Consider the following 144,179-nt stretch of genomic DNA (forward strand, 5'->3'; position numbering starts at 1 on the left):
TCAATTCCTTATCAACACCCACCTGCAATTACCTGCGTAACGAATTAACAAAGCCTGAATGATTTTACAGTGGTTAACAAAAGCTGTCTAATTAACTTTTCAAGGAAGGAAGCACATGGCATCGTAATTGACCTATACCTCCGAGGCTCTTGTCAATATGTTCTGCTTGATGGATGGTATTTTTTTTTTTTTTTTTTTTATAAAAGTATCATTATCTTTCAAAGTACTATATAAACTCGACAAAATTAAGTAGCCCATAAATAGTTCTTGAAGTTCACTGAAGGGTAAGGGATTTTTTTCATTATATTATCTAAATCATCCAGTTACTGAAATAACATTACATTAGTTGTTATGGATCATGTTTTCAATGCTTGGATCAAAAGCGATGCTGTACTTATATAAAGAGAATATTTAATGTTTTATTGTTATAGATATAGATTGTTGGGTTTTTTTCAAGAGCGAGACAAGATTTATATATTTTATATTTTCAGAGGTGCAAAGTACGAGTTAAAATTAAAATAAATAAATTTAAAAAAAAAGCAAACAACAACATTGAATCTCGCGTTTATTATATTTTCTTAGGTTTTCATTCACCTCTTTTAGTTGTCTCTTTATTGACGTTCAAAACAATATTGTGCAGAAAATATAGCTCATTAAGGAAGATATAAAAATCAATACATTTGAACAACTTGAATTCATTTCTATTTTTCCTATTCAAACATGAAACATGAACAATTTCATTATATATACAACATAAATGTGATTATCATGTATGTACATATGTATATCGCGGATGAAGACTCCGACAATTTCCTATTTCCGATTTTTAGTTTAACAATGTGAAATTATAACTTGTGTTATTTCAAAGTGTGTGAAAACAACAGCTGTGAAAATATTGATTTTTATTCACTGGATAAATTATATTTCACACACAGAGAAGTTTGGGACAGAGCTATATACAAATTTAATGAACATGTACATGTACGACACTTTGAAAACGTGATGCAAATTTAAACAAGTTCGGTCTGTATTTTTTTTCAGATGAAGAGGTCAACAATATTCATTTTCGTCATAGTTGCACTGTTTATGGCCTTTGTAACTTGTGCAGAGGGCAGCCATTTTATCGGTGGATGTTACAGAAAAAGAAGAGGATGTTTTAATGAGCCCTGCAAAAGAAGATGCCGATTGCTCTATGGAGTCCACGGGCATTGTCAGCGCACCAAACTCTGTCCAAAAAGACGCTTTAAATGTAACTGTGGTTACGGTAAAGATGCCGACGATCAAGACGGTGATGACTGACGTGTGAGGGCAATATGATATTAGGAAATAAGTAGTTCCACGAACATCTATAGATGTGAATGTTCTAATGTATATTTGCAATATGATTCTATTTAATGTTTTTTATTTATTTTTTTAGTTAAATGATTTTCATTTAATTGTCTACAATCAATGTTTTTAGAGTGATCAAAAGTGTCCATTTTAACGTAAATATTCGTGCAATATTTCATATACCTCATGTGCATTGTCAATATGTGGATGGACGTTATAGAATATAAAATATTTTTCTCTTATGTTATTTTTGTATGTACAAAACAAATAAAATGATTTAATTCTGAACAACTTTAATTCAACTTTCAATCGAAACATTTCTCCCATACAAGCGTAAAAATATCAAAATCAAATTATTTCCAACGTAGACGAAATGGTGTAACTGTGATGGTTCTTATAAGCAAATTATGAACAGAACGAATGCTATTTACCAAAGAACCAATATTAGATAATAACAGACCATGGATATAAATTGACTCTTTAATGTGCACAAAAAATATTTATCTAAACATGAATAGAAATTGAATCATTAAATCGCATGGGACAATATTTGTATAAATACAATCTGGCTCTTTAAAACGCACACAGCAATTTTATATGAGTACAAATTGACTCCAGTAGCACGCGCAAAACAATATTTGTGTGAGTATGAATACAAATGAACTCTAGTAACACTCACGGAACAAGACTTGTTTTGCCTTGAGTATAGATACAATTTGGCTCTAAAATGCACGAAACAAAATGAATACAGTCTTTATTTATCTAGCTTAATTGGAAAATCTGTTATTGTATACGTTTTCAGAAATGGAAGGAAATGATCATTCAAATTCACACTATCCCACCTGTAACCATTACCTTGTTGCACCTGAAACCACAATAGTCTAACCATCAAATCTGCCAATCTGTACATAACTTTCCCTCAGTTTTCATCTAGGGATCATAGAATTATCAAAATATTATAATGTACGAGAGTTGTCCCCAAATGTTGTAAACAATGTTAATAACTTATTTATTCATTATGATAAAATATTAATTTTGCTTTGTTATCAAAAAACCATCCTTTTTTTTTTTGACAAAGTTTCAGAATACAAAAATGTAATATCTTTTTCATAATGATCTAGAACGCAAATAAAAAAAAAAACATATGTTCATAACTGTCGGCGCACAAACTTCATCTTCATCCATTATATGGCGTTATTTACCATCAGGATTTCGCGGTCGTTATTTTCTTTTTCTTTTTTATGTCTTCCCATCTTCGGTTCTGATGTCATTCCCTTCACAAATTTCTTGTACCATTTAAGGTATTCAATGTATAATGACCATATTTCATATCTAATAAATGGATGGTGGAATTTTTGTAAAAATGGTATCACTTTGAAAGGTTCATCAAATAACAACAATCCACCATAGGAATTTTCAATATTTTGTTTACTGCTTGATTTATTTCAGCTAGAATTTAACATTGAAGTATATGGGGAAAGCATGTTTTATTACAATATTTTAAAAAGAAATTATATTTTCATACAAATCTCTTGGTAGAAAGTTACATAAACTTTCTCTTAATGAAAATATGAAATAAAATTAATCGTTGACCACACACATTTTTAGAAAATTAGATTTTTTTTATTTTTACAAAGGGCAGACAACTCTTCCAAAAAGTCTTGCAAAAAGATCAGCTTCTAATCATTTACCAGTCATGTGAATTTCATCTGCTTCACTTTCATCATTATTTAACAATAAACATTTATGTTGATCTAAATCCTTCAAAATTGTTCATTATCCTTTCATTATACATGGAATACCTTAAACACTAGTTCCCCGCTAACATTCGGGTGGTCTGATGTGCTTTCCATCTTGTGTTTTGTTTGAGTGGGGTTCAAATCACGGCCTATATGATATTTTATGATTTCTCGTGCGCCAAGAACGCCGTCGACGTCGTCATATCGCGCAAATTTCCTAGCAGGTGCGTTTATAAATGACATCACATATCTGCGGTTAATGACATCCTGCGGTTGTAAAACCAGTCTATTACATGACAAGCATCACTGATTCCATTGATATAAATCTGAATGCGATATATTTAATATGAAACTATCTGCTTTCATCTAATTGAGTGGTACAAAGAAAATATCTACTTATTTTTTGTACGTGAGCCAACTATGCAGATGTATACCTTTTAAATCAGTAACATCTCATTGATCTCTTTTACATGTATTACTTATTTCTCGTATAATTCTTTATATTTCGATCTCAATATGAAATACAGGTGTGGTCATTTTAATGTTTGCTAAATGATTCCAGTGTTTGAATTCCCTTCGGATTATTTGAATATCGTCGCTGCTGACGTTGGTGTATTTGTAGCCACTTAGTGCTACTCATATCATTCTTTTACATTATTATAATTTATGACCTGACCTTTTTAATAGTTATGAAAACGCTTAACTGAAAATAATAGAATTTCCAAGTTGTATAGTTTCCATCCTCATCATCTCTGATCATGAGTATATATATATATATATATATATATATATATATATATATATATATATATGTGTGTGTGTGTGTGTGTGTGTGTGTTTGTGTGTGTGACAGACTCATATTATACATGTATATTGTATAATATGATGGGTATATGTATAAAGAATCGATTCATTGACTAAAATGCTTAGGCAAGGTAATGTAATTTAAACATGCAGTCAAGCATAAAATTTTGGTCACTTTTCCCAGCGTAATAGCCTGGGGTATATAATTATATTTTGGCCAAATGTCCCTTGTGTCTTTTAATTTCATTGGTGTTTTAGTTTGTCTTATGTCATTGGATTGGTCTTGGAGATTTTCCCTCCAAGAGTTTTGTTCTTTGTGGTCAGTCTTTATTCAGTTTTTGAAGAAGAGAGTTGATTTCAGTAGATCTGACATATTTTGACAATTAGACATAGACCTACATTTTTTCCTCTTGAATGGTAAGTTAATAATTTATTACTAATGCTAGTCTATTCTATAATTCCTTTACTAAATGTTAAATCTGTAATTTTGCATAAAATTCATTTTGTTGCCACATTCCTGGAATAAATGATCAGTGAGAGTGAGACTTATATAATGTAAATATCTGTGATAGTAATGTATATGATTCGTCTCACTGTAATATTATTTTAAAGTAAAAGTATGTTTTATGACTTACAAGATATTGTAGATATCATAATTAATTTATAGATCAGACCAGTTTGGTGTCATCTATAAATATTGTTCACTCGAGCCTATTCCCATAGAATGGTATGCTCACCATATGTTGTTTTTTTTTTTTATTTAATTCAATAATTAATAATGTTAATACATATTATAATGATAATTATTGTAAAGTTTTATGATGAAGTTAAAGTCTATAGGACTTGGGAGATTTAATATGTGATGTATACAGGTATAGAGTTATCTCCCTTGATATAGATCACCCATGTAATGCTATAATCGTATATTGGTTGTACATCAGTACTTATGTGAAATTATAGTATTCATGTTTTATATAGCATATTACTTAAAATTGTTAAACATTGTTGTTATAGAGTTTCATCATTGGACAATTCGTGCATTGGTAACGCCTGAATAAAAGTCTTGTCGAGAACCCAAACAGGTGTTCCTGTTATTACTTAAGGGATCGAGAAACCTGTTACAAATGTGACAGACTCATATTATACATGTATATTGTATAATATGATGGGTATATGTATAAAAAATCGATTCATTGAATAAAATGCTTAGGCAAGGTAATGTAATTTAAACATTCAGTCAAGCATAAAAATTTGGTCACTTTTCCCAGTGTAATGGCCTGGGGTATATAATTATATTTTGGCCAAATGTCCCTTGTGTCTTTTAATTTCATTGGTGTTTTAGTTTGTCTTATGTCATTGGATTGGTCTTGGAGATTTTCCCTCCAAGAGTTTTGTTCTTTGTGATCAGTCTTTATTCAGTTTTTGAAGAAGAGAGTTGATTTCAGTAGATCTGACATATTTTGACAATTAGACATAGACCTACATATTTTCCTCTTGAATGGTAAGTTAATAATTTATTACTAATGCTAGTCTATTCTGTAATTCCTTTACTAAATGTTAAATCTGTAATTTTGCATAAAATTCATTTTGTTGCCACATTCCTGGAATAAATGATCAGTGAGAGTGAGACTTATATAATGTAAATATCTGTGATAGTAATGTATATGATTCGTCTCACTGTGATATTATTTTAAAGTAAAAGTATGTTTTATGACTTACAAGATAGTGTAGATATCATAATTAATTTATAGATCAGACCAGTTTGGTGTCATCTATAAATATTGTTCACTCGAGCCTATTCCCATAGAATGGTATCCTTACCATATGTTTTTTTTAATTTAATTCAATAATTAATAATGTTAATACATATTATAATGATAATTATTGTAAAGTTTTATGATGAAGTTAAAGTCTATAGGACTTGGGAGATTTAATATGTGATGTATACAGGTATAGAGTTATCTCCCTTGATATAGATCACCCATGTAATGCTATAATCGTATATTGGTTGTACATCAGTACTTATGTGAAATTATAGTATTCATGTTTTATATAGCATATTACTTAAAATTGTTAAACATTGTTACTGATGTACAACCAATATACGATTATAGCATTACATGGTCGGGAAAAAATGTAGGTCTATGTCTAATTGTCAAAATATGTCAGATCTACTGAAATCAACTCTCTTCTTCAAAAACTGAATAAAGACTGACCACAAAGAACAAAACTCTTGGAGGGAAAATCTCCAAGACCAATCCAATGACATAAGACAAACTAAAACACCAATGAAATTAAAAGACACAAGGGACATTTGGCCAAAATATAATTATATACCCCTGGCCATTACACTGGGAAAAGTGACCAAATTTTTATGCTTGACTGCATGTTTAAATTACATTACCTTGCCTAAGCATTTTATTCAATGAATCGATTCTTTATACATATACCCATCATATTATACAATATACATGTATAATATGAGTCTGTCACATATATATATATAAACAATCATGATATGCATCATTTGATATGCAGCTTGTTCTGCGTATAGTCAGTTTTTAAATCGAGGTAAGCTACTGACAAACAAGTCGATGGTACAGGGGTTTCAACAGTCTCGACTGAAGTCAGCATTTTGCAAATTCTATGGTCGTTATAACGATCTAGTTCGTCAATACAACCTCGCATTGGGTCAAATGCTGTCTGACGTGTTTCATACCGATTGTTAAGCCGTTCTTGGCACACTGATTTTGACTGCGGATAACTCCGTTTACCTGATCAGGATATGGGGCTCACGGTAGGTGTGATCGGTCAACAGCGAATGCTTACTCCTCCTAGGCACCTGATCCCACCTCTGGTGTGTCCAGGGGTCCGTGTTTGCCCAACTATCTATTTTGTATTGCTTATAGGAGTTATGAGATTGATCACTGTTCGTTATCTTCACCTTGCATATGCACCACATGACCCTGAATATGACTTCACATTCCTATTGACCGTTTTACTATAAGAATGTTAACAGCGTTAACATTCCTATGCAGCCTTGAAAGTACGTAAAACATGCCACGGTTTAAGCATTTGAACAAAGTGTTTGTATTGTACATGCACGTGTCGACCTCCGATCCATTTTCTCTAATTACAAATCTAGAGAGCATTAATGGATAATTGATAGCCAATAGGTCGTTCTGCTCATAGTTACAATCGTATTTTGATACTTAATTACTGCGTTTATCTGATCAAGGTAGAGGGCTCACGGCGGGTGTTATCGGCTAACAAAGGTAGATTACATCTCATAGGCACGTGACCCCACCTCTGGTGTAGATCCGGTGGTCCGTGTTTACCCTACTCGTAATTTTCTATTCCTTATAGGATTTACAAGATTGTATATTTTTCGTTATCTTCACCCTTTGCTTTGTTTAGATGTTTGAATGAGGACCAGTGTACACAAAATCTCCGTCAGATGTATGCTTGTCACGATTAAAATTTCACCTGTCTGTCACTCCCTCGATATAATAACTCATGTTAAAACATTGTTGTGACGTCAGTTCTTTGTCTTGACAGTACTTTATTTTTCATACTGTACTGAACATAGTCCAGTATCATCAAGAGCAGGCCAATATCATGAGAAATACTGTTTTAGATGGAACAATGCATTAAGTTACAAGACTTACAAATTACAAGACTCCAATGGTGTATTATGTAAGATACGGGACTGATCACTCGCCGCTACGCGGCTCGTGCCAGTCCCGTATCTAACATTATAGACCATCTTCGTCTCGTATTCCTAACATAGTATTCCTTAGCATATATGGATAGAAGAAGGCCTTGTCTGTATTGTGCACTACTATGTAATATTTCGTAACCTTGTAAATGAATAGGGCTGTTTGATGACGTATGTGATCTTGTTTCATTTTAGCACACAGTTTAATGTTTGATATGTTTTCAGAATTCCAAAATAAAATGAAATACCCTGTGTAATGCAATAAAGATATGGATAAAACTCTTCGTTCAAGGAATGTTATTGTCGAGGGGGGAGGAGGTATTTTGGTTTTTAAAAGTTCCTCTAGAGATATATCAAAGAAATTATTTTGATTTACACCAATAACATTGCTTAAAAATTTCCATACAGTCATTCAAGCTGATTTTTTTAATGAATACATGAAGTAGGGTCAAAGATTTTCAAACATACATGAATTGGCTGCTTCGAAAGAAAGGATGACAACGTTTCTGCCGAACTTTAGTGAAATAATCACGTGCACACGGCCGCATTGCATTACGTTGATGGATATCTGCTTAGTCTATTCAAGTAACTAGAAAACGCTCTACTGGACTAACAATCTACTGTTTCCGAATTACGGTTACGAAGCGAAAGCTCTACCACTATTTGACTAAGCCACCACGACCGAAAGTAGAGTTAATAATTTGGATGCATAATGAAATTGGTACTTTAAACTTTCCTTCGACAAAATTGAGCCACCAGCGATGTACATGTACGTGAGGTAATAAATTGTTATTAAATACCTGATCAGTCAATAAACCAGATTAAAATCCACCTATGACGTCATTCTTTTGTTCGATCACTTCATTATTTTTCAGGAATGGAGAGTTCGGAAAGTAGGTCAACCTTTATACAAGTAGATATAAATGCATGCAACAAAAGAATGAAAAACGTAAGACATGATTAAAATTAAATTAAAATTTAGTTTTTAGTAATGTTTACAGTGGATTTTAAGTGGGTCAATGTACTCGTATCACTCCATTCCTTAAAAGCAATGGACCTTGGCCCCTTCGGGGCCTCGGTCCATTACTTTTAAGGAATGGAGCGATACTCGTACATTAACCCTTACATATTTTCCCTCGGTGCAGGGCATTACTTAATGTGTAATTTGCGTAGGCCAACGATCATTTTGCTTGTCTTTTTTATCTCATTTTTGAGTTACATATAATTCTGTACCTCGTGTAACTTTTATAGAGTTTTTGAGAGAAAATTAAATGAAATATAATTTGAGTGAAAGTTAAAAACGCGTGTAAATGTTCATGTAGCTGTGGCATCGCATTTAGTCATGATAATGACAGTGTTGATAATACAAGTATCTGATTCAGGTTCTACTTCAGCTTAAGAGAAAATGAATAAACTATCAACATAAAAATCAAGGGAAATATGTTTAACATTTATAGTGAAGTAGTTACTGAATTGCAAGCTTCTGCAACTAATTCGTGCCAATATCCACCACTATGTGAGTAAGGTGAAAAAATCCTTTGATTTTGGTATGCATACAGATGAAAGACGGTCACCGTCAAGAGAAAATATCCGCAGTTGATAAAAAAATCCGACAAAGCGAAGATGTGAAAATATAGTTTCACTAAATTTAAAGGATTTTTAGACAGTTTAGGAGGATCAGCACATAAAACCGTGTTACCCTTTGTTTCGTGTGCTTATTATCAAACTTCATTGGGAGGATATAATGAAGTAATTCTATCAACATCTGTTGTTAATTGTTACTTAATTTGCAGTCAAATTTCACAAACTTTTAATTTGTCATAATAATGGATGCACGCCTGAAGATAATGCAATTTGAAACTAAATTGCAACATTTTGCTTTCATCAGCTCATGCGCAGTTACAGGTATTTTTGTTCTGAAAAATCATCCGAACTTAACACAGCTATCTCAATGAAGCAAATAAAGACTCGCAATTTCTCTGTCGGCAAATACACAGCAACAGCAAAACAGGCGTTTTATTGTACCCAATCAGATATCCGGCCGAATTACAAATTAGTTTTAAGAATTCAAGAAGACTTTGTTCTTTCAAGAAAATGATCATAATAAAATTAAGAAATATCGATAGTAGATAATTAGACAAGTTTGTTTTTTTTAAGCAAAAGGAAATTCCATCGGCAAGAGTATTAATGATTAAAGAAGTCATTATTACAAAGTGCAAATCTTAATTGTCTTCATCAAAATCAATGCCAATTTACGCGTCTTCATCATAAATGTTTAATAATATCTCGGCAATGAAAACGGAAAATTATTGCCTACGTCATCTTTACAAAATCCCCAAACCCTTTGCTGAGCAATAAAAAATATTGTCGCAATTATACTAAAACGATAGGGAACGAATCACGGCTTGTTATTGTGGTGATTTTATGAAAATAAAAATAAGATTTCTTGAGACAGACAATTGATTTTCAAAGTAAAAATTATTGATCCACAGAGTATTTTGATTCAGTGTACAGCAATTTAGGACATTATAAAATACAACTAGAAAAATGCTAATTGGAAAAGGAAAAGTATATAATATAAATAGAAAATTACGAGATATAAACAGGAAATCAGAGAATACAAAAGGAAAATTTAATATGGAATTTAAAAGTTTGCAACATATATGGAAATATTGAAATGCAAAGAGAAATCACGAAATAGTATAAAATAAAATCGAAGAAATTGTACAATGTCATTCATAATTATTACAACATTTGTCATGTGACAGTACTTCCATTTCATTTGGTTTTAATTTCCTTCCATTGCAACAATATGGACAGCCTAATTATATCAATTCAGTCCCAAACAAATACATCACATTGACATTTACAAAAAAGATATATGCAAATATTTACATACAGTATTTGCAAACTCAATTAATCTATAGGGTAAATTGAAATGTATAAATGAGCTGCATCATCTACGCCGAATGCACTTTACAGAAACCAGATACGCCGGGAAGGTATGGAATTCGTTCAATTTATATATTTGCCAAATCTTTAAAAAAGATTTATTGTCTATGAAAATTTCAAAGATCTTCCCCCCCCCCCTTTTTTTTTTTATTTTTTCTTTCCTTTGTTCTTTAGTTTTGACTTATTGTTTTCTAATTTTTGAAGTATTACGGAGCTGATTGATATCAGTGTTTCTCTTATGTGAAGTTTAGGTATATTGAATAAGCATAGCAATGCTGCTAAAATGGCTTAAGTGTGTAAAAAAGTTTCGCTTTTCATGATTCATTATATTCTTTTCAATATTTGCGAGTATATTCTACTATATTTACATTTTCAATGTTTTTGGCCATCGTTATATTTACCCATGAACGCGAACGATGTGCGCATGGATGATAAGAAATATAGTACGACTTCGAACAGATAGGGAATATCCAATAGGAATGAAAACAGAATGTAAATATAAGAAATGAATATAATTTTGAAAATACCTGAGGGTATGCACAACAAGGCCTCACACTGGCATACATACTTTTTATGAAGCCGCGCTTCAGCCATTGTAAAGGAAGCGTCTCAGTGCACACCCTCATTCATATTTCAAAAATGAAATTATTCCTCAACCTTATGACAATTATTTATATACACGTAATACTAACGAAGTGGAACCCAATCTACACCTTAAACAATGTAAGTAGATATTTTCCAACTAACTAAACTGATTGTCAAGACAAATCAATTCCAACTTTCATACCTCATCTATATATTCTGGTGTTGTAGCACACACGTTTCCCCCGTATAGACTTTTCCCCCGAAAAAAAAAAAACGGGCCCGGGATAGATCTTCCCTCATGGGGGAAAAAGCGCCCCAGCATATAATTTTCCCTTATGTACAAAGTCAGTATAGAATTTCCCCTTGGGCGGAAAAACCGCCCTGGTATAGAATTTTCCCCTGCTGTTTCCGGATTTCATCGACTGGAATGCTTTTTCTTCTCATGTAGAATCTTTTGAATAAATATAGAATGAAGCAAACTCTTGCAATTGAAGATAATAATCAATAAAATTTGTTATTATTGCTATAAAGAGTTAAATGTTACCAAAAGAGTTACAAAAAAGAAACAAATATTTGCTGTTAAATTGTTATAGTTTAATGAAATAGATATGCGCTCATTAATATTACGATATTTATGAAATTTTTGAGGTGTTGAAGTTGGGTTTACACGCTGAAAACTTTAAATTGCATATACATTGTAGTAAACACAATATGCTTCCCAAACGACTTTAACGATGGTCAATATCATTAGGGTTTTTCGTAAAAAATCGACTAAAAGATATACAATTAAGATATCTGAAAAGTCAAGTAGATGCACTGTATGAATAAAAGTGATTTAATTTTCTCGTTTATTTAAATTCGAAATTTTAAATTAAAAAAAAAAACCCATTATCTTCCCAACTTCACTATTTCAGATGTTAGCAGCAAAGACTTGAGATGTCTGAATGAATATTTTGATATACCATTACATGACTTGAATAATTTCCTTTAAAAAATTAAGATGATGATTGTGCTACACAAGACCCTGCTTAAAATCAAAAAGAAATGATAAGAATTCCTGGCTCTAGATAAGCAAGATAATTCTAGTAATAGAACTGAAACAGATACACAGCTAAAATGTAAGAAGGGGAAAAAAGCGTACTGTCATTTAGGAGGAAATTCTATACTGGGACGGTTTTTCCCGGGGGGAGGATTGGGCCTGGGTTCATTCTTCCTAGGGGGAAATTCTATGCCAGGCCCATATCTTTCCGGGGGGAATGTCTATCCCAGACCCGTTTTTCCGGGGAGAAAGTCTAAGCGGGGGAAAATTCTATGCTACAACACTGGCACCATTTTACAACATTTTATGTCTGTTCAAAATGTTTGCAATAAATCTTCTTCACTTGAATAATTGTACGAGCATTCAGGCACAGTTGAACCTCGCTATCTCGAACATCGATATTTCAAATACCATGGATATGTCGAAGTGATTCGGGAGTCCCAACTGCATTTTCTTTCATGTATTTTAATCTCAATATCTCGAACCTCCGGACATCTTTAAGCTGATTTTTCTCTCAGCCTCATCGAGTGTGAGATAACAAGGTTTGACTATTTTGTTTAGATGACCACTGTGATGAGTTTTGTTTATATGTAGATGACCATGTGTTTAGTGTGCATGACCACCACATTGTATCTTATTCAAATGACCGCTGTGATGTGTTTTGTTTGGATAACCACTGTGATGTGCTTTGTTTAGATGACCACTGTGACGTGTTTTCTTTAGATGACCACTATGACGTGTTTTGTTTAGATGACCACTATGACGTGGTTTGTTTAGATAACGACTATAAAGTGTTTTGTTTAGATGACCACTGTATCGTCTTTTGTTTGGATGACCACTATATTGTGTTTTGTTTAGATGACCACTATGATGAGTATTGTCCTGAGTCTGCTGGTAGTCACCGCCTTGGTCCCTGATTTGACCTCTTCCTTGCACCTGAATGGTGGATGTTATTCCATGCATGACTGTCACCACCACATGAGCTGTTTTTGGTGGTGCATGAGATCTGGATTCCTGGCAGCTCGCTGTGACCAATCTGGCCTGTGTCCGTTTTATCCAAAAAACTATAAATGTCGCTGTGTTAGATAGTGGTATTGAATCATACTCCTAAAACTGATTCAGCAATCACAATCAGTCCTGATTGTTTTACTTGCATTAAATTTTAAAGTCATAGTGTTGATGCAGTGTCATTCTTAGATATCAGAAGACATTATGTTCAATACATATACATGTGTGCATCTAATTGTAGTAGAGAGTTGTCTATCGTATAACGATGGTCTAATAACTGTTTGGTTTACACAGATTTATAATAAATTCATTTAATAACAAACAAACACTAACAATTGTAACTATATCAATCTTGCAGTTCTCGATATTTTAGGCAGGAACATACAATATGTGTAAGGCGTATTGAATGATTATCTAAACTGAATTAGACGAGTACCGAATGACAAAATAGGAATGTTAGTGTAAAAGTCCGGTACTTTCATATATTAATGCTACATGTACAGTGTCATGCTACATTCTAGTAGGCTTGTGTTAGCGTCGTAAGTTGGACGCAGCTATGGCAAGACCGGTACTCAAACTCACGACCTCCTGGTAACAAAGTGAACGCTTTGCCACTGAGCTACCGCGACATAAAGTGAAAAATTAAAGAACAAATACAATCACATATTTTGTGATTGAAAATATATAATTTCTTTGAATCAGAGTAAATCTGAAGCAACAAGTCCGTCAAATCAGCAGATAATGTGGATCCATGAATTATGGTCTATGTGACAGCAATATTCCTGTTAGTAATATCCGGCCTGCATTGGCCTCGGAGGTCACCAGTTCGGAAAAAGAACTGCGCACATGTCAGATTAGTAAACAATTTGATATCAATGCCAATTTTATTGCAAATTCATTCTTACATTCCTAATACTTAAAGTCAGTCATGACACATCGCTGTGGCCTTCAACTCGACATTTAGATACTAGTATACCGACAACATTTTATCTGTTTATCATCTTCATCCACCTAAATATCCCTCCCTGTCCAAAGACCGTACGCCCCGAGCATAGGCCAAAATGTGGCATCCCTTCATTGGTAATGGTGACGTCTTCATATGAGTGAAGGGTTTTAGAGTGGGACGATAAACAAAATACAACAACCCAACCATATCTCGATTCGATATATCCCAGTGAACTGGAAGTGGGAGACATCACAGACCTTCCACATCTGTTTTGTTGAGCATAGGTGTTGACGGTGTACCGGCGGTTCGGCTTTGTGACAGGCGGGATGATTGCAGCTTCTCCACCGTTAACTTCCCATATTTATGTAGCAACATCCCATCATCACCTGCATATGGTACCTATACCTCACAACTGATTCGATACGCAGGAGCTTGTTCTGTGTATGGTCACTTTTTAAATCAAGGTTGATGGTACTTTGGCTTCAGCAATCTCGTTTAAAGCCAACATTTTGTAAATTATATGGCCGCTATAATTATTTAGTTTACCAATACAACCAGTCAGTGGGTCAAATGCTATTTGGCGTGCTAATACCAATTGTTAGGCTGTTCTTTACACACTGAGTTTGACTACGATTACTCCGTTTACCTGATAAAGATATAGGGCTCACGGGGTGTGATCAGTCGACAGAAGATACTTACTCCTTCTAGACATCGGATTCCACTTATGATATATCACAGGGTTCTTGTTTGCTCCACTCTTCATTTTGTATTCCTTAGAGGAGTTGTAAGATTAATCACTGTTTCTTATCTTCACCTTTTCATCAATCTGCTTTGCTAACATTTCTAATTATATTTTTATTGCATTGTCTATGTTTAAAATGGCAATCCTTTGTATTCCTATATGATAAAGAGGATATATAGGAATATTTATTCAAAACAAGAAAATAAGTGTCTTTCCCTTGTAGTAATCACAACATTTTTAAATTGTGAATATCACAATTTAAAAAAGTTGTGATTACTACAAGGGAAAGACACTTATCAGGGACACGTTCAGTAAATGTGTGACGCCCCGTCAAGAATTCTTCATATTTTTTGAGACGTCACCTGCTGCAGTTGAAGTAGCACAAATCTAGACCTATGCTTAGCATTCATAGCCGTGCTATAGTGAGGGAAACATCCATATTCTTTGTGAACGTCACGGCACTCATTACGAAGTATTTCTTTTCAGAATATTTAACTGTTTATTGTAATCTATATTTCATTGATTACTCTCAGTATATTTTCACTATCAAAGTACTTGTACTCTATAGTTCGCTATTTCTATTAAGTTCTTATGTATGATGATAGTTATCAATTTTACAACGTCCATAAGATAGGCAAATTAGAGAGTTGGGCAAACACGGGCTCCTGGACATACCAGAGGTGTTTAGGAAGAGTACACATCCCCTGTCGACCGGTCACACCCACCATGAGCCCTATATCTTAACCAGGTATCAATTTTGCTCTGAATTCCGGTATATCAGCGATACATAGTTTGTTTTAAAATTATTGGTAAACGCAATGTGTTTATATCAATCCATGTATGTACTCAGACCATGAAGATATTACAGGATAAAACAGCCTTTACGAATTAAAAAGAGGTTTTTTTTTTATATTGCAATAGAAATCATCAGAAATGTCACTAATTTTATACAGAAAAGCATTTATGGCACCTGATTCCATCTCTGGTATGTCCAGGAGTACATGTTTGCCCAGCTTTCTATTTTGTATTCCTTATAGGTGTTATGAAATTGATCGCTGTTCGTTATCTTTACCTTTTCATTAATTAGATTATTAAGGTATATGTACGTATGATTCTCTCACCAGCTGATGCCATTTGTTATGTTCATTTGCTGTTGGGACGAAACTTCAATGTTAACTACAAATACAATACTTCATTTCAAGAAAACCCTCGCCCGTACTAGATGAAAGGTAAAGCGTTTGGTGTCACACTTATTTGAAATTAATTTCATACCTGAGACACATTTATAAGACATTTGAGAAAATATGCATTTGCCACAATCTTGATTAGGAAAGCTCAAACAAGATAAGTTGCTATGTTAAGCGAGTCTTGTTTCCGTTTAAAATTTGCCCTAAAACGTGGTATAATAAATAAGCCCTACAAGGAATACATTTAAAAGAAACGTATGTCATTGATTAAAAATATACAGTTTTTGGTATTTTTAGGTTATTACGATGCTTTAGCTACCAGAGAAGTACAATATTCGGAGAGACGGGTAAATATTGTTTTTGGAGGGTACAGTGTAGTCCACGGAAATATCAGACAGTCGCTATAATATGGCTGGCACATATCACTTCCCACAGTTTTATTCATCCCTCAATAAAAGCGAAGAACATACGCCAATTTTATCATGTGTAAAGTAAATTTCGCCAAAAACATTGTTAAGGTTGATCGATCCTCATGTGATGTCATAGGTTTTTGCAAAAATCTTAATGAATTAAACTTTGCGTATGATGGATATATATCTTTCAGAGGAATATTATTCACTGGATATGATAAAAAAAATCTGGTAAACTATTAATACTGAAAAAGTTTATATTTTCCATAGATAATCAATTATTTATGATTTAAAAAATGTTGTCAAGGGCAATAACTCCTGTGCTGGAATTTCCTCAAGTGGATGTCTATTATACATTGGTTTCCCTAATATCCATAATTAATCTATATATATTTATGAATTAGCAGTTTTTTTTAAACTGTTGATATTTAAATTTTGTAATTTCAACAAGTTTTTATCAATTTAAATTGTTCTATTTAACGAAAATGTGATTTTCTGATGCTGTTTTTGTATGTCAGACATCTTTAAAAAGGTGGCAACATATACATTTTCTTTGGTTATTAATTAAGTTAAATTATAATGAGTGGAAATTAATGATTTTTGTCCGTCTTTTAACCATTGATATTGATAAGTCATATGGGAATGGAGCTATACCTTTTAAAGTGCCAAAACTTGACCTATTTCATTAATCCGAAGATCTTACATAATCTATAGAAAACAACCATTTTGGAAAATTAAATAATAAGCTCGAAATAAAGGACACCACAGAGTCGTCCACTTCTGCTTCATACTTATATATTTTATTGAAAGTAGACATTAACGGCAAACTGACAACTCAACTGTATGACAAACGGGATTATTTCAACTTTTCCATCGTCAACTTCCCACATTTATGTAGCAATATTCCATTATCACCTGCATATGGTGTTTATATATCTCAAGTGATTCAATATGCAAGAGCTTGTTCTGGGTATAGTCAGTTTTTAAATCGAGGTAAGCTACTGACAAACAAGTTGATGGTACAGGGATTTCAATTGAAGCATTCTCGATTGAAGTGAGCATTTCGCAAATTCTATGGTTGTTATAACGTAGATCGTCAATATAACCTCGCATTGGGTCAAATGCTGTCTGACGTGTTTCATACCGATTGTTAAGCCGTTCTTAGCACACTGATTTTGACTGCGGATAACTCCGTTTACCTGATCAGGATATGGGGCTCACGGCGGGTGTGGCCGGTCAACAGGGGATGCTTACTCCTCCTAGGCACCTGATCCCACCTCTGGTGTGTCCAGGGGTCCGTGTTTGCCCAACTATCTATTTTGTATTGCTTGTAGGAGTTATGAGATTGATCACTGTTCGTTATATTCACCTTGCATCCAATACAATAAAAATTGTCCAAAAATATAGACAACATTTGAAGGAAATACCTTAATGATTAAGATAACACAATAAAATTGGTGGGAAACCGTGCAATAGTTGAGCATTTACTGACAGAAGTAATCAATGATCCAGTGATTTGAGTTATCTCCCTTGACGGAGAGTAAAAATATAGAATTGACCAAAACTTGCATAAATTGTAATTTTTGCTGAAGAGAGTATTTATTTACAACACATTTCACTTACCTCGATTTGTTTTATCAAGTGTGAACGTGAATGTTATTTTGTTTTTTTAATTTAATGGTGAAAAATAAATATTCAGCCCGGACCTTATCAAAGTTTCGTGGGTAAACAGATATGTCTGACAAGTGATGGAAACGTGAAGTTTTTTCTAAGAGTGGTTCTCCTTGTCTTAGGGGCTTGTCAACCCTTAATAATTGTTCAAACACATATTTGGATATCTAAGTGCGATTCCAATTGAATTTCCGCGGAACATCCAATGTTACGAAATTAAATGGGCCATACTTGTAGGGAGAAATCGGTTGGGTGGATGGTCTATGAAAATCTGTTTATTTTTATTTTGCATCACTCGGTATAATTTACACGGCAGAAAACAAAAAGTGTTTACTGTGTACTAATTCATACAAATGAAACACTGAAATAAAATACCACTTATGCATATTTAAAGATAAAGTCTTCAATTATCTTTATCAATCTTCAAAAGTGTGGATTTTTTTTTATCCCGATTATATAGATGGTATGATATTCGTTTTAATATATATATATATTTAGTTATCATTTTTGGAATCGCTAGATGGCACGCCGTAACTAGGAACGATGGAGCGTGAAAAATGGCGGCGATCCGAATGTGATCTCACAAGTGTGGTGTAAAAATATAATGTTGGGCACTATATTAACAGTTCATGTGCACCTCAAATGGATTGGCTTTACTTCGAGAGAGTACCAGATATAAAACACCCTATGAAGTCTCTAAAATAAAGCACAGGGAACCAGACAAATGCCAATGCAGCAGCCAACGCAGAGAGGCATCACTTTGCAGAGAAACATCACATTGCAAGTCGGATTGGATGATGTCGGTAGATTCATAACAAAATTACATTTGAATGAAAGTTAATTCATTGCTTTTTGGTGAAATACTCAAATTTAAAAATAAATCCTGAAATTTACATTATGATCATTGGTACACCAGACATGTATGTTTTAGGCAGTCGTCTAAGAAGTAGAAATGTATGGGTACATGTGCAGTACATTAGCGGATCTAAATATGGTGAGATATGGACTTGCAATGTGATGTCCCTCTGTGTTGGCTGCTGCGTTGGCATTTGTCTGGGGTCCGGTGCTTATGATGAAATATAGATAAAACATATACCTTTGTCCTGGGGAGGGGAGTGTTACATGCATTAAGGCAAGCCCTGCCAATCTGATGTAGACAGACAATGGAATCTGGCATGTTATTTCATGAATGCAAATGGAAATGCTTTACAAGAGAGTCAAGAATTGTCTAGTTAATGCTAAAAACACATAGATGTCCGCGAGAAAGGGAGAGGGTGTGTTCTAACCCCTGCCCCCTCTGGATCTGCCAATGTCAAGTTTGTAATGTGAGTGGATGGATTAAGATTCATGATAGGCAATTGCTTTACTGATACATGTAATGTTAACTTCTTAATGTGTGTGTTAGTTGGTTGACTATTATCTCAAATCCAGTGTATAGAAATGACCTAAAAATCAGCATTGTAAAATGTTGTGTAATGCATGATTTACACAATTAAGCATTAGTTTGCCTTTATTATATAAAATGTATACACAGACATGAAAGTTATTTTTGAATGTTCATAGGTTCTAGTTTTATGAATTTTAATCTTTTAATAATTGATTAGTTATATCTGCTTCATATTATTTATGATATAGTCTATATTCTTTTATTTATTGTGCGCACCCTTTAATTTAGAGATGGAATCGAATTTAATGCGCACTAGTTTACTTCGCATTAAATATTACCGCCGTGTGAACGCTATATAATTAATTTATTGCGTAGTAATTTACTTCGCATCAAATTTAATGGAAGTATTTAATGCGCATTCGTGTGAACGAGACATGACATTTGAAATATTGCTTTTCTTTATTTCTTAGTTATATGACATTTTAGAGCTGTTCAAACGTTGCACTTTCCCCCTCCAATATTTTGTGACCTTTTTGCACCGAAAATCATCTTAAAGTACTTATTCCATGTTGAACCTAAGCTAAACATAATAGAAACTTTTTATTTGGCAAATTTAATATTTGGACCAGTAGGAACCTGTACACAAAGTTTCATGAAGATATAAGAGATAACATGTGCCAACCTCTGCCTAATATCATGATGGACATCCTCTTAAAACATTCTATTGACCGCCAAATGGCGTTAGAAACAATTTAAAGTTGTATGGTCCGAATTTTGACAAATGTTTTCCAACTTGTAAAAACGCTGTTTAATCACGTTTATGTACGTATTTATGAAGCTGCACGGCATGCCATGCACTATATCGCCTATTTTAACTAGAGTTATTTGATTTTAAGATCGGTGTTTACGAATAGTCGTTACTCGGCCATTTAAAGTAACAGTCACGTGTTCAGTTCAGATCCTCTGTGGTCTTATCTTTGTAAAGCTGTGTATTTTGTTACAACAGTACTGTGCCATAAATTTAAGAGAAATGGAAGTTTCAAATACTTCTTAGTAATTCGTTGTTTTACGCTTTTTCAGTTGCGTTTGATCTATATACCTGATATTGAGATTCACCTGACCTGTGTGGGGCTATTTATAGACGCCTAACAGACAATGTATGATTTATGCATACCAGCTACTATTTACTTTTTAGATAATCTTTTCACTGCTTTGTTTTACATGCAAATGTTTTCAAGCATGCAATTATGGGAAAGTCAATAACTTTGAAAACTAATTGAAAGTAATTGCTTTAAAGTAATTATGCACAAAAATAACACATGGACATCGGATCGTACAGCTTTAAGACAACAAACAGTGAAAAATCCAACAAATCCCATAAATACACTCTATACAAAATTAGAAGACCCCCGTACATGAAAGGTGAAGATGAGGAGCAGTGCTCGATCTCATAACACCTATGATTAAGTAACACAATATAGAGAGTATGGCAAACACGGACCCCTCAGCCTGGATATATCAGAGGTAGGATCAGGTGCGTAGGGTGAGTAAGCATCCCCTGTTGATCGCCACATCCACCGTGATCACTATACCTTGTTCAGTTAAACATAGTATTCCGTAGTAAAATAAGTTTGTACAGAACGGTCTAACAATTGATATGAAACACGTCAGATAACATTCGACCTATTGACAGGTTGTATTTGCAAATAAGATCATTATAACAACCATTGATTTTCAAAATGCTCACTTTAAAAGATATTTTTGAAACTTCCATAACAGCAATTCTGCCTCGATTTGATCACAAGTAAAACATGTGTTCGGGTATGGAATCACATGAGTGGCATAAACACGATATACAGGTGATAAGTGAGCATCGAAATTTTCCAAAAGTAGCGACTATGTCATTCGTTAGAAAATTTTCATCATCATCTAAAACAGTTTAATTGTAGAAATATTACGAAATTCTACAGTATTGTCAACACGACATAGCTTCAGTGGTGTACATTTTATATTCACTTCTAAAGTCTTCTGATTTTCATTTCTGTAAACTTCAATGAGTAATAATATCCATGCCAGGTTTCCCAGTTGATTCCATCGGCATACGAAGAGTGCACACCGTTCAGGTACAGCCCATTCAAATTCGATGAGTGACAAGCGGTATACCACCACGCCCCTTGTAAGTAGCAGCACAATTACCACTAGTATCGTGGTCTTTTGTATAGAACTGATGGGCACTGTGTCCAGAGAGAGAATCACCTACATAAAGAAAAAACAGCATTACAGTACCCGCAACGTTATTCTTGACATTCCTATCGTGCTCTATCGTACGCGTATTCTATCGTATCGTGCGTGTATCCTATCGTATCGTGTTTTGCATTTAGGCAAATAAAAAAATATGTACGGTTCCGGTTACCCGACCGTCCCAGGTCCCCCTCCCCGACTCTAAACTTTCTTTTTACTATTTCCAAATTCATTTACCGCAATTTGCCGAATATTATGCACACTTTTTTCAAGATTTTCTGAGAAATGGTGTATAATATATGTACCACTATCCATATAGGGTTTTGACCCGGTTACCTTCAAGTGAAGCTTGACTGTAAGTTCATTCATAGCCAATATATAGATACCGCGACGCGGATTATAAAATGCGTAAACTGACCCAAACCAGGTTATACTCGTATAATATGTGATCTGGGTTAGAATAGGTCCTCAGTACTCCTTGCTTGTCCTAAGAGGCGACAAAGTGGGGCGGTCCTTCGGATGAGATCGTAAAAACCGAGGTCTCATGTCACAGCAGGTGTGGCACGATAAAGATCCCTCCCTGCTCAATGGCCGTAAGCACACGTGTATAGGCCTAATTTTACAGCCCTTAACTGGCAGAGTGAAAGATTTTCGCAACGGACGTTAAACAATATCCAATCAAACAATCAATCATAAAATTATAGTCATTCCTTGTAATTTAATGCAAAAGATAATGGTACTAACTCTCATTTATCAAAATGTATATATATTGAAGTTATTCTGAAAAAAACTAAAAGTCAACTGAGCCGCACAATGATTCACTTAGCAACAACGATGAAGTACATTGCCGAGAAAGCAGCCATTTTATTTTAACGGGGCCTATTTATCAAAATATAGTAAACATAGCAAGACCTTTTGAAGGTGAAGCTTTGAAGTTTGTCATGATGCAAATTATGTGTAGGCTATACATTCAATGCGTATTGTGCTGCCCTTTACAATCGCTCGGCTCCGACAGAGAAAATACGGGAAATTGTATTGCTTAGGCCTACTCAAAATAAGCTAAGAAATATCAGAAAATGCAATAATTTACGGCTTTTCATTCTATGAAAATTTTTATTACGTACAATATGAAGATAACGAACAGTGATCAATCTCTTAACTCCTATAAGCAATACAAAATAGATAATTGGGCAAACACGGACCCCTGGACACACAAGAGGTAGGATCAGGTGCCTAGGAGGAGTAAGCATCCCCTGTTGAAAACTTACCCCTGCTTGCAACGTTGTCGCTAATAGTACATCCGACACAAGAAAATATGTATAGGCTATAAATAAGTGACAAATCACGATCCACATGTTCATGCTACTGACGTCATCTGATATGTGAAGCAAGATTTTGTTTTATTTGCTTTGTTGAGAGGCGGATCAAGCAATGAAGCAATACCCCAATTTCTCCAGTAAGAAATGTATTTCAAAATAAACAAGACAATGTTTAGTTGGTAAATCATTAATTCTAATATAGTGTCTTTCTTTTAATGAAAGGTGAAGATAACGAACAGTGATGAATCTCATAACTCCTATAAGCAATACAAAATAGATAGGTGAGGAAACAGGGACCCCTGAACACATCAGAGGTGGGATCAGGTGCCTAGGAGGAGTAAGCACCCCTTTTGACCAGTCACACCCACTGTGAACCCTATATCTTGATCAGGTAAACGGAGATATCCGTAGTCAAAATCGGTGTGCCAAGAACGGCCTAGCAATCGGTATGAATCTATTATTTATTTTACAACAGTGATTTGCGTACAAGTAGATTTTATATACGTCTTGCTTGACAACGAGAACACAATATGTGTATTAAACTGAAGTATGTTATTGCATATGTTGACTTTGTATTCTATAAAAGGCCCACAACAGTACTGCAATGTAAATTCAGAGGGAGAAAAATATAGTCCCGGCTATTAGTTTTCAAGAGTGTGTGTCCAAATACCAAACTAGTTTATACAAAAATAACATGTGTTCTTCAGTTGGAATTTGACCAATCAGAAACTAGAATACAATTAGAATGAAATTATTACTATATAGATGTACTACAATGGTTGATATTTATATTTTCTGAATTCTTAACAAAGTCGTAAAACAAACGAAATTGGACAATGACAAGTTTATGGTAACAAACAGTAAGTGATCAATATCATAAGTCCTATGAGAAATACATCACTAAACGTTAGGGAATCACGGATCCTGGGACTGGAGCGAATTTATTTGGTTTTAATTGAATGTTCATTAGATCTTGTTTGAATTCACTGACAGGGTTTGGTCAAGTAATTTGTTTCACATAAAGTTGAAAAGCAGCATAAATCGTTTTTAATTTGCCACACGATGTATGTATAAATCACATCTCGTGACTGAATTGTAAAATGCCAGCATGACTGTTTAACCAAAACCACGCACCTGCGTTCCCGTCATAATCTTCCACCGTCAGAACATATCTACTATGCTCGTCACCAATTGAAAATCTTCTGTATAAGGCATACTTTCTGACACTGTTAAAATCCCCCATATCGATGCGATGTTCGTAGAATCTCTGTTTCGCGATTTCGTAAATTCGATGGTTTCCTGCATGACAATAAGGATACGTTATTCGAAGTTCGAAAACCTTAGAAAACACAAGATGTATCGAGGCAAACGGTTTCTTAAAAGGAAGGATGGGGGTTTCATCGTGGCACTAATGTTGATTGCAGTGTTGGTTTATTTCTTCGTGCGTAACATTGATTTAACTTTCTGTTGTACTGATTGTGACGAATACGTATATGTAGTGGTCAACTAGCATTTTTATGATAATTGAAAACGTTTGATAGACAAAGAAATTCATGATTATATTAGACAAACAGGAGGACTCAAATTACTATAAGTACCTAGCCAAAACTCGTCCAATATGTTACCAAACCCGTATTTGTAATCAATCCAGTTGCGAAAGAAATCAATAGTGCCTTCATTTCTTCTCTGGAAAACCTGTAATTTGGGTAGAGCAATGTTCACCAAGTTCTCAGGAATACATCAACACAAGTCCGGAAATACCCGACCACTAAGTGCATAAGGCGGCATGATACCGAACAACAGCTAGTGATATGTAAAATGTACCTGGAAAGTTGTGTATGACATGTGCAAATGGAAATTTATGTATTACAAATGGAAATATATATGGAAATTTCAAACATTTCGGTTGATATGGGGCTCACGGCGGGTGTGACCGGTCAACAGGGGATGCTTACTCCTCCTAGGCACCTGATCCCACCTCTGGTGTGTCCAGGGGTCCGTGTTTGCCCAACTATCTATTTTATATTTCTTGTAGGAGTTATGCGATTGATCACTGTTCGTTATTTTCACCTTGTATCACTGAAGAGACATTATTTGTCGAAATGCGCATCTGGTGCGTCAAAATTGGTACCGTATAAGTTTTACATGTAATACAAATGGAAATATATGTAATACAACACTGACCGTCCATCCACCGCCATCTGTATGTTGATCACAGAAAACGTCAAGTCTTCCACTTCCCTGGGGGTGAATAGTGTACACCTTGCTCTCAGAATACCCAGCCCATAAGATATCTTGACAGTCGTGAGGGAAAAACTCAAATGAAAAAATGTCAAATTCATATTTCTGATACCATCATTTTGACTTCTTAAAAACTTTATCGTTCATAAAAGCTGCTCCCTGTCCAGGATGCCCAAGGTTACCCTCCAGTAGAAATCCAAGTCTGAGGCAAAAAGCTGCAAGGCGAACAGTGCGGATATCATCGCTAAAATAGAATGTCTGCCTTTGTGACTATATCTTTGGTATCTTGTATTTGACTACGTGTTATATGAAAACCAATCATACCTTATTTAAGTACATGTACTAAGAATGTAGGTCTTTTTGTGAAATGTCCATTATATGCTTTATGTGATGACGCCGTTATACGAATGTGCTAGCATTGGAAATTTAAATTCACAATCAAGCAAGCGACCAATAGAAATATTAGCATTATATACTCTTACTAGAATGTGACCTTGAGACTATTATCATCTAAACTAACCACACACACACTAGCAGCCATGCTAGCTTTTCGGGCAGCCGAGCGTTTGATAAACAAAAATATACAATATTTATAATAGCTCTTTCGAGATTTGTCGTTGAGGCTATGTAGTGTACTTATATCTGTCCGTAACAACAACAGTAGAACCATTACATGTTTCTACATTTTTGTTGATACTTTTATTTCGTTTTTCATTGTTTGCAATGCCGCAATCTTTCTTCTTTATTGGAGCTATTTCGGGTCAAATCAACCTCTGAAATTTCTTCCGCAACGACATCAAAGTACCACTCCAGAGCTTCGCATTTGTCTGGAGGTGGTTCCGAAGCGCTATACGGTCTGCAGAAAAGATGCATCATTAAAACTTCATTTGCGTTTTGGGAATGGGAGACACTATAATTATCTTTGGAGTTCTTGCTGGGGAAGTGTTCTTTAAGCTGCGGTCGCCGGAAAAATGGTTGAGTATCCTCTCATTTATTAGTCATTAACTTCACCTGGATTAGGGCATAAATAAGGACCTTGGAAAGGAGTGAAACCTCAGAATCCAAGAGAGTGACACTGGACAGATTCAAAATCGGAAAGCGCAATTGTTTTTGTTTTTGCTGGTCGCGACGGTTTTCCTGTATTTGAGGCGTCTATAGAGAGGTTAGTGGTGTTACGATGGTGTTCCTGTATTTGAGACGTCTATAGAGAGGTTAGTGGTGTTATGATTAGATTGATCACTATGGCTCTTCTGAAATTCATTACTGCTCACAGGCAATTACATATCTTAAGTTCGAATGTACTATTAAAAAGTAAAAGTATAGAACTCTAAACTCTAAATATAGGGTACCCAAGTTCGCCGATGAAAAAACCAAAAACTACCGTTTACTCATTTTAATACGTGGGAGTCAATGTTAGTGGGAAAGCAACCTTTTGCTGGTTCGTTGGAACCTAATTTCGTGGGTAAGCGATGAAAAGTGAAGATAACGAACAGTGGTCAATCTCAAGACCCATACAAGAGGAGGTAGGATCAGGTGCCTAGGAGGTGTAAACATCCCCTGTCGACCGGTCACACCTGCCGTAAGGCCTATATCCTGATCAGGTAAATGGAGGTGTCCGTAATTAAAATCAGTGTGCAAAGAACGGCCTTACAATCGGTATGAAACACGTCAGACAACAATTGACCCAATGCTAGGTTGTATTGACAAACTAGATCGTTATAACGACCATAGAATTTGCGAAATCTGACTTCAATCGATATGTCACTAGGAAAGATGACTCAACTTGGTTTTAAAAAAAATGTTCGAAGACACGTAAATTGTAAAAACAAAACTTAAAAAATGTGCGTCCGATATTATAATTATTTCGTGATAATAAAGATATAGCGATACTTACTTATCCTTTTCGTCCTGAGTGGGACATAAGGCTTCAACGAGTAGCCACCATCTACCTTTGTCTTTTGCCACAAACTGTGCTTGTCCTCATGGGTAGCGCATCTCCTCTAACTTACATGTTACAGTTCTTCGTCAGGTGGTATACCTTTCCTTCTCTTTCCCTCTGGTGTCCTATCTTGGGTGCTCTGTTCTGGGACATTCTCATTATATGTCCAAGCCATCTCATTCTTCTTTGGATGATTTCTAATGTAATGTTCTTACTTTTGCATTTCTGGTGCAGGTCCTTGTTACTGATCTTATTCGGCCAGACGATACAGTTTATTTTTCTACGGCAGTTGTTGTGAAGTGTCTCTACGTCCTTCATATGACTGTAATTAACACGCCAGTAGTCGGACCCATACAGGAGGACTGATTTGACATTACTGTTGTAAATTTGGTCCTCAGACTGCAGTCGTTTGAGTTTCAGATAGGCTGTAGTTGATTATATCCTGAGCCTGCTTTACTGGGTCTTGCTTGTTTGTCTTTCCCAGTTTCGTTATCTGCACTAAGAATATTTCCCATTTAGGTAAAATCATCTACTTCCTCTAGATTTAAGATGACAGGTTCTGCTGGTGCATTGATTGCCATCACCTTAGTCTGCTTGTTACTGATGTTAAGCGCAGTTTGTCTGGGAAGGATATTTAGTTTATCTGTCTGCTCTTGTAAATGAGTGATGTTCCCTGTGACTTCTGTAAGGTCGTCTGCAAAGTCCAGGTCTTCTAAGTGGCTGAACATGAGCCATTGAATACCTCTCTTTTTATCATTGTTGTTTGTTTTTCAATCCAATCAATGACCATTTAAAAGAGAATATGTGATATTATACATCCTTGTCACATCTCTGATTTGATAATGAACGAATCTGATATTGTATTTTTCAAAATGACACTGTTTTAAAGTTTGAGTAGAATGTTCTCATAAGATTACTTATCTTCACTGGCATTCCATATGATTTTACTATAGCAATAACTTCATAATAAAAACTTTTAATGCTAAAATCACCCCCATTACACATATGGATAGGGTAATTGAAAAAAAAAGTAATTGTAAATGAGTGTAGCTAATTACAGCTGTTCATGTAATTGGAAGTAATCTGCGGTGAGCATTGTTTTTTCAATTACAGATTGTAATTTAATTAATCACATTGCAAATTGTCATGTAATTGCAAGTACATTTCAATTACGTTTCAATTGTATGTTCTTATTCTGCTATAAACTTCACCAGCTTTTCTATTTTCTAACTTGTTTATATAATTTATTTCTAATTTATTAAAATAAATGCAGCTACATGGATATATTATATAACTTATTTATGATTGAAACAAGAATTTTGACATACCTGAACTGTATGATATTAATTATATTAAATCTACTTTGTGTATCTTTGTTCCTAAAATATATACCTCATCGATATTTGTGAGTCACTAGAATAACTACACAAGGAAACCTAGTCCCCTTACCTGGATATCTGTCCCATATACTTAATGCACGGTTGAGTTTATTCAGGAAGGGACACTCTGACGATTAAAGTCCTTTTAACAAAACACGTAGCTAAACACCCAGGCTTAATTGACAAATCAAAGTCATGGGTGGTTGGTGTTTTGAAACCTCCATCCCACCCCAGGGTGGAATAAGTCATCATGATAAAATGCAGCAGCAAAACTCTATCTTCGTATTGATATGATTGATGTTATCATTTACAATGTGTGTATATACTTGTATAAATATTTTGGTGTTTCAAATTTGAAACTTCTTAATTGTAATGTGTAATTCGATTAAGTACTTTGTTAATGTAATTGCTATTTAAACAATTACATGTGTAAAATGCAGTAAATGTAATTTACGTTATTTGTCTCATACATGTAATATGTGATACCAATTTAAAATAATGTAATTAAACAACAGTTGACCAAAAATTGTAAATTGTAGCTCAAATAACATGTGAATTCATAGAAAAAATCCGCTGAAAACTTGGGCAAAATGTGCGCTTTCCTGTGTATTATGATGTCACAAAATTGTATCATATTTATATGATCAAACTGAATTTCAAACAAGATAAATCGGTCAAGGGAACAGGCTTTATTGTTTTGAAACTGTTCTTCCAAAGACAGCCCTCCTACAGTGATTGTGATAAAAATGAAGATAAAAGCAACTCAGCAAGCAAGAGACACCGAACAACATTGGTTCTTGAAGTTGAAAAGACATCCGTCCGGTTTTAATCATAAGAGGCATAAATCCAAAGGAAATATGGTTTCAACAGGATTAAGGCGACCGTGTGGTGAATGTCAGATGAGACGTACGCTGCTCTTATCAGAAATTTCACATTGTTGCTGCTACAAAAGATGTCATTTAGAGCATTTTCTGTGAATTTATTGGGATCTTTAATTAGATATCACTTACTCTGTATTTAGCATATGTATGCTTATGAATTTTTAATATGTAAAATGTACATTATATTCATTCATATAAATTCATAAAAATGCGTTTATTTTAAATGTTAATCAAAGAAGAAATGGCAGAAGCTATTCTAAAGCATCATATTCGTGGTTTGTCTAGCAATTGCCCAATCCCTAATTACACAATATACGAGTACATGAGTTGGACATAGCCTTGGCTAATGCACTCACTTCCAATTGTTCAACAAATTTTTTAGTTTCCATTGGGATGTTTAAAATTACATGCGGTGGAATAAAACATCTCTTTTTGTATCCGTGCATATATCACTGCACTCACCCTAACCGTGAACACAAGAAATACCACTGACAGTGTATTTATTTACTATTATCTTTACGGCCAAATGTTCAGGAAGACGGTGTTTATGTACAGTAATACAGCTACATTTTAGTGCAAATAAGTCATAATTACTGCAGAAATGAATCACATTCACTCGTGATTTCCCTGAACATGTGTACTAATATTTTTGATCAACTGAACAAAGATATACATGTATGTAAGTTACTGTGCACCATGCAATATCCTTAAAGAATCACTAATTATTCCGAAAATAGTGATAGTATAAAGTCAATGTATACCAGTGAGGGAGTCACCAAAATTCCAGTTCCCTGAGGGGAATAAGCTTGCTCAAGGGGAAATGTATCTTGTTGATGCACCCAATTATTTTCCTAACCGTAAATAGTATACCGATGCAAGTATTGAAAACTAGAATAAAACTTAATTCAAGGTTTAAAACCTGGATCCGAGGGAACTACTCGACATGATTGTTGTCATTTCCAACTGTAATCTGGTTCTTATACGGGCACCAATTAACTCGTGATGCAATTCCTTTTTAGAATGAATATTCATGATTCCATTCGGAACTTGTCAGAACTTTCCACGTTATAAAAAAGAGTTGTTAAGTGTTCCGAATAGCTGTGTATCAGTTCATCGAAATCATGCAGCTTTTTGCAGGAAGTCAGTCATTCTACGGCGATTTACAGGAAATCAGTATGACAAGTTGAGGTACATTTTCATAGTAAGAAATCAGCAGAGGTATAATGCATGTATGTGTACATATTAGGAAGATTTGTTTAGATAGTCTAGCATTGACTTTATTTCTCTATGTTATCTTCTTAGCTGAACTCAGGGTTAATTTTGAATGTTTACGTACCTGGTTTTTTTACGGATTGCAGTGACTAAGAGAAGCTATGATGCAAACTAAACGTTACATGTACTACTTTCGAACTGGTTTACCCTATCAGTATTCCGTATATTAAACCTAGTTTCGTTTCAGATTCATAGAAACGTCTCATCTCCAGGACAGTGACATACGAGGATGATCAAACTGTTCATCACGGAAAAGTATCGTTACATGTTCTTCTCCACATCATAGTAAGTTGAATATTTTCTTGATCAATGTTAGAATTCGAAATTTCAAATGTTTTGTCTTTCTTTTATCGGAGAGGGATGATTTCAGATTTCAGAAATTATTTGAAAGTTAAAAAATAGTAAAGAGATAAGTGCGTAAGTGTATTGTATAAATATATGTCTCGGAGAAGCTTTGTTCAACATTTCTTTTATGCGTTCTTGTCAATATCGCTTGTAATTAAAAAGCGTATCCAAAAATGTGTATAGGTTTTGAGTGGTCGCCAACTTCAATGAATGTAGAAGTTTTTAAAGAAGGCCAGTAAAATTAAATAACAAGTACACCAACGGCACGAGTAATATTGAATTATCGATTTTTTTTAGGACGACATAATATGAAAACTAGATGAATAAAATAAAAAAGGTAAACTGACACTGAACTACAAAATCATGAGAAAAGGGTTTTCAACATATTGAAAATCGTTACGTTTTTTATAGAGGTTTAAAACGCGTCTAAACTGACGACTAACTCTCGATGATAATACAGGTATTTAATTGTCTGTAGCCGACCTTTTTTCCAAGCCTTTGTAATTCAGTTTTAGTGCTAGTTTGTTATCTATGTAATAATTCCATTGTCCTGAAGAAGGGACAGGTCGTCCTGAAAATTGTAGAATTTAATATTGTTCGTGTCCCTTGTAATTTTTAGTGTTTATATATATTCTTATTCATTTGACCACATATCTCTTTTACTAGTTAAATCCGACACTTTACTACTACTACTACTACTACTACTACTACTCTCTCTCTCTCTCTCTCTCTCTCTCTCTCTCTCTCTCTCTCTCTGTCTTATGTAATTGAGGGTAACATTGAACATTTTCACCTCGAGAAAATGGTCAACCGAGGTGCTACAACCGAGGCCCAACCCCATCTAGAATGTCTACACATTGAAATCATCGCGGATAGCATCGAACAATAAGACAAAAAACAACATAATTTATGTTTAATTTACTATACTATTTTATAAATAACAAAATATTTAATATCTATTTGGATTTTGATAGAAGGTAATAATTAGTGATATTAATAACAGGTAATAGGGATGTAGGTATGTGAAATAACTAAAATATATACAGAAAAGAATAAGGGTAGGGTCGTCAAAGAAAATTTTGATAATATAGTGCCAGTAATTACTAGTTGTTAATCATAAATTATGCCAGACAACAATTTTGAGATCGTCGTCAGGCAAGAATTTTGAGGTCGCCGTCAGGTGCAACACCTCAGACCCTGTACCATACCTCTGTAGCTAGATCCAGCTCGTAGCACGACATGGCTCCATAATTCTTATTCGATAGTATGCATTATGTGTATAAAACTGAAGATGCATAATGTAATAAGTGGTGAGTTAGTACTTATGTTAAAATTGTATGACAGATAAAATATCAACCATGAGAAGTGTTATACTTAATTACATAATATATAGATTTAATTAAATAATGAAAATATAGAATAGATGCAAAATCACAAATAGCATACATCCAACAAGCTTACATATATTAAATATAGTAGTATGCAGCAGGCTTGCATGTATACAAACCGCGACATTGCATCCAAATGGTTGTCATAAAAGAAGTTTACAAAATACACCCGTATAATAACATACCTGAATATTTTGTATATTTGCATATGCATGTACTTATAATATACCTGGATTTGATGTGTAGCTGCATCTATACTTTAACTACATGTTTATATAAATTAATACGATAAAAACGCAAAGTCTATATTTATGATATTAGTATGCTGCCATACTTATATGTAAATGTTTACATACTGATAAACATATAGTTATACACGATAGAAAACCCGAATTATATGCTTAGTTGTTTAAGTATAACACATGTAGGCCCTAGTTGGTTTTTTTTATTAATAAACATATAAAAGTTAACATTAGAATAATGATGCTTAGCGGTTTCCATACTTATAAACACACGAAATTGTTTACATATTTGTAAACATGCACGATAAAACCTTAGTTATACATATACGAAAACTTTTTACTCACCTACCTGAAGGAGACTTACGAATGACATTGGAAGCTACAAATCATTCAAATTGAAGATGGCGAATGAATAGATTAGTACTTTACGTGGCAGCCGGTGTGAAGACGCTCATGCAACGTAATTTGTGATGTAATTTGTGATATTGCGACACTTTATCCACTGAAAACGCTCATACAACGTAATTTGTGATATTGTGACGTTTCATCCATTGAAAACGCTCATACAACGTAATTTGTGATATTGTGACGTTTCATCCATTGAAAACGCTCATACAACGTAATTTGCGATATTGTGACGTTTCACCCGCTAACAACTTAACTTTATGACAAAAGGGATGATTTCAGCTTCTTCATCGTCAAATTCCCATATTTATGTAGAAATATTCCATTATCACCTGCTGTGACCCGGGACCATGCTTTCTATTTTCTCATCCGAAGGACCGCCCCATTTTGTCGCCTCTTACGACAAGCAAGGGGTACTGAGGACCTATTCTAACCCGGATCCCCACGGGACTGTGGCACGACAAAGATCCCTCCCTGCTCAAAGGTCGTAAGCGTCGAGCATGGGGCTAAATTTTGCAACCCTTCACCGGCAATGGTGACGTTTCCATATGAGTGAAAAATTCACAAGAGGGACGTTAACAAATATTTAATCATTCAATCAACCAACCATTATCACCTGCATATGGTGTTTGTATCCCTCAAATGATTGGATACGCAAGAGCTTGTCCTGCGTATGGTCAGTTGTTTTTAAATTGAAGCGGGCCACTGCTAAACAAGTTGATGGTATGGAAATTCCAACGGTCTCGTTTAAAGTAAGAATTTCGCAAATTACATGGTCGTTATAACGATCTAGTTTGCCAATACAACCTATCATTTAGTCAAATGCAAGGTGAATATAACGAACAGTGATCAATCTCATAACTCCTGACGTTTTTCAGACCAATTGTTAGGCCGTTCTTGGCCCACTGATTTTGATTACATATAACTCTGTTTACCTGATCAAGATATAGGGCTCACGGTGGGTGTGACCGGTCAACAGGTGATGGTTACTCCTCCTAGGCACCTGATCACACATCTGGTATATTCAGGAGTCCGTGTTTGCCCACACTTTCTATTTTATATTGCTTGTAGGAGTTATGAGATTGGTCACTGTTCGTTATCTTCACCTTTCATAGCTATCTAATCTTTTATTCATCAATTAAAAAGACTTTTTGAACATTTTCCGTGGGTAACATTCAACAAATAGTTGGTACATCTGATCAATATCTACTTCAATATCAGAGTAAACATGCATTAAAGCAAGTTCTGCCAATCAGATGTAGAGGGGAACTGGAATCTGGCATGTTATTTCATGAATGCAAATGGAAATGCTTTACAAGAGAGTCAAGGAATTTCTGGTTAATGCTAAAACAAATACATAGATGTCTGAGAGAAGGGGGAAGGTGTGTTCTAACCCCGTCCCCCGCTGGATCTGCCAATGTCAAGTTTGTAATGTGAGTGGATGAATTAAGATTCATGAAAGGCAATTGCTTTACTGTTAATGTTAACTTTTTATGTGTGTGTTAATTGGTTGACCATTATCTCAAATTCAGGGTACAGAAATGACCTAAAAAATCAGCACTGTAAAATTTTATATAATGATTTACATAATTAAGCATTATTTTGCCTTTACTATATAGAATGTATACACAGACACAAAATTTATATTTGAATGTACCAAGACTTCATTAGTGCCTTCACGTTGGCAACACACGGTTACTGGCCTCTCTCGGGACCAGGCCGAACTAATGAGGATCTGGGAGCAGCAAGGGCCCCCATAGATGCAGTGTGTAGGCCCACCGGTGTGTGGACACGCCCTAGCACTCATCAACATTGCCCCAGCTATGGGAATATAGCCGGCAAGACATGATGTCGAAAATCAGGGATGATTATCTATTTAGGAAAAGGAAACCTCCGATGTAAAACCCGGATAGGTTGATTCGCAACCAGGAATAGCAGCTTACATATTAGAGGGACACTCCGATGTAAAACATGGGGGATGGCATCCAATAGTCTTAAAAAAGACTGTCATATAAGGGAAGGAAAACCCCAACAGAAAAACCACCTCAATGAGGTTGAGCGTAGGGCTAATCACCCGACCTCATAAAAAGGAAGTTAATTACGGAAACTATGAACAAGTCAATAAGAAGTCGTGGGATAAACATAGCTATCGAGCATACTCCAAAGCATGATTTCATAGCGGACAGAGATGCAAGCATGATGTCTAAGAACCAAAGCCGAAAGGAAGTTCGGGGACAGAAGGATATGCTAGCAAGCCCCAACAATATCATCAGGTTGGGATCCTGGAACGTAAGAACTATGTACTCAATTGGAAAAACCGCACAAGTAATAGCAGAAATGAAGATATACCACTTAGATATACTTGGAACAAGCGAATGTAGATGGACAAATTCTGGAAAAATCACAGTAATGGAGTTGATATTGCTATATCAAAGGAGAAAGCTAAGACATTATACGAATGGGCACCCATTAACGACCGCATCATAACTGCCAGGTTCTGGTCAAAGTATATAAAAAACAACATTAATACAAGTGTATGCACCTACCAATGATGCAGAAGAAGAATCAAAATATATTTTTTTACGAACAACTACAGGGAGTCATAAACAACACTCCACGCCTTGATATTTTAATTCTAACTGGCGATATTAATGCAAAAGTAGGTAACAAACAGGAAAGAGGTGATAGAATTGTTGGAGAGTATGGTTTACACTCGGAAAGGAACGATAATGGAGAAATATTTGCATCATTTTGTGCCATCAACAACTTGGCAATATCTTCAACCATGTTTAAACAATGACATACACAAGCAGACATTGACTTCACCAAATGGTCAACACAGGAACCAGATAGGCCATGTAGAGATCTGTATTGGATGTCAGAGCACAACGAGGTGCAGATGTCAGATCTGACCACAATTTAGTAATCACAAAAGTAATGCTTAAACTGCACAAAAAAGGAAAGAAACCAACGTCTTCAACAAGATTTGCGACATGCAAACTTAAGGTACCAGGAGTTCGGCAACAATTCCAAATAGAACTGAGGAATATATTTAATGCACTCAGTGAAGACAGCACCATAGGTCCCAATCCTGATGATATAGAGGAAAGATGGAACAACATTAAAACTGCATATAATGAAACTACCATGAACGTACTTGGGTATAGAAAAAGGAAAAACCAGGAATGGATAAGCCAGGGCAGTTGGAAAAAGGTAGAAGAGAGGCGAGTTCTAAAGGGCAAAGTAGAAAGTGCAAGATCAGAGAGATTAAGAGCTAGACTAAAAGAACAGTATGGGGACAAAGACAAAGATGTGAAAAGAAGTTTTAGAAAAGATAAACGACAATGGGTAGATGACATAGCAAATGAGGCACAAGAGGCAGCAAACATCGGAAACATGAAAACTGTATATGATATAACAAAATTACTGTGCAACGAACGTCCAAAAACTGTTGAGGCAGTAAAAAACAAGGAAGGAAATCTCTTGACTAAAGAGGAAGATATAAAAAAAAAAAGATGAATGGAACACTTCTGCGAATTGTTAAATAAACCAGACCCTATTGATCCTACTGATATACTAACGGGGGAGTCCATCGAATTAGACATAGAAACAGGTCTACCAAAAGAAGGTGAGATAAGGAGATCATTGAAAGAAATGAAGTTAGGCAAAGCTCCAGGTGTAGATAACATCACTGTAGAAATATTGAAATCAGACATAGAAACAACTGTCAGGGAACTACCCAAACTATTCAACATTGTCTGAACAACTGGAAAAGCCCCCAAAGATTGGAGAAGGGGACTTATAATAAAGTTAGCAAAGAAAGGTGACCTGAAAAATGTGGAAATTGGAGAGGAATCAGACTAATAGCAACAACTGCCAAAATAATGGGGAAAATAATAATAAAACGAATTGTACTTGGTGTAGACAGACATTTGAGAATGGAACAAGCTGGATTCTGGGCAGGAAGAGGCACTACGGAGCAGATATTTCTCCTACGTAATATTCTAGAACAAGCTATAGGATGGAACTCCAATCTCTATCTATGCTTCGTCGATTTTGAAAAAGCCTTCGACAGCGTACACAGGGAAACCCTTTGGAAGATCATGAAATCTTATGGAATACCAGACAAAATAATCAGTATGGTTAAATTAATGTATGAAGACAGTGAATGCACAGTTGTTGATGTAAATGGTACAACATAATGGTTTAATGTTGAATCTGGTGTCAAACAAGGATGCAACATGTCGGGTTTCTTGTTCCTCCTGGTAGTTGACTGGATAATGAAAAAGACAACAGCAGATAACTCAGGCATAAGATGGAATATGACACAAAAAATAGACGATCTAGATTTTGCAGATGGCATCGCTTTATTATCCAGCAGCAAAGATCAAATGCAACAAAAACTGAACTCTCTAAACAGATACGCAGCTATAACAGGTTTAAAAATCAATACAGGAAAAACAAAGCTATGCGTCTAAATGCTGCAAACAACACACCAATAACCATCAATGGGAACAACATAAACGATGTGGATGAGTTCATTTACCTCGTAGCAATAGTAAACAAGACATGAGGTACTAATTAAGATATAAGAAGAATTGGCCATGCAAGAGTAGCATTCCATAAGCTACACAAGATCTGGAGCAATAGCCAACTCACCAGAAAAACAAAAATGAAGCTCTTCAGATCAAATATAATAGCTGTGTTATTGTATGGCAGCGAGACCTAGAAAATGACAAAAGGTGACGAAAAACTTGTAGATACCTTCCAGCACAGATGTCTTAGGAAAATCTTTAAGATCTACTGGCCAATGAAAATGTCAAATGTAGCAGTTAGAGAGATAGTAGGAGTAGCAAAGATCAGCACTATGATAAAAACACGCAGATGGCAGTGGATTGGACATGTGCTACGGATTTATACAAAAACACACCATATGTAGCCCTTAGTTGGACACCAGAACGAAAAAGAAAGAGAGGAAGACCGAAGGAAACATGGAGAAGAACAATAGAAAGAGAGAGGAAAGAACTAGGTTTTGGGTCATGGACAGAGGCAGCAAGATCAGCCCAGGATAGAAGTAAATGGAGAGGACTTGTTCATGGCCCTATTTTCCACGAGGAGAGAAGGAATTAAGTCAAGTTCATAGGTTCTAGTTTTATCAATTTCAATCTTTCAATAATTGATTAGTTATATCTACTTCATACTATATATGTAGTTTAACAATGTTGATAAAACTAGCTGACCTTTTTCGCACTTATTGAAAATTCAGAGATTTCAATTCAACTTTTCACCATCAAACCCTGTTTTCTCCACTAAATCTATTTTTGTAATTTGAAATACACCTCTTCAACTTCGTAATTATACATAATTTATTTCTATTGAGACATTGTATTGGGTTTTACGAGATCTTAAAATTTGATCATTATCGTAAAATATATTGATGTGAAATATGTGCAATTTCTAACAATTAATAAATTGGATAAATGATTTAATATAAACACACAAAATCTCTTAGTTATTGCATATAGTGTATATCTAACATTTGAAATATTGCGTTTCTTTAGGTCTTAGTTATATGGCATTTTAGAGCTGTTCAAACGTTGCACTTTTCCCCAGTATTTGATGACCTTTTGGCACTGAAAATCAACTCACAGTAGTTATTCCATGTTGAAGCTAAAATAAACATGATAAAAACTTTTTATTTGGCAAATTTCATATTGTGGTCAGTAGTAACATGTGCACAAAGTTTCATGTGCCGACCTCTGCCTGATATCATAATGGACACCTTCTTAAAACATTCTATTGACCGACAAAATGGCGTTATGAACAATTTAGAGTTGTACCATTGTATGGTCCGACAAATTCTTTCCAACTTGTAAAAATGCTGTTGAATCATTGCACGTACGTATTTATGAAGCTGCACATCATGTAATACATTATATAACCTGTTTTAACTAGAATTATTTGATTTTAAGATCGGTGTTTACGAATAGTCGTCGCTCGGTCATTTAAAGTCACGTGTTCAGTTCAGACATTCAGATCATCGTTGATCTTATCTGTGTAAAGCTGTGTATTTTATTGCAACAATACCGTGCCATAAGTTTAAGAGAAATGAAAGTATCAAATACCTCTTCGTAATTCGTTGTTTTACGCTCTTTCAGTTGCGTTTGATATATATACCTGATGTTGGGATTCACCTGACCCGCGTGAGGCTATTCAGAGACGCCTAAAAGACAATGTATAATTTATGCATGCCCGCTACTATTTACTTTTTAAATAATCTTTTCACTTAAAGGACACATTTCATGTTTTCAAAGTATACAATATTACATGCATTTTGTCTTCTTTATGCTTATAATAATTAATTCTAATAGTTCGTTCGCCGAAATTTTGCGATAATTAACCACAATACAGACTTAAATCTAAGCCCCGATTTCAAAAAGTCTAGTTAATTAGGTAGATAGTCACGTGGTACAGTGACGTCACATGCGCCCTTCGGATTGTGAAAGTACTACGAGATATTATTAAAAACTCAACTTTTAGGGGCCTAATTTATTTAACATGGGCAACATTTAAATCGTTGTTGACAAATTGTCCGAGTTTTATATGTGTTCGCCACCAGTGCACACATATAACGATATTTACACATTCTGTAGTTATAAATGAATTAGTATTGTATATATGCATATATTATTTATGTTTTCTGATTAGTGCACACATATAACGATATTTACACATTCTGTAGTTATAAATGAATTAGTATTGTATATATGCATATATTATTTATGTTTTCTGATTATTTATCATATAATGTAATAAATATATGGAATTTGTAAATATGAATTGAAAAATACACATTTTATAACAAATCGTATATTGTTATTGTTTAGAATGTATGTCAGTGTAAGAAGAGGGGTGGGAACACAAAATAGTTCAAATCTTTGTTCCAATGCACACTACCCCACACATTTTTTTCCATTTAAATTAAGCAAAAATATGATTCAAATCTACATTAGTAATTTCAGAAAAAGTTTGATATAGATATTCTCCCTAGGTTGAATTTTTTGAGGAAATAGGTCTTCAAATTTGTGTGATATTTTATGCAATTATGTTAATTAATACTTGATTTTTTGTAGAATTGGTGATGTATTTTATGTAAAAGTTATTGAAATAATCAATTATGCTTAATTTTCATATAATAAAAGAAAGCCAAGATTATTCTGTCTTTAATATTTGTTTTATAGTGTGTTTCTTGTGAACATTGGTGATTTTCATGAAAAATTAAGTTTCAGCAAAGGGGCACTTTGAGGGGCTGTAATTCTTTAAAGTCCACACTAACATACTCTTTTCTATGTTTTAAATGTCTTTCGGATAAAGATGTATCAGTTAAAATGGTTTATCAAAAAAGTTTGATACTTCTGAAAAAATTCAAACCAGGAGAGAACATCCTTAAGCATGCACTTAAGGGAAAGTCAATAACTTTGAAAACTAATTACTCTGCTTTAAAGTAAATATGTACAAAAATAACGCATGGACATCGGATCGTACAGCTTTAAAATAATAAACAGTGATAACTCCAACAAAGCCCATACAAATTCAATATACAGGGGTGTGAGTTTTCCTCTTTTCAGAGGAAATCCTCTGATTTGCTCAATTTTCGAAAAAAATGAAACACTTTGAATTTGATTGAAATTGGCAGAAAATGATATTTTTCCCGGTAGGGTGAGGTGTTTTCCTCCCTTTTTGACCAGTTGTCTTCTGATATCTGAGGAATTCAGTCACATCCCTGAAAATTAGAAGACCCCTGCACACGAAATGTGAAGATGAAGAGCAGTGATCGATCTCATAACGACTACAAGTAACACAAAATTAAAAGTTGGGCAAACACGTACCCCTGGACATACCGGTGGTGAATCAGATGCGTAAGGGGAGTTAGCATCCCCTGTTGATCACCACATCCACCGTGAGCCCTATATCTTGATCAGTTAAACATAGTAATCCGTAGTAAAATAAGTTTGTACAGAACGGTCTAACAATTGATATGAAACACGTCAGACAGCATTCGACCCATTGACAGATTGTATTTGCAAATAAGACCATTATAACGACCATTGATTTTCAAAATGCTCACTTCAAACGATATTGTAGACACCTCCATAACATCAAATTGTTTGTCAGTACTTTGCCTCGATTTAAAAGTTGATCACAGGTAGAACATGTTTTCGGGTATGGACTCACATGAGTGGCATACAGGTGATAAGTGAGGATCACAGGTTTTTAAAAGTAGCGACTTTTTCATTGATTAGAAAATTTTCATTATCATCTAAAATAGTTTGATTATAAAAATATTACGAAATTCTACGGTATTGCTAATGACAAATGGCTTCAGTAATGTACATGTGATATTTATTTCTAAAGTCTTCTGATTTTCATTTCTGTAAACTTCAATGAGTAATAACACCCATGCCAGGTTTCCCAGTTGATTCCATCGGCATACGAAGAGTGCACACCGTTCAGGTACAGCCCATTCAAATTCGATGAGTGACAAGCGGTATACCACCACGCCCCCTTGTAAGTAGCAGCACAATTACCACTAGTATCATGTTCTTTTGTATAGAACTGATGACCACTGTGCTCAGCGAGAGAATCCCCTACATAAAATAAAGAAAGCATTAAAGACCCAGCTACGCGTGGTTATTTGATTTTTTATTAATATGTATAGGAAAAGCCAAATTATTTAAGGAATGACTTTAATTCTGGGGCATATTATGAGGTGTGGATTATAAAACAGCGGAAACTGACCGAAAGCAGGTTATCCTCGTATAATATGCCCCATAATTATAAGCATTTCTAATCATTTAACGCAAAAGACAATGGAACTAACTCTCATTTTTCAAAATTTTTATAAATTCTGAAAAATAAAAGGCAATTGAGCCGCACAATGATTCACTTAGCAACCAAGACGAAGTGTCCTGCTGAGAAAGCACACAACTAGGTGAAGGGCTTCCATAGTAAAATGCACAATAAACATGGGGTAAAATTCCACCTCAAATTCACAGGTATCATTACACTTGTTACGGTTAAACCACGAAACGATACTACTCATATAGTGACTGTGACTGAGTTACCGTAAATTCCCCTCAGGATAATTTCCCGTGACGTCAGTTGAATATCACGTAACACTTTATTTTTGGAAAACAACAAGAGGCCCTGCTTGTGAACAAAAGTTCAGGTTCCTGCGTGTAACCAGCTGAATTTTTATTCTTATACTCGGAAAAAATAAAAATCCTTAACATGAAAAGTGTTGGGATCAAATGCATACTCAAACTAAACATGCTATAATTTAACAACATATCACCAGTCATCAGCGAATATCCAGGGGTTGTCCACATTCTTATATATATCATACCGCTAATATACAAGACAGAAATTGTCTCCGCACTTTTCAAACGCATAAATATATCTAGATTTTGGACGAATTTGGCTCCACTTTTTTGGCACGCTGTTTTTGGCTATATTTAGCTCCAAAACTTCATAGTTATTTCGGATTTCAAACATTTCGGTTGAGCATCACTGAAGAGACATTATTTGTCGAAATGCGCATCTGGTGCATCAAAATTGGTACCGTATAAGTTTTACATTATGACCCCTGGGTCGAGGCCTCTGCTGGTGGACTGTTAGTCCCCGAGGGTCTCTACAGCCCAGTAGTTAAGTACTTCGTTACTAGCTTGAAAATACGGATGTATATTTAATTGCTGTTATGAAATTTAGAAATTCATTTCAAAATTAAGGATTATCTCCCTCATGCATAGATCTTATCCTTGGACGAATTTGGCTCCACTTTTTGGCACGCTGTTTTTGGCTATATTTAGCTCCAAAACTTCATAGTTATTTCGGATTTCAAACATTTCGGTTGAGCATCACTAAAGAGACATTATTTGTCGAAATGAGCATCTGGTGCATCAAAATTAGTACCGTATAAGTTTTACATTATATATCAGAAAAATTCATATTGCTTTTTATAGCAGATGAACCTGAACTTTGCAACTGTGTCTGTAGTATGAGATTATTTATGTACACGAGGGAATTCTTAAACGCATCAGTCCTTCAGATTAGGGACGATTTCAAGGTCGGAATATAATATGAATATCACCTTCGTGCATATTATATATTAGTCAAAGTCCTGAAAGTACTTACAGACGGGATCAAATTATTCAATGCATAACTTTCAGAAATGGTGCATTTATGCTAATATCCCGATAATGGCCAATTCCGAAGATGGCCAAGGCCACAAAGACAAATATCTTGGTACCAGTAGAAAGATCTTGCCACAAGAAATGCTCAAGTGGAATATGAAAGCTCTAATATTTACTATTTAGAAGTTATAACCAATGTCAATCTTTTTAAAAGTAGGTCAAATGTCTAAAGGTTTAGTACAAACGGAAAGGTATTGTCACAAGGAATACGCATGTGAAATATCAAAGCTTTATCACTTACTGTAAAAAGTTGTTAGCAAGGTTAAAATTTTCAAAACGTAGGTCAACTCCAAGGTCAATGTCAATGGGTAAAAAATATTGGTACCCACAAAAAGGTCTTGTCACAAGAAATACTCAAATGAAATATCAAAGCTCTAGCTCTTACTGTTCAAAAGTTATTGGCAAGGTTAAAGTTTTCAAAAAGTATGTCAAACTCCAATGTCAAGATCACAGGGTAAAAAATGTTGGTACCCACAAAAAAGTCTTGTCACAAGGAATACTCAAATGAAATATCAAAGCTCTAGCTCTCATTGTTCAAAAGTTATTGGCAAGGTTAAAGTTTTTAAAAAGTAGGTCAAACACCAAGATGGAGGTCATAGGGTAAAGAATGTTGATACCTTTGGGAAGGTATTGTCATAAGGAATACTTATGTGAAATATCAAAACTCTGTAACTTACTTTTCAAAAGTTATTAGCAAGGTTGTAGTTTCAGACAGAATGACAGACAGAGCAAACACAATATGGCCCCTGATCATCGATCTCGGGGGCATAAAAAATAGTTTCTAAACTACTGGAACTGTAAATATGTACATGTAAATTGTAAAAAATTTTAGCAAATTATTTACATCATTTCTTTTTGATACACATTAGGACTTGAGATTTCCTATCCAATTAAAGTTATATACATGTGATAGTCAATCATAAATATACAACTTCACAAGTCCACAAGCCAGCCATCTTTTTTTAAATAATATACTATAAAGAACTGTAAATCATATAATTTCAAAAATATTATGCATCAAAGATGCGTACGGCCGAGTTACAAATTGGAAAATTATGCACGCTTGTATTCTATATAGTTTATAAGTATGAAACTTTGAATGACCGCATTAGGTATTTAGTGTGATGTTGACATTGACATGTGGCCCTTGTATTTCAAAAGCAACATGAATCTTGAATGTCATCAGGATTTGAAGTCTGATAAACATGCACCAGCAAGTGCATGTATAAAAGTTAGAGGCAAACTCAAATCTACTGTATATAGTGAAAAAGAGACTTTGACCCCTTGACTACAAAATAAATAAGAAAAACGTAAAAAAAAAAATCTCGCCTGTACAGTTTTCGGGGGCAATATTGTTGTCTTGCATTAAAACTATCTTTATGCATGCATAGAAGGAATAACTCCGGATACATTCGCATATTCTCGGTTTCTTTCGTTAAAAAGGCCGGATGTAAACAAAGTAAGAATATTTGCTCATGAAAACAACAATCGTTATTGTTTGAAAGATAATTCAAATTCATCTAATAAATCAATGAAAAATAAAAATATTGTATTTTTTTTCTCAAAATATTGATCTTACATTTTTCAAATCTGTGTACAAAATGCTCAGCACAATTTATGCACTGCTTTCTTCCACGTAGATTCAATTCATGTGCTCTCCGAACGGCTTCCGTTTTGAGGCCTCACCTGACAGTAAACTAATAGATGGGGTCACGTGACACCGTCTACAAAGGGAGAATGATTTGATACCATAAAGGAATAATATATATAATCATTTGATACGATAAGTTTTCACGTATATAGTTTATCACTTGATAACTACAAAATATCATGACACTTTCCCCGATATACAACTATCGGAACCTGTACGCTGTGACGTACTTTTTCATTGTGACGGCATATGGTGCGAAGTGCGCAGAGGTACATTTATAACAGCACTGTGAATTGTCTTAACTGAGCTGCGCAGCCACCTTAGTTTTAAGGGGCCTATTTATATACAAATATAGTCAACGTAATTAGGCCTTTTCAATGTGAAGCTTTGAGGTTTGTCATGACGGAAATCATGTGTAGGCTATACATTCACTGCGCATATCGATGTCCACTTTAACATCGCTCAGGATGTTAAATACGGGATATTGCATTGTTTAGGCCAACTAGAAATAAGTCATCAAATATCAGAAAATGCAATGATTTACGGCTTTTAACTCTATGAAAAATTCTATTACATGAAAACTTACCCTTGCTTGCAACGTTGTCGCTAATAGTAAATTTGACACAAGAACATATGTAGGCTATAAGGAAGTGACAAATCGCGATCCACATGTTAATGTTACTGACGTCATCTGATATGTGACATAAGATTATTTTTATTTGCTTTGTTGAAAGATCTAGCAATGAAGCAGTACCCCCCCCCCTTCCCCCATACCAGGTGAGAAATGTATTTCAAAATGAACAGGGCAATGCTTACTTGGTAAATCATTAATTCGAATATAATATATTTTTCTTTTAATTTATTATCTCATCGTCATGCAGAGAAAGATGTTTTACATTAGTGACTTGCGTACAAGTAGATTTTATACGTCTTTCTTGACAACGAAAAAACAATCTGTGTACTAAACCGAAATATCTTATTGCACACGCGGACTTTGTATTCCATATAATGCCCACAACAGTGCTGTAATGTAAATTTAAAGAGAGGAAAATAGTCCTTGGAAATCGGTTGTCAAACGTGTGTATCACAATACCAAATGTAGGTTATACAAAAATTATCTGTGTTCTTCAATTTAAATTTGACCAATCAGAGACTAGAATACAATAAAAATGAAATTATTACTAGATATAAATGTACTAGAATGATTGATATTTATATTCTTTGAATTCATAACAAAGTCGTAAAACCAAAACAATTGGACAGTGAAAAGGTGATGATAACGAACAGTGAGTGATCAATATCTTAAGTCCTATAAGGAATACATCATTAAAAGTTACGGAATCACGGATCCCGGGAGCAGAGTGAATTTATTTGGTTTTAATTGAATGTTCGCTAGATCTTGTTTAAATTCACTGACAGGGTTTGGTCAAGTCATTTGCTACACATTAAGTTGAAAAGCAGCATAAATCGTTGTTTTGTTTTTAAAGTTGTCACACGATTTATGTATAAATCACATCTCGTGACTGAATTGTAAAACGCCAGCATGACGGTTTACTCAAAACCACTCACCTGCGTTTCCGTCATAGTCTTCTGCCGTCAGAACATAACTACTATGCTCGTCACCAATTGAAAATCGTTTGTACAAGGCGTACTTTCTGACGCTGTTAAAATCTCCCATATCAATGCGAAGTTCGTAGAATCCCTGTTTCACGATTTCGTAAATTCGGTGGTTTCCTGGATGACAATAAGGATACGTTATTCGAAGTCCAAAAACCTTAGAAGACACAAGATGTATCGAGGCAAACGGTTTCTTAAAAGGAAGGATGGGGTTTTTAGCACTTTTATGAATTGAAAACGTTTGGTAGACAAAGAAATTGTAAGAAATTCATGATTATATTAGACAGACAGAAGGACTCAAATTACTATAAGCACCTAGCCAAAACTCATCCGATATGTTACCAAACCCATATTTGTAATCAATCCAATTGCGAAAGAAATCAATGGTGCCATCATTTCTTCTCTGGAAAACCTGTAATTTGGGTAGAGCAATGTTCACCATCAAGGTCTTATGGATACATCAACACGAGTCCGTAAATACCCACTCAAGTGTATAAGGCGACATGATACCGAACAACAGTTATATGTAAAATATACATGGAAAGTTGTGTAACGCATGTGCAAATAGAAATGTATGTATTACAAATGCAAAGTTGTGAATTTCAAATGGAAATATATGTACATGTAATACAAATAGAAATATATGTACTACAACACTGACCGTCCATCCACCGCCATCTGTATGTTGATCACAGAACACTTCAAGCCTTCCACTTCCCTGGGGGTAAATAGTGTACACCTTGCTCTCAGAATACCCAGCCCATAAGATATCTTGGCAATCGTGAGGGAAAACTCAACTGAAAAAAATGTCAAATTCATATTTCTGATACCATCATTTTGACTTCTTAAAATCTTTATCTTTCATAAAGATTGAAATACCAGCTGTTCCCTGTCCAGGATGCCCAAGGTTACCCTCCAGTAGAAATCCAAGTCCTGAGGCACAAAGCTGCAAGGCGAATAGTGCGGATATCATCGCTAAAATTGAATGTCTGCCTTTGTGACTATATCTTTGGTATCTTGTATTTGACTACGTGTTATATGAAAACCAAGCATACTTTATCTAAGTACATGTACTTATCAACGACACAGTGATCCTATTTGTATGCCTTGATAAGAATGTAGGTCTTTTTGTGAAATTTCCATTATATGCTTTATGTGATGACACCGTTATACGAGTGTGCTAGTATTGGAAATTTAAATTCACAATCAAGCAAGTGACCAATAGATTCTCATTACATGTTCAAGCCATCTCATTCTTCTTTGGTTCATTTCTAATGTAATGCAGTTACTTTTGCATTTCTGGTGCAAGTCCTTGTTACTGATGTTATTTGGACAGGAGATAAAGCTTATTGTTCTACGTCAGTTGTTGTAAAATGCCTCTACTTTCTTCATATCACTGTAAATAACACTCCAGCATTCCGACCCATACAAGATGACGGATTTAACATTACCGTTGTAAAATTGGTCCTCAACTTGCTTTTTTGTCTTTCCCAGTTCCGTTATCTAAACTAAGAATACTTCCCACTTAAGTAAAAGCATCTACTTCCTCTAGAGGCCCCCCATTTAATACGACAGGTTCTGCTGGTGCATTGATTGCCATCACCTTGGTCTTCATGGTGCTGGTGTTAGCACAGTTTATTTGGAAAGCATGTTTAGTTTATCTCTTGTCAATGGGTGATGTTTCCGGAGACTTCTGCATGGTCGTCTTAAACTTCAAGTTTTCTAGGTGGCTGAACATTGAATACGTCTCTTATTTTCATGTGTTGTTTGTCTTTAAATCCAATCAATGACCATTTAAAAGAGAATAGGTGATATTGTACACTCTTGTTACATCCCTGATTTGATACAGAATGAATCTGATATTGTATTTTTCAAAATGACACTGCATTTGAAGTTTGAGTAGAATGTTCTCATAAGATTACATATCTTCACTGAAATTCCATATGATTTTACTTTAACAATAACTTCGTAATAAAAACTTACAATGCTAAACTAATTCCCATTACACAAAATGATAGGTTAATTGAAAAAAGTAATTGTAAATGAGTATAGCTAATCACAGTTGTTCATGTAATTGGAAATAATCTTTGAATGAACTTTTTTTTTCAATTACAGGTAATTGTAATTTAATAAGATTTATAGACTTAACTATAAATCCATTTATTTTAGCCAGACTTACATATGTTTTATTTCTGGGGATTTTTTTTTTCGGAAACACTATTCCGAAATCCTAACGGAAATAAGTTGGTAAATACAATACCTTTTCCTTTTATGACGAGGCAATTTCGGAATAAATGTTAGAGAAAAGTCGAGACAAAATTGGGTAGTGAGCTCATCAATAGTCAAAAGAGCATTTTTAGCAGCTAGAATCAGACCAGATAGAGTTAACTTGGGACTAATGGATATATTACATGTGTCTATTTGGTGGCAAGGAAAATGGGGTATGGGCTGGTATGAAATGTACAACAAGATCAAAACATTGTTGAAAGTTGCTGACCCTCCTGGTTATATCATTCTACATTGTGGTGGTGATATTATTGGGCACGCACCAGTCAAACAGCTTATACAAGAAATGAAAGTTACAATTGGCAAAATTTGGAAACTTACCCGATACAAAGCTAATATGTTCACAGATATTGCATAGAAAGAACTGGTATTCATCAGATATATTCCTGTAAGCTCGAAATAAAGGACACCACAGAGTCGTCCACTTCTGCTTCATACTTAGATATTTTATTGAAAGTAGACATTAACGGCAAACTGACAACTCAACTGTATGACAAACGGGATGATTTCAGCTTCTCCATCGTCAACTTTCCACATTTATGTAGCAATATTCCATTATCACCTGCATATGGTGTTTATATATCTCAAGTGATTCGATATGCAAGAGCTTGTTCTGGGTATAGTCAGTTTTTAAATCGAGGTAAGCTACTGACAAACAAGTTGATGGTACAGGGATTTCAACAGTCTCGATTGAAGTCAGCATTTCGCAAATTCTATGGTCGTTATAACGATCTAGTTCGTCAATACAACCTCGCATTGGGTCAAATGCTATCTGACGTGTTTCATACCGATTGTTAAGCCGTTCTTGGCACACTGATTTTGACTGCGGATAATTCCGTTTACCTGATCAGGATATAGGGCTCACGGCGGGTGTCACTGGTCAACAGGGGATGCTTACTCCTCCTAGGCACCTGATCCCACCTCTGGTGTGTCCAGGGGTCCGTGTTTGCCCAACTATCTATTTTGTATTGCTTGTAGGAGTTATGATATTGATCACTGTTCGTTATCTTCACCTTGCATAGCATAGAAAAACAAAAGAATCAACAGTTCAGTGGCGGCGAATATAGTAAGGAATGGGGGATGTTATATCAAGTATTTTGGATATCAAACGTGTAAACACAAAGCTTTTTGAGGCAGATGAGGTTCATATATCAAATATAGTCAATTACATTTTTCTCAACAATATTAGTGCAGGGTTAGAACAATTTATAAGGAATGGAAGGCAAGTGTATCCAAAGTTATACTAGAATTTGGACGGGGTATTTTGTGGCAAGGTGTTGGCTCCACGAACTAGCCCCCCCCCCCCCCCGATGGCGGTGACTTCAATAGTCAATATTGTAACCATTTTTGCCATGTGGAAGAATGCGCGTCTGGATTGAATTATTTGATGACAGTTTTGTCACATGTATATATGATAGAATTTGATTGTCGCTCACCGGAATCATAGTCATATGGGCTTTACTTGTTTAATTGAAAATTAACATTCTAATGATTGATGTTGGGGGGGGGGGGGGTGATTGCAAATCGTCTCATTGCCATCAACCGGAATGATAAGATCTGCTAAATTTGTTACTTGATTTTATGATATAACATTATGCAATGATGTGTTTTGGCCTATAACATTTGGGTGTCAATACATAAGTGTAATTTTCATGGTAAAATTTTCATGTAAAACTTTAAAATTTTACTCATTGCCTAGTTGCTAAGACCAACAACAACCACAATGGGGAGGGGGTGTTGCTTTAAAAAACAATAAGTGCAAAAAATAAAACTTGTATAGGTAAGCATATTGTTATGTCTTTATTTCCATCCCAGGACAAGGTCAGCTTACAAGTGCAATGTACACCACAAAACTGCTATCATTTTGAAGTTTTGCAAGGCTGGTCTATAATAATTAATCATGTTGAAAATTGTCATATAATTGCAAGTACATTTATATCACGTTTCAATTGTATATTCTTATTTTACAATAAACTTCAGCAGCCTTTCTTTTTTTCTAACTGGTTTATACAATTCATTTCTAATTTATTTAAATAAATGCAGCTACATGGAGACATTATATAATGTAAAACTTATACGGTAACAATTTTGATGCACCAGATGCGCATTTCGACAAATAATGTCTCTTCAGTGATGCTCAACCGAAATGTTTGAAATCCGATATAACTATGAAGTTTTAGATCTAAATATAGCCGAAACCAGCGTGCCAAACAAGTGGAGCCAGATTCGTCCAAGGATAAGAGCTATGCATGAGGGAGATAATCCTTAATTTTGAAATGAATTTCTAAATTTTATAACAGCAATTAAATATACATCCGTATTTTCAAGCTAGGAACGAAGTACTTAGCTACTGGGCTGTATATAACTTATTTATGATTGAAACAAGAATTTTGACATACCTGAACTGTATGATATTAGTTATATTAAATCTACTTTGTGTATCTTTGTTCCTAAAATATATACCTTATCGATATTTGGGAGTTACTAAAATAACTACACAAGGAAACCTAGTCCCCTTACCTGGATATATGTCTCCCATATACTGAATGCACGGTTGAGTCTATTCAGGAAGGGGCACACTGACGATTAAAGCCCTTTTAACAAAACACGTAGCTAAACACCCAGGCTTAATTGACAAATCAAAGTCATGGATGGTTGGTGTTTTGAAACCTCTACCCATCCCAGGGTGGAAAAAGTCATCATGATAAAGTGCAGCTGCAAAATTCTTTCTTTGTATTGATATGATTAATGTTATCATTTACAATGTGTGTATATTCTTGTATAAATATTTTGGTGTTACAAATTTGAAACTTCTTAATTGTAATGTGTAATTCGATTAAGTACTTTGTTAATGTAATTGCTATTTAAACAATTACATGTGTAAAATGCAGTAAATGTAATTTACGTTATTTGTCTCGTACATTATGATATCTGATTCCAATTTAAAATAATCTAATTAAACAACAGTTGACCAAAAGGTGTAAACTGTAGCTTAAATAATAGGTGAATTCATAAAACAAATCCGCTGAAAACTTGGGGAAAATGTGCGCTTTCCTGTGTATTATGATGTCACAAAATTGTATCGTATTGATATGATCAAACTGAATTTCAAACATGATAAATCGGTCAGGGGAACAGGCTTTTTTGTTTTGAAACTGTTCTTTTAAACACAACCCTCCTCCAGTGATTGTGATAAAGATGAAGATAAAAGCATCTCAGCAAGCAACAGACAGCGAACGACATTCGTTCTTGAAGTAGAAAAGACATCCTTCCGGTTTTAATCATAAGAGGCATAAATCCAAAGGAAAGCTGGTTTCAACAGGGTAAAGACGACCGTGTGGAGAATGTGAGATGAGACGTGCGCTGCTGTTATCAGGAATTTCACATTGTTGCTACTACAAAAGATGTCATTTAGAGCATTTTCTGTGAATTTGTTGGGATCTTTAATTAGATATCACTTACTCTGTATTTAGCATATGTATGCTTATGAATTTTTAATGTGTAAAATTTACATTATATAAATTCATAAAAATGCGTTTATTTTGTTGTTAGGAAAACTTGTTTAAATGTTAAGCAAAGAAGAAATGGCATAAGATATTCTAAAGCATCATATTCGAGGTTTGTCTAGCAATTGACCCCATCCCTAATAGCACAATATACGAGTACACGTATACCTTGGTTAATGCTCTCACTTCGAATTGTTCAACAAATATTATTTTCCATTGGGATGTTTAAAATTACATGAAATAAACATGAATAAAACATCTTTTTTTGTATCCGTGCACCCACTCTAACCGTGAACACAACAAATACTATTATTTACTAATATCTTTGCGGCCAAATGTTCAGGAAGACAGTATTTATGTACAGTAATACATCTACATTTTAGTGCAAATAGATCATAATTAATGCAGAAATGACTCACATTCACCCATGATTTCCCTTAACATGTGTACTAATATTATGGATCAATTGAACAAAGATATACATGTATGTACAGTTACTGTGCATCATGCAATATCCTTAAAGAGTCATTAATTATTCCGAAAATAGTGATAGTATAAAGTCAATGTATACCAGTGAGGGAGTCACCAGAATTCCAGTTCCATGAGGGGAGTAACCCTGCTTAAGGGGAAAGGTATCTTGCTGATTCACCCAATGAATTTCCTAACCGTCTTCTTATACCGATGTAAGCATAGCAAACTAGAATAAAACTTAATTCAAGGTTTAAAACCTTGATCTGAGGGAACTACTTGACGTGATTGTTGTCATTTCTAACTGTAATCTGGTTCTGATACGGGCTCCAATTAACCTATGATGCAATTCCATTTTATAATGAATATTCAGGATTCCATTCGGAACTTGTCAGAACTTTCCACGCTATAAAAAGGAGTTGTTAAGTGTTCCGAATAGGTGTGTATCAGTTCATCGAAATCATGCTGCTTTTTGCAGGAAATCAATTATTCACGGCGATTTACAGGAAATCAATAAGACACGTTGATGTACATTTAGAAAGTGAAAAACCAGCAAAGGTATAATGCATGTGTGTGTACATATTGGGAAGTTTTGTTTAGATAGTCTAGCATTGATTTTATTTCTCTATGTTATCTTCTTAGCTGAACTCTGGGTTAATTTTGAATGTTTACGTACCTGGTTTTTTACGGGTTGCCGTGACTACGAGAAAAATAAGAGAAGCTATGATGCAAACGAAACGTTATATGTACTACTTTCGAACTGATTTACCGTATCAGTATTCCGTATATTCAACCTAGTTTCGTTTCAGATTCATAGAAACGTCTCATCTCCAGGACAGTGACAGACGAGGATGATCAAACTGTTCAACGCGCAAGAGTATCGTTACATGTTCCTCTCTTCATCATAGTAAGTTGAATATTTTGTTGATCAGTGTTAAAAATCGAAAATTTAAATGTTTTGTTTTTCTTTTATCGGAGAAGGGTAATTTAATTCAGACTTAAGGAATTCTTTGATAGTTGAAAAAGAGTAAAGAGTGCATATATATATGTTATCAATATATGTCTCAGAGAAATTTGTTGAATATTGTTATGCGTTTTTGTCAAGATCACTTGTAATCAAATAGCTTATCCACAGCTGTCAATGGTTTTTGAGTGGTCGCCAACTTCAATGAATGTAGAGGTTTTTCAAAGTAGGACAATAGATTAAATATCAAGTGCACCAACGACACGAATTATATTCAATTGTCCATTTTTTCCCTTCAGTACGACATAATATTTACATTGAATGAAAACTAGATAAACAAAATAAGAAATGCAAGCTAACACTAAACTACAAAAGCCTGAAAAAAGGCGTGTACATATTGAAAATCGTCATGTTTTTCATAGAGGTTCAAGGTAGCTCATAACACTATTTTGTTATTCAATGGCTCGTTAAAAGAGCTCTTATGAAGTATGATTTCACCATCGAAAGAGTGATACAACCTCTCAAGCATTTTATATGATTTTTTTTGTGATTTATCCCAGAATCATAAAAAAGGTTCTGTGTTTGCAAATAAGATACTTTAGAGTCCAAATTTTGCGGTGATTTCCTGAATGATATGAATATCTAAGAAACATGCCTAAACGACTCAGATATACATTTTAATTTTTAAATAAAAAATATTTATTAAAATTGAAAACGTCATTTGCGAAATATTTATTTAATCTACGGATAAAATCTTCAAAAAAAAAAAAAAAAAACCATGTCATGTAGAAAAAAGATATATCAAAGAAATGTTTTTTAAAAAGAATTGAAATGAAATGGTAAAATTTTAAAAATATTACGAATTTTCTAATTTGAACCAAGCCCGATTAGAATTGTAAAAAGTAGCCATAGAGAACATTGTAACACAGAAAAACTACATTCCTTTGATGTAAAAGGGTCTACAAATTAAACAACTTTATAAAGGAAACTAATTTCTTGATCAAAAGTGCATGCAATTAATAACACTATGATTATTTCAGTAATTTCTATCAATTTTGATCGGGGTCGGTACTTTTTTTTTTCAGGTTTGAATATACTGATTATATTTAAAATTTGGTCATTTCGTTTCAATTTCATTTTATGGTATATTTCTGCGATCTATCTTTTTTCTAACTGACATGAAGATTTTATAAGTGGATTTAAAAAAAATAGGAACAAATAACGTTTTCAATTTTCATAAATATTTTTTCTAACAAATCAAAACGTTTTTAGGCATGTTTTATTAGATATTCATACCATGCACTAAAGAACAGCGAAATATGGACTCAAGTATCTCTTATCTGCAAACAAAACACCTTTTTATCATTCCGGGAAAAATCACAAAAAATCATATGAAATAATTGAGAGCCTGTATCATTCTTTCGATGGTGAAATCATGCTTTATAAGAGGTGTTTTAACGAGCCATTGAATAAAATTGTAGTGTAATGAGCTACCTTAAAACGCGTCTAAACTGACGACTAACTCTCGATGATAATACAAGTATTTAACTGTCTGTAGACAACCTTTTTTCCAAGCCTTTGTAATTCAGTTTTAGTGCTAGTTTGTTTCTTCTTTTTTATTACGTTTTTATCTATGTGATAATTCAATCGTCCTGAAGAAGGGACAGGTCGTCCTGAAAATTTTATAATTCAATATTGCTCGTGTCGCTTGTAATTTTTAGTGTTTTTATATACTCTTATTCATTCATTTCGTTGAACTGTGATAAAAATAAGAAATCATAGAAGATCCATGAACCACATCGCCACATCACTCACCTGAGATACTTTGTCCCTCTGTTGTTCAGTTGTTGTGATTTTTAAAAGATTTTCTTTATCAATCGTTATTCCCATTAACAATTTTGACCCCATATTGTGGTCCCAATGGATCACAACATAACTAAAGATTAATTCACATAACATAGACATGTCTCACCGCCAATATGACCTACATGACCTTGCTGTTAAGTATATGATGAAGGTCATAGGTCATGGTATGTTATATTGTCCTATGAAATCTTAGACTGTAAACAAAATATGAAACCTCTAAAATAGTACAGGGGATATTAAATATGTTAAATTACTATTAAAAGTAGGTCAAACGTCGAGGTCAAGGTCGCAAGGTCAAACTCCAAGCATAACAAGGTCTTGTCATTAAAAATGTATACACAAAATACGAAAGCTTTACCTTCATTAGTTCAGGAGATATTGTTTAAGAAAGTGGGTCAAGGTCTCAATATAAAATACGATTGTTTCACAAGGTCTTGTCAAAAAGAATCTATATACCAAATGCGAAAGCCCTACCTTGAATAGTTCGGAAGATATTTAATAGGTTACTTTTTCTGAAAAGTAGGGCAAATTCCAAGGTCAAATGTCATATTATGAAATAAAATCTATTGCCATAAGAAATATTTATACAAAATATCAAAGATTTACCTTAATTAGTTCAGGAGACATTGAATAGATTAGCGATTTAAAAAGTAGGTCCAACTCAAAGTTCAAGTTCACAAGGTCAAACTTCACAAAACAGTAATGTATTACCATAAAAAAATTATGTACAAAATATGACAGCCCTAGCTCAAATATTTCAATGGATATTTTTTAAAGAATCTCCCCGTATATCAGCAGATACATATATAACTCCGTTTACCTGATCAGGATATAAGGCTCACGGCGGGTGTGACCGGTCAACAGGGGATGCTTACTCCTCCTAGGCACCTGATCCCACCTCTGTTGTGTACAGGGGTCCGTGTTTGCCCAAGTATCCATTTTGTATTGTTTATAGGAGTTATGAGATTGATAACTGTTCGTTATCTTCACCTTGCATATAACAAATTGATTCTCTATTGTGGCCACACTCATCCCCGGGGACTATGAAGTGCACAAACGTGGTTCCACACTATATCAAGAAATTTTCATATAAATATCAACTTTTCTGGGCCTGTGGTATTTGAAAAGAAAATTTTAAAAAAAATTAAAAACTTCCCTATACACCCGTATGTTAAACTTGTGGCCCCACCTAACCTCAGGGGCCATTATTTTTACAAAGTTGAATTTGCATTATATCAGGAAGCTGTCGTATGAATTTAAACTTTTCTGACGTAGTGGTTGTTGAGAAAAATCAAGAATATTTTCTTACACATTTCTATGTAAAAATACGACCCCCTATTATGGCCCTATCCTACCACAAGGGGGTCATGGTTTTAACAAACTTGAATGTACATTATGTCAGGAAATTTCATATAAGTATAAACTTTTCTGGCCCTGTAGTTTTTGAGAAGGTTTTAAAAATTACCCCTAGATATTCTCATGTAAAACTATGATTCCCTATTGTGGCTCCACCCTACCCCTGGAGAGCCATCATTTTAACAAACTTGAATCTGCACTAAATCAGAAAACTTTCATGTAAATGTGAACTTTCCTGGCTTAGTGGTTCTTTAGAAAATATTTTTAAAGAGTGCCACTATATATTTCAATGGAAACTTTCTGTAGGTTTTGAACAAAAGATGTTTACGATTTACTCGTATGTAATTTTTCTTATACCTTATTATGGCCCCATCCTACCCTTCGGGGCCATGCTTTGTACATAATTTTCACTATATCAGGAAGCTGTCATGTAAATTGAGATTTTTCAGCCCCAGTAGTTTTTGGAAAGATTTCCCTATGTATTTGCATGCAAACGTTTGCCCCTTATAGAAACCCCACCCTACCCCTGGGTCCATGATTTTAAGAAACATGAATCTGTGAATCTGCACTACATTAAGAAGCTTTCATATAAATGTAAATCTTTTTGGACCTGTAGTTCTTGAGAAGAATATCTTAAAGCCTTTCCCAACACATTCCCATGTAAAACTCTGATTCCCTATTGTGGGATCACCCTACCTCCAGGAGCCAAGATTTTAACAAACTTCAATCTGCCCTATGTCAGAAAGCTGCCATTTGAATTTGCATTTTTTGGGGCCTACTGGTTCTTGAGAATACAATTTTCAAAGATTTCTCATATTTTCATGTATTTGTATGAAAATGTTTGATTCGCTATTGTGGTCCCACCTTACCCCCAGGGGCCATGATTTCAACAAACGTGAATGCGCACTTTGTCAGTAATCTTGTATGCAAATTTGCACCTTCCTGTTCCAGTGGTTCTTGTGAAGATGTTTTAAAAAAATGCCCTATACACTCCTATTCAAAACTCTGCTTCCTTATTGTGACTCCTAAATTCCCCCGTGGGCCAAAACTTTTACAAACTTGGATTTTCGCTGTATCAGAAGGCTATCCCAATACATTGTTATGTAAAATTTTAACCCCCTATTGTAGACCCACCTTACCCTCAGCGGCCATGAATTGCACAAACTTGAATTTGCACTATGTCAGGAAGCTTTCATTTAAATGTAACCTTTTCTGGCCCAATGGTTCTTGAGAAAACGATTTAAGAAATAGTTTTCCTATATACTCGTATGTAAAACACAATTCCCTATCATGGCCCCATCCTACCCTCCGGGGCCATGCTTTGTACAAACTTGAATTTTCACTTTAGCAGGAAGCTGTCATGTAAATTGGAACTTTTCTGGCCTAGTGGTTCTTGAGAAGAAAATTCCCCTATGTATTTGCATGCAAAAAGTTTGCTCCCTCTATTGTGACCCCACCGTACCCCTGAGACCATGATTTTAACAAACTTGAATCTGCATTTTATGAGGAATGTATTGCTTATAGGAGTTATGAGATTGATCACTGTTCGTTATCTTCATCTTGCATGAGGAAGTGTTCATGTAAATGTAAACTTATTTGGCTCAGTGGTTTTGAAAGATTTTCCCTATACATTCGTATGTAAAATTTCGACCCCGTATTGCTGCCCCATCCTGTTCAAGGGGCCATAATTTTAAACATTTTGAATGTGCATTTTGTGGGGAAGTTTTCATGCAAATTTAATCTTTTCTCGCCCAGTGGTTCTTGTGAAGAAGATTTTAAAATATTTTCCTTATCTATTTGTATGTAAAACTTGAATACCTTATTGTGGCCCCACCTTAACCCCGAGGGCTATGATTTTAACGCACTTTGTCAGAAAGCTTTCATGTAAATTTGAATTTTTCTGGCCAAGCGGTTCTTGAGAATATGCTTTTTCCAGATTTTCCCTATCCATTCCCATGCAAAAGTTCGATCCCCTATTGTGGCCCCAAGGAGCCATACTTTTAACCAGGTTGTATGTACACTTTGTCGTGAAGCTTTCATGAAAATGTAAACTTTTCTGGCCTGGTGGTTCTTGAGAAGAAGATGCTTTGAAGATTTCCTCTATCTATTTGTATGTAAAACTTTAATCCCTGTTGTAGTCCCACCCTACCCCCGGGTGTCATGATTTTAACAAACTTGAATGCGCACTTTGTCAGAAAGCTTTCATGAAATGTAAACGTTTCTGGCCCAGTGATCTTTGAGAAGATTTTTAAAGATTTTCCCTACGTAAAAAATGATCCCCTATTGCCCCCCCCCCCCCCCCCCCCCCCCAGTCAGAAAGATGTCATTTAAAGTTGAATTTACCTGACCCAGTGGTTCTTGAGAAGGTTTACAAAGATTTTACCTATATATTCTCTTGTAAAAAAAATCTTTGATCCCCTATTGTGGCCCCAACCTACCCTTGTGTAACATGGATTTAACAAACGTGAATTTGCACTGTGTCATGAAGCTTTCATGTAAATTTCAGTTCTTCTGGTCTAGTGGTTCTTTTAACTGAATCCATCATATTTTTGCATTTTTGTGATTATACCCCCTTTGAAGGGTGCATGGCACTTCATCTGAACAAACCTAGAAAGCCATTTATCAAAGGATGTTTTATTTAAAAGTTGTGTTGAAACTGGCCAAATGGTTCTGGAGAAAAGAATGAAAAGCTAGGTAGTTTAATGGGGCATATAGTGAATGAGAGTGTGATTTTATTTCTTTCATACAATCTCTTTTAAAGTCAGCATTTCGCAAATTCTGTGGTCGTTATAACGATCTAGTTTGCCAATACAACATATCATTAGGTATATCAAACATATCAAATGCTGTCTGACATGTTTCATACCAGTTATTAGACCGTTCTTTGCACATTGATTTTGACTACAGATAACTTTGTTTACCCGATCAAGATATAGGGCTCCCGGCGTATTTGACGAGTCGACAGGGGATGATTATGCCTCCTAGGCACCTGATATCACCTCTGGTGTGTCCAGGGGTCCATGTTTGCCCATTTGTCTATTTTGTATTGCTTATAGGAGTTATGAGATTGATCACTGTTCGTTATCTTTCGCATTATTCTGTAACATTTGACCGCACAGTTGAATTAATCTTTCTACATATTTCTACAGCACAGTCCACCACAGAAAAGAAAAAAGAATGATGAACTGATGGCATCGTATCCTTCTTGGTTAGTCATGATTAATACTTACGATTGAGGTTGTTCATTCAGGACCAAATTCATTCATAACACTCTCAAATCACAATCCGACTCATATCAATATCACGTTTATAGAATTGTAAAATCACAATAAAAAAAAACAAACAGAAGTTTTCTGAAATCATGTTAAGTTCACAATGGTCTTAGATCATTTTTACAACTCTCAAATCACGATTTAACACCAGCTATTCTAAAGTCAAGATTAACTTTTTATCTTGTAGTTTGTGTTACAATATTGTATCCAACTACATTAGTATATTATCGTTGTTTTTTTCCTACTATAATTATGTAAGTTTGTAATTTTTATTCAAGTGATTTGAGAGATGAACTGGTATTCATCCAGAAATATGACAATGTGTAATTCATAAATCTTAGGTACAATAATAAGAAATTGTATTTTAATGATGCAAATGTAAGTTAACTTGATATCAGTTTTGACATATCATTAACAGAATACAGGATTATCTTACTATGGAAAAACTAAGAGAATTAGAAACTGAAGCACAATGTGCTGCGTTTGCAAACAACAGTAAATCGGCTTTAGAACTATACAGCAAGTGTCTACTTCTTTGCGAACAACATAACTTGCCACAAGAAGATTACAAACGAATACTTGGTTTCAAAGTATTGTTGCAGAATGCACAAAAAGCGAACAAGGAGGCCCTGTATGACTCCGTATCATATGTCATGCTGGATCAACAAAGTCACGAGGTTTGTTAGTAGTCGAAGTTGTCAGTTTTTATTTGTGTATTTCTATATAATATAATGGCCATAATAATAAAGAATACTTAATATAGTATACATACAGGTGTGCATCTCTATTCAATGAAAATTAAACAATCTAAATTTCGAAAGAATGAGCAGATCAAACATAGCCTACACGACTATAAACATATTTGAATGCAGACAGAACGAAGTTGAACTATATTTAATGTATCTTTACGTTCATAACTAAGTTATTATTCGTTATCAAAGAGCAAGAACTTCACCGAACGAAGTAATGGTTTTTCAAAAATATGGGGCAAGATTTAAGTAAAATTTATAAAATTCATGCTTTTTAGTTCACCTGAGCAGAAAGCTGAAGGAAGCTTTTCGGATCAAAATTTGTCTTGACGACCGTCCTTTTCGTAACCTTTTCACATCTTCGTCTTCTCCAGAACCACTGGGCCGAATTCAACCAAATTTAACATAAAACATTTTTGGGAAAAGGGAGTTCATGTTTGTAGAAATGAAAGGCCATGCTCCCTTCAAAGGGGAGATAATCACAAAAATGCAAAAATAGGGTAGAGTCATTTAAATTCTTCTGAAGAACCAACTGGGCCATAAAAGCTGAAATTTATATGAAAGCTTCCTGCCAAAACAGATATTTAAGTTTCTAGAAATCAAAAGCCCTGGGGTTAGGTTGGGACCACAATAGGGGATCGAAAATTTACATGCGAACACATAGGCAACTAAAATTGGCATAAACCATCCTTAGATGAACTTTGTTAATATGAAAGGAAAATCCCATCTACAAGGGCATATGATAGTTACTGAATTTGTAATCACGTTTAATGATTAAGTTTGATAATTAGTTAATTTTTAGTTGTTACCTGTGAAAGTATTCTAATCAAGCTGCTTGCATAATGACCGTTTTGTTCAAGCTTGTTTATTTCTAGGAACTGCTGCTCAGGTGAGCAATGTGGCCCATGTGTCTCTTGTTTTATTTGTTTTTCTTTTGTTTGTGTGTATGGCATCATAAGGTACCATAATATCATTTCATATTTTTGTCAATACAAAAATATTATAAAAGGTATATCAGTTGATGGAAAAAGTCGTCTATGGTTAATTATTGTGAAATTATGCATGGCATAGTGGAAAAGTGATATGCAAATAAATGTTATGGGCATAGGTGGCCAGACCAAGTGATTATAAAACGATTTTATACATGTAACTCATTAAATAAAAACTGCAAATATTCCATTGTAATCCCTTTTTTTTCTATTTTCTAGTCAAATTGATCATAATTCCAATATTTATGGACTTTGATGTTAGATCAATGTCCGATCCTATTTTTGTTTTTATTTATGCATGTGACATTAATATGTCAAACTAACATCTCAACTGTGTGACAAACCGGATGATTTCAGCTTCTTCTCCAACAACTTCCCATATTTACGTAGTAATATTTCATTATCACCTGAATATGGTGTTTGTATCTCTCAACTTATTCGATACGCAAGAGTTTATTCTGCGTATGATCAGTTTTTAAATCGAGGTAGGCTACTGACAAACAAGTTGTTGGTGCAGGAGTTTGAATAGTCTCGTTTAAAGTCAGTGATTTGCAAATTCTATGGTCGTTATAACAATATACTTTGCCAACACAACCTATCATTAGGTCAAATGCTTTCTGACTTGTTTCATACTTGTTAGGCCATTCTTGGCAGATTATTTTTGACTACGGATACATCCGTTTACCTGATCAATATATAGGGCTCACGGCAGGTGTATATATAAATATATATTATTTTTGGTGATATCAAAGATGTGCATCAGGTATATGTTACGAAGAAATATGTTAATGCCTTCCTGTCAAGTTGTTAATTGCACTAATGCTAAGGGGTGTGTGAAAAAAGTTGGGTTTTTTTTCGAAATCCCTGATCCAACCAAGACATCTGAAAAGAAAAAGACTGTAAACTGTGGATTCATCATTTCCGTAATGACAAGTTGAGGTTCTAGACATTTGTATGCAGAAACATTTACCGTCTGTCTGGTCTACGACTCGAATTAACGTCTTCTGTTTTCAATTCCTTCTTGCGAAATAACGGGCTCAAATATATACGGCTGTAAATGTAACTGTTTGTGACTTGTCATGTTTACAGTGAAACTGATGAAATAAACCGGAACCGAGGGTGTTACATAATAAATTAAACTTCAATGGTCACTCTCTTAGCGGCGAGTAATTCAAAATATATGATAAATTAATGTTGATTTAATCGTTAAGCAGGGATTTTTGTTTTTAAAGACTGCAATTTACGATATCTGAAAATAATGTTTTGTTCAGAAAATGTGGTTAGGGTTGCCTTTCCCTTTAATAGCTAAATGTCGTCGATATATTTAATGTAAAACTTATACGGTAACAATTTTGAGGTACCAGATGCGCATTTCGACAAATAATGTCTCTTCAGTGATGCTCAACCAAAATGTTTGAAATCCGATATAACAATAAAGTTTTAGAGCTAAATATAGCCAAAAACAGCGTGCCAAAAAAAGTGGAGTCAAATTCGTCTAAGGATAAGAGCTATGCATGAGGGAGATACTCCTTAATTTTGAAATGAATTTCTAAATTTTATAACAGCAATTAAATATACATCCGTATTTTCAAGCTAGTAACGAATTACTTAGGTACTGGACTGTAGAGATCCTCTGGGACTAACAGTCAAGGCCACAGTAAGTATATGAAAAGTGAAGATAACGAACAGTGATCAATCTCTTAATTCTTATAAGCAATACGAAATATAGTTAGGCAAACACATACCCCTGCCCTGGATATACCAGAGGTATGTAATACATGTACATGTACTATCAATTATTTTTTTACATTCATATATGTATTCAGTGAGAATATCTGTGGCGATGCGACAAATCACACTTCAAATATTAATGTGAGGACAGATGATTTAAGAGTGTCAATTAGAGCAAACATATTCGAAGTGAACTGTTTTAAATAAGATATATTTTTCAAACTGCCCGTTATATCACCTACTGAACCACTCTCGGCGATACGCGCCTTGGACCATCCAATTGCTGACATACTTATGCAAGGTAAAGATAACGAACAGTGATCAATCTCATAACTCCTATAAGCAATACAAAATAGGTAGTTGGACAAACACGGACCCCTAGACACACCAGAGGTGGGATCAGGTGCCTAGCAGGAGTAAGCATCCCCTGTTGACCGGTCACACCCGCCGTGAGCCCTATATCCTGATCAGGTAAACGGAGTTATCCGCAGTCAAAATCAGTGTGCCAAGAACGGCTTAACAATCGGTATAAAACACGTCAGACAGCATTTGACCCAATTTGAAGTTGTATTGACAAACTAGATCGTTATAACGACCATAGAATTTGCGAAATGTTGACTTCAATCGAAACTGTTGAAACCCCTGTACCATCAACTTGTTTATCAGTAGCTTACCTCGATTTAAAAACTGACTATACGCAGAACAAGCTCTTGCATATCAAATAAGTTGAGATATATAAACACCATATGCAGGTGATAATGGAATATTGCTACATAAATATGGGAAGTTGACGATGTAGCAATAGTTCATGTAGCAATACATGTGGTTCAAATATAGTTGACTTTTTCCATTCAACAATTCGCAATTCAGGGATATTGGTATGCCTCCTATGCTGTACAAAATTTGAAGAGGTTTGACAAAGCGTTAGAGTTCCTAATCAAAGGTTCCACATTAACAGAAGAGCCGTCCCTATTCTTGGCAGAAATAGTGCAAATTCTGGTTTCCCGTGGGTCGTCGAACGGTATAGTATTTCACATCTTTAAGCATGCACCTAGTTTCTATACATTGCACAGTCTGTGTTTGTTTGACATAGCTGTGTAATCTGCTGATTTAAAGATATTCAATAAATCATTTCATGCAGGGATTACTAATATCAATGCTTAAATACAGACGTTGTAAATCATTTCAAAGGTCTTGCTTATGGAGTTTTGATCTTCTTATTTCAGAGCGATTGTTTTTGGAAATACTCGAAAGATACCCCGCGTTAGACATTGGTTCCATAGAAACACAGAGAAATGTAATTCAGAGATTAGTTGACATTAATTTTTGGGAGGGTGTTAGCTTACTTGTAACAGGTATTCACAAAGGACCTGCCAGTAAGTTAGACAAATCTGCTTCAAGTTGTTCAGCCGTTGGAGTGCCAGTTGGAAGATTACTAGGAAACATATCTAAGAATGATAAACAAAGGTTTGGTGTACAACTTGCACAAGCTCTACTAGAGAATGGAGCAACAATACAAGAAATAGAAAAATCCATGGAAATGCCAATTCTGCACGTTGGACTTAAAGTGGCCATGGAAACAGGTGAATTATGAAGAAGCATATAAACCTTAAAAGTGTGTGAGGCATGACAAACAAATACTTTGTTTATAAATTGTGAATTTTCTAACATAAGTTGGTGTTATAACTCTATGTATCACAAGATTAGGTTTATCAAACAAAGACTGCAACCGTGAGATTTGTTGGTTGTATATTGTGTAAAGTGTCACACGAGAATACCTCGGATAGAGACGTTACAATTGCTGGTATGGGGCTGCTAAATATAGACCTATGCTCTACGAGAAAGAGAGAGAGAGAGTAAGAGAGAGAGAGAGGGAGAGAGAGAGAGAGAGAGAGAGAGAGAGAGAGAGAGAGAGAGAGAGAGAGAATCGTATGATTTCTTTTCAATGAATTTCATAAATTCCATGTAGAATAGAAATTCAGAGTAAGGCAAACAAGAATCCATGAAACACCAAAGATAGGATCAGGTATCTAGGAGGAGTAACCATCACTTGAGTGATCACATCCATCGTGAACCCATGATCAGATAAACGGACTAATCCGTATTCCAAATCAATATGTAAAGAACGGCATAACAATACGCGTGAAACACGTTTGACAGCAGTAATAACAGGTTGTATTTTCATTTAAGATCATTAAAACGGTCATGAAATTTGCGAAATATTGACTTAAAATGAGACTCTTGAAACCCATGCAATATCAGCTTATTGTCAGTAACTTTCCACGATAAAACTGATCATACGCAGAACATGTTCTCAGGAATCGAATTAGTCGAAATACATAAATACCACACATGGAGGTGATAACGAAATATTGCTACATAAGCATTGAAGAGAGTCAAAAGTAATGCCGTTGGTCATAAAGCTGAGTTGTTAGTTTTCCATCAACATCCATCTCTAAGAAAGTAGGAGTCTTTTATTTTTAGTTCACTGAGATATATTAGACATATTAGACGTATGAAAACATTTCTTGGGGAGGGGGAGAGGGCCTTAACTCGAATTGAGTCGAGTTGAAGATCCCAACAATAAAGTTTTTCGTCTTAGTTAGAAGATGTTGAATGGATTCTGCCTCATAAGAGTGTGTGAACAGGCCAAGTAATAAAGGAGCAAAATTTGTGCCCATGAAAATTTGGAAAGACTAATTTTGATATATACGCTGAAATGAAGAACAATGCAAATAAGTGAATCATACTAATGTATCTTTGCCATTATTTGTTTTAGGCAACAATGCCTTGTTGAAATGGCTTTTTAAAAATTGTTCGAGAGGAGAATTGCACGAAAACAGATCAGACAGTGACCAGAATTCAGTTTTGCACGCTTTAGTAAAGTCAAATATGAAGAACGAGCAACAGGAGTTAGATATATTCAAAATTCTTCTCGAGAACGGATGTTCACCGCATCTACATGATGCAATGGGAAGAACACCAATTGAATACGTCTCCAAAACTAGGCGCCTGTATCCACTGTTAAATCAGACAACAGAATCAAAAGTTGATGGTAAACACTCTTACTGAGTACCAATTATATTTTATTCGAAATTTGTCCAAATGAAAAAAATATTATAATCATCCATTATCATTATTCTTATTTGTCAGAGCAAAATGGCCTTGTCGGTGAAATAACGGCACAACGTAATGACGCTGATAGTGGATGCAACGTGATTAAGACGGAAGATGAATGTGTTGTACGAAGAGAAGGTGCAATAATCATTCTAGGGGATACGGAAGCGAAAACAGATTTTGAATCACTGGTAAAGAGAGCCAATGAAGCATTTAGCCGAAAAATGTTCACGGAAGCTTTTGAAGACTATATACATGCGGCAGCGATTTTGGTAGATGATAATCAGCAGAATATGAGGGAAGAAATTGTCAAGCATTTATGCAAATGCTATACAAGGTGCTCCAGTACAGGTAGGCAAAATTGTGAAAAACTGCTTGAATGCAGATTTTAGTATTTGCATTTGAAATTGTAAAGAAAATTAAATGTGTACTTTTATAGTTCGTTAATTGCAAATAAAGACATTTGCCAAAACCTCCATTTCGATTTTTTAAAAAGAAAATTTGAAACTGAAAAGCAGAAGAAAACAAAGTTAATTTCCTGCCACAAAACTGTAACCACAGAACTATAACCACAGAACTATCAAACAGAAATATAACCACAGAACTATAACCACAGAACTTTGACCACAAAACTATAACCACATAAATACAACAACAGAACTATAACCAAAGAATTGTAAAGACAGTAATATAGCCACAGAACTATAACCACAGTACAATAACCACGGAACTATAACCACAGAACTATAACCACAGTACGATAACCACAGAAATATAACCACAGAACTATAAAACAGAACGATAACCACAGCACTGTAACCATAGTGCTATAACCACAGAACTATAACCACAAAACTATAACCACAAAACTATAACCACAGAACTATAACCACGAAACTATAACCACAGAACTATAACCACAGAACTATAACAACAGAACTATAACCACAGAACTATAACCACATAAATACAGCAACAGAACTATAACTAAAGAATTGTAAAGACAGTAATATAGCCACAGAACTATAACCACAGTACGATAACCACAGAACTATAAAACAGAAATATAACCACAGAACTATAACCATAGAATTGTAACCACAGAATTGTAACCACGGCGCTATAACCACAGAACTATAACCACATAATTGTAACCGCAGTGCTATAACCACAGAACTATAACCACAAAACTATAACCACAGAACTATAACCACATAACTATACCCACAGTACGATAACCACAGAACTATAAAACAGAAATATAACCACAGTACTATAACCACAACACTGTAACCACAGTGCTAAAACCACAGAACTATAAACACAAAACTATAACCACAGAACTATAACTACATAACTATAGCCACAGAATTGTAACCACAGCAATATAACCACAGAACTATAACCACAAAACTATAACCACAGAACTATAACCACAGAACTGTAACTACAGAACTATAACCACAGAATTGTAACCACAGAACTATAACCACAGAACTATAGCCACAGAACTATAACCACAGAACTATAACCACAGTACTAAAGCCACAGAACTATAACCACAGAACTATAGCCACAAAACTATAACCACAGTACTATAGCCACAGAACTATAACCACAGAGCTGTAACCACAGAACTAAAACCATGGTACTATAGCCACAGAACTATAACCACAGTACTATAACCACAGAACTATAACCACAGTACTATAGCCACAGAACTATAACCAGAGAACTGTAACCACAGAACTATAACCACAGAACTATAGCCACAGAACTATAACCACAGTACTATAGCCACAGAACTATAACCACAGTACTATAACCACAGAACTATAACCACAGAACTATAACCACAGAACTACAACCACAGTACTATAGCCAGAGAACTATAACCAAAGTACTATAGCCACAAAACTGTAACCACAGTACTATAACCACAGAACTATAACCACAGTACTATAGCCACAGAACTATAACCAGAGAACTGTAACCACAGAACTATAACCACAGAACTATAGCCACAGAACTATAACCACAGTACTATAACCACAGTACTATAACCACAGTACTATAACCACAGAACTATAACAACAAAACTGTAACCACACTACTATAACCACAGAACTATAGCCACATAACTATAACCACAGAACTATAACCACACTACTATAACCACAGAACTATAACCACAGAATTGTAACAAGAGTACTTCAACCACAGAACTATAACCACAGCGCTATAACCACGGTACTATAACCACAGTACTCCAACCACAGAACTCTAACTACAGCGCTATAACCACAGAACTATAACCACAGAACTATAACCACAGCGCTATAACCACAGAACTATAACCACAGAACTATAACCACAGAATTGTAACAACAGTACTACAACTACAGAATTGTAACCACAGAATTGTAACCACAGCGCTATAACCACAGCGCTATAACCACAGAACTATAACCACAGAACTATAACCACAGTACTATAACCACAGTGCTATAACCACAGTACTATAACCACAGAACTATAACCACAGAACTATAACCACAGAACTATAGCCACGGAACTATAACCACAGAACTATAACCACAGTACTATAGCCACATAACTATAACCACAGTACAATAGCCACCGAACTATAACCACAGTAATATAGTCACAGAACTATAACCATAGAACTGTAACCACAGAACTATAACCACAATACTATAGCCACAGAACTATAACCACAGTACTATAGCCACAGAACTATAACCACAGAACTATAACCACAGAACTATAACCACATAACTATAACCACAGAACTATAACCACAGAACTATAGCCACAGAACTATAACCACAGAACTATAACCACAGAACTATAACCACAGTGCTATAACCACAGTGCTATAACTACAGAACTATAACCACAGTACTATAACCACAGAACTTTAACCACAGAACTATAACCACAGAACTATAACCACAGAGCTGTAATCACAGAACTGTAACCACAGAACTATAACCATAGAACTATAACCACAGTACTATAACCACAGAACTATAACCACAGAAGTATAACCACAGAACTGTAACCACAGAACTATAACCACAGAACTATAAAAACAGAACTGTAACCACAGAACTATAACCGCAGTACTATAACCACAGAACTATAACCACAGAACTATAACCACAGAACTATAATTACAGAACTATAACCACAGAATTACGACCACAGAACTATAACCACAGAACTATAACCACAGTACTATAACCACAGTACTATAACCACAGTACTATAACCGTGATGTCATTTTTTGCATACTTGTAAAGAAAAATGTCAGGAGTACCAATAGCAAATTGGTTGTCATCTATGATTGACTGTAAAATTTTAACAACAGTCAATATTGTTCTAATATTTTGAGGGATTGTTCTCTATAGTTCACACTTAAGCACTAAAATAATTAAGGACCGTTTTTGCTACCAACGGCTCTTATATATAGATATGACACTTCGGTATATCCTAAACGGAAGTTATATCATTACAAACTTATGCGTTGTGAATATTACTAGTGGTAAGTTTGCACATAAGTAAAGGTCACGCATTGGCGTGTTATGCAAGTGAGGCGATTGATATACACACAACTTTATAACACGACGTGGCTTCAGCTTCTACATTATGAACTTCCTATATTAATGTAGCAATATTTCAGTATAACCTGCATATAGTGGTTGTGTCTCTCAACTGATTCGATACGCAAGAATTTGTTCTGTGTATGGTCAGTTTGTAAACATGCAGGCTTTATGATCTTGAAAATGATTTAATTTTCCAGTACAATCAATAGGTGAAGTACTGTCTGGTACGTTTTTATATCAATTGGGACCGTTCTTTGCATGAGGAGGGCTCATGGTGGGTTTGATCGGTCGACAGGGGATGCTTACTCCTCCTAGACACCTGATCCCACATCTAGTATGTCCAGGGGTCAGTGTTTGTCCAACTATGCATTTTGTATTTTTTATAGCAGTTATGGGATAAATCACTGTTGTTTTGCGTCATAAGAGTTGAATATGAATTTACTATTTTTAAAATCGAAATTATTGGTTGTGTATCTAGATTCTCATTTGCAAAGGATTATAATTGATGGCAACTTGCTTGCGTATTTGATCGTTACATAGTTGTTTGCTTTATCGGAATACCTTCATATAAGCACCGTTGAAAGCAGTCACAATTTGAAGTGTGAACATTTAAATGTAAATCATGCTTTACTTTGTACAATCAGAAAATTGCAGTGTTCCTGACGAAAGCCTATCAACATTATCGTTTGGATTAAAATGTTCCATTACATTTCGACTTATCAAACAACGACAATGGACAGAGGCTTGTACTTTCTTTGAGGGATACATACATCATGCCAGTGTCGATACCAATGTTACTGGCGAAAGTATTGCCTTAAATCACATATGTAATGAAAGGATGCTATCTAGCCATGTTTGGCTTGCTGAATTCATTAAAAAGATGGTGGAGGAAGATCTTGTTGATTTCCGTAAAATCAAATTGAAACCTGACGAGACGTACCTGCATTCATCTGTAAAGATAGCATTTGCCACGGGTAATGTCATTCTTCCATGCTACTATAATTTTCAGATGTCTTGTTATCAAGTTTTCAAAGATACTTCAGAATTCAGAATTATACAAATTGCATGACCATTATATTTAGGTCATATTAATTGAACCCGGGGAAACGTTAGTTTAAAAAGGTGGTTAGAAACACTGCCTAGTAAGTAAGGTAATCTTTCGAACACCTGTTCCCAATTCGTTGTAACTGAGGAGAGTGTTTCTGTTTGTACGTTGTTAACGTACGTCAGAGAATTGGTCATTCATATTGATAGATCAACATATGTTGATTTGTTGTAGAGGTGTACAAAATTTCTGTAAAACTAACATCTTTTAAATTCTAATCTTGACTTTTCATATTCATATAATGAGGGTATTGTAAATGATTCAATTGATATTTCCTTCAAACTCATTTCCTTATGAGTACATTTTGTTGTGTACGTTTTGAAGAAAATGGAGGTTTGCTTGAGGTAGTGACAAAGAAAGCAAAAAGATGTCAGGAACAAAACCAACTTGATCGGTCTGGAAACTCGGCACTACATATGGTAGCAAAATTTCCACCGGGAAATAAAATGGCGAAAGAAGTTTGCCGAATTCTTTTAGAAAATCAAGTTAATCCATTGCTACAGAACAACGATCAGAAAACTGCTAGAGATCTTACCTCTCCAAAGGATAAATATGTAACCAAGCTATTGAAGCGACATGAAGGTATTTCTATTTATTACACCTTTATAGATTATGTACTCTTACAGATATCTGGTTTATTTTTTGAAATATTTTTTCTGAACGTTTTTGTTTAAGCAACAAAAAATAATCGACAATTCCGCTAATAAAATGATTTTAAAAAAACCCACAAAGTCCTACAAATCTGAGTTTCACTTAGTTATTTTATTGAAAATAGATATTAACGGCAAACTGAAACTCAACTTTATAACAAATGTAATGCTTTTAGTTTCTCCATATTAATATAGCAATATTCCATTATCACTTGCATATTATGGTGTTTATATCCCTCAACTGATTCATTAGAAAAGAGTTTGTTCTGCTTATGATCATTTTGTAAATCGAGATAGACTACTGACAAAAATGTTGATAGTCTAGGGATTTCAACAGTTTCGTTTAAGGTTAGTATCATACAACTTCAATGGCCGTTATAACGATATGGTTTGCCAATACAACCTGCCATTGCATCATAAGCTATCTGACTTGTTTCATACCGATTGTTAACCATAGGACATTCTTGACACACTGATTCTGACTACGCATTACTTCATTTATCTGATCAAGATATAGGGCGAACGGCGAATGTGACCGATCGACAGGGGTGTTTACTCACCCTACTATTTCCTTTCTGATACATACAGGGATCCTCCTTGCATGAGTTTTGAGATCGGTCAATGTTCGTTATATTCACATTTCATGTAAATAACGGTGTCGCAATTGATGAAACTCGTCCTAGGCACCAGGGGTCTGATTTACAAAAATAAAAATAGTATAGAGTCGCAAGTCTTAAATTGTATAACACTCTTATTATTTTGAGCAAATGAAGTAAAACTATTCTGAGGCTTAATTTTCAACATTTAAAAAATATGCATTTGGAGTGAATGATTTGACATTAAACTGGAAAATTCCAGAATGTAACATTGGTCGTAAGTCATAAGTTATTTTGTAGCACGCGCCCCTAATTCCACCTCTGGTATATCCAGGGGTCTGTGTTTGCCCAACTTTCTACTTTGAATTGCTTATAGAAGTTATGAGATAGATCACTGTTCGTTATCTCCATCTTTCATGTGCATGAAACTGTCAGGCAGGGTCTGACTTTATAACTTTTATGATGACCAGAACACTAGCGAATGCTGACTTTGACACGAGGCTGCTGAAACCCTGTAACATCAATTCGTTTGTTAGTAGCTTGTCTCGATTCAAAAACGAATCTAACGCAGAACATGTTCTTACGTATTGAATGAGTTGAGAGATATCGACAGCATATGTAGGTGAAAATGGTATGTTGCAACATAGGGTTAGGGAGGCTGACGATTGAGATGCTAAAGTCATCCCGTTTACCATAAAGTTGACGTAATCATTTCTATGCACTTGATATTGCATAAAAATATAAAGCAATAAAGTTGGCATCAGTGGATGCTTTCGACAATGCCAGGGGAGAGGAACAACATGTCGTGTTACTACAAGTATTATCATATGTACTTAAACTATACTTGTGCTTATCATTAGTCGCAACTCAAAGAAATTTTCAAATGAAACTTATATTTTGTCAAAGTTGAAGGTGTTGCTTGGCAAAAAAAGTCGCGGAAAGTTTAAGGAAAAAGAAAACAAACCTGAAAAAATAGACGACCATTGAATGCAAGGTGAAGATAACGAAAAGTGATCAATCTAATAAGTCCGACAAGCAATACAAAATAGATATTTGGGCAAACACGGACCACTGGACACACCAGAGGTGGGATCAGGTGCCTAGGAGGAGTAAGCATCCCCTGTTGACCGGTCACACCCGCCATGAGCCCCATATCCTGAATACTTTACCATCGTAGTAACAGTTATGTTGTTGGAACATAATAAAATATGTTAGAAAGTATTGTGATTCAAACATATATTCGAGGAAATAATTTTGGTGTAATTTTGCACATTTAAAGTTGATGTTGCTAAAATACCTCTAGATATTCTTGCTTAATAGAGCACTCAAGAAGTTGTGACTTGGCAAATGTTATCTACAGTATGTAACTGGTATGACAAAGGTTGTGTCTTAAAATTGCACCCATTTGATCTATGTTCTGTCCATCTTAAAGTATATATTTTTGTCTGCAAACATTATTAAGACTCATTTATAAGGTGAGCAAAACTTGTACTTAACAGTCTCTAAGCGAAACGTCCGAAAAAGTACTGTACACGTCGATTATACGTTTTTTTAAAAGAGACTCAATTTGATGTAGATTATTGGATATACGTGTGTAACTTGACATTTCGTGAGTATTTGTTATAATTTGATCTATTTTGATGATTTAGATATGTGTGTTAAAGAGCATTTCCTTGGATACCTTTACAAGTAAAATGTTTTATATACAACTTTTACAGAGAAAGCAAAGAAAGGATATCATACTCAAAAGAGAAAGAAAAAGCACAGGTGGAAAAAGCAATCAAGGACTGTCATTAGGTATATGTGTGTATGTTACACCAGTTATAATCAATCTCTTCAATTTTCTTTTTGTTTTCAAACAAATTGTTTTCGGAAATCATCAGAGAAATATATTCACTTTTCAACCTATCAGACTACAATCTAGCAGCGTTTAAAGGCGCATAGGGATGTCAACATTTTCTCATGGGAGATAGAAATGCGTTTCCTTGTTTTCCGCTAGGCGGTGATACTTGTCCCGGTCTAAGAACATCTTCATTACATTGGATGTAAGATAACGAAGTAAAGTTCAACTGTTTTTTTCTCCGAAGATCGGGGGTATATTGTTTTTGTCCTGTCTGTCATTCTGTAATTCTGTCATTTTGTAATTGTGTCATTCTGTAACAAAAAGTGCTAGAGCTTTGATATTTCACATGAGTATTCCCTGGGACAAGAATCTTTACGTGGGTACCAACACTTTTGGCCCTGTGAACTTTACCTTGTAGTTTGACCTACTTTTTGAAAACTTTAACCTTGCAAATAGCTTGTGAACAGTAAGTGCTAGAGCTTTGATATTTCACATGAGTATTCCCTGGGACAAGAATCTTTCCGTGGGTACCAACACTTTTGGCCCTGTGAACTTTACCTTGGAGTTTGACCTGCTTTTTAAAAAAATTAACCTTGCAAATAACCTTTGAACAGTAAGTGCTAGAGGTTTGAGATTTTACCTGAGTATTTCTTGTGACAAGACCTTTTCGTGGTTACCAACATTTTTTACCCTGTGATCTCTACCTTGGAGTTTTATCTTTTTAAGAATCTGACATTGGTAATAACTTCTAAATGGTAAATATTAGAGCTTTCATATTGCACACGAGCATTTCCTGTGACAAGACCTTCTACTGGTACCAATAGTTTGTGCTTGTGACCTTGGCCATATTTGGGACTGGCCATTATCGGGGGCATTTGTGTTTCACAAACACATCTTGGTAATTAGTGGAATGAGCTTTGCAAAAGAAATCATAATGAAAAACTACAAATGTGGTTTAATGAGTTTGGTTCTATTTGAAACGAATTAAGAAAGGGAAATGCAAGAATTGCAGGTCGTCGGAGAGAAGTTGTCGATAAGTACAAATGTAATTTTACACCAAAAACACAATAATGTTTCACGAGTGTTTACAATGAAGCGGAAGCTATCACTTGGACCGGGACATGTATCGTCGATAAACTAGGAGCGATTTCTCACTTCTAACCCCCATCAATGTTCAGTTTGAGAACAACATCCACTGAGATTTCGTACTTGAAGAATAAATCATTCCTGGCAATGAACCAATGTCATTTTACCAAAGTTATCCTTATTTGGTAGAACACTATACATCACGTAATTGTATTCTCCTTAAAACGTGTGCATTTTACACAGCGAAAGTCTGGGTTCAAATTCATTGTAATTTTGTGAATTGAATATAATGATTGGTTTGATTTTTCACCAGTAATTTTTGCATTAATTAGAGATACCATCACAGACTCGCTTGACGAAGATGAACATTTAGATACTACTATAGGAGAAACTCCAATCCAGGAGTCCCCGGAGAAATGTACATGTAGACTCGTCATAGAAAAAATAAGGGAAACTAAACCAGAGAAAGGTTCCACGATCGAATCCCTAGTGAGTGTGCTTCAAGAAAATCATACATCATATGACCACCACAAAACAAGAAATGAATGCCTAGCACTTATTGCAGACATCGTTTCAAAATCGGATACTCCAGGTAATCTACATTTGATTGCTTTTATATTTCTCTATGCCAATGCGTTCACAATATTTTATCCAGTTAATATACAAAAGTACAGCTATATGTACAACATTGTGTTTGCACTATTTGGTACTTATCGCAATGCTAGAATTTTATCAAATAAGATAAACAACGAACATATGTATTTTTATCATACTGCCTCAGGGACTGATGCTCATCATGATATACCCAACGATTTATCTCAAACTTTTAGGCAAATTCTATGTGTTCTACTTTTCATGTAATTCTTGTATTATGCTTTTTTTTTCTTTATTTGTGTCATGATGTTTTGATTTGATGTTTGTATTTTAAATGATAAAGCCCTATGTAGGTCATTTTGAAACATTTTCCTTCTACCCTTTCTAAAATCTAAACGAAGATACACATTGTTTGATATTTCACAGTGTGATATATTCTACCTGTACCTATTATAACAAATTATCATCAGGTTACCTGTGTAAACTCATGTGACACATTGCAATTTCTAGTCATCCACCGTGTGTTGCGCATTAACAAATGAACATTTTAAAGATACTTTTACAACTACCATTTCATTCCGTTCAAGATTGATAAGAAGTATCATTGGGACGTGAGGAACATTAATTGTAAATTTCAGGACTCCTGTGTCCCAGTAAGAAAAATTGCATAGTGATGTAGAGCGGGAAGGCCTCTACCCAAGTTGTAAATTTCGTGATCTCCGAGGTAGAAGTTATGTCCCTAAGGCGGGGTCAAACTTGGTACATAGCGTCGATGTGTAAAACATTCAAAGACATCTCCTTTAGTAAAACTTTAGATAATGCCCTTTCTAATGCTATTGATACTAAATTAAAACTAAATAGATATTTAGCGGGAGTAGACAGTCCCCAATCAAAATTGTAAATTTCTTGATCCTATGGGCAACGGTTAGGTTCCAGAGTTGAGCCAAATACTTTATAGTTATTACAATGTATATTTTCTTTATCAATTGAAATACTTCTTGAAGTTTTCTAATAAGGTATAAAACTAAATGCATATTTAGGAAAAGCACGAAAAGATATGCAAAAATTATGAATTTCGCAATCCCAGGGAATTGACTCTAGGATGGATCCAAATTAGTAATATTGTGTTAATGTTACATATATTATGCCTTTCTTAGCTATAGAGACTTTTTAGGGCATTTAAATCAAATATGTGATTTTAAAACCTTTGCATGTACTTTTGTTGAATATTAGTATTCAAAACAGGATTTTTTTTCTGGATTATATAGGCCTTGTGAATAGTGATACTTTTAACTAATACTCAGGTGACCGATAAGGCCTATGGGCATCTTGCTTTTATAGCCAGGAAAGAGATCATGTGATTGTAAATCCTTTGATGCTAGGATGATGGTTTAACTTGTTCTTTTTATGTATTTGCTTTATAGATATCCCATGTGCTTTAACATGTGTTGCTCAAGATGTATACGTTGACTTTCTACGCGCGCTAATATCATTGAGCCAATGGGAACTGATGTGTAAAGCTGTAGAACTGTATCGAGAAAAAGTGGACGGGAACGCCCTTTCTGAGTTTGCGTCTGATATGTCCATCGTTAACATGATTCAGACAGTGCAAACAACTAACGAGGACAAGATTGTTGAAATATTGAAACTCATGCTCGATGGAGGCGCAAATCTTGAAAGAGGTTCGATTACACATAGTGTTTTCTCGTTATCTTGATATTATTTTAATGTTTATTTCGGATAAATGATTTAATATAATAATTGTTCATTTCAAACAGAAGAGGAACGTTTAATGCAAATTGTTCTTAAACATTCCCAATACAAAGTTCTTGAAGCATTATTGCGTCATGACATAAATCCAGAGCTGTTGACTGTATACCCCGGGGACACACCCATTCATGCTGCTTTGTTTATTGGACTTCAACTGGATAAAGGTGTGTAACACATCAAATACTTCTAATATTATCAAAGGTTTGTTGGAAAACAAATTGTCACGAATTATGCTCCTTTACTAGCTGAATTATTGTATCCTTATGAGGCAGACTATGCTCTTCAATTTGACGTTTAGATACATCGACGACGTTTTAGCTATCAACAACATTCCCTTTGATTCATCTTTCGACTTGATATTTCCCAGAATCCTAGTAAAGAAGAAATAATTTTCAGTAATTGCTTCATATTTGGCTACTTAATAGAACATTGCCGTTAAAGGCAAATCAGTAAATCAATTTTATGGAAATGAAGCAATATGGATCTACTAGATCTGTAACAATTTATATATTCGATACATGAACAAAAATATATGAAGAACAATGACTGACGATCTCTTGACAAGTAGGAACACAGTTTGTCATCTACCTCCATACCATGCATATATGAGCTTATCGTCATGTTGCTTGCAATACATTTCTTAAAATTTGATGTTTTTTACAGGAAATTTTACGATTTTTAAACTCTTCATTGCAAAATACAATGAAGATAGAAGAAAACATGCCTGTCTGAGTCCTAAGCAAGTGGATGAGTCAAAGAATGGTCTATTTCATATTGTTGCGAAAGAGTCTGACTGTTCCGTTAATCATGAAGCAGCGCGTATTTTACATAAGCTTGAATTGCCACTAATCCTAAAAAACAAAGAAGGGCTGCTTCCGAAAGATTGCTTAGTATGTAAACACAGTGAAATGCAACAGGTATGATGTAATGAATATTTGCATGGTTACGTTTTGACCATTGTCTGACCTCATTCCTTGGCACTTCCATATTTCCATAACATGTCTCTCTGTCATTACGGTAGTAACAATACAATGTATATACGATTTCCATGTACTTCATCACCACAATAAAGCCAAGGAAATGAATTCGAAGGAAATCAAGTAAATCATGTTTAAAAAAGTGTTTAATTTGTTGTCATACATTTTAGGGGGTCAATTACAGGTGGAAAGTATTTGATAAACACAATATTTCACTCACACTAGCTGCAACCTATTACTTGCACTTCAAAGAACAAAATTTACACAGCATTTAAAACGAATGAAATAGACAAAAGGTAAATATGCAAGCAGTATAATCATACTCAAAATACTTACTGTGTCACTGTTACTAGAAGCTGAAATAAATTTTGCTAAACAATACGCATTTAAGTCCTAGCTATATCGTGCTCTTGTGAATAACTGTGGTTTTTATGCACTTAAAATGAAAAAAAACAAATCCTCGTATCATCCTATGTGGCATTCGTTTCATATCTATGTATTCTGCATCTACTCAAAATAGTATAAAGTAACATTATAAATATTAATATATAAACGGAGGTAATATTAATTCATGAGTTGCAATTTACATCGCAGATACCATCCGTTGTAATCACAAAATACTAGGAATTAGATCAACTTATCAAATGCTGAGTCCTTTATTACATACGTTAAAGCAAATGACGTTCATTTTTCATTACAAAAATCGCTGGTAAAGTTGTTGATAAATAGAAATGGGAAAACACATTAAATTTTATCATATATAATATGATTTTGTTTTACCGAGCAATGTTAAAAATAAGATTAAATGGTTGATTGGTTGTGTTTTGTTTAATATCCCGCTCGATAATATTTCACTGATATGGAAACGTCACCATTGCAGACAAGGGGCTGCAAAATATAAGTCTATGCTCGGCCCTTGCGGCATTTGAGCAGGGAGGGGTCTTTATTGCGCCACACCTACTGTAACATGGGCCCCATTTTATGTTGTCTCATCCGAAGGACCATCCCATTTAGTCACCTCTTATGACAAGCAAGGAGTACTGAGCGAGATTCCCACGGGATTTAAATGGTTGGTAGACGATGAAACAAATGAATGAGAAATACATGTATCAGTAAAAAAAAATTCTAATTAGTACTTTCCGTTTTTTGTTATAATACTTTAGATTTCCCTCTGCTTAGTCTTTGTTGCTTACTAAAATCCTCTCCCCAGATGTTAATTTGCATTTAAATGGTGATGTTTTAGAAAGAGCGATATTTACAAAACGTCACAATACACAAGTGAGAGATTAAGAGAGTTACATAGGTACACAATACAATGTATCAATGGATCAGCTGCAGTCTGACGTGATCCATACCGATTTAATAGGCCGTTTTGGCACCCTCATTTTGACTACGCATTATTCCCTTTACCTGATGAAGACATATGCTCACAGCGGGTGTGACCGGTCGACAGGGGATGATGACTCCTCATAGGCACTTTATCGCACGTCTGGTGCATTCAGGGGTCCGTGATTTCTCCAACGATTCTGCATTCCTTATTGATTATTACTCGTTATCTTCACCTTTCAGAAAAGGAGAGAGGTGTGATAATTGTTGTGAAGTCATTTTGAGACAAACAAAGCTTTACAGTTTATACTAAATCACATTGATCTTGTTTCTGCACTTCCTGTTCCAGATTTACAAAAGCTTGGAAGAGGAAGAAAATGATCAAATGAAAGAGAACATCTTAACCATGATTTATACTCTAAGGAGAAAAACTACACTGCAGACAAAATGTCCTTCTGATACTCCTCACAGCGACGCATCGCTAGAGGTATATACCCACAATATATGATTAGGACATCAAAGTGCAATGGTACTCCAAAGTGCGGTGGTTACACCAAAGTGCGATGATCTGCGCTAACCCCAACGATGTGACACCTGAGATGGTCTATATTAATGCGCCAAAGTGCGATGGTCTGACACGCCAAACTGCGATGGTGTGAGACGAATGAGCCATAATGCGATGGTGTGGACACGACAAAGTCCGATGGTACATGTTAATGCGCCATGGTGCGATGGGGTATCAGGTCGAAGACCGTTTGTTTGTAAACGACACAGTGTTTTGGTAGAGACTGTACCAACTGTGTGTTGCTTCAACAAAATATCAGTGCAAAATCCATGCACAAAATACAAGAATATTTCATTACCATTTAGTTGTCGTGTTATTAAACACACAATTGTCAACGCTAAATCGTGTAAATTGGTTTGCCTTATAGTATACCCCAGGAATTTATTACATGTACATCACAATCGCACTTTGGCGTAGACAATCGCATTTTGGCGTGGCCATCGCATTTTGGCGCGACCATTGCATTTTAGAGTCCTACAAATATGTATGGATGTTTTACTGAAAATAGACGTTAACAGTTGACTAAAGAATCAGCTTTATAATAAAAGGGATCACATCAGTTTTTCTACCTTTAACTTCTCAATGCATATAGCAATATTTCATTTTTATCTCCATGGTTTTTTGTCTCTGAACTATTCCATATTTTTTTTAAATTTTGAGAATGTGTTAATTCTACACAGACTTATACAAATATGCTACATTTCTACAATTTTCGATTTGATATTTGCATTTTAACAAACAATGGTTGAACATAGAAATAAGAGTAAATAGAATTTAACAGTATAACTATATTGCACAAATTGTGGTAGACTGAAATAATGTAAATCTCTTATATGAATGCTGCAACTTCCACTGTTTATGCTTTGATATTTCTTCCATCGATTTGATACAAAATGGAATATACATATATGTACATTAGAAATAGAATTCTGAATCACATCTGCAATACTTTGTATGACTTTATTAGGGGAATATCCATTAGTTTCTAACATATAGCAAGGCTTTCATATGAAAATTTTAATGTTCTAAACGTATTTAAGATTATATGTAAAATGTAAAAACAGAATGTTTCATACCAATTATTAGGCCGTTCTTTACAAAATAATTTTGACAACGGATTCCTCCGTTTATCTTATCAAGATGTAGTGCTCACTGTGGATGAGATCGGTCAACATGGGATGCTTACTCCTCTTAGGCACATGAATTCACCCCTGGTAGATCCAGGAGTGCATGTTTATTTAACTCCTAATTTTCTATTCATTATATGATTTATGAAATGCATTACTGTTCATGATATTCACATTGTGATGTAGGAAGATATGCTAAAATGATTTATGACAATACATGTATATCAACAGATATAGATATGTACATTTATCCCATGTATCTTAACATACCTTCAACAACTCAGTTCATTGACTAAGAAAATACAAGTTGTTTAACAAATAGATTGACATACAACTTTCGGTAAGGTATTTCCTGTATTCATTGCATAATTTAGCATGGCGCAAAATTGATTCTTGTTTTCACTATATTCATATCCGTCATATCATAGTCATCATGAAAGGGGAAAAGAAAAGCAATTAAACAATCGCACACTTTTATTTTATTTTTTCAAACTTTAATAAGTAATACATTTTCAGAAGCCCGAGTGTGACAAGTTGTCAATTGAGGGAGACTCCCTTGAGAATGGAAGTCAGAAAGAAACAAATACAGAGGTAGATTGCTATTGGTACTATTGATTCTTGCTTCTTCAAATCTTTTAATAGCAATACTTCATGACCAGCATGCCGACGTTAATCTTTGCAGTTCACGTCCTCGTGCCTCCATGTCCTCGTGCATTTTCAAAAATGAATTAATTTAATTCATGCTCTTTCCTCTTTCATTTTGCCGGAATATCCAGTTGTTGAAATAGATGGTTAGTTTGACCGGTCGATTGGGGATGCTTACTTTTCCTTGGCACCTGATTCCGCATTTGGTGTGTCCAGGGGCCCCTGTTTTCCTCATAGGAGTTATGACATTGATCACTGTTCGTTATCTCCACCTTTTATGTACAATTTTTATTCATATTAATACATGCATTGTTTACTAATGTTTTTGAGTAAATGACTATAACTACAATTTGTAGGATATCGAAGGCAAAACAATGGAAATGTAGAACTTTGTATTTTTTATCCACTGAGAGTTGACGATTCATTAAAGTATTTTCTTGAAATTATAAATGATTCTGGAGCCATACAATAAGTGAAATTTATGTGTTGTAGTTTTGGTTTGAATGCATTTCTTTTTTAAACCGGTAATATACGGGGAACTTGTCATTTTGTTTGGCTAAAATTGTGTGTGATACTTTTTTCTTTTACTTAGATCGTTTTTGATCCAGCATACTTTGAAGATCTTGTATGGGAAATACAATGTTCGAAGGACTTTTTAAAAGCAATAAAGAATAAGAAAGTCCATCCTCATCTTAAACAAAAGGCAATGCAATATATTCTGGAACTTGGAAGAGGATATAGGTGGAAACACCTACGCAACAAACTAAAACATAATAATTCCTCAGGACCTGTTTTATATGAGATCAAACTTGACAAGGCAGTAAGGATAATATGGGAAGAAGCGATTGACCTCTCATGCAGACGGCAGGATGAGACGCGGTGCTATAGTGAAGTAATCAGGTTGTGGGATTTGGTTTTGGATCATGACAAAATCCATTCGAGTGTTCAAAATATACTTCGATCGTACGAAAGAGCAAAACCATTACCAAACTTGACGAAATGTATCAAAGGGAAAAATCACAATGACAAACATTTCAAAGCACCGCAAACATTCGTATACGTTAATCCGAAAACAGAAGAAAGCAGCATAGATACACACGGTTTATACAAGCCTGTAAATCCTCATGAAAATGAGTTCAACGTCATGAAATTTTATCCTTTCTCTTATGATGTTGTCCACAGTATCTTGGAAAACTCGGACGTTGAGTTAGAATTCCCCTTTAAGGTAACAGATGATGAGTATTTGTTTATCAACATGAAAACCAATACACCTATTTTACTCCTTGGAAGAAGCGGAACTGGTAAAACAACTTGCTGTTTGTACAGACTGTGGAATAAATTTGAAGTATATTGGACTGAAATCGCAAGGATGCAGTCTGCTGCAGCTTCTGTAGCAGAATCCATTCGTAAGTTAATGGTGTTTGTTGATATAAAATACATTGATTATCGCTATATCAAACTGTTAGATACATTTTATTTTATTTAGAAAATGGGACAAACGATAAGACAGACCTGAAAGGTATGGATGATTTGCAGAAACCTCTTGATGAACAGTGCATTGCAGAAGCAAACATGCAGAATGAACTAAAAGCTGAGAACACTGAAGGTCGGAATAATGCAACTGGGGAAAACGATAATTATTTTGGTAGACATCTCCGACAAATATTTGTGACAAAAAATCCTTTGCTATGCATGGAAGTGGAGCGCAATTTTTGTGATTTGAGACATGCTAGTAGGGTCGGGAAGATGCACTCGTCATCTGAGAACAATCCTCTTCCTCCGAAATTGCAAGATGTTGATGACCTTCAATATCCACTGTTTATCACATTTAGAAAACTATTACAATTTCTGGATAAGTCTATTACAGATACAAACCAGTCTATGCTGGCGAAAAATTCAAACCTCACGGTAAGAAATTATGAGTTACACAAATTTAATACATTTACATTCTCAATGCACGTACGCCTCGTAATTTCCTATGTGTTTCTTTTTTTTTTTAGAAGTTCACCTCTTTCACTTTCTTTACTATCTTTTTTTTTCTTTTTTGGCTAAAATGATGTTCATTATCGTCATTGATGTGTTATTATTTTGAAATCGGTAATCACGCAGAAAGATGAAAGTACATTTTCAATATCACACTCGTATTGGATTTTGAAAGAAGTCCGGATTTTTTTTTTAAATTTTATCATTGCAAATCCTTACATGTCAAACATTTTTTATTTGTTTGAATTAGAAATAAAGTGTCGCTATTGAATTTCCGCCATATTGGGGAGAAAGAGTTACTATTCTATTGTAAGATTTATATTTCATTTACGTATAAAATGTAAAGGTACTTCAGAATTTTTTTTTCCAAATTTTCTAACGTGATTAAAGTAGTGTTATCAATAATAAGGATTCGTTTCAAAACAATACACATACAACTTAAACACAGTAAATGTATGTTTCAAGTTATTTAAACACTTTGTCCAGTCTCGGTATTTAGCACACCGCATGGCTGTTTTCTGGTAGTTGCACCATCATTAACTGGACGAATGTCAACGAGAATGTCATCCTTTGTAGGCAACATATCACCCATTGTCCTTATTTTTATTGACTTTTCCCATAAAACAGTGAAATCATTGGTGATTTCCTGTTGTGTGCATTCTGGATGGTTTCCATGATAATTTGCTTATTTTCTTTGAAATTTAACAGAAACCTCTTTCTTGACCAATCCATACTTAAATTGAAATATTTTTCTATGATGTAAAACAACAAGACTACATCTTGTTTATTTAATACTGGGATCCTTCTGCCCAGGTGTACGCCGGAGATCGATAACGACCAATTTTCAGCATCACTGATCACGTGCACCCATGACGGTTTATCGAGATAATTAACACTTCGAAATATACTTTTGTTATAAAACACTGCAACTTTAGCGTTTAACGAGAATTTTAAGTAATCGGAAAAACGTTCTTTAAAAATGCAGCGTTAAGACGTAAATGGCGATGAATTGAGTGACGATAAGTCGAGAATTAGCTCCATTTGATCCCAAACACTGTTGGATTCAAACACTAGTTAAATCAAGGTTCAAATAACCATTTATTCCTCACATTTTTGTAATTATCAACCGTGTTTATTCAAAGATTGTGCAGTCCTTAAAGGATATGTGTCCACGAGGAAAATAGGAATAAATTCGGCCAAAGAAATTAGATGGCAAACTGTACTTCTAAATAAAAAGCAAATATATTAACCTCTGGACATCAGCTTTGATATATTTTCTCCCCAAACCCAATCACGTGATTTAACTTTTTCAGAAGCGACATAAAATCCACAACCACATTTTAAGCGATTGTTAGGCCTATATTGGCATAGTGATTTTGACTACCGACTATTTCGTTTACCTGATCAAAGTGTTTGGCCCACAGCGGGTGTGACCGTTCGAAAGGAGATCTTCGAAACGATTTTCACGATAAACGGAAAATCCGAAACACGCAAAACACGATACACGATAGACCTAATAAACGCAAAACAGTATACACAATATAAGAGAGGGTTCTGATAAATGCAAAACACGATAGAAAACGGAAAATCTGATCAACGCAAAACACGATATGATAGGATACACGCACGATACGATAGGATACACGCACGATACGATAAGTTACACGCACGATAGAACACGATAGGAATGTCAAGAATTACATTTCGAACACTGTATGGGATTGATCACTTTTGTTATCTTTATCTTTTATCTGTTAGAACTCTCTCCTATTTTATGACAAAATTGCCCAGGATCACCAAATGCAAACTTGTTGTTTCCAATCCGTTGAGAAAGGATTTTGGAGGAAATGTTCCTTGCGCATCAAATCATTTCAGAGACATAAACACCATCTGCAGGAGATAATGGAGTATTGCTACATTGATATAGGAAGTTGACGATGGAGAAGCTGAAGTCATTCCATTTGTCATCAATTTGATTTCTTAGTTTGTCATTATTCTCTATCTTCATTAATATATCCAACATGAAGCAGATGATTCGTAATTTCATCATCACATAAATCTTTTAAATTAGCTCACTTACTTAATGGCTCGTTAAAACGCCTCTTATGAAGTATAATTTCACCATCGAAAGAATGATTCAAGCTCTAGATTATTTTATTTTATTTTTTGTGATTTTTCTCAGAATGATAAACTGGTGTTTTCTTTGCAAATCAGAGATTATAGAGTTCAACTTTTGTTATGATTTGATGCATGATATGAATATCTATTAAAACTTACTTAAATTCAGATAAAAATGTTTTATTTTTTTAGAATAAAATATCTATGGAAATTGAAAACGTTATTTGCTATTACTTTTTGAATAGTGGACAGGCTACTGACAAACAAGTTGATGGTGCGGGGCTTTCAATAGTCTCGTTTAAAGTCAGCAATTCACAAATGCTATGTTGGTTATGTCAATCTAGTTTGCCAATACAACCTATTATTTGGTGAAATGAAATACTTTTTGACGTGTTTCATACCGATTGTTAGACCGTTCATGGTACACAGATTTTGACTACGGATAACTCCGTTTATTTATTCAAGATATATGGCTCACGGCGGGTGTCACCGAATATATATATATATATATATATATATATATATATATATATATATATATTAGAAGTTGATTCGGCACAGTTGTAAATAAATATTGAAAATCAGAATGACACATTCCATAAAAAACAATCATTTACTGCTAGCGCTTTCTCCATGTCTACATGGTTCATCAGGCAGTTCAAATATTAATTATATATTATATATTTTTCCTAGAATGGTATTCAAGGGTGGTCTGATTGCAACATCAATGACGATATTTCAAAACTAAGAGACAGCAGATCTATTTGCATAGAATTATCTGATGATGAACTGTCAGACGATAGTAATGACGACGAATCAACAGGCATGGTGCGAGCAATATCACCAATTAAGAAACAACAACGAAAATCGGCGTCTTGGAAGATGATGACATATGAAATTTTTGTGAAAGAGGTGTGGATAAAAATGAAGAAAGAGAACCCAATGTGCCACCCATCCCTCGTCTGGACAGAAATAGTATCATTCATTAAAGGTTCATATGAGGCACTAAATTCATCAAATGGATATCTAAATTTAGAAGAGTATGAACGACTAGGAAGAAAAATGGCGCCGATGTTCACGGGAGACAGGAAAAAGATACATGATTTGTTCCATATATATGAACATGTTAAGAAACAACGATCTTTCATCGATGAGGCAGATATAACTAGAATAATATATAAGAAGTATGTCGTCTTAACATTCTATAAACTCTTTAATCATTCTATGAAACGTCTCTGTATGAGTGGAGTATTCTTGAGAGGGACATAAAACAAGATACAATCACTCAATCAATTATTATATAAACATTTTACAGCTAAACAGTGCAAGAAGTAAATGGAAAATAAATTTTCCAGGTATTAGTTTAGATGTCTACCTAATTCTCTGAAACGTTCTATTCCATATCGTAGGTTAACCAATCAACGAGATCCAAATCTTCTTGTTCATGAGGTGTACGTGGACGAGACACAAGATTTCACACAGGCAGAACTATGTGTTCTGATACAGTTATGTCGGAATCCTAGTGGAATTTTCATGACGGGTGATACTGCGCAATGCATCATGCACGGCATTTCCTTCAGATTCGAAGATCTGCGGACCATATTTTATTCAATGTCCATAAAACAATGCATTGGAGAAAAGAACATCACCCCAAAGGTACTTTTGTGAAGGTTTGACACTTCTCTCTGTACCTGTCAAATTGTGTTTACAGTAACTGGTAAGAACCAAACTTCCTAAGATTATTGAAATGCATTGACTATTTTTATTTCGTCACTTTTAACGCACTATATACCTTATGTTTTGAATACACATTTTTCTTATTTAGGTGAGGCAGTAATGGCTTTCTAAAACTGCATTAGTCGTTCAATTCTGTGGTTTGAACTCTTGATGTATTGAAAACATTAATGTTCGATGAATGTTCATTTTCATTTTTACGTATCTTATTCATGGACCACCGCTCAATGAAATTACAGATTCATCATTTGCCCCACAATTATAGATCCCATGCGGGAATACTCAATTTGGCATCGAGTGTTCTTGAATTGGTTAAAGAATTCTTTCCTGAGTCATATGATCATCTTGAGAAAGACAGTGGAATGTTAGATGGTCCAAAGCCAGTAATTGTACTTGAGAAACGTTTAAGGTAAATAAAAACAATCGACATCCAAAGAGAATTTATCATACGGTTAAAATGTGTCAGTTTTGTATTATCTATTAGTAATATTTCATTCAAACCGTGTTATGTTGCATTGATTCTGTAATATTTGACAGTGATCTCCCAAAGATATTAAACAAAAATCAACGACACACATCTGACATCGAGCTTGGGGCACATCAAGCTATTCTGGTTATGAATGAGATGACAAAACAAAGAGCAGAAACGGTGTTTAGTAAATGTCTCGTTATAACAATCGATCGAGCTAAGGGATTAGAATTTGATGATGTTTTGCTCTTCAACTTCTTTAAAGAATCTCATGTAAGATTTCAAACAAACACTTTCATGTCAAAATAGTATTACTTTGTATGCTTTGGTAATTGCAAATACTGCTATTTATGTAATATACGTAATTGTTCAGTTAATTTAACTTACCACAAGAATTTGTGGTAAGTAAAATTCAACCATTGAAATAAAACACCACACTTATATACTAAGAGTTCTCTTTGACTGAAAACTATTGGTATGGGATTTAATCTGTCTAGATGATCTATCAGACAATAAACGTTTTATGCTAACAGGCAAAAAAGGAGTGGAGAACCGTACTTGATTATCAACAGAAAGTAGCCGTTACAGACACTAGTGCAGACGCCGGACAGACAGACAGAAACACGAATGATGGAGTACCAAAGACATGTGGTAAAACTTTAGTTTTTACAGAAACGTTTGAAAATGTAACCAATTTATAAAACTGTCTAGGTAGTTTTGGGTTATCAGGTCTTTCATTAATGGTCTAGAATTCCCATGGACACGAATTGTGCTACTTTATTCACTGACCGTGTTTGATAATGACAACGTTTATTCAGATATTTTGTCAAGTTTGTTTTAGATGACCTTTATAGCTCAACCTGACCAGGGGTACATGATTTTAAGAATCCCCACTCTTTCACTCGCACATTCTGACGAACAGACATTTATTCTACTTGTAAACAAAGCTATAACTAAAGAAGGTAGACGATTTGCTAATTTACTCTGGCAGAGTTCATAAATATACTGTATTAATTAGCAATCAGATGGATATTTTAATACCATCAAGACATATGACTCACGGTGGGTGTGACCGCTTGACAGGGGGTGCTTACTCCTCTTAGGCACCTGATCGTACGTCTAGAGTATCAAGAGGTTCATAGTTACCTAACATTTAATTTGTATTCCTTGTGGGATTAATCACTGTTCGCTATCTTCGCCTTTCATCAAAAAGATACTATATTTAAACAAAGTAATGATGGATGTACTTCACTTCTTAAAGGACACATTGCATGTTTTTAAACTTTTTAATTTTTTCAGCAAAATTCATTCATTTCATGCCTAAAACTACTTTACATGTGTTTTAAATGAAACAGTTTGCGTAGTTTTCGAGTTTGAAAGCGATGAAATTCAAATCTTGCAATATGCATATTTTCTTCGATAGTTTACGCACCATTATCTGTGACGTCATATGCGACCTCGAGCGAGAAGATTTGAAAACAGTTGATAGCCATTTCATAAACAGATTAGATTTAATTGACAAACAAACAATTATCACATTAACAGCTTGTAAATAACACTGCATTAGGGTGTTTTGTGCCGTTTAAGGGTGTACTTGCTGTCAGTAGAGAGGATTTGGACTGTATCTTTTTCAACTGTCGAAGGAAGGTATGAGGGACAAGACGTGAATATTTTTTGTCGGCACAACGACTTTGCCATAAAAACCCCCAGTAGAATTTGTCCCTGTACTTTTTAAAACAAACACTTGGACAAAGACGTAGATAAACTGCGAGAAAATGGTTCTATCGAAGCTACGCACTGTTACATATAGACCTACGGCATATGCTTTCCGTTCTGCTCTCGAATTCAATACACACTCGCACCAAATGACCTTCACCTTGTAACAACATGTAGGCAGAACTTTGCTAGCAGTGTCTACCAACTGGTAGTTTTAAAAAAGAAATTTAAAGATAAAAGATAATTGAACTTTCAATTATAAATAATAAAATATAATATTTCCCGACTTTCAATTGAATTATAATGCTTTCAATTTTTTTTTTAAGGAACGCGTACGTGTTTACAACAACAGTACGCCGCGCTCCCACTTCCTAAGTAACAACGTGTTGATAACAAAAAATAATGATTAGGCGTAATAAAATAATTTAAAAGTATTGTGATTTTCACAATAAGTTTGATTATTATTATCATTATTATTTTCCGAAATGCTCCCGTGACAGTAGGCCTAGTTGTCAATGATACATAATCGTGTCATCATTTAGGCCTATCTAACTTCTCCAAAAATAAATTTAATAATAATTGCACTGTTTATTTTAGAAAAGCAACAACGCTAATTACAGTTGTTTACAGAAATGGCATTACCAAATTGTGTTTAGACAGTGATCCCATGTAAACATTATTTACTCGCAAATTTATGCAGATTTCATACTCGCTTTTCTCGCTACATTTGGGTCGCTGTTTGTATGCACTGGTGGCTAAAAGATATAAGACTCGGGAAATTTGTCAACATCGAAATAAATGTTATCCATGGTAAATAAATTAGGCCCCTAAAACCCGAGCATTTAAAAATATCTAACACTACTTTTACAACAAGTTGATCGACGAAGGTCGCATATGACGTCACTGTACCACGTGACTACCTATCTAATTAACTAGGCTTTTTGAAATCGGGGCTTAGATTTAAGTCCGTATTGTGGCTAATTATCGCAATACTTCAGCGAACGAACTATTACAATTAATTTCTATAAGCATAAGGAAGACAAAATGTATATAATTCTGTATACTTTGAAAACACGAGATGTGTCCTTTAAGAGCTTGTCCAGTAAAAAAAAAACATGCAATACTGTCCAAATCGTATGCTACCACATCTTGATGAAATTTGGTGGGTAGGTAGACGTTCAAAATAGTAATTGAAAAATACTCCCCAAAAGTTGCTATTTTCAACATGGCCGTCATACGCAGCTCCACCTGTATATTGCATATTTTCATCAATATTACATGTAAAAATCCAGGAAAAGGATTTAAAATCATATGTAAATTATTTCAATAAAACATTAAATTTATTTTTTTAAGTATTTCAAAGTTACAATAGACACTCAAATACTGCATAAGTAAAAATTAAACATGAAAAACATCCAAGGGTAGACAACTCCTAAAAATTGGCATATTGCCAATTTTTCAGAAATGAAGAAAAAGTACAAATTGGAAGGGTCAAATCTTCCAAGATCAGGTTAGGAAATAATTAATTTTTATACTACTGTCAAAATAGACTACTAAACATCATTAAAGCGTATTATTGAGCTTGGTATTTAAAAATCATATGAGATATCAGGGTTTAGATAATGCATGTATAAAAAACATCTTTAAAAAATGTTATGTGTATATCTATATTTTAAGTCAAAATTAAATTTAGAAAAAGTACATATTTGAAGTGTAAAATCTTTCAAGAGTTGGCTAGGAAATATATTTTTTTAAATTATGTCAAAATAGACTACAAAACATCATTAAAGCAAATTAATGAGCCTGGCTTTCAAAAAGCAAATGAGATACTAGGGTTCAGATAATGCCGTTTTTTGGTTTTTTTAAAAAAAGTATTCAAAAATGTACATTTATGTTATTAAACTAAAATTAAAGTTATACATCATGAAATGAATTTCATAGCTACAACTTACAAGAGCCTTCCAAGATAGCATAAGTCATACTTAACTATACAATACATGAAATGGTAGGCAACATTTAAAATTTGGCAATGTGCCAATCTGTCAGAAATGGAGAAAAAGTACATATTGGAAGGGTTAAATCTTCCAAGACCAGGCTAGGGAATAATTCATTTTCACACTACTGTCAAAATAGACTACTAAACATCATTAAAGCATCTTATTGAGATTGGCATTTAAAAATCAAATGAGATATCAAGGGTTTAAATAATGCTTTTTCTTCAATAACATCTACATAAAAGGTTGAATTAATGTACCTATACGTTTAGGTAACTGTTATTGGACTGAAATTAAATGCATACTTCATTCAATGAATTTCATAGGTACAATGGTCCTCCAAAAGTAACGTTAGTCAGTATTAAACATACAAGACAATACAATACAAAGGGCAGAGCAGTCCTAAACATTTTCAATTTTGTACAATGACTGTACTTCACACTCAATTACAAGCTGGGAAATAGATTTTTCAAATACATGTAGTACTTTTATAATAATACATTTAATATTGCTGATACAATTAGCAAGTTTGGCTTTTAAAAATCAAGTGATGCATTAGATTATTTTTATTCTTCAAAATTGTTGAATTCACATAAAATCATTGACTACAATTATATTTACAAATTTTTCAACATATTTCAAAGTTATAACTGACAATGATCTTAAATATTGACGAGTCAAAATTAAATATGCAAAACAAATGGGTAGTCATTAGTAAACTCATAAAATGTGACATCGTGCCACAACCAGCTTCAAAACAGGTCAAATAATAAAAAATACAGCCACTCTCATTTTTAAGTTCCCAATCAGAATATGATCCTTGAGTTAACTCAGTTGAAAGGATAGATTTATTAATTGGTACATGTAGTACTTTCCTGGGAGAAATCCCGTGAATCACAATCTGCAAAAGAGATTATTTAACACATTACAATTTATAAATAACATTAGAGATAAAAAAAAGTCCACTAAGTGAAACCTGAATAGCGACAAAATGAGATAATAATGCATGTGTGATCTCCAATTGCTGACGGGGGGTAGAGTTTACTATTTAACAATCTTCTGTAGAAAGTTTCTCCAATCTGTGAGCTATCTATGACTGAAGGGAAACTATTTTACCTGTAAAAGAGATACCAGTAGTAAAAAGAACCTTGATAATGATATATACCAATCACTACATATTATCATATCACATTCACGAATGACGTCAAAGATACATTACATTTTTAAGTTATACAACACATTCTATTCAGCAAATAAAGATACCAGTCAGAATTTACAGTTGATATTAGAAATAATCATTCATAAAAATCATTCATAGAAATATAGCCTATTCAGATTTTGTTATTATGTGTAAATTGATTACGAATAATATGATGTCACATAATGAATGCAATCAAAATTATCTATCCTAACTCACTGACAGACGTAAATTAGTATACATGTGAAATGCTACATGTAGTACATAGTTTTCAATATACATTATTTCTTAAGTAATATAAAATAATACAATGTGCATGATTTTGGTTTGTGTATCTACGTTTCGACCTCAAAGACATTTCGACTGAGGTCGTTTCGACCCAGGACGTTTCGACCCCATTTTGGGTCAAAGCGTTCCTGAGGTCGAAACGTCCTAAGCCGAAACGTCCCTTGGGTTGAAACGTCCCACATTATCTGTGATGACCTTTCAGTAAACTGCAAGGATTGTGTTTCTTATTTTTCATTGTACTCAGTTATACTAATTTATAGAGTTGATAATGAAATCCCTCACTGTTTTTAATATGAAATACCATTTCAACAGTCTCGATTGAAGTCAGCATTTCGCAAATTCTATGGTCGTTATAACGATCTACTTCGTCAGTACAACCTTACATTGGGTCAAATGCTGTCTGACGTGTTTCATACCGATTGTTAAGCCGTTCTTGGCACACTGATTTTGACTGCAGATAACTCCGTTTATCTGATCAGGATATAGGGCTCACGGCGGGTGTGACCGGTCAACAGGGGATGCTTACTCCTCCTAGGCACCTGATCCCACCTCTGGTGTGTCCAGGGGTCCGTGTTTCTCCAACTATCTATTTTGTAATGCTTATAGGAGTTATGAGATTGATCACTGTTCGTTATCTTCACCTTACATTGAGTAAACTTAGTGGTAAAAATAGAATATAAACCATTGTTATCATGGAAATATGATTGAATTAAACATACTTTATTGACATTAAGACAATGTTATTGACTATTTACTAACTGATGTAGACTGGTAAAATGCATTTCTCAAAATGTGAAAAAGTTATGCATGATATAAGCAAAAGAAATCTATGTTGTTTGATGTAAGAATATCAAATATGTAGCCCTAACAAAAATTTCAATATATGTATAGAAAGTTGACATGCCAGGTTTTGAAAATATTTTTGTTCAGTGTGAGCCCTGCTACTAACAATTTTAACACAACCCAACCCTTTCTATTTTCGAAAAATATATGGGCTTTAAAACACGAGACGTGTACTACATAGTCATTTATCAGAGACCTGCACTGTAAATGCCATGAATGCATATTTCATTTGTAAATAAACATGCAGCCTATAAATTCGTACTATGATTAAAATGAAACTCTAATGATACTAGCATTTTCTCTAAAATTCTGTTTTCATCTCTTACCAGTTCCCTCTGTAATGACCTGTCTTTTACAGCTGTTTTATGCAGTCAGTATTCTTGGTATGAGGATGGCTGTGTACCTCTGCTTTCTTTCGCCTTACTGGTTTTGGAATGACCTTCACATTGGCATGTTATTTTGTTGACTCTCCAGTAATACCGAAATCAACACGATGCTAAGTTTTAAACAAGTAGGCTTAGTGTCTAACTGTCTATCGTAAATATTCCACTTTAGTACTGTAAACAAGAAGTGCTGTGTCGCCGGAATTTCCAGACCTGTTTGGGTGTCTTAAATGAGCTGTGGTTTCTTTAAAACACTCATATATCTTTAACAATCCATTTGCACTTTCGTAGTGCAGCGATGTTCCACAACAACTCCCGTAAGTTGAACAATAACATGCAATATAGAGAATATCTCCTTGTATCGTTTGTACTACCGCCATTTTCACCAAACAATATTGAAGAGTTCTACGAAGAGGAAATAATAACGCCCAACCCTCAATAATACATACTGTTTTATAGATTTTTCAAAACAGCACTTTACAAAATCCAAACATCAATTATATTTTGATGTGAAAAATTAATAAGGTTCTAAAATATTTTCCAGTAAATAATAAGCAAAGGAACCATTTTTACGATCATCTTTAATAATAAAAACATGCTGACTTGTAGCTATATATACTGCTTCTAATTCAATTTTCGCCATATAGATAATATTTGCCAAGCTGAATATTTTTATATATGTTGGAACTAGGATTAGTCTAAAGAACATTTTTATTTTCATATATTTATTTACCTGCTCTTCAGAGAAATCAGCTTCTCAAAAAGGGGGAAATTTTAATTATTGATGTGGGTCTATCTCAAGACCACATAAAAATAATCTAATCACCATAATTCATTTTTACAGTATGTGTTGTGTTGTTGATAAAAGATTTTTATAACAAAAACAGAATTTCAAAATAAATGCATTGTAAACATTAAATTCGAGCCAACCAAATTGTGCATATATTCCTCATAAATTTGTTATCGTTATGCATTGCTATTATTATGCAAATGAGCTGTTGCTAAAAATAGATACGGGATTGGGCAATTTTAGGATTATATTTTGACTTTGACACATATGAAGAAAATATTGAGCAACAAAAAAATATTGTCTTGCGACTACCCTTTTGGACGATTTTTGGTATTTTGTATGGTTTTCTGGCGGATTTACTCTTAAGAAGAAGAAAAATAACAAATGATTTTTTTCCTATGGAAATACTTTTGAATAAATTCTGCTTCGTAGAAATTTTAAAACGGGTAATATTTTCTCATTTTGGTTTTTGGAGACTTTTTTGTGCTTTTGTGTGTGTCTTTCATACTTTGGTTGAATTCTCAATTATCTATTAACTTGTATCGGTATGGTATTCTTTACATGTACAATGAATGAAGTAAAATTCTATCAGGAAATTGCCAAGGTTTGGGCTGTCAAAAAAAGAGAATCATTGTTTTGAAATATTTGAATTCAAAAAAGTGATATATTTTGCTTACAACATACATTGTTGCTAATGAATATATGTAAGATAAATGGTTTAGTTCATTTGTATCAAATACAAGAGGGACCGCAATACTTTGTTTTTGTTTTGCATAAAGAACAAAAGTACCGCAACGGTACATAATACGCCCGTGAAAAGCAAATATACGGTGGTTTTTCTTTCAACATGACTTGTAAAACTTGGCTTCAAGTTGTATCAGCAATCAGCAGTTCAGTTTGTATTCTATCTACAAGGTTTTCCTACTGAGTGATACATGTACTTTGACTTTGACCGTTGACCTCTAATTGTGAAACGTAATAGGCATCTTCCTCTCATCATAGTGACCAAATGCACCAAGTTGCATTATCCTGGAGCCTATGGTTCGGTTTGTATCCCGCCTACAAGATTTCCCTACTAAGAGATACTGCGACCTTGAACTTTGTCTTCTAACCTTGAAAATGATAGGCATCTTCCTCTCATCATGGTGATCAATTATACCAAGTTGCAATATCCTGGAACTCGCGGTTCGTTTTGTATTCCGCTGACAAGGTTTTCCTACTAAGTGATAATGTGACCTTGACCTTTGACCTCTAACTTTGAAAAGCAATAGGCATCTTCCTCTCATCATGGTGAGCAAATGTTTCAAATTGCAATATTCTGGAACTTACGGTTCGTTTTGTATCCTGTTCACAGGGTTTTCCTACTAAGTGATACTGAGACCTGGAATTTTGATTTCTGACTTTCAAAAACAATAGGCATCTTTCTCTCATTATGGTGATAAAATATATAAAGTTGCAATATCCTGGTGGTTACGGTTCGGTTTGCATACTGCCCACAAGGTCTTCCTACTCGGTCTTCCTACTACGTGATACCAGGACCTTGACCTTTCACCTTCTTAACATGAAAAAATATAAGCATCTTCCTCTCATTATGGTGATCAAATGTACCAAGTTGTAAAATCCTGGAGCTTACAGTTCGGTCTGTATCCCACCTACAACATCCGGACAGACAGATGAACGGACAGACGCACGACACCATACCATAATACTGTATATCAGGGGTTTTCCGCGTGTATCTAATTTCCGCTTTGTTCGTAACGATTTCCGAATTGCGGAAAATAAATCCGCGTAAATTTTATATAAAATTTTGTTTTTTTATAATAGAGTTATATTTAGCGTACAGGTATTAGTACGCTGAAAGTTGTGTGTTCAGTGTGCTTTGTTTTCCCCTCTATCCAACAAGCGCCAGGTATGTAAGCTTCGGTGTTTATTTAATAAAGGATAAGCTAATTAAATGGACCACATTTTTTGCTTCCACCAATGTCTAAATATACCTGAGCTACTCATAAATGTAACGATACATGGTTTATGGCTATTTCAAACTGAAAATAATTATAATAATTTGCATTAGTATCATTGCAGTTATCGAACAGCGATTTACGTTACTATACCGCCAAATTGTACATACTTAAAATATAATTGAGTGTAAAAAAGAAGTGCAAAATTGTTTCAGAAAACTGGTAAGAAACACAGGTGTGTGCTCAGCTGAGTGCGTCTCCCGAAATTGACAAATTAAAGGTCGATTTATCTCTCACCCGAGTGAAGCCACTTGGAGCGAAATGGCAGACAAACCAAAGTATATGATTACATGACAACAAAACCCGAAATCGTCAGATATGGATTCAGAGAAGCAGGGATATCATCCATATTTAGATTTGAATATAATTGCGGCAGTAAGTCAGAAATCGTGTAAATCGTTTCATTGACTAAATTTTTGCATAAAAAAATAAGAGGTATACGTACAAATGCTGGCTTTCCGCCATTTCCTTCATAAGTTTAAATAATCGTGAATTATATTTTCGCTAAGACTTTGAAATAGTGAAAAGTTGATTCGCGTAAATTTAATATTCTGTTTTAGGTTCTGATTCGCGGTAAAAGCATGACGTGAAAAAAAAACGATATACGATGCATGTCTTTGACCGCCGTATAAAAACGAGATAATGATGCCAACTTTACTATTTTAAATCCTACTGTAGAACAAAAAAGAATCATGATTATTAATATATATGCGTAACAGGATGATCCGAGATTATAGACATATATGTGTATTCAGTTTTTTGTATTCACATGATATACAGTTTGAACAATATGACGCCTGATCTGGTTACAGGCATGTACATTTCCTGAACACGCACAGTTCTGGCATCCAAAAACAATCATTTTGTTAAACACCACTCTGATTCCACGCACAAGTACCGTGAAGCTGAAATAAAAAATATGCTAGAGTTCCTCATTTACAATATCATCGTGGTCTGTTAGAATTCCCGTGGGCACTAATTGTGTCCCTTCGTTACTGACGTGTTTATATATTTATATGAATCAGAAGTTATTCAAATATTTCTACGCGAGAAGACAAATTATCTTGCTATGGCCTTCAATTCGACATTTAGATGTATCGATTCCGATTTATCTATTAACAATAATAACTTTCATTCATATGTCGATTCATTATATCCCCGTGAGCCCGAAATAAAAGACACCACAGAGTCGTCTACTTTTGTTTCATATTTTAATATTTTATTCAAAGTAGAACTTTACAAACGGGATGATTTCTGCTCTTCCATCGTCAACGTCCCATATTTATGTAGCAATATTCCATTATTACGTGCATATGGTGTTTATATCTCCCAACTGCTTCGATATGCAAGAGTTTTTTAGAGTATGGTCAGTTTCTAAATCAATGCAAGCTACTGACAAACACGTTAATGGTACAGGGGTTTCAACAGGTCGTTTAAAGTCAGCATTTGCAAGTCGTATGGTTGTTATAACGATCTAGTTTCGCAATACAACCTTTTATGGGGTCACGTGCTGTCTGACCGGTTTCATACCGATTGTTTGACCATTCTTGGCACACTGATTTTGACTACGGGTAACTCCGTTTACCTGCTAATGATATAGGGCTCACGGTGGGTGTGACCGATCGACAGGGGATGCTAACTCATTCTAGGCACCTGATCCCACCCCTGGTGTGTCAAGGGGTCTGTGTTTTCTCAGCTATCTATTTTGCATTGCTTATACGAGTTATGAGATTGTTCACTGTTCGTTATATTCACTTTTCACCCTTGAGAACTCAAAAATAAAATACACAGAGTATTCTACGCCTGCTTTGTACTTCTGTACTTCGTTATTTTATTGAATATACACTGTAGATGTTAACGGCAAACTAACAACTCAACTTTATGAAAAACAATTTTAACTTCTTCATCGTCAACATTTCATATGAAAGGCGAAGATAACGAACAGTGATCAATTTCATTACTATCGTAAGGAATACAAAATAGAGCGTTGGGCAACCACGTACTCCTGTCACAATATTCCATTATCGCTTGCATATGGTGTTTATGTATCTGAATTAATTCGTAAGAGCTAGTTCTGCATATGATCAGATTTTAAATCGTGACAGACTATTAAGAAAAAAAATTCATGTTAAAGGAATTTTTATCCAGTCTAATTTGACTTCAAAACTTTGCATGGTCCATATAACGGTCTCGTTTGTCGATTTTTATGATTATTATAGCGATCTAGTTTACCAATACAACCTGTCATTTGGGTCAAATGCTGTCTGATGTGTTTCACACCAATTGCCATGTCGTTCTTTACACACTGGTTTGACTAAGGATAACTCCGTTTACCTGATGAAGAAATAGGGCTCACGACCAGTCGACCGAGATACTTACTCTTTCTAGGCAACTGATATCACCTCTGGAATATCCAGGGGCCCTAAAATCTTTAGCTATTGATCTTAATCATATTTGTTTTATTTTGGTAATTTTAAAGATATAAGATACCTTCATCTACTTGTGCTTTATTGTTTTAGTTTTCTTCCTACCATTTTAATACACCTTAAAGTAATTTGTTGTAGATAAGGCACTATATATTTTTTCATTATCATCATCATTGTATTTACCCAGCTCGTAATTTTCTATTCATTATAGGAGTTTTGAGATTAATCATTGCCTGTTATCTTTGCCATATTTTGTAGGTTCAATTCAGGGTTTCTTTTCATAGCGTTTTCATTGAACATTTAGATGCCCGGGCACTTGAATTTGACCAGAGAAAACACAAAGTTTTGAATACAGAACTGAAGCTGTTGTATACTGCTATAACCAGAGCGAGGACAAATGTTTGGATTTTTGATGAAGATGACGAGAGTAGAGCACCAATGTTTTACTATTTCCAGGAAAGGGGCCTTGTGGAAACTACAATACACGTAAAAGGTAAATGTTATTTCGATACATACTTAGTATGCAGGCTGATTGGATGGTTGAAATATTGATAAATTGATTAGGACCGCGAGAAATGGCATGTATTGTGTATAATGTTTGTAAAGCAGTCTGTCATGTATATCATTATATTAAAAGGACATATAGAGATGTTCGTTTTTCATGCACATGTTTGATAACTTGTACATGTACATTATATAGCTATTTTCATCTCTATTGTTAATATTGCTCTCACATACAGACTAATACGAAATGTATACAAATGTATGCCATTTTCGTAAAAGTATCCGACAAATAAAGAAAATATAAGACGTAAAAGTGTGCAAAGTGATATTTATTCTTATTCTATATCTTTGTTTTAGATGAACTTTAAATAAACTTTTCATTCGATACTAATCGTGAAATAAGTTCTAATACATTAGTTTTAATGTAAGATTTTCTATTTTTAGATAGGTGTTTTCAGTTCGTTATAGTCATATTTAGATTACAGTGTAAAAGGTTTAAGATTTTGAAGGTTACTTTGATATCACAAAATACTTGGAAAGGACATATTTGTTAATTAATTAGGGTTGTTATGTCTTCACAGATTTTACTGAAAGGTCATTTACAAAGGATTCGAGTCCAGAAGAATGGATCGCTGAAGGAAATTATCTTTATAATCACCGACGATTTAAAGAAGCAGCAGTTTGTTATCGCAATGGAAACAATCTGGAACTGGCAGACTATTCTAGTGCTCGTCACAATGAAGAACAGGCTTAGTATGCAAACGAAACCTCGATAGATCAATGTTTCAATGTACACCCAGCTTGGCACTCTTATTGCCATTTTGTCCAATAGATAATGAATATATAAAAGGAATTATTTAACCTTGCTAGGTCGAGCTTTTAGATTCATATGTTGAATACCTTCTTTCAGTGAATTCATTCAGCTGTTATTTTCAATGAGGTGACCTGATTTTTAACCACCTTGCAATAAATCACCTCGGTACAAGTGATCGTATCCAAAAGCATTGAAAGAGTAGTTAGATATTTATTTGAAAGGCTTTTTCCTGCAGATGTTATAAACATTCCTAGTATTGTAATATTTGGCCAAACGTGTCGAACATTACAAATTCGATGGTATTTTTCGCGATCATCGACTATCAGAACACAACATTACTTATTAGATTCTAATATTTTTTTTCAAATGGTCCTCCCTCAATATCAACTATGATGTTACCTTTTAACTTTTGTAGTCATCGTGACGTTATAATACTCTTCTGCGTGTAGTCTTGCGTTGGTATGATGAATAAACAAGACTGAAGAAGATCACGGGGCCGACTTCAAGATCATAGTATAATATAAAAATAACCGTAGCATATACTAATTATTTAATATTGGAGACCTGTATGCTATCAAAGAAAATGTTTTAAAAAATCATTTCACAAGCATATTTACATCTACACAACATAAAAAATGGAAAATAGTAGTAATGATCAACGACAAAATAATATGACATTTCCCCTGCAATAACACTATAGAACAGGGATCGAATGCATCAATATTCTTAAGCATATACTTGAGCAGTAATTTCCTGCTTAGCAGGTTGGAATTTTACTTAGCATATTGTTTAGCAGGTTGCATAAAACTTCTTAATTCCTAAGTGCATACTTAGTACATGTATATCAAAGGCGAAGATACAAAAGGCATTAATCCCATCAATCCCATAGGAAATACAAAGTAAAGAATCGAGAAACCACGTTCCTTGGATATACCAGAGGTGGGATCGGGTGCCAAAGTGGAGTAAGCATCCCCTGTCGACGGGTCACACCCGCAGTAAGCCATATGTGTTGATCAGAATAACAGCGTAATCCGTTGTCAAAATCAGTGTGTCAAGAACGGTCTAACAATCGGTCTGAAACACGTCAAAAAACATTTCACCGAATGATACGTGGTATGGGCAAACTACATCATTATAACGGCCACAGAATTTGCAAAATCCTGACTTTAAACGAGATAGATGAAACTCCTGTAACATTAACTTGTTGCCAGTAGTCTGCCTCCGTCTGAAAATTGATCATACGCAGAACAAGATCTTGGATATCGAATCAGTTGAGAGATATTAACAACTTATGCAGGTGATAATGGGATATTTCTACATGAATACAAGGTGAATATAACGAACAGGGATCAATCTCATAACTCCTATAAGCAATACAAAAGAGATAGTTGGGCAAACACGGACCCCTGGACACACCGGAGGTGGGATCATGTGCCTAGGAGGAGTAAGCATCCCCTGTTGACCGATCACACCCGCCCCGCCGTGATCCCTATATCCTGATCAGGTAAACGGAGTTATCCGCAGTCAAAATCAGTGTACCAAGAACGGCTAAACAATCGCTATCAAACACGTCACTCAGTATTTGTCCCAATGATTGGTTGTATTGACGAACTAGATCGTTATAACGACATATAATTTCCAAAATCTTGACTTCAATCGAGACTGTTGAAACCCCTGTACCATCAACTTGTTTGTCAGTAACTTACCTCGATTTAAAAACTGACTATACACAGAACAAGCTCTTGCATATCGATTCAGTTGAGATATATAAGCACCATATGCAGGTGATAATGGAATATTGCTACATATATATGGGACGTTGACGATGGAGAAGCTGAGATCATCCTGTTTGTCATACGGTTGAGTTTTCGGTTTGCCGTTATTGTCTACTTTCAATAAGATATTTAAGTATGGAGCAGAAGTGGACGACTCTGTGGTGTCCTTTATATCGAGCTCACAGGGATATATCAAATCGACATATGAATGAAAGTTATTATTGTTAATAGACAAAACGTTATCGATATGTCGAAATGTTGCATTGAAGGCAACAGCGAGATAATATGAGAAGTTTACGACGGAGAAGCTTAAATCACCCCGTTTGTCATAAAGTTCAGTTGTTAGTTTATCGATAGTATCTTTTGTCAATAATTTATAAGTATAAATCAGAAACGAAGGCCTGTGGTGTCTTACTTCGAGTTCACAGAGATAGATCGAACCGATACATGGATGAAAATCATTTTTGTTAATAGATAAAACGTCGTTGATGTATCTCAATGTCGAATTGAAGGCCACAACAAACGATTTGTTCTTCCCATGTAGACGTTATGGATGATAAAGCGAAAGCAGAAATGACTTTATTGACTTAATTTACTTAAGTAGATTATGATATGCTTTTCTGAGAATGACTAAGCATGTTGCTTATAAGTTTTATGCAACGGAACTTAATAGCCTTACTTAGCTAAAAATGTGCTTACTAAATCTTAAGTATATACTCAAGAATTTTTTTTAAATTTCCATGCATCCAACATTTGCATGTTGTCACATACGCTTTTATTGTGACGTCATGGAGCATAAATTGCACTTAGGTACATTTTGGACTGTACTGGGATATTTCTAAGGGGGGGGAGGGGTAACAACATTGCGACGTGACAAGATGTTGATGTTAAAATATGAATATATTTTCTGATTGCTAGAATATATTAATGAATCATTGCTGCCTAAATATCTTGTAAAGGTTCTAGTTTGAAAAGAATAATTGACTAGTTTAATGTCGCATATTTTAACCCAATTTTCGTTTTATGATAGCAACCATATTATGAATAGGTGTTCTGCATTAATGAAAATATAAAACATTTTATAGATTTCTCACCACTTTTTCTTGGTTTTGTTGATACAGTCCCAGGTTTTCTTCTATTTCTTAGTAGCTGTGAGGACGAGTCGATGTTTCGGCATCATTTATTAACTGCAACCCTTCGTTATCTGAATTGCGACAGGATCAGACGGACAGTATCATGTCTGAAAAAACTTGGTGAATTCGAGATTTTGGCAAAGTTATATGAACATATCAACGAGGTAAATATGTTACTGTTATCTAATGCTATTAGAGAACTAATTCAAAGACAAACTAGCAACATATATACTTATTTGTAATCACTTCTAACAATATCAAAATAACTCATTATTCCAAACTTTTATTCAATAGCCCATAAAGACCCCGAGATGAACTATGTTTCCTCCATCATAAGAGTGATACCAGCTATAAATTATTTTATATGAATTTCTGGGGGGGGGTTACTTTGAGAAAATTATTTGTAACTTAGATATTCTAAATTCGATACTTCATATCTCCATTTACCTGATCAGGATATAAGGCTCACTGCGGGTATGATCGGTCAACAGGGGATGCTTACTACCCCTAGACACCTGATCACACCTCTGGTACGTCCAAGGGGCCGTGTTTGTGCAACTATATATTTTGTGTTGGTTATAGGAGTTACGAGATTGATCACTGTTCGTTATCTTCACCTTACACCATTACAACCTGTAATTGGGTTAAATGCTGTCATATGTTTCATACCAATTGTTAGGTCGTTCTTTATTTTGACTACGGATAACTCCATTTACCTGATCAAGATATAGGCTCACAAAGGATGTAACCCAAAGACAGGGGATGATTCATAATGCCATGCGCTTGATCCCAACTCTGGTATGTCTAGGGGTCCGCGTTTGTCCTACTTTTAATTTTTGATTTCTTTATATGAGTTGTCAGGATGATCTCGGCTCGTTTTCATCACTTTTTCATTGATATCATGCATCAAAACAAAGAGAAATTTTGACTTTAAAATGAAATAGTATGTAAGTGAAATGTGTTTTTATCATTAAAAAAACATACAATCCACAAAAGGATTTATAGCTTGCATCACTCTTTCGACTCTGAAATCATGCATTATATGAGGGGCTTTAAAGAACTATTAAAACAACGTTTAGCGTAATCTGCCATCTCTGAAAAGAGATCAATCGTGATATTCCAATTTCGATTAATATCCTTACCATGATACTGATGCGAGGTGGAGATAACGAACAGTGATCAATCTCATAATTCCTATAATGTAAAACTTATACGGTACCAATTTTGATGCACCAGATGCGCATTTCGACAAATAATGTCTCTTCAGTGATGCTCAACCGAAATGTTTGAAATCCGAAATAACTATGAAGTTTTAGATCTAAATATAGCCAAAAACAGCGTGCCAAACAAGTGGAGCCAAATACGCAATACAAAATAGATAGTTGGGCAAACACGGACCCCTGGACACACCAGAAGTGGGATCAGGTGCCTAAGAGTAGTATGCACCCCCTGTTGACCGGTCACACCCGCCGTGAGCCCTATATCCTGATCAGGTAAATGGAGTTATCCGCAGTCAAAATCAGTGTGCCAAGAACGGCAATACAAAATAGATAGTTGGGAAAACACGGACCCCCTGAACACACCAGAGGTGGGATCACCTATGCTATATCAAGAGAATAGTGGCTTATAAGCGATATATTCCGATAGTATTTTATAAAATCATTATCATTTGAATAGATGAAAAGAGCAGCTAATGTCTATAAAGATTTAAAAAAGCCGCTTGAACAGAGCAGATGCTTAGAAGAGATGAAATACTTTGGAAAAGCAATGCAGGTGTTAGATAAAAGTGGATACTTTGAAGAGATGAAACATTGTCTGGAACGATATCAGTCTACCAAGGACAGCAAGGTAATTATTAAAGAATTAGAAATGGATTAGTTTGACATTTATGAATATGAAGAGAGTTTAGTAAATGTGGATATAGCTCTTAAAACATAGCAAGAAAAGCATAGAGGTATATCTTATAAAACAATAAGAATGTACAGATTTCAGTATAGCAACCATAGAACAATATATGCCCTTAGTTCCAACAACAACCGATTCTTATAAGAGTCGAATCAACGACTTGGATATAATGTCAAATACAAAAATTATACACAGTTCTAAAATGACCAACGACACAAACAACCAGATTGTCAAATTTTCAGAGTTTTCAGGATGACCTGTCCCTTCTTCACGACGAATGAATAGAATTCTATAATATGGCCAAGATTAACAGAGAATAACAAAATAAGAACAAAACACTATGTATAAATACACCTAGCACTATACATGTAACTACTTTAAATCTACAAAGGTGTTTACACCACAAACTGAATGTTTTTGGTTATTAGACTTCCCAATCAATGCCAAGTGTGGAGTGAATGGAGATATGTCCTATTCGTCCAAAAACCTTATCCATTTCTTAAAGTAATTCCACCCTCCTATGATGTCATCATATTTTGCAAAATCGAGGATTTATTTAGATTGATGCATGATTGGAACGTGAATTTTGTTGGTGTCTATTCCGATACTTTTTGTTAAACTATATCAAAAGTCTGAATTATAGATGAATAATCAATGATATGTTTCAAAATATTAAATCCAAAGCCAATACATGTACCTCTGTTTTATTGATATCTGTATCAAGTTTATTATGCGATATATTTCCCTTATTTTATTTTTTTTTTTTTACAGACATTGTGTATATTTTTGTGAAGGAACAGTTTCATGAAATTGTTATGAATGCTATTATATCGTCTTAACCAGTTTATGAAATTTTCATAATGCTGTTTAAGGAAAATTGCAATTTTCTGACGGTGATATATGATTCTGTTTATGTATGTCTCGCATCTTTTAAATTGCAATGACCTAAAAAAAAATTTGATAATTCAGTAGTTTTAGCTATGATAGATGGAAATAAATACACATTTTAAACTTGTATCAAATAAAACTGCGAGTATGGAGTTACCTTAAGGGCATATATCTCACAAAAACATTAAATGAAAGGTGAAGATAACGAACAGTGATCAATCTCATAACTCCTATAAGCAATACAAAATAGGGAGTTGGGCACACACGGACTCTTGGATACACCAGAAGTGGGATCAGGTACCTAGGATGAGTAGGCATCCCCTGTCGACCGGTCACACCCGCCCTGAGCCCTATATCTTGTACAGGTAAACGGAGTTATCCTCACCTTTTCATTATGATAATCTTTTTTGCAAATAAACATGTGATTTGGTTGGCTACTGTTTATTTTTTTTTAATCCAACTGTTCTATATATACTGACTTTGACTGTGGATTGCTTCGTTTGCCTGATCAATGTATAGGGCTAACCGCAGGGGTGACTGATCAGCTTCTTCCGTCTAGGCACTTTATCTCATATTGAAGTCAGCATTTCGCAAATTCTATGGTCGTTATAACGATCTAGTTCGTCAATACAACCTATTATTGGGTCAAATGCTGTCTGACATGTTTCATACCGATTGTTAGGCCGTTCTGTTTACCTTATCAGGATATAGGGCTCACGGCAAGTGTGACCGGTCGACATGAATTCTTACTCCTCATAGGCACCTGATCCCATCTCTGATGTGTCCAGGGGTCAATGGTTTGCCCAACTATCTACTTAGCATTGCTTATAGAAGTTATGAGATTGATCACTGTTCGTTATCTTCACCTTTCATTTCACATCTTTTATTTCCAGGGGTACGGTACGTGTTTCCTTTTCTCTCATTTTTATTCTTTATAGGATTTATGCAATTTATCGGTTTGTTTTCTTTACTTTTCATTATGGATTTAAGTACAATTAACATAAGTTTTCTTTCTTTTATCCCCGTATCTAAAAGGATGAAATACCTACCAATCTAAACTCGGAACCCAAAATTAACTACAGGGCTGCAACATACTATGGGAAGATCAGAAATAAGGACTACATGATGAACTATTGCGAGAAAATAACGGATGAAAAGAAGATAGAAGTCTTCATTTCTTGTGATTTTATCGACGAAGCTGCATATTTACATCAGAGAAAAGGTAAGATTACTATAATATAGCAGAAAATTGAAATACAAATTAAATTTTACAATATTGTCCCTAAAATTTGTTTCCTACATGTGAAATGCACTGGTCGCAATTCTATAGTTTTGTAAATATAGGTGACATTATTGCTGCCGAGTAGTAATGATTCTGAATGGCGAAGTGAAACATTACGTGCTTGTTTAAACAACAATAATTTATTAACTACAACTATTCTTAATGTTTATTTCTTTATGGAATGAGACATAGTGAAACATGTTTTAATACCTAATTGTATATTGACCAGAATAAAATCATTTCAACCTTTAATTTTGTCCCCTGAAATGATGTATGAAAATAAGGTAGACGGTATAATCCCAAGAGAAAGAGCAAATAAAAACAATATACATGTAGATATGTGGCAACTTTCACTTCTGTTACCGTGCACTTGCTAATAGAGCAGTTGCTACTAGTGTTGAACGTCCTAGGTTTGACTCGGCTCTGGGATTGAAGATCCAAACAACTTGACAACAAGGTTGCCGCGACCATGACATGTGATGTAACTCTCGTTATACCGTATATATGTATATCACTACAGCTAACTCAACAGCTTTACGTCAAATTCCGACTCAAAATCAATATACAATTTTCACTTGAAACTAAAGAAATGTAACATGCATCGAATGAAAACCTGTGCACGACCCTTGCAAAGAATTTTACAAAAATAAAATAAAACGGGATATTACATAAGACTCGATTACAAATTTTGGGGATATTACATTGGATTTTCTAGTAATCAATATATTTCGATTTGCGTTTTTGTGGTGAAAGATTATCTTACAATAGCTTTTGGTATATTTTCGGAAATTTTCACAGTAATTATACTTTAGTATACGAGTATGTACATCAGCAGGATTCTATCCACAGTACGTTATAGCTGCAGTCGTTTCTTAAAAGCGAACTCATTGGACAAACATTCTTATAAAACAGTTGTATATTAGCATTTCTCATTAAGATAAACGTATTTTGTATGCTTTTTCAAAAGGTGAACAAAAAGAAGCTATAGAACTATACATCAAAAATGGAGACGTGCAAAAGGCTGAACGACTTTTGGATAAAACAATCCCTGATTATAGAAAACTGCGACAATCATGCACAATTATAAGGGGACAGCTAGCAGTTGTAGACCAAGAAGCTGAAGGTGTGGATAAGTCTCTCGAAAACTTGGACGAAATTATAAATGACAAAACTGCTGAAACCCTTTTAACTGCAAACGCAACCCTTATTAGGGGACAACTGAAAGGCAACCAATATGATATAGAGAGAGCCTATCATATTTTTGCAAATGATAAGGCAGGATATTTTGGGCAATTGGAATGCATTGATTTGATGATGGCAAAGATGGACTTGACTGATTTTAAAGATGTGTGTGGAATATTAACGTATCTTGGGGAATTAAATCCTCCATTTCATTATCTTTTGCTCGAAAATTACTGTCTACCAAAAGATCGCTTCAGTGTTTCAGATTACATGTTTTATGGATTTCAATACGAGGAAATCTCTAACAGGTATAAACTATACCCAAGACAAGCTTCAAGGGCGAGGTATTTTTGCGCCTCAGACACTAAATTTGAAATCTGCTTTCACGAGGAAAAGATGCGAAACTCCATTTCAGATTTCATTACGAAGAGAACGAAACAATGGTTACATAAACTGCAAGCCATTATTGATTCACAAAGGATGGAAATGGAAACGTTTCTGCAAAATCCAAAAACAACAATTGTGCCAAAAACGATTAAACATATAGCTAGTATCCAAGAGAAAAAAGAGGAATGTTTTTTGCGCCTTTTGCAATTTCACGTTTTAACTGTATGGCTGAGTTTCACTTCAGATGAGGAACATCTTGAACATCGAAAATGCGAGACGTTCCTCGAAGTACTTTGTTCATTGCGCTGTGTTCAGGTTATACCCGAACATAACACACAGCTCAAGAGTAGGGCATATAAGTTGCTAAGAGAATCGGGCCTCAAAGTCTTTCAGAACGAAGTAGTAAGATATTCGAAAGCAAAATTCAATCAATTAGAGACAACAAAAGGTAATACCGTGAGTGATTTCGTTGAAATAATTCTTCTTCAAAATGTCATGGATTTGACAGACGTGAATGTCTTGGAAATGATGGAAAAATATGAAAGTAAAAGACTGGCTGATGCTGAACATTTGATCTCAAATTGTGTAGATAAGGAATCATTATCGAAACTCAGAAGTAAAGTGAAACCGCACGGAATAGATGTAACCCGCGGCGAAGACAATGGCAACATTGTCTTCACCTCGATTGCAAAACCCTTTTCTGCAACAATTGGATATATGAATAGTAGCAATACCAATTCAGCGGTCAATTCTTTCAATCAGTTCTGTTTTATCTTACAGATGAATTATTTAAAGAAAGACAAATTTCAAATTCCCATCAATATATTTCTATTTTGGAGTGAAACGATTTTTGCTATCAGTTTGCTACATGCTGTTCGAAAAGATGCTGGCGCAATTATGCCCGATGCCTTTCTTTCAAGAATACATTATGCTGAAACGTTTTTTATGAAAAATTCACCATCGTGCATAATAGAACAAATTACAGCATATAAATCAAAAAACGGGATTTCAGGGTTTGGTCTGAAGAACTTAATTCACATCCTTTCCTGCAGATTAAATCTTTTAAGATTAGACACAAAGCAAAATCCAAAATATTGCAAAATCTCAGTTGAAAGAATCCTTGTTTTGAGCTTACTCGTACTTTGTAATTTAGGTGGAATAATCCAGTATTTGGACGATTCTGCACAAAAAAAGTTGCCGAAATTGGCGAGTGAAGTTGCTCATACTTTATACAATACACGAAAGGAAGAGGCTTTGAAACAAATGAAAGCATCAAGGAAAACATTAGATTTTATCCACCCCCTGCAAAATATTTTAGAGGCACATGTGCATTTTCAAATATGTACCTGGAAGACAAATTTTGATTTTCAAAATGTCAAATCACCTGATGAAATTGAGAAGGATCTTCCAAATTTGTATCTAGATAAAGAAACCTTGAAACGGATTCAAAAGTCAGCAGAAGGCGACAAACCATCAGCTAAATCTGAGAGTTGTGAAAGTAAGAACAACACCACCTCCACTAAATTAGAATACGAGGAAGAGTTCCCTGAACCAGTGAAAATGTTGACACCACAACAAACCTCGGGTGAAAACAGACAGAAACGAGGACGTAAATCCAAACGTTTTCCTGCAATAAAAGCAGACAATTTGAAAGAAGAACCACAGAAATATACAATTTTATACCAAAGAATTCCCTATGTGAATAAGGAATTGGATACCTTGGAAATGTCCATAAACTCAAGACACCATGGTCTCCTAGCTCAGCCAGATTGATGTTTCCGAATATCAGTATTCGTAACGATGCGCCTCATACATTCGTGTAATGTGTTTCAAGTATCAAACATTCTTTGATTAATTTAAACATTTAAACACCAATGAAGTAGAAACAGGAAATGATTGATTTATGGTGTGAACAGGGATGACGAATGTTTTTATCGAATTGGAGTTCTTTTCGGGGTACTACTCTTTGTTAAAGATATAGTAAATATAGATACATAGTTAATATCCTAGGTATAATGTATCTAACATCTCAATATTATTGTTGTGTAAGTCTTATATTAAATGATACACATATATTATTTAGTAAATGAATAGTACAAATGCTGAAATACTATTGATGTTTATGTAGTATATATTCATTTATTTACATTGTTTATATACTAGCGGAAAAAAAGAAACTGTGCATTATAAAACTTAGTATAATTTTTCTATCTTTATTGTTCATATTTATAAAATTTAAACAACCAATAAAGGTGACGTTTTTTAACAATATCCGATATTACCCGACTCAGATGCACTGACTTTTTCATGGTTAGTGAACACATGTTGGTTATTGAAGTGTTTATACGCACGAGTTTTACTGGAGTAAAAAGTGTAAAAGGTTTGTTTGGGCACTATTCTTTAAGGAAAGCACTTTAGTTTTGACAAAATTCACCCTTCTGTCATGCCATGACTCAGCGAAAAACAACTTAATCGTGCTGTTCGGATGCCTCAAGCTGGAATGGCACAAAATATCGTAGAAAGACACTTTGGAGTTCATAAAAACACCATCCAGTCATTATGGAGACGTTTCCAACAATCTGGTAACCCTCGGGATTGACCACGTTCTGGGCGTCCTCGTGTGACGTCGTGTCGACAAGCCAACCACATTAGACTTGTATGTATATATATATATATATATGTGTGTGTGTGTGTGTGTGTGTGTGTGTGTGTGTGTGTGTGTGTGTCAAGGAAAAAGCTACGAACCCTTAAATGAATATACCTGCCCTAAGTGAAGAAATATTTGATATAAAGCACAGTAAATTTCACTTGCCTTGGCTACCCCATTTCGCTCCTACCCAACGTTGAACTCATGACCTACGGAACCAAATCTCCTAACGGTAAGTAACCAGCGCTGGACCACTCAACCATCCATGATGACGATAATTGACAATGGAATAATTATTCAACATGCCTTTAAGGTAAGGTTTGCAACAACAGAGAGATAACTCTTGATACACTTCGGTGCACTTCGCGCTTTATGACCTCACAATAAAAAAATGCGTTAGGGCATAAGTGTATAACGGGGAAATGACATAATATTTACTTGTTATCTACCTCTGTCAAGTGTCAAGCGGCGTATGCGTAAATCTCCATAACAACATAAAAGTAATGTTTCTCAAATGATCATTTATAAATTATTTTATTTGATATAAAAGTCTACAATTTTTTTTTTATATAGAATGCACTACGGTAATTTCCATTTTATGTTGTGACCTTGAAATCGCCACTAATGGACATCAGTATGTGGCATACATGGGGAAAATCAGTTGTTTGTAAACAACTGCATGGCTATGGTAAAACATGATGATCGGTACCGGTTGCTGATATTTTGTGTAAAACCATGAGATGATCACATGTAATCTCTACGAATCTTGCAAGGGAAAGTGGGATTTATTTTGATGCTGTTATAACAGATCATTGTTTGTGAATAGTATCCTCAAATTTAACAAGGTTCGACTTTAACGAAGCTAGGAATATTTATGACATTTCCAAGCATTTAAAAAAAAAATGACCATGCTTTACCTCTCTAATTACATGCACTTTATATTTCAATGTTGTGACATCTGCTTGCGCCGATAGCATGAACTTTGAAATGTAGAAAACGCGACTGATTTGATCACGTAAGGAAAAAAGGGGTCTTCTATAGTATGTCTTAAGATATTCTTAATTTTCTCTCAGGAACATCTGCATATAACGGTATGGATCCTGTCGACATAAAACATTTACGTTAACTCCCCCCCCCCGATCCGCCACTGACCGGGCTTTATATTGTCGCGAAGGTTACAGTCGTCTGTTCAACTATGTAAACAAACATCAAGCTATGGAACAAGGAGAGAGTATTTTTTTTTCAAAGTAGTATATAAGACAGGTTCGGGCTGATGAAACATGGAATTTATGACGAAGCGGGACCGTGGAAAACCCGCCGGGAAATTGAAGATATCATAGATATTGCATTGTATTGAATTTAGAAACAAACAAAAACATCTTAATTTCTAATAAATAAGATATAGTCTACAATACTTGACAAATAAATATAAATATAATTTATCATTTTTTTTGCTCGAATTATATTTGAAAATGCTCAATGCAACCTTGAAAAGTTGTACAACAGACTTACTATAAAACAAAGTGAGAAATAGCATAAATGAAATAATTCTTTTTGATCTGTTACCATGGAAACAAAGCCCGGTGGGTAGTAATTGTATATGCTTTCTTAAATGTTTATGGTCCAAATATCATGTTTAAAATGAATCATTTTTCTGACGTAGATCTTGTAAAGCTGCTCAATATGTATTTTTGTTGACATGGCAACCAATTTAAATTATATTCACGATATAAAAAGAACTATTTTTGTGTTTTGAAATAAAATTTCTCTACAAATTAGCATAATCTGATAAATGATACTCTTCTAGCTCACCTGAGCCGAAGGCTAATGTGAGCTTTTCTGATCAAAATTTGTCTGTTGTCTGTCGTCGGTGGCGGCGTCGTAAACTTTTCACATTTTCATCTTCTCAAGAACCACTGGGCCAATTATAACCAAACTTGGCCAAAAGCATCCTTAGGTATAAGGCTTTCATGTTTGTTCAAATAAAGGGTCATGGAACCTTCAAAGGGGTGATAATCACAAAAATGCAAAAATTGGATGGGGTCATTTAATAATCTTCTTCTCAAGAACCAATGAGCCCGAAGAGCTGAAAATTATATGACAGCTTCCTGACATAGTGCAGATTCAAGTTTGTTCAAACCCCCCCCCCCCCCCCCCCCCCCCCCCGTGGGGGGATAGGTAGGGACCACAATAGGGGATCAAAGTTTTACATAGAAATATATAGGGAAAATCTTTAAAAATCATCTTCTCAAGAACCAATGAGCCAAAAGAGCTGAGATCTACATGAAATCTTACTGACATAGTGCAAATTCAAGTTTGTAAAAAGCATGGCATCCAAGGGTAGGTTGGGGCACAATACGGACTAAGGTTTTACATGCAAATATATATGGAAAGCCTTCAGATATGGGCCAAGGTAACTCAGGTGAGCGATGTGGCCCATTGGTCTCTTGTTAAAAAATTCTACCACCTTTTTACCCCATAAGTTCGCCTTGTGTAATTTTTATATCACTAGTATATTCCCTTTTGTAAAAAAAAATCCTGAAAGTGAAAACATAAAAAAATTAAGTCCATCTAGTCAAAAACCGACACCGGCAATTTTTAAAAAAAAAATCAATTTTTAAAACATAAATTCCTACTAAACATACTGATGCAAGGTGAAGATAACGAACTGTGATCAATCTCATAACTCCTATAAGCAATACAAATTAGATAGTTGGGCAAACACGGACCCCTGGACACACCATAGGTGGGATCAGGTGCCTAGGAGGAGTAAGCATCCCCTGTTGATATGCAACATGACTTTGTTCGCTACATGTCAAAATTTCGCAAATCTTACCTTAAAGGAACTTGTTCATGATTTTTAATAAGTATTTTTTATTTTTTATGTCAAATATTGAAAACATAACTCATTTTAATGTTAAAGTAGGAGGATACTGTGCTATACCGGAAGCTGGATTTTATCGTTAGGGGTTTCAACTTTTACATTGTGAAAGATAGAACCAGTTGAAATATGGAAATGCGTGGTATCAGACACAAAGGGAAATTTGTTAAAAATTCACACCATAAGTAGATAAATGCATTAAGAAAAGGGCGATTGGTGGCTACAGAGCACCACTGTGTCGACGTAGAGTTGATCCCGAATGTTTTTGCCCCTGCTTCAACTTGTGACCTAGACCATTTGTATACGGTAAGTCAAGTAATTTTTTTTTTTAGCGGAAGCACATCCCGTTTTTGCAAGTATAACAGTAACTGGAAAATATACTTCTCTTCCTGAAACCATAACGCATGGAATAATGAAAATATACCCATTTAACACGTAGTATCACGTGTGAATTGTATCATTGTTTTTCTTTTCTTTTTGAACGAGTGATATTTTGATATTTGTATTGATAGTATTCATTATATTTAGTTTATTTACATTTATTGATCTCTATGCGTTAACTGACTATATAAATTCATAATTGTCTGTGGTTTTAAAAAATGCATTTGTCTTATTTTAGGGAAAGGGTTCCCAAGGTACTGGTCCATCAGATGGAGTCACTAGCTGTGATATTGGGACACAAGAAGTACCTGCAGAGGCAAGTTGGCAAGAAGGCAGGCGGACTGTGGAGTTAAATATATTGGCAGACAATATACGAGCCTGTATTAATTGCACACAGCCTCTTCATTTATCTTACTGCGTTGGTGAGAGCGCAAATTCTCAAAGTAAAGTACAGATATGAACACTGTGGTGTAGTGAATGATGTGTCAACTGGATCTAAACATAATATTGAAATAGGAGGAAAGGTCAAAATGAACAACAGGTGAACCTATTAAAGAATCAGAATACATTTCATGCAAATATATATGAGAAATAACTTTTCTACAGCATTTACTGCTTACATATGACAATCTTTTTAAATTACAAAAGTTTGTTGTTTATTTTTTTCTACCATTAATTGGTTTGTATAAAGAAAAAAATACTTCTCTTTTGAAATGAATGTAATTTCAAGAGTGTTGAATTATAAATTCACAGGTATGATAAATGGAGGTTTTGGTGAATCCCATGTCAACTCCTATATGGCTGTACTAAATATTCCGGGTATATCAAAGAGAGGTTTTAAGGAAAGGGAAAAAGAGATAGGGACACACTTGAAAAAATGGCAGAACATTCCTGTAAAAGAACCTTCAAGATGAGTCACAAGGTAAATGCATGCATATTTTCACTTTTATTCAAATTTAATCATATACTCACATGTAAAAAAAAAAAAACAACAGAAAATAACCTACTTTACAAACAATGTACTTAAAAGAAACCTAAAGCAATTCATTTTATTCTTGTTCATATTTATAGGAGTGGTGGAAATATAACGGCCCGTTTTGATGGTGCCTGGCAGAAGCGAGGAGCAGGACATGCATACAACAGTTTCACAGGTAAATGATGTCCATGTCAATTAATATGATGTGTTTACATGGAAGGATAAATTTTTCATTCTTGATAGGAATTTTTAATGAAATCAGCAATGAATCATAACTATAGTAACTATACTATCGTAATCAATTGTAGTTGTTAATTGTGAGAAAATAACTGGGTCTCTTTTGTATTTTAGGACATGCATCCTTAATTGGTGAACAGACAATAAAATGTATTGGATGTATTATTCAGTGAAAAGTAAGAACTGCCGCATATGCAGTTCAGCAAAATCAAAAAATAGTATACCAAGACAACATAATTGTTCCATGAATTGGAAACGATCTGCTAAAGCCATGGAGCCAGCCACGACCTGTGAAATGTTACAAAACATTATAGAACAGGGCGAAAGGGTAAGTAGGTGAGTTAAATGTGTCAATTTTTGTCACTACTTGGGAAGGAAATTTGACCTTCCCTATGGCAGAATGCCACTGCATTTACAAATAATGTAAATGGAAGATAAGTAAAATCATTTACGCAATGAATTTAATTTGATGAATGTTTATTTATGTAAATACAATTGTCATAGACAATGACTCCTCAATTATAGCTAGAGTCCAAGCCACTATTGACTCTGATATTTCAAAAAGTCCGACAGTAAGCATACCAAGAAAGGATTCACTGGCAGTCCTGTCAATCTGAGTGCAACTCACAAAGTTCAAAAGAACATTAAAGTCAGGTCCCATGTAGAGAGATGTTTTATGCTGTCAAACTCTCCAATGACTTACAGAAAATCACCCCACACTTGTATGGTAAGAGTTGTGATCAATAAGTCAAGAAATGCTCTTTGTCAAAATATCTCTTGAAATAGTATGCTAACCTTATGCAGATACTAGCTGTATTGAGACCTTTTTGTTTGTTTCTTTCTTTGTTAGTACATTGTTTCTTATTAGATAATCATAATTGCTTTGAAACAGGTGAACATGAATCATGTGGCTTGTGGTGTAAGAGTGAGGATAATGGCTATCGACCTAAGAACCTTACTTACGGAAAGCCAATTTCAAGTATGCCTCTTCGATCAGCTCTAGAAGATTTCTGCAAACGTATACAGCAAAGACTTGGTTCAAATGGGTTCAACACAAGGGAATAAAAATTTCAACCACATGGTTTCAAGCAAGGCACCCTAGCGATTGTAAGTATGATATAAGAAATGAATATCTAGTGGTACATGTATCAGCAGATTTCCCTTTTTTGCTAGTGAATATATAGAGGATATCTATATTGCGTGTTTTGATATTTGGATTATTCAACGAGTTGATATGGTGTATTTATTCGCGAGGCTTGCCGAGCGAATAAATACACCATTTCAACGAGTTGGATAAACCAAATATCAAAATATGCATTAATAGATGTCCTATTTATCTCATACGTCTTCTTTTCACTTAATTTTGAGATGATCCTCAGTATGGTAGAAACAGCTGATTGTATTTGTTTTGAATCTGTGGCTCAGACGTCGTGCTTAATCTGTCTACCTTACGCGGGAAAAATAGCGCGCTTATAAACCTTTAATATACAATACAAAGGGTCATTTTTATAAAAGAAACCATGGATGAAAATTGTTTTAGAAGGGATTATAGTTTATAATTAATAATGGTTTTGTCATTCCAACAAAGTAACAACTATTTACCGAGTACTTATTTTTTGACGTAGGCCTGATCTTCTGATAAAAGTTTGATGTCGTCGTCGTTTTGAAATAAACATGTATAATAACGATCAATGAAAGTAATATTTTAATGCAGCGTTATTAGAATGTTCAACAGTTTACAATGAAAAGGAGAAATGTTTGTGCATTTGGATTTTTTTTACGTAGTTTCTTTGGATCTGAGGGCGAGAGGAAATCTTAAGGCACTTTAGATAGGCCTAGCTAGTAAGTAAAGCTGTTGAGATGTGTTACATTTAACATGCTCCAGAAAAAAGAAACTGTGCTTGTGAATACTTGGTACCGCAGCATGTCGAGGTACTTTCGATTAGGCTTGTCCAGTAGGACGTCGATTCGTTGTCGATGATAATATTGTGCACATATTTTTGTTTTCTGATCATAAGTTTGAGTAGTTACAGACCGAGTTGGCATTTTTGTGGCCGGTAACTTGCATTATATGTCAGTGGGGGCAACATCATTTTAATTTTGCTATAAAAGAAATTCTAAATAAATACAGAATAATAAGTTTTACGCTTTATTTCATGCATGGATATGCATAAACACAGAAAATATGTCATCCAAGTGGGGGCAGTGTCAAAGGTAGTTCGGACCGGAGGTGCTTTATCAAACGGACGTGTGATAAAGTTAATGCTTTATCTTACTCTCAATATACACCACACGTATGAGATAAAATGAAATATTACATAATTGTTGAAAGTGTCAATATAATACGTTTTATGAAGGTTCAGAAAGTTTGCAGACTAGAGTGTATGCAACAGTTTGCCAAAAGAATGAGGGGTATAATTATATCACAGAGGTATATGTTCTTGATTGATAAAAAGTTCGTTTGGTGTTTAGTTTTTGTTTTCATTTCTTTTATGTTTTGTTGATGCAGTTTAAAGTTCCAGGAGATCTTAATTGATTATATATTTGTAAATATATACAATTGTAAATCTTATATTTGAAAGCAGACTCAGACGATTGCTTCTTTTGTAGATAAAAATAAAATGTTTACTTGAAAAAATGATAATCTTCATTATGATGAGCATCAGTTGACCTTTATTTAGAAAGATAAGTTTACTGACTCATTTATTATTTGTCATTTGAATACGAGATTGGCAATACCTCCAGGAAAGTTTACCGTTAAAAGGTCCTGAATCCTGCAGAGTAGACTAAAGCGGAAGAGGTTAGAGCGAAGCACGAAACGGAGATGTTTAGCACTGAAGTTAGAATGGTTTAGAGCTGAAGTTAGAATGGTTTAGAGCTGACGTTAGAATGGTTTAGAGCTGAAGTTAGAATGATTTAGAGCTGAAGTTAGAATGATTTAGAGCTGAAGTTCGAATGATGTAGAGCTGAAGTTAGAATGGTTTAGCGCTGAAGTTAGAATGATTTAGAGCTAATGGTTTAGAGCTGAAGTTAGAATGTTTAGAGCTGAAGTTAGAATGGTCTGCAAAAGATGCATGACAGTTTGTTCTTGAAGGTAAGTACATAAATACTGCTAATAACCAGCAACTAAATCTTTGTAATTTTGTGCATGCTTAATGTTTTATTCTTGTATGTTTATGTTGCAGCTGACGCACACTGCAGCAAACTTGGTTTGAATGATTAAATTGATCTGTAAGACATTTCTTTAAATCAATCAGGTCCCCTTCCAAGTGATTGCAAATCCTATGTGGTATTTGACCTAGAGACGATTGGATTAGGTTTGCGAACAAATTGATATGTTATGATCGAGTAAATATGTCTTTCGTTTGGTTAGTCTCATTCTAGAGAATCATGTGTCACTTGACTTAGAAGTAAAAATATAATTTTATTTTAGCCAGAATATCTTATAGTGTTCAAGTTGCTGCAGTGTGTGGCGAGAGAGAGAGTTCAACATATACTTGACGCCGCAGTCCCCCGTTAGTCTTGATGCATCGACAGTAACCGGAATTACTTTTGTTGGTGGAGTGATGAAACACGATGACAGGATTGTTGAACATCAGGAGTCACCCAAAGGACTTGAGCAGTTTATAGAATTTGTTATGTCAGTAGGTTGTAAACCTATTCTGGTTGGGCACAATATCCAAGGCTTTGATCTACCACTTTTGATTAATCAGCGTGTCAGATGCTAATTATTTGATAGTTTTGCCGGTGCTGTCATTGGTTTTATTGATACCCTGAGTGTCTGAGAAATCATTTAGTAAAAATGATGCTGTAAATTTCGAACAAGTTACTCTTGTAATTACTTTCGTTGGGAAAGATTATGAGGCACATAATACTATTACTGATGTGAGGGCACTGAAAGAACTTTTTGAAATTAAGTTGTTGACATTATGCAATGCTAATGATATGGTCACATTGAATTATGACTCCATGAAAAAGTCTTTAGAACCTCTTGTTAAGGCAAAGCTCATATCTCAAAGAAGCTTATTGCGAATTATCTATGTTTTTTAGAAGTTAGAGATTATACACAAGAGAGATCGTTGAGAAATGTTTTCGGTGAACCTTTATCTGCTTCAAAACAGAGTAGAATATCTAAGTCAACAAATGTAATCAACAAATTGAGTATCGAAAAGCTCTAACTATGCATTTATGTTTGAGGATTATTAAACTGTTTTTTTTTTAAACAAAGAATTTTTGTCCACATTGTTTGGTAAATCTTATACATGTAGACGTAAAACTTATACGGTACCAATTTTGATGCACCAGATGTGCATATCGACAAGTAATGTTTCTTCAGTGATACTCAACCGAAATGTTTGAAATCCGAAATAACAATGTAGTTTTAGAGCTACTATAGCCAAAAACAGCGTGCCAAAAAAGTGGAGTCAAATTCGTCTAAGGATAAGAGCTATGCATGAGGGAGATAATCCTTAATTTTGAAATGAATTTCTAAATTTAATAATAGCAATTAAATATACATCCGTATTTTCAACCTAGTAACGAAGTACTTAGCTACTGGGCTGTAGAGACCCCCGGGGACCAACAGTCCACCAGAAGACGCCTCGACCTAACGGTCATAATGTAAAACTTATACGGTACAAATCGCTTTAAGAATATTGTCATTTAGTCTTTAAAAACCTCTATAATAGACCGTTACCGAAAGGGTGATAAGGAAGAAATAAAACGCAATCCAGAGCATTTCAAATCGTTCCAAAAGGCAACTAATTGTTTTAAAATAATCATCTGATATTGAGTTCTCCTAGATGCTTGATAACACGATGGATTGATCTCATTTAAGATGCACATTTATAAAATGTTGCATTTTTTCAAATGTTGACCTTTAGTATATTATGTACTATTCACTCATAAATTCCAAGAACGGTTGGGTAAAGATTACAAACTTTGAATTTTTAACGAACTCCAATAAAAATAATGAATGTACTAGTTTGAAGTTCTTTTAAAAGTGGAAAGGAACGTCACTTTGATGGCAAATTGTTAATTTACCATTATATATTGATTGATATCAATTAGTGTTTCCTATACTGGCAGTCCCACGATACTGCGAACATGATTCCAGAAACTACGTAGAAACATTACCTGCTCTTATTCTATGATTTATATGTCATCTAAATATATTCGATTCACTGTAATTCGCTGTATGGAACCGGTAAAAACCCGTCTACAATCACCCCAGACACATTCGTCATTTGCATATTACATGTAACGTTTAGGAATCCACCAATGTTACTTGCTTGGTTATAAATTAAAACTAAATTTTTCTCTTGCATTTCTAATCCACCATTGTTATTTGCTTACACAAAATTATGTCTCGTCAAAGGCATATTACTAAATCAGTGTCTATTTTTTCTTTCAATGACATTTCAATCTGAAATGATATCTGTAGAGACATTATTTGTCGAAATGCGCATCTGGTGCATCAAAATTGGTACCGTATAAGTTTTACAATATGACCCCTGGGTCGAGGCCACTGCTAGTGGACTGTTAAGTCCCCGAGGATCTCTACAGCTCAGTAGCTAAATATTTCGTTGCTAGCTTGAAAATACGGATGTTCATTTAATTGCCGAGATAAAATTTAGAAATTCATTTCAAAATTAAAAATTATCTCCCTCATGCATAGCTCTTATCCTTAAACGAATTTGACCCCAGTCTTTAGCACTCCGTTTTTTCTTTTAGTTCTTACAAGTTTAGTGTTATATCGGAATTCCAAAATTTCGGCTTGAGCATCACTAAAGAGACATTATTTGTCGAATTGCGCATCTGGTGCATCAAAATTGGTACCGTACAAGTTTTACATCCTGCTTTTTCTTGAAAAAAAATCAATATGAACACCAATGTGGAAACGCTCTCCTACCAATGTTTTCCTCTTCACAGGAGGTCAGTGATTCACGTCCACCGAGTCTTTGATTATCTAGGGGAACTTTGTTTCGTACTCAGGTTAGAACGAGTCTACCCGAGTTGTAATCAAACAGAGAGAGTTTCAACTTTGATGACCTATTGTGACATTTATTAATTTTATGCACCCTTTGAAAACGAGGAGCCATATATTTGCTTTTTGCGGTCAGTCGGACAGTAGAACAAGTCCTAAAGTATTGATAAGTATCCACTCAACAATAATAATAATAACAATAATAATAATAATAATATTAATAATAGTCTTTTATTAATAAGTAACCGCTCCATATCTTGAAAATCCTTTCATTGACAGACATCAAACTTGGAACATTGTTCTATCTTGGGAAATAGTTTACGGCTATTAATCTTGCGGGCATAGGGTCTAAGAGCAAGAGTCAATCGACAATGGACATTAGAAGATATTGGCTGCTTAAAATATCGAATTGTTTTGGCACTTCTATAAATTGAATGATAAATAAAAGATAAAGATAACATAGAGTTGGTCAAACACAGACCCTGGATATAACAGAGATGAGATCAGGTGCCTAGGAGGAGTGAGCATTATCTCCCTATAGGTTACACCCACCAAGCGTATAACCCCTTTCATTGTTGCACCACGGGAGAGGACATACAAATGTACATTTCTTAAAAACATTTCTTGACTTTAGAAAGATGTTAGGATTTTATGCAACCAAGAGGAATCGAAATGGGTTTTTTTTTTCAAAGCGGGGGATGGTAGTCGGGGAAGAAACTATTTTCTAAAATTCTCGACAAGTAAAATATAAAACCTAAAAAACTATCTTTTGCCTAAACTTCATGCGGGTAAACGCGTAATCGGCTATTCGGTTGTTATCGGATAGATTCTGACTGGTAAGTTTACTAGCTGAAAATATTTGCGATTGGCGTTCTATAAAGGCACGACGTCCGGTTTGCGTAGAACCGTAAATATCAAATGTCAAGAAAAATGCGCTGATGTAGTTTATAGTGTTGATGTAGAAGAATAGGAAGTTTACAAATGTAACATTTTCCAATGTTATTTTGGTCACAAATTGTTTTTCATATAAATTCAACCCGGCGTGTTCTGCAATTTATCAACCATTAATTACTGTCAACAATATAGTGTTATGTCTTTGTCCGTTGAAACAAGTTTTGTCAATCTCCTAGCAATAGTTCTGAATTTAATCCGTCATTGGAAATCCAGTTGTTTGTTTTGTTTGTGATCGGAAATGTCGGTTGTGGTTGTTTTATTGTAGAGGATAGTAAGAATCATACGAATTACTTAGCATTGGCCATTTAATTGATTACATATGAAATAAAATAAAATGGAAAAAAACTTCTCCTTTTAATAAAAAGTGCAATTTATTTGCCCTTTTTGGTTTTAAAAACAAGTTGCATCACCTCTTCATCTGTGTTTCCTTATTTTATGTATACATTACAATATAGTTAGATTAAAAATGACTACCAGTTACAAAACACGCGGAATTCTGCTTATTTTTTTTCCTTTTAACAGGGACATATAACCCTTTTTCTCATGATGAGAAACATAAACAGGCTTAAATTGCAATGCTATTCAAATAAGAGTGAATATTTGAGTTCATATAAGTATATGTGGTGTGATATTCAAAGAAAGCAATGAAAATGAGGAATGTGTCGAAAGAGACTAATGTAAAACAATCGGGCAAGAACCAGCCCTTTAGCATAACATCAGTGAGTGAATGTGCTCTGATAAGCAATATAGGGGAGGCGTTCCGAAACTAAATGACACCCCCACCTCTCAGATACACTATAGCTTTAAGGACAACAATTTGGCCCTCCTGTAACCTTCAATACGTACATCTACAAATGGCAAGGACGCTTTGTACAAAATTTCAAATTTATCGGATAAGCCACATGGGAGAAGTGCTCACATGCTATTTTACATCCTCCACCACTCTTAGATTCACTATACTTTTAGGAAAATAATTTGATCCTCTTGTCCAGACAATTTGTACACCTGCAAATGATAATAAAGTATCAGAAAGATTAAAGTCGATCCGATAAACAATATAAGAGGAGACGTGTTCACAAGAAAGCTATTTAAACATTCGTTAACCTTCTTAGATCCACCATAGATATTAGGAAAATAATTGGGTCATCCTGTTCCGGCAATATGCAAATCTACAAATGCCAATGAAGCATTGTACAAAGTTTCAAGTTTCTTTGATAAACAATATACAAGAAAAAGCATTCACGAGATTTTGTGTCGGACAGATGGACAGAAAGTAGAAAAATAATGTTTCCCCCTGGAAGAGGTTAAACATAAATAAATGAAATAATAAATACGTTTTAAAACGATCAGAGGAAACTGTTTACATCATTGAGGCAAAAATGAAAATGGAAAAATGAGTCATAGTGGTAGTCGCATGTTGACATCATATGTACATTTAAACATGAAACTGGTAAATATCAGAAGATAGTCAACCAAAATATAAGGGGAAAACTCCCAGAACGGCGATATTGCAATATTCAAATGCACAACAGTGCAGTCCTATCCATCAAATAGACACCTCACCAACAAGGTATGGCGTTCCAGATGTTGTTCAATTTAATTTTCCCTTTAGTTCTTAACTTTTTTTCAAAAACTTAGTATTCTTTCGTTTACTTTCAATTTTCTTTTGCCTATTTCTCCCCAATAACTGGCTGAACAATTGTGTTTGTCCGTCAGTTGAATTCTTTTCTGTCGTTGTGTTTGAAAGGTGAAGATGAAAAGTGAAGATAACGAACAGTGATCAATCTCATAACTCCTACAAGTAATGCAAAATAGATAGTTGGGCAAACACGGACCCCTGGACACACCAGAGGTGGGATCGGGTGCCTAGGAGGAGTAAGCATCCCCAGGCGACCGGTCACACCCGCCGTGAGCCCTATATAATGATCAGGTAAATGGAGTTATCCGCAGTCAAAATCAGTGTGCCAAGAATTGCCTAATAATCGGTATGAAACACTACAGACAGCATTTGACCCAATGATAGGTTGTATTGACGGACTAGATCGCTATAAAGACCATAGAATTTGTGAAATGCTGACTTCAATCGAGACTGTTGAAACCTATGTACCATCAACTTGTTTGTCAGTAGATTGTCTAAATTTAAAAACTCACTATACGCAGAATAAGCTCATGCGATATAAAGATATAATTAATTTAGATTGATATCCATTTCTTTTGAAAAATTCGTAAATAATAACGTACCGCAATCTTGTTTACAAAACAAATAATAAACTCTTTAAAATGAGCTTGTTACGGCACGTTTGGTCGTCGACGACCATTCGTGCCGCACGTTTGGCCGTCGCCGACCATTCTTACCGCACATATCGTCGCCGGGCGACCGAACGTGCCGTGAGGGTGAACACAATTGGTCGCCAAATTTAGGTCATACCCGAGCACGAATGGTCGCCACCCAAGCCCCAACTCCGAAACCCCAACTTTCCTTTTCTCCTTCTCCTCCTCCTATTCCCTTTCCTTCCCTTTCTCCCTTAAAATCCTCCTCCACCTTCTTCTCCAAATCCTTCATCAATTTCTTCTGGTTTGATCAAACCGAACGAGTCTTTTGCATTGGCAGGTAATGGCTATAAGAGGGATATGGTGCTTTCTAATAGCCTTCGATTAACAACCAGATGCTAATGGACGCTCCCTAGAAAAATCACAGCACATCTTATTCCGATTCGAAACAGCTCTTCAAACCTTCGACATGTTTCAAGTGTGCAGATAATACATGTAGGCCTAAGTTTGCATTTCATAAATGTGGCGTAAAAGGGTAGACCTACAAGAGGAGAGAGTGCACAAAACATAACATGGATATACGCACAAAACTGTAGTATTCCACCATAGACGCCTACTTTTCAACAACTCAGAGCTATCCCCGCGCTGCCCTCCAATCATCCCATGTATTTTTTCTTTCTCTCTCTCTTTAACACACACACACTCACGCAAACACACATAGTCTCTCTCTCTCTCTCTCTCTCTCTCTCTCTCTCTCTCTCTCTCTCTCTCTCTCTTTCTCTCTCCCACGCCAAATTCAATAACAAAGAGAAAGACAACTGTGTTTCTGCTAAATACATTTTAAAATAGTTGCTCTATTTTGAGAGATCCAATTCCATGTATGAAGAGTGCTTCATACCTATGAAGTTGCAAATTTATAGATTTGCTTACTCCGCTTGTTCAGTTTGATGCGTAATTTGTAAAAGTACCACTTTTGTAACCATTTCGTACATTTTACTCCATGTTTATCGCTAGTACAGTAGTTGACTTAAATTCCTTTCTTCTTTTTTTTCATCATGATAGTACTGATGGATTTCTTTTTTACATTAAGTTAACATGGTAAGTGATAAAGTGCTGTTCATGAATATTATGTTCACTAAAATTAAAACTGTGTACGCAGTGTTGTTTATACCGAATCTAAAGATTTTATTTTCTTATCAAACCATAACAAATGGTAGTACTTGCTTTGTATTTCACTCTGTGTGCTCAGGTGTATTTGTATGCGTGTTTGCGCACTCATACTTGTCAGGTTGCATGTCACGCCATATTTATATTTACTCCTTTATAAATGTATCTTATATAATCTATGAGATATCTTCTATTTTGAATAAAATATCTGATAAATTTCAGAAGATGTCTCATATAATTTACAGTTAATGATATATCTCATAAAATATATTACATATATTTTAAGCTATATAAGACATCTCATAGACTTTATAAGATATCTTGTATATCAAGCACTCCTCTTAGGTCGCCAATAAACAATGTCCGTGCCGAGCTGAATCTGTATACAAAACAAATCACCTGTTAATTTCCAACGAAATTCCTAAATCCTAGTCCCAGTTATAGAATAATCCAAAATGCGCGGGTATGTTAAGGCAGTTCATGCTTCATTTATGCATGTAATCTGCATAATTTTTAAAATCTGTCTTACAGAGAGAGAGGGAGCTACTAACTCTTAAAAACTATTTTGGTTGTTTACATGAGAACATTTTGTATCATAACAACATGACAAACATGCACTTCCGTATGACGTCATTGCATGACTGTTATAAATAGATCATGAATGTACCTTAATAGAAAATGGAAAAGTAGCACACTACCCCAAGATTTGAATATTGGTCTAACTGGCGATAATGATGGTAAAACACCCATAGTATATCAGAATTACTAATAGAATCCTAACACTTTCAATAAGAAATAGTTATTGAACATTTAAACACGAAACCATCTAGCCCATGTTTTACATTTTGCACTGGTGTATGCAGTTTTCTTTAAAAGTTTTCTTAACAGACGATTCTATCAGTATTTGCCGTGTACATTAGTTTATGACCTTTCACACGGTGTATAAAAAGTATCTAAAAGTATGCGGTCTAATGTGCTACTTTTGCAGTTTTATTTCAGTGTGTGATAGAGGAAAATCGGATCGACATGCTAAATGGAATGTTTTTTCCGTTAAACAAAATTATCAATGAATGACATCAACATACCTTCATAATATCAATGAATTCTCAACGTTTCACATATATATTCCAGATATCCCATGTCATATATTTCAAATACTCCACATTTTGTCGATATTTGCTTGGCACATATAAACAAATTCCTTGCATGTGTCAACGTCACTCGATGTATAGTCATGACGTCATCAGTTTACTTTCATATTGATCAGACAGAAATTACACAACAGCGGTATAGCATTTCGAATTTCTTTGGATCTTAGTAACTGCATAGTTCATTTTATGCATAAATAAAACTTGAATAAAAAATAAAATCGGAATTTAATATATACTTCGTGATATACTTATTTCAATTATGACGTCACATTGTTTCGCTGATTTTATCCCAGTAAAGATTTTCATAGCTAACCAGAGCTTACCATCCGCTAAATTCACATTGTATTCATAATCAGAATAAATTTTCTGGTACATTCTTGAAAGCACAGTTCATCATCTTTCTACAACGTGATAAACATCGAACGCTAGAACAATTTAGGTCACAGGTATCACTCAAGTGCAAGTATTACACAACAATATGATACTTTATATAGTTTATAAGATATCTTATAAGAAATCATTTATGAGATATCTTATAAAAATATAAGATATCTTATAAAGTTTAAGAAATATCTTATAAAACATATAAGATGTCTTATATGTTTTACAAGATATCTTATAAAATATATGACATATATTTTAACATTTCTGTTATAAGATACTTTTAAAAAGGTTATAAAATATCTTATAAGAGTTAATGAGATATCCTAAATCAAAAACGGTAAACACATCTTATAAAGTTTTTAAGATAACTCATATAAAAACATATTAAGATATTTCATGTCTTTTATAAGATTTCTCTTAAGATTTATGAGATATCTTCCAAGGGGAATAAATGTAAAAACGGCATGCCATAAGGATGGTATGTAAGAGTATTGTGTTGCTAAAATGTTGTAACTCGTGTGTTTGCAAAATATATTTCCATCAAAGTCCATCCAGAGATGCCCAGGTTTTTTGTTTGTTGGTTTGTATCGTATTTGACTTGTGTCACAAAAGTGTGTACGCATGTGCGTTTGCAATGCAAAACAAACTTTATTACACATGAATGCACACACATACGCACTCATACATATGTACACACATGCACATATACGCACATGCATATACACATACGCGCGCACACACACTCACACCGTCACTCAGATACACACAGACATGCAAGAACGAACACATACACACATGAACACACACCCTTTTTGCAAAACAAAAGCACAGTTGGGGTTTGAGACAGGGGGCTGGGTGGCGACCATTCGTGCTCGGGTATGGCCTAAAATTGACGACCATTCGTGTCCACCCTCACGGCACATTCGGTCGCCGGGGCGACGATACGTGTGGCATGTTTGGTCGTTGGCGACAAAACGTGCCGCACGAATGGTCGTCGGCGACCAAACGTGCCGCACGTATCGTCGCCTGGCGACCGAACGTGCCAAGGCGACCAAACGTGCCGTAACAGAGTTTAGCCTTAATATTTATCTCAAATTTTTTAAACACATTAGAAATTAGATTTTGATCATTGAAATGCAAAACAATTTTTTGAGGAAAATCGTGAATCAGTCCCCTGAAAAGGACACATTGCATTTGAGATATTTACACACACACACACACACCCTTCTTCCTTTCTTATTCTATGCTACAGCAGAGTCCGAACATACCTTTCTAAACGGTTCCTTATCATCAAAATGAGTAGAATATGTTAATTTTCCAGCTTTTAAGTAGAGCACTTTTTACATCGCAAACGGGGATACGACTTCACACTTATTAGAAATCACACATTTTAGTAAATCATCCTATCCAATTGGGGACACAATACAATTGTTTTTAAAAATGAAACTGTTGATCCGTGTAAACGTTTAAGCATAACTATTTTTATCAATCTAGCACTAAATTTATTCTCGGTTGAAATCAAAATTGCTAAAATGTGCTGTTTAAGGAAAAGATTGTAAGAAAGCTGTGAAAATCTACCAAAAATATAATGATTGCATAGATAAAAGAATTCAAGAAAACGAGGTAGTATTAAATATAGGCCTACGTGTTGATTTTCATTGCAATGCAAGACAGGACATTTAAATAAATTCTGCAATAAACTGCATTTTTAGAAAAGAAAATAACAAGTTTGATTAATTGAAACATATGCATTTAAATTACCTTCAATTGCTTGAAACTATTCGTTATGAACGTACATATAATTCTTGGGGGGGGGGGGGGGGGGGGGGGGGGGGGAAATACACGGACCAGATTTCTGTGCCTACGTCAATTTGATCTTGATTATATGTAATTAATGTAGATACATAATCTACAACTAATACATCTCTGATAATAAACCGTTGAAGTCCCCAACTTCCGGTAAACTATAGATTTGGAAAAAAAATGAACGTCAATCAAAATTTACAAAGCTTTGGAATGAATGTATCATTACTTCAACATCATTCTATAATTCTATTCAAATATATAGCTACGTATATGAAATTTGTGGCCAACTTGCAATTTAATTAAAATTAGTTTCTCGATCAGCTCCTTTATTTCTATATTGTCGCTACACGAAGTGTCGACAATACAAAACTAAAGTAGTGGATCGAGAAGCTGATGTTAATCAGATTGGACCAACTGGTGAATCTTGAACTTTAAAATGAATAGGGATTGTGCATCTACTGTCTGTATACGTATTTGGTCTGTGTATACAATTTATTCGAATTATACTACTAGATAGTACTATATCAACTTCTATATCGAAATTATACGTCAGGTCTAAGTACCACAATTACTTTTTAAAATTCCTGTTACACTTGGAGAACAGTACTATAGGTGATTATATGACTAATGTAAATATCATAAAACTAATATCTTCTCTCTTAGAGCATCTGATGAGCCAAAGAGGTTTTTATACAGAAAGATGACAGTGGAAAACTATGTCTCATTTTAAACTAAATAGAAATACACTAATGATTCCAAAAAAATCGCCGTGACGCAATTTTTCCTGGAATGTTTGAGAACCCCTCACCCATGAATTAAGATCGACTACACATTGATAATTTTAGATACTTTACTTTCCAAAATCTGATATGTCATTGACATTACGTCGTCACACCACCAAGAAACAACAATCCGGGGGAAACTGGGCCAACAAATTTAAATCATTCCACGGCAAACACTTAACACATCTCTCACAAAACAGACATGTGATATAGCCCAAACAATGTGCATTAAAATAGGATATCAAAACTATTTCAATTTCTTTTTATATTTTTTCAAGCACATTTCATTTTCCACTTATAATGCATCAAAATTAAAGAATAACAAATTTAAAAAGAAAAAAGTACACTCGTAGTATCAGTGCAGAGAAAAGTGGTTAGGCAACACTCATACAAAGAAGTGGTCAGATAACACTCGTACACCTAAGGGTAAGACTTGCAGATGAATTAACTCTTAATAGGAAAGCAGTATAATTAACTATTAATTAGCTATTAATCGAGATGTGTTTTGGTATTCTACAAACATTTTTTTACGCGAACTTTACTTGAAAGGGTTTAGAAATCATATCTTTATGAAAAACAACCCTGACAAATTTATTTGAAATATACTTGCGGAAGAAATAAACTGTATACTTTGAAGTTAGATAAAAAGCATAAAAAGAAAATTATTCTTTGATTTCGTTTTATTCTTAAAGAATAGTTTGATATATCTAACGCATTTTCAGTACTCAATTTATTAGATATCGCGTTAAATTCCACTCAAAGGCCACAGTACGCTTTTATGGAGTTTCGAGCCTAAGTGACACGTGGTTTGTAATCGATTAGAATTTCTTGCATTCATTGACAGTATTCAATATATTGAAACAGAAAAACATTGTTTTTTGGATTTTTTTGTGAAAATAAATGCTTTTATGCTATAAATTGCATTTATGGATAGGATATCTTAAAAACAGTGCAATCTGATTAAAATCAGTTCCTCGATCCGCTCCTTTATTTCTTTTGATTTGTCGCTACTCGGAGCAGATCGAGGAGCTGATTTTAATCAGATTGAAAACAGTGATACCTGGATTCTTCAACCCCATAAAGGAAAAATGATGAAGATATAGAACAGTGATCAATTTCAAAACAAATTCTATAAACAATCCACAATTTGTGAATAAGATTACTTTAATGATCATGAAATTCACATAATGATGTCATTAAGTGATACTTTTGAGATTCATGATTGCTTTATTTGTATTTATAGGTGGAATGATGTGTCATCAATTCTTATGTCGCTCTTTACATATGTAACCGAGCAGTAAGGACGAAAACGTGCTTCTGATTTATGTTATTTTATTTTCGTAGAAATATGTGGGGACATAAAGACTAAACAAAAAGCAAATGTATTAGACAAAAAGTACAATCTTACAAATTTATATTTCATAAAATGTTGACAATAACATACCAATAATGCAGCATACATTTATAATAAAACATATGCTCTGTTTGAAATTGGCCTTTGAACTTACAAACAAGTTCTGAAAATATACTTAGTCATCTTTATCTGCATAAATACAATAAAGTATAAACGTTTTCAATTAAAAATAAATGTGATGCACAAAACTACTGTAGTAAAGTAAGATCTAAGTAAATATGATTCTTACGTACCACGAGATGCACTTGATAGAAGCAAAGTCAAACTGTAAAATTGTACACTGCTCTAGCTGATTTACTCAGTTTGAACGGTGACTTATAGTTAAAGGTGAATCATGACTATTGGGGAAATCATGACTCAATCCAATGCGCATAAGAAAATAAACGCAATCCGATGCGCAGTAGAATTCTTACCCAATCCCACAGAAGAATAATTTATAAAACTTTACAAAATTATAATCAAAAGAAAATGAATAAATACACAAGAGATGAATAAGAAAATGTTTGTACTACCATACATACTGGTTCTTATTACGATTAATCTGTTTATCCGATCAAGAGTTGGGGTTTATGGCGACGTGACTTGTCATCAGTGGATGCTTACTCCTCCTAGATTTCTGGTGTTTCCAGAGATACGTTTGTGCCCTACTCTAACTATGATATTTTCTATGATTTATCGAACTTATGTATGTATCGTCGCATTTATGTCCTTCTAGTGTTTGAGAATCCAAGTATGGACTCGCTTTAACTTCCTGGTGTAATAGGTTTAAACACTTACAGGAATAGAGAATATTTGTGTGCGAATATGATATAAATCAAGGTGTTTGTTGATGTAAAGAAACAAGTTAATCAAACGATATATCATGTAATTCTGATTTATTGTGTCTTTGGACTTCTATTAAAAGTTCCATCAAGTGCACCTTATGATCCTGTGGTCCTGAATGATTTCCTGCATTATCATTGCAACGATATTGGAATCTCCAGGGGCTTGATGTTTGTCTTGGTCTACATTCTGTATTCTTTATGAAATCGATCGCTATTCGCTATCTTCGCCTTTTCATTTGTTATATTCACCTTATTTCATTCAGCAAAAAGAAGTGGGTCTATAATCTATATCAAATATTCAACTATTGCTTCCTGTTTTTATTTTCAAAACCAATTAAGGCCCTGGGGTCACGCAGGGTCAGTTCAGTTCCCTCATGCAGTCCAATTCAGTGTCACTATTATATATTGAGCTCGTCTGGTAATCATGCAAGGTGACGATAACGAACAGTGATCAATCTCATAACTCCTACAAGCAATACAAAATAGATAGATGCGCAAACACGGACCCCTGCACACACCAGAGGTGGGATCAGGTGCCTAGGAGGGGTAAGCATCCCCTGTTGATTTCAAAAGCTCCATCATAGAAATATACGCTTCTTCTTTTATTGTTGTTCAGTAAATACTATACCTCATGATCAAACGATACCGAACGTTCGGATTGGGTGGAACCTAACAAACCAGTAACAAATGAAATATCATCTTCACTTCTACTTGCCATCAAGGTTAACATCATATTGATTTTTTCATCATTGAAAAAAAATGAATTGGAAATCCTCAATTTGATATGGTTCATTGTAATTTTTTTGGTAAACCAATAAACACTTGTATCTCTAATCACTTTCCATTAGGTCTTGCATTTTAGTTATAAACAGCGGGTTCGTTGAATTTGGTACTTCTCGGGCAGCTAGAATATTAAAACTATAATTAATGATAACCAATGAAGAAAATGAATTATAGTCTGCTAATGCAGCAGCGGTTTTATCAAATTTCTATAATGATATGTTTCTAAAGGTATATTATTGATCGTCTTATTATATATCCATTCTTCCATGCATTGCAATGCAAGAGGCTGGTAGTCATGATAAAACTTGTTACCGAACAATTCCTTCTCCGACACCAATTCATTTAAATCACGGAGACCAAAAACGCAAATGTCACGAACATACTTTCCATGGCAAATTTCACTAGGCATTCGCCATCTCGTGTTGATGGCTATCCACAATTTTCTGTTTGGAACGCCTACAAAAGAGAGTTAGTCTTGAAACCAGTAGCAAAGTTTTATTTATATATGTATCGTCCAAGGACTGATTTTGAAGTAATTGGAGCGGATCAAACCGCCGAAAAGAGATAAAGACGCCACGACGGGTAAAGAAAATAATATATTTGGCAAATAACAATATGTCGAATACAAGATACAATAGATCTAATCATGTAAACAATAGTTTTGTTTCATCATGTACCCCTAGGATGTCCTTAGATCTCAAGGCACATTAGATGAAAAGTGAAGATAACGAATAGTGATTAATCTCATAACTCCTATCAAATCTGGTTAAAAAAATCATTATACTAAAATTATTGTTATTCAACACAACAAAAATAACATATCTTTTGTGATAGGTGCAGGTCGACTGTTTTGAAATGTACGTATTGTGTGCATTTCCAGGTGGTTGTGAAAACTGTTACATTTCTGTATATAATTGATCAATTCTGAGCTTTCTGATTGGCAAAGATCCAACAAAGTAGACCCAAAAAAATAGTATGTCCATTTACATATCCCGTCGAAGTGAACATATCATTTAATGTTGTTCCAATATCAAGCAGCAATAAAATGGTGACTGTCGCCATCAAGAAATGGCTGGTTATCGGTAAATCATTCTATGAATGTCGCATCAGTAATTACATTTGAAGATGCCTTTTAGTTTTGTTACAAACTAATGACAGATCATGCATCATTTGCAATATTCTAGTAATTTGTATCAAAAAAGAAATTTGCAGTTCTAATCATTTCCTGCTAGGTTTTGTACTCTATAAAGAAAAATCTCTGTGTAGACATTGTATCGTTTTGTAGGAGGTCATATTTCAGCTTTGAAAGTTAAGGTAATTTTCACATTAAATAAATTCTCGACATGAGAACTACAGTAAAGGACTGTCAGTTGATACAAATGCTAATGCAAGTAGCAAGTGTCGATATTTTAAATTAGGAAACAATTATATATATTTCGGCAATTAGCTGTCTGAGATCAATCGAGTTAGGGTGCTTGATTCGTAACTGGCAGACTCGGATTTCATTCTCGATCCCGGTGCTACTTCAAACGCCGGACCGTTAACACAGCCATTGGCTGTTCCTTTGCTTAGAGTTTGAGAATGGGAATGAAAGTCACACTTCATATGTAAATGACTTTGAAATGGAAGTCCCGTGTCATGGAGAGTGATTTCAGGACAACGATCCCTCACAACAATGGGTGTAACCTCGATGTGTGGAAACAGTGTCTTCTTCACATAAAGTCGTTTTACGTGAGTGAAACAATTATTAAATGGGACGTAAGGCAATATGAAAGAAATCTACCTGATGATTTCAGTATTCAGCGAATACAATGTCGATACAGTATGTGTCGACGAGCATAAAAAATATATTTTATAGCATATCTTGATTTGCTGCATCGAGAAATACGAATGCATGGGTGGCCGAAGATGTTTTGTTTTAACAAATTGCTTGATCACTGTACATTATCCATTCATCACAGTATCACCATCTGTCTTGCGTATTGCTCTTGCTATAATTGTTTAATTCAAGTAATAATTAATTCAGATACCTTAGCGATAATATCCACTTTTTAAATCCTAGCATTATAGAGTCATTTTATCTTTGAGGTAAAGTACAGCATGAATCGGGTGGATGATATACCAGGTTGGCTCAAAACAATAAAAAGACAACTAAAGATGTACATGTTCAACAAATTATAGCAGACCCTGATTTTCAAAAAACAAATCCAAAATAATAACCTTCCAATGATCCCCCCCCCCCCCATGTTTCGTTTGTCTTTAATTATTAAATAATTAAACTGTTGGATAAGTGCATTAATATGTGCCAAAATATGGCATGTAAGTTTAAGATGTACTCACCTGTGTAGTTGACACCTGGGATGTTAGGTGTTTATTGAATACTAGAGTGGCCCAGAAAAATTCATCAGGACTGTATGTATCTTCTAACCATTTCAAAATACCCTGCGCTTTGGCATCATTTATGGAATAATTCACGAAGTCCCTACTGAACGCACCGTAAGCACTTCCCTTTCCTGCAGTTATATTATAAGGTGGCGGGCCTTTCATTTTCCCTGTGGACTTCACTCCCCTGTCTTTTACAGTGTATACCATTTTGAATCGATGTACTGCTCTAACGTCGTAGACACTTTCTATACTATTTGTCCCGTTATAGATTGTTAGAATTTTAACAATTTCTGAATTTGTTTTCAAAGGGAATTCTTGGGACGGTAGATTTATTACGTATCGCCATTTGACGTCAGTGTTTCTTAGTAGATCGGACATGCAATTCAAATCTGCCTGAAGTCGTGAAAATCCCGCGTATATCACATCCTCTAATTTTGAAGCAATGAATACATTAGGTAGACAACTAACGATGGATTTAATAGCGTAGTGCAATGTATTATCTGAACTTTGATCTACGTGTATGCAGTATAGATTGTGTGGGCGATAGATAGCACGAAGTAGTTTCTCTGTCTGAACAGCATCTTTATAAGTTAATATTGTATAGGCGATAGGAAACTCAAGTTCTTCAGGTGATACGAAGAAATATTCATAATTGTACATCTCTAAGAAATTGTCACAATTCTGAGCGAGATCTCCTATCTCTTTATCTTTGGGAAAAGTGTAATTCCGTTTTGACATCGTTGTTTCGGCCACTGATATGTACTCTTCATCACCATCAATTATTCGTTGGCAATCTACCTCATGAACAATACGTTTTAGTTGGGAACGTCGTTGATTTTCAGATGCCAAATTGAATCGCTTATTTGCGCACATATTCATCATATCATTTTCTTGTCTTTGTGTCATCAGTATGGAAGGTATATAGAATACTATACGATGCATCATTAAAAAAACAAGGACAACGAATAGCGTTAGAATCAAGAGATGCATCTGAATTCGCCTCAGCCCCATAATCGGCAATACAGTGTGTTGTTAATCTACAACAAAATAAAATACAATTATTATACTTCATAGATACCTTTTACATGCAACTGCAGCTTTTACCGCCTTTTTTTTATCGCCATTTAACACCTCTGAGCTTCGTATTGACGTAAAACAATCGCATGTAAGGCATTTACTTTATATAGAAGAAATATTTTACTAATTCAAAAGCTACAACAACAAAAACAGCCAAGGTAATACAGATAATATCACCACAATAGAAAACGATGACTCCATAAAGTTCAAGTTCACCCACCGGGAAACCCTAAATGTTGATCAGGTAAACGGGGTTATGCGTAGTCAACATCAGTGTGCCAAGAACGGCTTAACAATCGGTATGAAACACGTCAGACAACACTTGACCCAATGATAGGCTGTATTGGCAAACCAAATCGTTATAACGACCATGGAATTTCCGAGATGCTAACTTTAAACGAGATGATCGGAACCCCTGCACCATCAACTTGTTTGTCAGTGGTCTGCCTCGATTAAAACACTGACCATACACAGAACAAGCTCTTGCGTATCGAATCAGTTGAGAGATCTGAACATCATATGCAGGTGATAATAGAATATTACTACATAAACATGGGAAGTTGACATTGAAAAAGCTTAAACCATCCCATTTCTCATCAATTTGTTAGTTTGCCGTTAATATCTACTTTTAATAAAATATAGAAACATGAAAGAGAAGTTGACGATTATGTGGTGTCTTTTATTTCGAGTTCACGGGGATATATCGAATGGACATATGAATGAAAATTATTATAATATAAAACGTCGTCGATATATTTAGATATCAAATTGAAGATAACAGGGAGAGATTGTTTCTTCTTACAAAGACGTTTTTAAACATAAATTCTGCTTCATAAAACTATGAAAACAGGTCAGCTAACAAAGGAGCACAATTCGTATTCATAAGAATTCCAACAGACTTTTGGACGACCTTATCACCAAAGATTACGAAGATGTTGCCAATGAGAAACTCCATCATAATTTTTATTTCAACTTTAGAGTATATGTGCGTGAAACCAGAGTTGTGTCCAACAACGCAACTTCATGGGTGACCGGTCATCAAATACGAACTTCTCTCTTTTTCCACTTTTGTTGGAAAAGTAACCGTCCATGACGACAAAAAGTCTAGCCTTTAACGTATCGTAAGGATTTGTTGCGTAAAGTGAGGGTTAGGCTTCGATCCTGTCGATCAGAAAAAAAGTTTCACAATTTTAAATTCACCAAAAGTTCCCTAGAACGTTCTAGAATCCACACCTGATTGACCCCAATGCTCGCATATGCAGCCGCACAACACGTTTGAAGCCTCTACCCCACAGCCGTCAATATTTTCGTGAGGAGAAAAGACAGGGGCTTGGTAGAACATTTACTGGATCCTGCAATGTATCTTTCTTTGCATGGTTTCCATGTAGTTTACGAATCCAGTATAGGTACCGCAACTCATATTCATCCGACACATTGGCTGGGATATTAAATGTGTCTGAAACTGAAGCAAGATTCTAAAGAAATTCATCTTTTGAAATGGCAGTTGGAATATAAGTATGATTGCCAAACGTGGAATTAATTCCAAGTTCGTTTGAAATACAGTTGCAATAATGAGTCTAACAAACAAAGGCAATGCTATTACAAGCTTTGTCAGATGTAACCAAAATATATTCTCCATGTAACCTATCTAATTCTTTTATCACTTCTGGTTTACTAAACACGAGATAGATGGTACGTACTTCTGTTTTGATGTGTCTAATGCGGGATTTCAATTCTTTCTTTTACTTTTAATCAATTCTGACAATGTATTAAGTTGTTCTGTTCCATATTTAGTCCATCGTCTGGCATAATTTTCGACAGAATTCATAATATAGATGCACATGTAGTTCTGTCGCCAATTGAATGACCGAAGTTCTTTGAATTTAAGACCTTTTAATTAAAGTAAGTGATTTGAGGTCCACATTATCCAGCGCCCACACTTTGAAACGCTTTAGCGGTTGGTTTACGTCCTGCCGAACCATTGGACAGTTTAAAGCAACATATCAAGACTAATCTCTTTAGCTTTGCTTGTAGTGTTTAACTGAAAATGACAATTCTTAGTTCTTTTACAGAATGGTTACAGGACTGTCAGATTATACCAGCACATACTAATACATTAATGTAGGACATGCTTTTCATCATAATAAAACGATTTTAAGATGAAGCGCTTTAGAGATTTTACATGTAGATTGATTAAGATGTTATTCAAATTGTAGTATTGTATGATACTGTGTTAAATAGACGTATGTGTGCTTTGTTACTGAGGTGTTGGTGTTGTGTTTTGTGTTCAGTGTTGCTGATGTGTTTATGTGGGCTATGTCGCTGAAGTGCTCATCTCGTGTTTTTATGACTCCTGTGTTGCTTAGATGTTGATATCGTGTTTCCTGCGTGCTATGTTGATATAGTGTTTGTGTTGTGTTTTGTGTGCTATGTTGCTGAGGTGTTGATGTTGTGTTTTGTGTGCTATGTTGCTGAGGTGTTGATGTTGTGTTTTGTGTGCTATGTTGCTGAGGTGTTGATGTTGTGTTTTGTGTGCTATGTTGCTGAGGTGTTGGTGTTGTGTTTTGTGTGATATGTTTCCGAAGTGTTGATCTCGTAATTTTATGTGTGCTATGTTGCTGAAGTGTTGATCTCGTGTTTTTATGTGTGCTATGTTGCTGAAGTGTTTGTGTTGTGATTTGTGTGCTATGTTGCTGAGGTGTTTGTGTTGTGTTTTGTGTGCTATGTTGCTGAGGTATTGATCTCGTGTTTTTATGAGTGCCATGTTACTGAGGTATTGATCTTGTGTTTTGATTTGTGGTTTGTTGCTGAGGTGTTGGTTGTGTGTTTTTATGAGTGATATGTTGATGATGTGTTGATGTCGTGTTTTTATGTGTCCTATGTTGTCAATGTATTCATCTTGTTTTTTTATGTGTTATGTGTTGATGAGGTGTTGATGGCGTGCTTTAATGTGTGCTATGTTGCTGAAGTGTTGATCTCGTGTTTTTATGCGTGCTATGTTGCTGAGGTGTTGATGGCGTGTTTTATGTGTGCTATGTTGCCGAGGTGTTGATGTTGTGCTGATTTGTTTGTTAAGTTGCTGATGTATTGGTTTTGTGATTTGTGTACTATATTATTGAGGTTTTGAGTGCGTATTTTTATGTGTGCTATCTTGCTGAGGTGTTGGTGATGTGTTTTTATGGATGATATGTTGCTAAGGGGTTGATCTCATGTTTTTGTGCTTGAGATGTTGCTGAGGTGTTGATGAAGTGTTTTTATGAGTGCTATGTTGCTGAGGTGTTGATGGCGTGTTTGTATGCGTGCTATGTTCCAGAGGTGTTAAATCTCGCGTTTTTATGTGTGCTATGTTGCTGAGGTGTTGGTGTTCTGCTTTTTTATTTGTTAAGTTGCTGAGTGATGTTGTGTGGGTTTTTTGTGCTATGTTGCAGAGGTGATGATCTCGTGTTTTTATGAGTACTATGTTGCTGAGGTGTTGGTGTTGTGTTTTTGTGTTTGTTATAAGTTGCTGAGTGATGTTGTGTTGTTGTTTTTGTGCTATGTTGCAGAGGTGATGATCTCGTGTTTTTACGTGTGTTATATTGCTTAGGTGTTGATGGCGTGTTTTTGTGTGTTATATTGCTGAGGTGTTAATGACGTGTTTTTATGTGTTCTGCGTTACAGAGGTGATGATCTTGTGTTTTCATGCGTGCTATATTGCTGAGGTGTTGGTGTTGTGCTTTTTGTTTGTTAAGTTGCTGAGGTGTTGATGAGGTGTTTTTGTGTTATGTTGTTGATGTATTGATGTTGTGTTTTTTGTATGTTATGTTGCTGAGGTGTTGGTGTTGTGCTGTTTTGTTTGTTAAATTGCTGAGGTGTCGGTGTTGTGTTTTGTGTACTATATTGTTGAGGTGTTCAGTGTGTCTTTTTATGTGTGTTATCTTGCTGAGGTGTTGGTGACGTGTTTTTATGCGTGCTACATTGCTGAGGTGTTGATGAGATGTTTTTATGAGTGCTATGTTGCTGAGGTGTTGGTGTTCTGCTTTTTTTGTTTGTGAAGTTGCTGAGTGATGTTGTGGGGTTTTTGTGCTATGTTGCAGAGGTGATGATCTTATGGGGTTTTTTGTGTGTGTTATATTGCTGAGGTGTTGGTGTTGTGCTGTTTTGTTTGTTAAGTTGCTGAAGTGTTGATGTTGTGTTTTTATTTGTGCTATACTGCTGAGGTGTTGATTTCGTGTTTTTTGTGTGTTATATTGCTGAGGTGTTGGTGTTATGCTTTTTTGTTTGTTAAGTTGCTGAGGTGTTGATGGCGTATTTTTGTGTGCTATATTGTTGAGGTGTTGAGTGCGTGTTGTTAGGTGTGTTATGTTGCTGAGGTGTTGAGTGCGTGTTGTTAGGTGTGTTATGTTGCTGAGGTGTTGAGTGCGTGTTGTTAGGTGTGTTAAGTTGTTGAGGTGTTGATCTCGTGTTTTTACGAGCCGTTCCAAGCAAAAGGGACCCTTAAGTAATTTAGTACCAATGTATGAATTATGGAGAAATATAGGAGTGATTGTAATATCAAAAAATTAGTTTACAATCAATCAAAGTAGACAACTAACGTGCTTGTGATTGGTAATCATGACATCAATTTTTACAGGCATGCAAAATATTTCGTTACAGTTTTAATTATGTCGTTTTAAAACATTGCACATAAGATAAGGGCCCTTTTTGCTATAAACCATTTTATTTTTATTCCTTACATAATTGGTGGGGACTTGAACTTATAAATATAAAGAATTGGACTCCATGAATTATTTTTTTAAAAAAACCATAAATAACTTAAAAAGCCTTTTAAAATGTTGGTGAACTAGAAGTACATGTCGATCTACATAAAATTTGTAAAGATGGTCGTGGGAATTTTTTATTGCAGATGTGTCTATCGAAGCTTCAAAACACAATTAGAAAAAATGCATGCACCAAAAGCAAGACTGTTTGATTTGGTCCATAAATATTTACTAATAGTGATTTTAACTTTATGTATTTCTAATTCACAATTGTTATCAAAAGGCATTGCTACCCCACAAGAATTCGACGTGAATGAACTAAAATGATCTTATATATTCACTGTAATTATAAAAAAAAATTCTTCCCTAATTGTGAAATGTGTATCTTGAAGAAAGTGTTAACTTAACTTTAATAATTTAAAACAATCATTTTCTCTTATTCTTATCACCAAGACCATGGCTGTTTAACGTAAGGATTTTTCATTATCATTTTCAACATGGTCCTCATAAAACACGAGGTGAATTGGTTTTGTTAAGTCCCGCCGTGCAGGAAATAATAGAAATAAAGGAAGATACGCGATAAAATTTGACAAAAAT

The 144,179-nt window shown here is 34.7% G+C and overlaps 3 protein-coding genes, 2 long non-coding RNA genes and 2 pseudogenes across 9 annotated transcripts; 4 read left to right on the forward strand and 3 right to left on the reverse strand.

The window, feature by feature from the left end:
• The first annotated feature begins 10,525 nt into the window (after nt 1-10,525).
• LOC125661851 (uncharacterized) lies at nt 10,526-13,339 on the forward strand. The gene is made up of 2 exons (XR_007365147.2): nt 10,526-10,592; nt 13,025-13,339. It is a non-coding gene; the product is annotated as an uncharacterized LOC125661851 (long non-coding RNA).
• An 8,103-nt stretch (nt 13,340-21,442) lies between these two features.
• On the reverse strand, nt 21,443-27,575 carry LOC125656520 (microfibril-associated glycoprotein 4-like; annotated as a pseudogene).
• A 3,014-nt stretch (nt 27,576-30,589) lies between these two features.
• LOC125653487 (TPR and ankyrin repeat-containing protein 1-like) lies at nt 30,590-112,941 on the forward strand. 5 transcript variants are annotated; one of them, XM_056144442.1, is made up of 31 exons: nt 30,590-30,705; nt 30,977-31,074; nt 53,760-53,857; nt 60,286-60,344; nt 60,827-61,085; nt 64,748-64,898; nt 65,104-65,460; nt 66,657-66,932; nt 67,031-67,345; nt 71,268-71,597; nt 72,053-72,310; nt 74,693-74,771; nt 76,236-76,495; nt 77,922-78,179; nt 78,276-78,431; nt 78,931-79,184; nt 80,920-81,057; nt 82,779-82,853; nt 83,500-84,313; nt 84,394-84,815; nt 87,702-88,192; nt 88,418-88,664; nt 88,982-89,151; nt 89,280-89,484; nt 89,745-89,862; nt 101,172-101,360; nt 101,953-102,124; nt 105,107-105,257; nt 106,771-106,941; nt 108,922-109,108; nt 110,136-112,941. In XM_056144442.1, the coding sequence occupies exons 5-31, from the start codon at nt 60,846-60,848 to the stop codon at nt 112,508-112,510; spliced, it is 8,859 nt and encodes a 2,952-aa protein (XP_056000417.1). In that variant the 5' UTR covers nt 30,590-30,705; nt 30,977-31,074; nt 53,760-53,857; nt 60,286-60,344; nt 60,827-60,845; the 3' UTR covers nt 112,511-112,941. The 5 variants fall into 5 exon arrangements, with proteins under 5 accessions (XP_056000417.1, XP_048738923.2, XP_056000419.1 ...); XM_048882966.2 differs by having other exon boundaries at nt 105,110-105,257; XM_056144444.1 differs by lacking the exon at nt 82,779-82,853.
• LOC125653489 (fibrinogen C domain-containing protein 1-A-like) lies at nt 41,556-47,663 on the reverse strand. Its single transcript, XM_056145696.1, has 5 exons — nt 47,570-47,663; nt 47,352-47,482; nt 47,006-47,102; nt 46,643-46,807; nt 41,556-41,817 (listed from the first exon to the last, which is right to left on the reverse strand). Exons 1-5 carry the CDS (start codon nt 47,661-47,663, stop codon nt 41,579-41,581), a joined length of 726 nt encoding a protein of 241 aa, XP_056001671.1. The 3' UTR covers nt 41,556-41,578.
• A 2,710-nt stretch (nt 112,942-115,651) lies between the features above and the next one.
• LOC130048147 (uncharacterized) lies at nt 115,652-117,638 on the forward strand. Its single transcript, XR_008797003.1, has 2 exons — nt 115,652-117,187; nt 117,400-117,638. It is a non-coding gene; the product is annotated as an uncharacterized LOC130048147 (long non-coding RNA).
• Nucleotides 117,639-118,130: 492 nt separating this feature from the next.
• On the forward strand, nt 118,131-118,961 carry LOC125656519 (uncharacterized; annotated as a pseudogene).
• A 16,787-nt stretch (nt 118,962-135,748) lies between these two features.
• On the reverse strand, nt 135,749-138,017 carry LOC125656518 (beta-1,3-galactosyl-O-glycosyl-glycoprotein beta-1,6-N-acetylglucosaminyltransferase 3-like). Its single transcript, XM_048887121.2, has 2 exons — nt 137,722-138,017; nt 135,749-135,837 (listed from the first exon to the last, which is right to left on the reverse strand). Exons 1-2 carry the CDS (start codon nt 137,971-137,973, stop codon nt 135,811-135,813), a joined length of 279 nt encoding a protein of 92 aa, XP_048743078.2. The 5' UTR covers nt 137,974-138,017; the 3' UTR covers nt 135,749-135,810.
• Between the last annotated feature and the right edge of the window lie 6,162 nt (nt 138,018-144,179).

The sequence above is a fragment of the Ostrea edulis genome, chromosome 7 (genome assembly GCF_947568905.1).
Source record: "Ostrea edulis chromosome 7, xbOstEdul1.1, whole genome shotgun sequence".
NCBI lineage: Eukaryota > Metazoa > Mollusca > Bivalvia > Ostreida > Ostreidae > Ostrea > Ostrea edulis.

Coding starts and splice junctions, on each gene's coding strand:
- LOC125656518 (XM_048887121.2), bottom strand. CDS start 137,973: ATGGTATACACTGTAAAAGACAGGGGAGTGAAGTCCACAGGGAAAATG. Junction 135,838..137,721: donor CCCAGGTGTCAACTACACAG/GTGAGTACATCT, acceptor TCTCTTTTGTAG/GCGTTCCAAACAGAAAATTG.
- LOC125653487 (XM_056144442.1), top strand. CDS start 60,846: ATGGAAAAACTAAGAGAATTAGAAACTGAAGCACAATGTGCTGCGTTT. Junction 64,899..65,103: donor TTCCCGTGGGTCGTCGAACG/GTATAGTATTTC, acceptor TTCTTATTTCAG/AGCGATTGTTTTTGGAAATA. Junction 106,942..108,921: donor AGTCTACCAAGGACAGCAAG/GTAATTATTAAA, acceptor CGTATCTAAAAG/GATGAAATACCTACCAATCT.
- LOC125653489 (XM_056145696.1), bottom strand. CDS start 47,663: ATGATATCCGCACTATTCGCCTTGCAGCTTTGTGCCTCAGGACTTGGA. Junction 47,483..47,569: donor TCCTGGACAGGGAACAGCTG/GTATTTCAATCT, acceptor TTTTCAGTTGAG/TTTTCCCTCACGATTGCCAA. Junction 46,808..47,005: donor ATCGGATGAGTTTTGGCTAG/GTGCTTATAGTA, acceptor ATTGTCATCCAG/GAAACCACCGAATTTACGAA.